The following is a 144179-nucleotide window of genomic DNA, read 5'->3' on the forward strand; positions in this document are numbered from 1 at the left end:
TTTTCCTGGATAAAGTCCGTGCCCCGCTGGCGGGAAATTAGTTCGGAATTTCGTGGCAGGTTAAAGCTGGGTCAACTTTCTCACTGAAATATGTCAAGAAACACATTTACATCTCATGAATGCTCATTAAAGGGCAAACCCATCAGAATTATGTTCTCTCTCCAAATTAAGCGACCCACCAGTGGATAATTAGAATGGTGTGTTTCTCGACTGTATGTAAGTGACAACCTTCACATCATCAACAATTTTGAGGTATGTAGATGCTCCTTTCACCTATCTTTAACACCATCACTGTGAGGTTTCAGATACTTTTTCCCACAAGCTGCTCCAAGACTGGGCACAGCAGACAAGATCAGCGGGGAGGGGAAAAATGGAGGCTGGACTATCAAGGGGGGGGTGGTGGAACATGGAATGGAAGGGGAAAGATGGAATATGGAGGTCGAACTCGGTGTGTTAGGGGTGGGGGTTGTGGGGAGCAAGGAAAGACTGTCTAGGGGAAAGAGTTATAAGACTGCCCAAGATGGAGTCAGAGATTGCCCAGGGGTTGAGGCCACGTAGTTGGGGGCATATTGAACAGACTATCCTTGGGTTGTGCAGGCCATGTTAGCGGGCTGTGTGAGCACACATGTCTTGGTTCTGGTGTTGGGCACAGGGAAGGCCTCTCTGGGCATTGATGGTCATGCACAGAATCGTGTGTGGGCCATGGTCAGTCATCTAAGGTATTTGATTCTGTTCACTTTGGTCTCTCTCATCCTTTTTATATTTTTAAATAAGCTCTTGCTGCCCATGTCGATATGACTTACTAGTTTATCCTCACAGTTTATCTCATCCCTCTTTATTATTTTTTTGGATCATATTTTGTTGTTTTAAAAAACTTTCTTGATCCTTTGGTTTACCACTAATCTTTGCCACATTAAATGTTTTTTCTTTCAGTTTAGTACTTCACTAACTTGGTTAACCATGGTTGATTTACCCCCTTCATAGAATCCTTCTTCCTCACTGTGATATACCTTTGTTGAGAGTCATGAACTATTTTCAGAAACCTCTGCCATTGCTGTTCAACCGCTTTTCCTGCTAAACTCCTTCCCAGTCCATTCCAACCAACTCTGCCCTCATTCCTTGAAATTACCCTTATTTAAATATAGCACAGTTGTTTCTGACCCAAGTTTCTCCCTCTCGAATTGAATGCTAAATTCTACCATGTCATGATCACTTCTTCCTGGGGGATGTTTTATTCTGAGATTGTTTATTAAACCTGCCTCATTACATATTACCAAATTCAAAATAGCCCGATCCCGGGTTGGATCCACAGCATATTGTACTAGGAAACTGTCCCAAATACACTCGATGAATTCTTCCTCGTGGCTACCCCTGCCAATTTGATTTTCCTAATCTACACGAAGATTAAAATCACCCATGATTAAACTACTGCCTTTTTTACATGCCTTTATTATCTCCTTATTTAGTCTCCTTCCTACAGTATAGCTACAGTTAGGGAGCCTATAGACTACTCCCACCATGTCTTCCTCCCGTTGTTATTTCTCACCTCCATCCATATGGATTCTACATCTTCAAATCCACGATCATTTCTTGCAATTGCACTTATTTCATCTCGTATTAACAAAGCCAACCCACCACCCTTTCCTTCCAGCTTGATCTTACGAAAAGTCACATACCACTGAATATTTAGTTCCCAGTTTTGATCTCCTTGTAACAACGTCTCGGTAAAGGCCATAAGATCATATAGATTAACCTCAATTTCTGCCGGTAATTGTGCTGAATACACCGTGCATTTAAGTAAAGAGCCGTTCATGTTGCCTTGTTGCCATTTTTTCCCTTTTTGACCCGAGGTGTTTATGCATGCTGTCGCTTCTTGTTATACTCTGGGTATCATTATCTAGATATCTGCTCTGTAATACTGCCATACCCTTTTGCTTTGTAAGCCTACATATCCATTCTACAGAAACCCCCCTCCCCCCAATTTAGTTTAAAGTCCTCTCTACTTCCCTTCTTATGCAGTTTGCAAGAACACTGGTCCCAGCATAATTCAGATGTAGACTGTCCCAATGGTACAGCCCCCATTGTCCCCAGTACTGATGCCGGTGAATCGAAAACCACTTCTCTCACATCAGCTTTTGAGTCACGTATTCATCTTTCTAATTTGATGTACCCAATGCCAATTTTCACGTGGTTCATGTCATAATCCAGAGATTCTGTTGTTTAATTTAGTACCCAGCTCCTCAAACTTTATGCAGAACCTCTTTCCTTGTCCTACTCATGTCATTGGTACCTACATGGACCATGACAATGGGATCCTCCCCCTCCCACCGCAAGTCCCTCTCCAGCCTTGAGCAGAAGTCCCAAACCCAGGAACCGGGCTGGAAGCCTTTGGGACTCTCGATCCTGGCTACAGAGAACAGAGTCTATTCCCCGAACTATACTATCCCTGACATCGACTACATTTTGTTTCTCTCCCTGCATTTGGCCCACATCAGTCTGCAGCTAAGCTCCTAGCAGACACATGCTTCCCTCGCTCACATCCCTCTGTAGGACATGCCCACACACAAGCCTCTAAGCATGGAGGCGATTGGTGGCACATGGTGAACCTCTCCACTGCACAACCAGTTGCCACCCTGCTGGCAGGATAACACACGACCCACCCAGTGAGGACACCCACAGTAGATCCCACAGGGGAAACAGAAGAGGGGCCGCAGAGCAAGAGCACGGACATGGGGGGGGGCAGCCTACCAGTACCCTTGGTGACAGGGTGGCTCTGGCGGGGATGATGCAGAAGGGCTCCTGGTATAGGGGACTTGGTGGGACAATGGCAGGGTGGCCGAGGTATAGATCTGTGTCCTGATGCGATGCTCCTTCGCACCTCCTCCTCGGCCTGTTGGAAGGCCAGCACTTGAGCCTCGCCACTTTCACAGCTCCCCCTCTCTCCTCTGAGGGTCCTACCAGCATCACCACAGGGTGTTGGCCCTTGGTCGGCAGTATCCGCGGGTCTTGTCCATGGGACGGAGGATGATGATGACTCGCTGTGAGATGAGCCTAGGTGCTCCACATTGTCTGACAAAGTCTGCCTCCTGCCTTTAGGATCACATTCCACTGTCTTCCCAGGTGATCCCTGTGTGCTGTGTCAATCCATCTCATGAGCCCATATGTCCTTTTGCAGGGCGCAGATTGCAGGAGATGGTGACAGGTAAGGGCTAACTCAGTGGGTAAGCTGTCATACAAGATGGGCTCACCCTTCTGACCCTGTGCCCTGCCACCTCTCATTGAGGGTGACACCATGTTGGATGTTCATGTGTCATGGGGCTCTGCCCCACCCATCCTTCAGTGCCTCCCACCCACACCCCCCAGAGGAAATCCTCTACACCCAGGTGGAGCCCACCCTTAAACCCATTAGGCAGAGGACAGAGGCAGATTGGACTGTTGATGCTTAATTGTTAAATGGTGAGTATATACACTGTAATGCCCTTCCCCTGAACTATCACCCATGTGCTACACCAGTGTCAACTCAAGTGTTATCCAACTTTCTTATCTTGCATGGCCCACCGCTCTTTCTAGGTGTGTAACCCGAGACAGCACATCAGAATTGGAGGCGATCTGCTGTTTGACTTGCCTTCTGACCTGCGATGCCCTTGGCGGCTGTCCTCCGAAGGGCAACAGCTAGATTCACTCTAACGTGCAGATTCCTGAGGTACCTGATGCTTTGGGGTTCATACCCTTCGCCTCGGAGACTTTGGGCGAGCGCCGTTGAGCAAATTGGCATTTTCTGCGTGCATGAGATTGGGCTGGGGTGCCCTGTGTGGGTATTGGGTGGGATACAGGGGGGGGGGGGGGGGGGGGGGGGAGGGCCGGGGACCCTACCAGGGTGCTTTTGGCCTGGGGGGCATCGATTCGTGGGCCTCTCACGACATTGGGGAGTTCGGCGAGCAGAGCTCCCCAGTGAACAAAATGGGTCTGGGCCGCACATTTCCCACCGAGGCCCCAGTGTACAAAGTGAGTCACATTGTATAGTCACATGTTTCTCGGTGCTCCGAGCGCTGGGAAACACACGGCTAAACACGCTCATTATGGGATTTTGTTCCCACTTAGTTATTTTTTAAACAAAGGGACAATTCCGCATGGCCAATTCACTTACACTGCACATCTTTGGGTTGTGGGGGTAAGACCCACGCAGACACGGGGAGAATGTGCAAACTCCACACGGACAGTGACCCGAGGCTGGTTTCGGCATCATGAGGCAGCAGCGCGAACGTGCCCCCCTTGTTCCCAATTAGTTGAATAGAGCTCATATATAGTTTCAAGTAACTATTGCTGATACTACTGATGAACAGTTAATGGAGATAATTTCAACTTTCTTCACTGTGTGAAAAATGCATAGATAACAACAAATTAGAGGTCCATTTTACAGCTCACGTGGTTTTGTTTTGCATTGACTTCAGAGTCTGCCAATTTGCTATCACACGTGTTTCACCCAAACGTGTTTCAGCCAAGTTAAAATTACCCACCATGTGTTTGCATAACATTGCTCTATCTGCTATTTTAATGCACCAGTTAACCCATTTATTTTAATAAAACAGTCAGCGAAAGAGTATCATACAAATATGCCGGGCATTCATCTGCTAATATCTAAAAGTGAACATAACAGAGGGAGGTCCTTTGGCTGATTGCTCTGTTATCTCTTCATGCTTTCCACTAAATACTTACCACTTCTTGTTGCTTGTGCCAAGAGTATTGGCACATGTGCAGTTTATCAGCTAATACCATATTTTATGTCTTTCAATTTACTAAACAAAAGTTGGCTGTCCATTGCTCAGCAGCGCTGCAATGTGAAATGGTGAAACTTGTTAAATAATGTTCTTTGACAGCCACCCCCCACCCCATTGGTAGGAGGCGTAATATTTTCTTGCAAATTGGGTAGGAGAGAAAAAGATGAACAATATCTCTGCCTGTGCTAGTCTTGTATACTGAATCTTTGGGAATAGCAGACGATGTGTGAGGATCGGAGAAATTTAAAACGAGGTGGAGGGGGAGATATTAAAACAAAGAAAATTTGTAATATTTAAAAACCCATTAGGCATTCTAGGGATAGTTCATCCGATTGACTCCCAACCACATTGCCACAGACTTGGGACTGCCAATCATCTGAAAACACTGCAAATATATAATTATCTGTGTAGCCACTGGAAAAAGTGGAAATTGACAACCAACTCTTCTGAATTGCAAGTGAGTGGGGTAGGTAGTAGGCAAAGATACCATTTATCTCATTAGTTGTTCCTAGAGTTACATTGCAAACAGTGTTGGTGCTGGTACAATGAATAACTGTAGGACTCCCAAGGCTTTGCGTGACTCAAGTCTGTGTGGGAGTATTGCTGGAGTTTGACTATGCAGCTTTGCAGCGTTAGTTCTCATTGCTTGCCCAGGTAGGATCACCTTACTGCAATATAGGCTTGCAGGGTTACTGAGAACTGAGTTAAAAGGTCCTGGTGTCCAGTGATAGGTCTACTTATCAGGCTCCCTATATAAGCCAGGCTGGCTGGTCAGTTATCAGTAGTATGCACTGCAGGCTGGTTGGGTTCAAGGGCAGTCTATCACACAGAGATGATTGCAATGTGGGTATTATTTTAGATTCTGAATAGGCCTTTCTAAAGTTCTCCCAGACTCCCCTCTCAAACTGAACAATCCCTCAATGGAGGGCATTTATCCATTCAGTCACCAGAACAAATGTAAAAACAAGGTCTTAGGTGTTGCCTTTGGTTCAGGTGTCGTAATATTGCCTGAGGGCCACAAGAGCGTAGTTTTAAACTCCAATCCAGGGACATGAGCACAGGCCCTCGGCCTGCAAAGTCAGAGGTGCTTGCTGGATGCTTCGGCACTGCCATGGTGGGTATCCCCGCAGCGGACATGGCAGGCCATTCAAGTCCCCGTTGACTTCGGTGGGACTGGATAGACCTGACTGTGGGAGGGGTCAGAAAATCCCACCCATCATCTTTTGGATGAGTTATTAGACTGAGGCTCTGCGTGTGTTCTCTCACAAAAGATCCCATGGTACTCTTCAACAAAGAGCCAGGGAGTTCTCCCTGTGACGTGGCCAACATTTATTCCTCAGCCAACATCGGTAAACCAGATTATTCAGAATTTATTTCATTGCTGTGTGTAGAATCTTGCTGCGCACAAATTGGCTGTTGTATTTCCCTACATTACAATAATGACTACGCTTCAAAATCCCTCACTGGCTGTGAAGCACTTTGGGACATTGTGAGGCCCCGAAAGGTGAATTATAAAATAACACATAAAAGTCAAGTTGAAGTTGTGCATTGTTAGAATTTTATATCAACATACAAAATAACACTATTTCTGTGTGGATAAGTCATTAGAATTCCAGTGTCAGGCCTTCACTACACTGCGATCAAACTATACTGTCAGTGCAAAATCTTGTGTTGTTAACAGATACAACACTGCATATATTTCTGTACAAGATTAGAAATTTGGGTGTTGAAAGTAATGGGTGATTTTAAGCAAATGACCATGCAAATGATTTTACTCTGAAGAGTACATTTGCCGCTAGTCCGATCATGTTCTCCCCACTTTGGGACCTTCAGTGCTGCTCACCTCTCATAGCCCCCTAGTCCCTTGCTCTCTTCTCCCTCGGTCTCCAGATTTCCTGCTCATCCATCTCCAGTTTCCCCGATTCTGCTCCTTCTCTGTGAGCTGTAGTGGAACAGTTGCTATGCATTAAATAAAATTCACTTTGCAGAGTGTGGTGAACGAGGGTGCACTTAGGTCATACCTTACAGCATGTGTGCTACTATTAATAGTCTTTTCACTTTTCACAAAAACCTCTATAGTAATGAGGTGCAGAAAGCACAGAAATCTTGTGAACCTGGCAGAAATGCAATTGAATATGTTACAATCATGTAAGTGTTATATATGTTGCTAATAGCACTTTGGTGGTACAAATCTTTAGTATTGCTGAAAAAAGAGACACCGGGCAGGATTCTCTGGCCTCCCTGCCGCATATTTCCCGGTGGTGTGCTGACGCTGGCAGCGGGATTCTCAATTCCCAAAGTTGCCGATGGGAATTCCCATTGAAGTCACCCAATGCTGTCAGGAAACCTGCGGGCGGGATGAGCTGCCGGCAGGATCAGAGAATCCCACGGCCAGCGAACGGCCGGAGAATTCCAGCTTTTTGTCTTGCACTCACCTGGACAGATACAAGAACACCAAATTTGAAATGGACCAATAATCTATACCGCAAAAGAAAAGGGGTGTTGATTGGTTGGCTAGCCAATTGGTGACTCTGACTGGTCATGACCATTGGGGAGTTATTGTTCCGTCTGGTTTTGTTTATTCAAAAAAAGGTGTAATGTCTCGACATATTCCTTTTGCCTGTGGAGGGCCGGTCCTTACATATGAATAGATGTAGCTTCAACAAGTGTGAGTGTATTCCGGACTGATAATCTTAAATTGGTTGTTAGTGTAATTCTTAGTACAGTCAGGGTTGGTCAGCAAGTGTGAGCCAGTCGTGGGATCACATCTAATATTACACTTTATGGGGGTGATTTTGTGCCACCTCTCTCCATCCGTGAGAAAGTCGACATGGGCTCAAAATCTGTAGAGAAGTGAAAAACGTTCTTCACTCTGGCGTGATCTCCACCGCGCCTCACCAGTGGAGCAGTGAGAATCATGCATGCGAGCCTGAGAACCTCATTTTTATACATTAGCGAGCACTCTCTCCAGACGTCCCCCCCCCTCCCCCCTCACGGAATCCTGACCCAGCGTTGGCGTGATGTCTCGCCGGCATCATTTACACCAAGTCTGGCCAGGCATGAGGCAGTCCAGGGGATCCCTCCAGGGGTTTAAAGGTATGTATAGTCCCCGGGAAGGGAGGGGGGGGGGGGGGTTAAAAGGACATTCAACCCGTGCCGGGGCAGTTCCAGGGCAGGAACCTAGTGTGAGCCCCGTGATGGGACGACATGACTGTTTGGGGTGGGGGGGGGAAGGCTCTGGCGGTAATGATTGTTGCCGGGGAGAGAGAGCCCTGAGACCTCCGAGATGTTGCCTGGGTGCCATTCAGCTGCAGAGCTGGTTGGGCCCCTTTAAAGATGGAGCCCTGATCTGTTTGAAGTCGGTTTCCGGCTCTAAGAGTCACCAGAGTGATGGTATTAACTAGGCCCATGCACTTCTTTTTTCTAAGGGGTCCAAGATTCATGGGATTCGCTCAGTGTTTCTCGCCGGGACTGAGACTTTGCCATTTTTGGGGAAGATTCCGTCCTACGTTCTGAGTTTTGCAAGCACAGGTTGGTTGAGTATGGTCAGTACCCCGCCTATTGCAAACAGCCGGAGCGATGTGCTGTTTGGCATTCTTGCGTCTGTCCTCATGAGTGCAAGACAAAAAGCTTTGACAGCATGTCTCTTTTTTTCAACTATCTGTGTTATTGTTAATGCCATCTTGAGGTGCTGTAAATTGAAAAACTACCCTGATTTTTGTAATGTGACATTTGCATGCATAAAGTCTTGGAAGTTACTTTCATGGTCTAACATTCTCTTCCAAGTTATATTCCTAACCTAACATTCACAGTGAAGCCCCTTGATTGCACGTGCGGCAACATACTTCCTTGTCCTTGTTTGAAATTTCTACACAAAGATAGCCTTAAATCAGAAATAAAAGCTACTGAAGTGAATGAGGGAATATCTGGGCTTGAACATTCACCCAAAACCTGTGCACAAATGGATAATTGCAAATGCAGCAACTGAGCTGTACTTGTTCGACTGCCCAAAAGCGAATTTGCTGCACAGTTCCTAAACATAGATGAATGTCACAAAAGAACTGTTGGCCTCAGAAGGCAGAGAAGTGGTGTCATAACGAAGATCTGGAAAATATTCTGCAATGTTTGTGACATTTGGCACTGAGTAGGCTTTTAATTTAGAATCCCCGTTTAACAGAGCCATATTTAAGAATGAAATGTAAAATGAGAATCCAGTGTTATTCTGCAAGGATGGCTTGACAGCTGCCCCACCCGCGCTGAATATTGTTATGTTTTGCAGTGGATAGGCATTCGCCCTAGGATTTGTCACGCAGAGCTTCTTCAGGCCGAAGATGATGAGATACTCTGTGAGTACGGGGTTGCAGCTGCACAAAGAAAGCCTAAGGTTTGGGACCGACGAGTAGTTTAGCAGCAGCCCCACTGTAGCGGTATCTGACACCCACACCACCAATTCATTGCTGAAGGTTGGGTTGGCTTTGTCGATATCTTTGGAAGAGACAGTCTTGCAGTTGCACTCAAGGTTGGCAAGAACAGTACTGCAGTCTGGGATGCTGGAGAAGCAGCTGCAATTACGGAAGTTGCTTTCGTTTTGAAAGATGAGTGTGTGGTTACTGCTCCTTACCACAGCCACACACACACAGCACCAGAGTGCAGCAAAGAGCACCAGCTGGTTTGACACAGAACCCGTCACCTTCATGTTTACAACATAACGTGATACAAACTGACAGAGATTTTCCATTCTTTCACAGCGCCTGAAATAAACAAACAAAAAAATGAAATGGTTGGTAACGACTTCTTCATCATTGTATGGACATTTAAAAATAAAGCAGAAAGAAAATCCCTGTCGTGTGGAGGAAGCCAAACAGTTGCTTATGGGATTTATCTTATCAATCATTCAACTGCTCACTCAACCCCTTCCTCCTCATTAACTCTCCCAAAGCCTGTACACATTCAGACCCCTGCAAGTAACATTCCTTAGGCGACTTCTGCCTGGGAGGAACGAGAGTAACCAATCCCTTAAGTCAAATTCCCTTCCACTGCAAAATATACAAACTGGACAGTATCTTCCCTTTGGCTGATTCAAACCCATGTGGGGAATTTTGGATACAAGATGCGTTACCATCAGTTCATTTCTTAAAAAATATAATTTTTCAACTTCAACCCCGGTTCTGTTTTGAACTAGATGATCTTAGTGGAGGCGATGATGGGGAGACAAGTGACTCCAAAGCCCTAGAGGAAAACTCATGAAGGGCTCCTCCTCCTGATCATGAAGCACTAGTTTATGATAATAAACGGGATTATGTGTGAATGTTTTCTGAGGAATAGGTTCAAGCTTGGCTATTGGTGCTATCGTATTCTACACAGTTGTGTAGCTAATGAGCGCTGTCTGTTGTAAGGTTCACACACTGGATCCCTCATTTTACTTGAAATTTGTGAAGTGACCACTTACAGGTACGTCAGTGTTCCAAATTGTGAATTTGGGATCCTTAATTTCTTCCAAGGTCTTCTTCTTGCTGCTATTCATCTAACACTTGGACTGGTTTGGGATCTTCCACATGTCTCAATGTTTTGGACATAAACGTCCACCTAAAGTATCCCAACGGTTATAATTAAAGCATTGCACAGTGATTGCTGGACACTGCTCATGCCTGTCTTTTGATGTCACAGTGCTGACATGGTCTGCTGTCATCTTGTGTTTTGCTTGGGTATTGCTTTCCTTTCCCTGGGGTCTCCTTGCCCTCACATTGTTTTATGAGCGGGACTGTTGAGGCTGTTGTGTACCACGGTTTAACCTCACCACACAAAATGGATCGGGTTTACTGGTGAACCTCTTATCTGTCGACTTGGATGGATTTTTCCAAAGTCAGATCTTTAGGTTGGAGTATATCCGAAAGAGTATCATTGGTCACTCCCACTACTATTCAGTTTCTTTTGAGCTCTGACTGGGTGGCACGGTGGCACAGTGGTTAGCACTCTGCCTCATAGTGCCAGGGACTGGGGTTCAATTCTGGCCTTGGGTCACTGTCTGTGTGGAGTTTGCACATTCTCCCGGTGTGTGCGTGGGTTTCCTCTGGATGCTCCAGTTTCCTCCCACAGTCCAAAGATGTGTAGGTTAGGTGGATTGGCCATGCTAAATTGCCCGTTAGTGTCGCAAGAAGTGCAGATTAGGTGGGGTTACGGGGATGGGAGGGGAGTGGGCCTAAGTGGGGTGCTCTTTCGGAGGGTCCATGCAGATTTGATGTGTCGAATGGCCTCCATCTGCACTGTAGAGATTCTATGACTGAAGGTCACTGTAGTCACAGCCTTCAGCTAATCTGTATAACTCATTTATGAAAGAGTCTACAGATGCCCCAGACTTTTGGACTCTCTTGGTAAATTTTGCCTGCTCATAAATTCTATTGCTTCTTAGGTTCAAGTAGGTGTCAAAGGATTTCATAGCCTCTTCAAAGTAATCAGAAGATTAGTTTATTCCTTGACTGGCAATTATTTTGTTGGCTATTGGACCGTCTGAATATAACTGCATATTCATTTGTTCAGACTGTTTCCTTATTCATCCCTGATGCTATCATATATTTTTTAATTCCTCTTCTCCATAATGCCCAATTTTGCACCTGGCCTGGTTCTTCCAAATGCCTTAATTGGTCTGTCAGTGTTGATTTACCATCCATGGCTGTTTACATCACAGCGGAGTACACGGTTTTTTCCTCAGATGGCGCCGCGGTAATTATTTTGTTTCTTCCTGCCGTTGTTAGGATTTGGCCGATTCCCATCACAATTACGGAATCATTTTAAACTTCAGTGATTCGGTCGAAAACCTTTTGAACAAATTGTTTTGGCTGGCTAATTGCTTTCCTGAGCTTTTGTATTTCCCTTTGCTCTGACTTCTCGATAAAAAAATGATTTTTCATTCACACGTGGTAGCCATGTGTTATGGCGCAGCCTATGATCCTGGCTGCAGCATTTTTCAAGCCACTCTCATTAAAATAATCAGTTTGTCAGTGCTGCCTGTATATTACACTGATTCTAAAAGCTTACTTCAAACATTTTTGGATTTTGCTCAGTCTTGCGATCTGGTTGGGTCCTTTGACTCTGCTTTTGACCAGATCTTGCAACAAACCTCCATATGCTCTGGTGGAGTGCTTTTACACTGCACAGTGGATCTTTCTTCTGCCCTTCAGTCTCCACATCTGTAATGGAGCTTCTTCGGTGATCTCCAGCTGTGTATTTGAGGTCTTTAAGTTAGGCGCACTTCTCTCAGGTCAGACTCCAGTTCCTTTACTTCTTATTCTTGGAGATTTTGGGATCCTTCTCTTGCTGCCATGTATGGTTAAATGTTTCCTCATGAAGAGATCTAGAAGCTTGTATGGTTGAACAATAATATTTATTAATAACCCATAACTATATACATACCTACAGGAGACGGTCCTGACTCGGTGCTATCTTCATGTTGACTTATACCAGACTCACTACTGAACTCTACTACACCCATGTGACTCTCTCCACCATGATGTGGACTGTATTGTTTCCCCAGTCCCACATTAACCCGAACATCGCACTGCTCAAGCCTATACATAAATAATTAAAGAATGGGTAAATTACTAAACCAACACCACGAAAGGACAGATTTTCTGGTCACTATCATATGGCAGTTTGAAGGTGTTTGCTTCATGCAAATTAGTTTCTACTTTTCCTACATTGCAACAGTGGCTGCACTTCAAAAGTACTTAATTGGCTGTAAATTGCCACCATTCAACAGGATGATCCTGATCTTCTACCTCAACCCCAACTTCCTATCTCTGTGTTCTAGGCCTAACCAACTTCAGCTGTCCCGTCTCCTCAGATATTGAATCTGTCCATCTCCAAATGCAGCAAGACCTGCACAATATCTAGACTTAGGCTGACAGGTGGCAAGTAACATTCATGCCACCCAGGTGTGAAAGAATGACCATCTCCAACAAAAGATAATCAAACCATCGACCCTTGACCTTCAATGGCATTACCTTCACTGAATCCCCACTATCAACATTGTGGTTGACCAGAAACTGGTCATTGACCAGAAACTGAACTGGACTAGCCATATAAATACTATAGCTACAAGAGCAGGTCAGGTGCTAGGAATCCTGCAGCGAGTAACACACCTCTTGACTTTCCAAAGCCTGTCCATCATCTACAAGGCACAAGTCAAAGATGTTATGCAATACTCTCCACTTGCCTGGATAGGTGCAGCTCCAACAACACTCAAGAGCCTTGACACCAACCAGGACAAAGCAGCCCACTTGATTGGCACCCCTTCCACAAACATTCGCTTGTTCCACCACTGACGCACAGTAACAACCGTGTGTACCATCTACAAGGTGTACTGCAGGAACTCACCAAGGCTCCTTATACAGAAGCTTCCAAACACATGACCATTACCAACTAGAATAGGGTTTTCAAACTGCGGGGCGTGACCTGCAAATTGGTCGCGGGCAGGTGTTGGGAGCGATTCTCCATTTTCTAGCTCTGAGCAAGCAAGGCAACAGGACTCTGAATAACTGAAGATGGATCCTTTTAAACTCAGAAAAACTGAAAGATGATTTCTTGAGGTATGGTTTTTCTAATTGTGCCAATGAAAATCATGATGCAAAACCCATGTGTGTTCTATGCAGGGTGGTACTGGCAAATGAGTGTTTAAAATGCCCAAATCTTCAAAGGCATTTGAAGACTAAGCATGGCGAGTTTGAGGACAAACCTCTTGATTTTTTCATAGGGTGCAGCATGAACTTAAATCATCAGCTGAAATCCTTGGCAGGAATGTAATATTGAATGACAAAGCAAGGGAGATTGTGAGCACCAAGCAGGCTCACCCGTCACATTAAAGGTAAGCGAAAATGGTTTTATTGGTGTGGGTCGCAAAGGTCAGCCGACGAGGCTCCTGAAGGTCGGCCAGCAATGATCCTGAAAGTTGGCTGGCTGGTAAAAGTGGGTCCCAGGGAAAAAGGTTTGAAATACACTGATCTAGAAGGACAACAGCAGCAGAGACCTGTAAGTTCCCCTCCAAGCCATTCACCATACTGACTTGGAAATATATCGCCGTCACTGGGTCAAAATCCTGGAACTTTCTCCCTCCCAACATTGTTCATGTACCTGCACCGTGTGGAAGTCAGTGATTCAAGAAGGCAGCTCACCACCACCTTCTCAAGGGCAATTAGGGATGGCCATTAAATGTTGGCCTTGCCAGCGAAGCCCACATCCCATAAATTAATTTAAGAAAAATGTCCCTTGATTCTTTTAGATTCCAGAAATCCACTGATTCCTGTTTTGAATATACTCAAAGACTGATCATCCACAGCCCCCTGGGTAGAGAACTCCAAAGATGCATCACACTTTGGGTGAAGACGTTCCTCAACTTAAATAGATCTAGTCAACTTAATCTCTCCTGATGAGGGAATTCCCTTCCCAGGAATAAGTCTCATGAATCTTCATTGCACTCCCTCTATACTGTGGGTGCTATTCTCCCCCCCCCACGCCGGGGGGGGGAGAATCGCCGGGGCGCCGCACGAATCGTGCCATGCCACCCCGACCCCCGCACGCGATTCCCGCACCGGACCGCTCGGAGAACCGGCAAGCGATGATTCTCCAGCCCGGATGGGCCGAGCGGCCGCTACAACATGACAGGTTCCCGCCGGTGCCGTCCAGCCATGGTCGCTGCTGGCGGGAACTCTGCGGGAATGCTGGTGGGGTGGCCTGTGGGGGATGGAGAGGGGCTCCTTCACCGGGGTGGCCTCCGATGGGGACTGGCCCGTGATAGGGGCCCACCGATCGGCGGGCCGGCCCCTCCCCCCCCCATTCCTACCTCCTTCCGCGCGCGGCCCCAGAACACTGGCCCCATGTTGGTGAGGGGCCGGCGTGTGTAAGACGCTCCCTGCGCATGCGCAGGATGGCGCGGACCAACTGCGCATGCGCAGGATTGGGCTGCCCCAACTGCGCATGCGCGGGTTGGCATGGTGCCCATTTGGTGCCCCTATGGGGGCCAGAATAGGTTGTGCCCGGGCCCTGTTCACGCCGTCGTGAGAAGCGACGGCGTTCACAACGGCGCGAACACCTGGCCTCCATATCGGAGAATCGCCCCCTATATCTTTCCTTCGGTAAGGAAACATACGGCGCGATCTAACCGAATTGTAACAGAGTCTCGTGTCAAGCGCGTTTAGCTGGGTGTTTCCCAGCGCTTGCAGCATCGAGAAAAGACCACACTATCAAACGGGACTCTGTTGCAGTCCGGGACTTCAGTGGGGAATGGCCCCGCCGAGGCTGCACTTATTCCCGTTACCTACACTGAGGAGCTCTGGTCAGTTTGCTCATCCGACCAACAGACTTTCCCTGATCCACACAAGCAGCAGAAACCTTGTACCGGTTGGATAAGGGCAAAAGCCAAAGCTCGATCTGCACTGGGGTTCCCTTACCTGCCTGACTTGGAGTCGCGCAGTCCTACTCCCAGATCACTAACCAGACTGCGCCACTCTCGAACTTAAGGACTGTGATTGCCTCCTGAATCAAAGTGTCCTGGTAACTATCCCTCCTTAATGCATTGCACATCTGCACCTCGAACTCCTTGAAATGTTCCTCGACAAAGACTTATTGTAAAAAGGCTGGGTGGAATCACAATGCCCTCTATAATCCCCCACATGCTGTGGATGCATACCTCCTGCACTGGCATCCCTATCTCACCTTCTTTTATATGCTGATTAATTAAAGTTTATGGGGGTGAAATTGATACAACAGCAATGCCAAACTGCTTGTTGATAATCATCATCACCACTGCTGAAGTTCACAGAACAACAGCTCAAACACTTTTTAGAGACTCATTTCTATGTCTCACTGTCACCTTTAGGTGGTTTGAAATGAATAATCTTGGCAATACCTTCCAAGTAAATGGAAAATAAAAACTGGTGCACTGTATAATCGGCCTGCTGATTTACTACCAGTTTGTTTTGCGGCGCTGGTGTAGACCAATTCCACACCCATTCGGTTTAATCATCTTTGACTCTTAACTAATTATTTAATCCAGTAGGTTAACTCTAATATTTGCCTGGAAAATACCCCGCCACCTTCCCTGAAGCTGGAGCATCACTTTGTGATTTTATTTCTCCCGTGCCACTCACAGACTTACAGCCGCTCAATGCCTTCACTCCCTTTTTAAACTGTTGTTGCTCAGAGTTTCCACTCTTTTAACCACAAAAACAATAATGTGCATTTGCATGGCACCATTAACATCGTAAAATGTCCCACGCCGTAATTTTATCTTTTTAACAGGGCCGTCCCTGAGCCTAAACACTAAAAAAGAGAAAGCCAGGGGCATGAAAATTAAACAGTTACAAAGGGCACAACTCATACTTACAATTTTAAGCACCGAACGTATTAATTGACAAAGCCATTTGTTTAAACTGGGGTGCTTTAATGATCTTATCATTGCAACTGCTTCATCGTAAACCATTGGAAATGAAAGTTGGGAAAGTTGTAAAATGGGTGGCGGATTTACTGTCACCCGCTTGACGCCATCACACAAAGTCAAGTTCCACCCCAGTAAATCTAATCAATTCCATCTTTATGTTACTAGTCCAGATTTCACGCTCAGTGACAAAGTGACAGCACCTGCTGCAGGCCACATAGAGAGTAACCCACAGAGATCGAGAAGTCTCTGTGATTTCCAAGGTTTTGTTTTAAATTTAGAGTACCCAATTATTTTTTTCCAATTAAGGGGCAATTTAGCGTGGCCAATCCACCTAACCTGCACATCTTTTGTGGTTGTGGGGGTGAGACCCGCACAGGCATGGGGAGAATGTGCAAACTCCACATATTCAGTGACCCGGGACCGGGATTGAACCGGGGTCCTCAGCGGTGTAGGTAGCAGTGCTAACCACTGCGCCCCCATGCCACCCTCCCAATTAACAAGTTTTATTTAAGTTCAGACATTTGTTTAAAAATTAAATGGTATCTCCCTTCTTTTTCTCCTGCTTGAAACCGGGACATTGGGAATGTAGCCACTGATTGCAGTCTGATGTTCTCATAGAACGTACAGGGCAGAAGGAGGCCATTTGGCCCATCAGGTCTGCAGCGGCCCTTGGAAAGAGCACCCTACCTAAGCCCATACCTCCACCCTATCCCGTAACCCAGCAACTCCACCTAACCTTTTTTGGACACTAAGGGCAATTTTTAGCATGACGAATCCACCTAACCTGCACATCTTTAGACTGTGGGAGTAAACCAGAGCACCCGGAGGAAACCCATGCAGAATGTGCAGTCTCCGCACAGGCAGTGACCCAAACCCAGATCCCTGGCGCTGTAAAGCAACAGTGCTAACCACTGTGCTACCATGCCGCCTCATGACAATGTGTCACAGCAGCACAGGCTCATATTTATCACCGTGTGATTTGGACCTATTCAGAGAAAAAGCTATTCTCAGTATCAGGGGCAGGCCATTTAAAACCAAGATGAGGAGAGATTTTCTCACTCAGATGGTGGTGAATTTTCTTTTATCCCAGAGAGCAGAAACTTAATCATTGAACATGTTCAAAACGTAAAACGATAGATTTCTGGATATTAATGGACATCAGGGGATATTGTTTACGTGGGGAAAAATGGTGTAGACATAGATAATCAGCCATGATCTGGCTTAACGAGCCGAATGGCCTCCTCCTGTTCCTTTGTTCCTATGCTCCCAGAATGCACTTGTTTCTGGATCAGTAGCTGAAGGTGAGCTATCTTTATTTCAATCCAGATACAACAGAATCCACCCACAACAGTTGCTCTTAATATTTTTGTTTCTAAACGGTGCGCCGTTTCAATACAAATCTGAATGTTGACCTTAGGGGTGACTCTGTCCCATGCCATCTAAAAATTAAACACACTGAGCAAACACATTGTTCACTGTTTCAAAGGTCATCCACCTCGTTACTTCAAACAGAAAATACGGAGGCGTGATTGCAATAGTAGCCAGATTTTATGAGCTGATTTTTCATCTTTCAAGGGCAGTGGAAAGAGCCATTGCAATTGTTCCTGAGGGTAGCCTGGATTGTATCCACAAAATCACCTCAATGCAGTCACTTAGCAACACTTGTTCTTGTACAAAAATGACTGGGTTAATAAATATAAATCTTTTGCAATTTCTGCACTGAAACATTTTGTGAGAAAGAATGATCTTCCTGGTTAAATGTTATATCATAGTGTACATCGAGGAGATACAGCAGTAGGAAAAAAAGTTTCATGTCAATTTTTCATTTTGTTTCTTTAACTATAGTCATTTTTTCAACCTAATTCCAATGAAATGCCATATGCTTCCTTGAAATATTCGAGAAAAGAACTGATCTGCATTAATTAAAGGCCGCAGGATTGATCTTTTACAAATACATTGACAATTCTCTAACATATCCCTGTGATATTTTCATAAGAAGCAATTAGGCTTCACATGATGCTATTGGCAGCTGAACTATCCAGAAGGGGGGTCATCATTTTAGTTTGATCAGTGTCAATGATGAATCTTAATTTGTTCCATTTCCTTCTCTTGCTTTCCTGAAAGCCGAGACTCGTGTTGGGCTGTGGTTTCACAGGCACCAGCTGCCCTGTGGTATTTAAGCCAAGTGGCCACTGTTGATGTGTGAATTATATGAGGTCTCTAACTGAGTCTCGGCAGAGCATTTAGCCACGGTGACATGAAAACAGAGCCCAATCCTGTTCTCACCCAGGATCTGCACGCACAGTCACTCATAGCGATTGTGACCTGGCATCCTGGAAGATCTTGCCCTTAACGAGCCCAAGTTCCAGCTGCTGTCTTGGATGAGGTCAGCCAGTTCAGCACAGGCCATGGATTCAATCTTGGATTTTCCCGATCGTCATGGCTAACTGCCCTACCATGCAAATTATTCACCAACAGAGCCGTCGGTGGGAGATGGAGTGGAGCCTTCACGCAAGTTAGGGATTTTCCCTCAAGCTCTTAATCTTATATAAATCTTTCCGTTGGATCCTTTTCAGAAAAGCAAGCTATTCTGATTAAAGCAGAGCAGCACGTGTAAACAGGCGAAAAGGCGAATAATTGTGAAACATCATTTCGGCAAAAGCGCTAACATTGAGTAAAGTCTGAAACAAGCTGAAACAAGGAGGTGTTACTTCTTAAGCTTGAAGTAGCACACACGCCAGGCAGCAGGATCAACAAGCAGCACATGCACAAAAGAGAAAAAGCATATGACTTACGTTGCGCAGAAAAAACATTGTTAAACTCTGAATCAGCCGTCATCAGCATATTCAAATAATGCAAAAATATAGGTAGAGCAACTTGGTTCAGTCATCAGACGGAAGGATAATTTTCTCCAATTGCATCTGCTTCTTGTTGCATGGTTATTTAATTACTGCTTCATAGCAACCTGCTGGCAGCTGGCTATGTGTCTACTGTGAAATATATAGGGATGGTTCCAATTACACTGTTTTCTGTCTTAATCCAGAAAGCAGACTACTGTACTGAAGCTGCCGTGGCTCATAGCTGTTGCAAATGTGTTTTTTTTAAATGGTATATAGGTGGGAGCCAAAGAAGACTATTTATTTCCTTTTTTTAAAAAACAGTTTCCTGCCAGTAGGTTGCTACAGAGAGAATTTGGCAAATGGGGTAAATTTCTGCAGGATGCTGTTTGTGTACTCCTGCTGCTGATCACCATTCTCTTGTTCCTAGGTTCTTGGCAGTCGCCAGGCTAAGACACAGGGGAAGAGCAGCAGCATGAGCACACAGTCTGGAACAGGTCCACACAGCGAAAATATGAATAACTTCAAAATGGATCAAGTTAGGAAAAACACTCTTCGTTATTTAGGCAGGTTTCCATTGCTCCCACCAGTGTTCCTGAATGGGATAATATTTCAGCTTTAATGTTAAGAGCAATGATACCCTTAGATTGATATACCAAAAGGAGGCCATTTGGCCCATCGTATGTGTACATCATGCCTCTTTGAAAGAGTCTCACTCATTTGCTCTTTCTCCACAAACCTTTTGTTTTACCCTTTTAAGCATGACTAATTATCTAATTTATTTTTGAAAGGTACTTTTGACTCTACTTCACTGCCCTTTTCATGCAGTTCACTACAGCTGATAATAACTTGTTGCAGGAAACAAAATTTCCAGCTGTCCATTCTGGTTCTTCTGCCAATTATCTTAAACTTGTGTCCGCTAGTCATCAACCCCTTCCCCCCCCCCCCCCCCCCCCCCCCCCCCCCCCCCCACTGCTGGTCCCCGGCCACTGGGGAACACTTTATCAGTGCCCAGCAATTTCAAACACCTCCTCTCACCTGCCTCTGCTGAGGGTGATTCATACTGGCGGTGCATAGCAATGCTTCATTTCTATAATGAATTTTGCTGTTGGTCCTCTCCATCTGCTGAACTGTTATCAGGGACGGGATCTACCAGTCACTCCAGCAGCAGGAATCTAGGTGGGCAGGGGAGCTTAATTTACTGGGAGGCTAAAAAAAATCAGTTTCTCGACGGCGGGATGAACTTTAGCAATTGTTTCCTTGGGCGTTTAAAAGCGGGTCGAGCTTCCCGACAAACAATGCCGGAAGCCCTTTTGCATGTATTAGAGTCTCCTGCATGCTCATTAAAAGGCCATCTTGCTAGAACTAAGTTCCCTGCCAACAAGAAATTAAGAACGTTCACAGCTGCACATAAGTGGCATGCGCCTGGAGAGGTAGATTTCTTCCATAGAATTTCTATTGCATCCATACTGTGCAGGTGGAGGCCATTTGGCCCATCGAGTCTGCACTGACCTTCCGAAAGAGCACCCTATCTCAACCCCCCCGCCCCCTGTTATATTGAATTCTCCCTCAGTGTACCCGAACAGGCGCCGGAATGTGGCGACTAGGAGCTGTTCACAGTAACTTCATTGCAGTGTTAATGTAAACCTACTTGTGACAATAATAAAGATTATTATTCTTATTATCCCTGTAACTCCTTACCCTACCTAACCTGCACATCTTTGGACTATGGGAGGCAACCGGAGCACCCAGAGGAAACCCAACGCAGACACAGGGAGAATGTTGAAACTCCACACAGTCACCCAAAGCTGGAATTGACTCCGGGTCCCTGGCGTTGTGAGGCAGCAGAGTTAATCACTGTGTCACCATGATTAACAAATGAGTTGTCCTTTTTAGGTAGCATCTGTAAACACCGGCCTATGCTTGCGACCAAGTGGTGGCAGTGCAAGTTGCATGGTGGGTGACCAAGGAAGGGAAGAAGGGTTAGCATGGCAGGGTGGAGCAATGGCCGGCAAAGGAGAAGTGACAGTGCAGGCTGTCTGTGTCCCCTTCAAATATGGAACCTGGCCCTTCGACCACATGACGTAATGGCAGGCGCAGCAATTTCCTGCTTGCCCCCACCATGAGAATTGAGAAGCTTGTCATGCATGCATGTGTAATGAGCTGGTCAACACAAGATTGTGCATGGTCTGCTGACCTGCACCTCCACACTCAACGCCCCGCCCCCCCCCACCACCACCACACACACACACCCCAACCACCCTGTCAGCCCATAGAAATCATTCACTTCCGTGCTAACCACCAAACGTTGACTCCAGAACAGAAGATTCCAGCCCAAAAGTGGGAACCCTGTGGTTGGTGTTTATTTTGTTCATCTCCTAACTGAGGGACTTAACTTCAAACTATTCTCTGTCAACATTTATTTTATTAATTCCTGTAACCAGTGAATTTAGCTGATCATATTTTGAAACCACAGGTTTTCAGGTTTAGAGGACCAGGTACATACTTGTAGCACATTACATTGTAAGACTCCCACTGATTTTATGATCTACATAGAACAGTAATTAAGACAATGAACAACATTAAATAGTTTACATTTCAGAGTATATACTATTAAAATTAAAAATATGTGAAGGATTGTACAATTTCATTATTTTTGAGAAGCCAATAAGTTGAGAAACAGGAAAAACTATTTAAATGGCATCATCACCACTTTGGAGATGGCTAGGCACCGGGAAAGATTTCAGACTTAGAGATGTGCCCAGAAAGCAGTAGATTAATCACAGGCAAGCGATGGCGACAATACATCTGTGACTTCTTTTCATAACGTGAGTTCTGCCAATGTGTCACAAGGATATTATTGTGTTGAATGTTTGCAAATAACATATGTAACAAGCTGTAGGGGGTGACAACATCCTTTTAAAAGCAAATGATTATGACAGTAAAATGGCTTTGTTCTGATTTTTTGTTCTGAAAACATTGTTTAATATTCAATAACCAAAACAAATTTGCAGTTCTCTGATGTAAGGTATGTGTGGTATTATAGTTATTACGGTACCTAATAGGCTAAAGCACCATTGGTGGAAACTGTATGCTTTCTATTGGTTAGAGTGTATGATAGCTCCGCCCTGATAGGCGGGGTATAAGAGCCTGTGCCGCCCCAGCAGCCCTCATTTTGCCCCAGCAGCCCTCATTTTGTACCTGAGCTGCTGGGGGAAACATCTAGCTTATTAAAGCCTTCAGTTGGACTACAACCTCGCTTTAGTGGTCATTGATCGTGCATCAGTATGTTTTTATAGCAAGTTATGCTATCTTTGCTTGCACATTGGCGCAGGAGAAAAACATTCAACCCTTTGAGCATGTTCCACCATTCAATGAAGCAGTGGCTGATCTGTACCTCAGCTTAATTAAGTTATTTTGTTCTATATCCCTTGATTACAGTAATCGACAATTCAAATTGACTCAGCACCTGCGGCCTTTTTGTTAATTGTATTTCAATTGTGATTAACTATTTAACATTAGTTGGGTTGTTACTTTAGCACATATAAAGAGACACTTACTGATGACAGTTGAAATAGGAGGTATACTGGTATTTAGGAAGCGATTCTCCAATATGGAGCCTAAGTGTTCGCGCCGTCGTGAACACCGTCCCGTTTCTCGACGGTGTGAACCCGGCCCGGGTCCGACCTATTCTGTCCCTCACAGGGGGCCAGCACTGCGCTGGAGCAGTTCACGCCGCTCCAGCTTCCTTTGCCGGCGCCAAATGGGCACCGTGCCAACACTCGCATGCACAGTTGGGCCGCGCTAACCTGCGCATGCGCGGGGGACTTCTTTAGCGTGCCGGCCCCGACTCAACATGGCGTCGGTGCTCAGGAGCCGGCCGCGCAGGGAAGTAGCCCCCGGGGGGGAGGAGGCCGGCCCGCCGATCGGTGGGCCCTGATCGCAGGCCAGACCCCATCGGAGCCCCCCCCCCCGCCCCAGTGAAGGAGCACCCCCCCCACAGGCCGCCCCCCGACCATTTGCGCAGAGTTCCTGCCGGCAGCGACCAGGGGTGAACGGCGCCGACGGGACTCTGTTGTATCTGCGCGGCCGCTCGGCCCATCCGGGTCGGAGAATCGGCGGCCCCCGCTGATTCCAACGGCCCGCGGCTAGTGCCGTGCCAAACGCGCCATTGCAAATGGCGCCGATTCTCCGCACCCCGGAGAATCGCGCGCCGGCGTCGGGGCGTCATGGCGCGGTTGCGCCGATTCTCCGGCCCGGCGCGGGGCTCGGCGAATCGCCCACCTATAAATCTGTGGTATGACATATTTTTCTTTGTAAACACGACTGAGATATGTTTCACATGCAATACTGTCTTCAGCACTAAGACCAATCGTTTCCACTTCTGCAACACTGTCTGTCTGTAACTCTACCTTACCCCATTGCCACTGAAACCTCAATACTTGCTGTTGGTATTTCCATTGGCTGTTCTAGTGCTCACATCCAACTCAACTCCAGCACAATGCCATCAAATAAAATCAGCTATACTGGAATCTTGTGCTCAGACCATTGGGTTCGAGCGTCGTCGTCACCAAAAACGGTTTGATGAAAATTATGACCTACAAGATCAAAAAGTAGCAGCCTTCATTGCCTGGCAGAACAACCCAAGGTTGCAAGTCAAGAAGGCAGCATTGTAACTGGAAAAGGCTGCTGCTCAAAGAAAAATCCGGAAGACATGCAACATGTGGTGGGAAGAGAAAGCCTGAGAGCTCCAATAATGTGCTGACCATCATGACATGTGAAGGTTTTTTGCGAAGCCACCTGGACCATCTAAATAGACCAAGGTCAAATGGACAAAATCCCCTCACTCACAGGATGGTGTTCCTCATCTGCCAGTGCTGGAAAGAAAATATTTTCAACAATTCCTCGACCATGGATCCACAATGGCAGCTGATACTTGTTAGTGCTCTATGGTAGAATCCATGGATGAACCATGATCGACGGGAGAGTTAAAGACAAGTAATCAAACAGATGCAAAACAACAAAGCCTGTGGCTGCGATGTATTCCAGCTGAGGTCTTCAAATCTACTGAGCTTTTGTTAACATCAAGATTCCATGCATCTGCCCTGAGAGGATCGGCTCAAGGGTTCACCAGGCGGTGGCAGCCATTTCTCGACTACCTAGGGGAACGTTAGAGGGAAGACAGATGACCAGCAGCAGCAACCCAGGGGGAGGGGGGGGGGGGAGGGTTTAGTTTAGTTTAGGTCAATAGACAATGGGGTTTTGTTACCTGTGTATTGTTAAAAATTTCTGTTTTGTTATTGTTTCGTTTGCTTTGTAAGAGGGAAAAATTGTTGTTTGGAAAAAACTTTCAATAAAATATATTTTAAAAAAAAGATTCCATGCATTAATTCCATTCACCAACCCCCGTCTCTTCAGGGAGGCGATAATTTCAAAAGGGAGATAAATTATTCTGTGGAAACTAGTGAGGTATTTTCCTCTTGTCTATAGCAGGGAAAATCCTTAAACACATTTTCCTGAATTGCCTACTTCCTGTGGCTGAGGAAATTCTCCCACATTCGCAGTGTGGCTTTACACCTTTCAAATGAACCTTTTTTTCCCAATTCTCAAATGGCCAATGATCCAGGGGAGGACAAAGAAAATACTTCACAGACACCCCAAAGCTCTCCTGAAGCATTGGCATTAATCATTGGGAGGAGCTTGGTTCTAGTTGTCATGCAAGCCTCATTGTGCTTTCAGTCACAAAGTCTTAATGATGAGGCAGAGCAATGGCAGAGGAGAAAAGACAAAGAAGGAAATCCTGCAGTCCCGACCCCACCACCTTGTGGTATATCCTGCCCCATGTGCCTAAAGATCTGTGGGTCGAGAATCAGCCTATTCAGTCACAAGAAGACCTACGATTGAAACCCGCCACCCTGATTGGACATCATTCCCGAATCGAGGAACAGATGATGATGTGGGCTTATCAAACCTCAACTTTCTAGAGACAGGGATCAAAGTGCTTCACTGGATTTTCTACTCAAAAGGCACTTAGCATGCAGGGTGGGAATTTACTGGAGACTGCTGCTCATAGGCCAACATATCGAAAGGTCTCTTTAGCCAAGCTATTCAAGAGTTATTAAATATGCCTGAAAGCAAGTAGGACTAGCAGCCGCCACTGGCATTACATCGAATTAAGTAGAACGTACCTCACAGAAACAGCCCATTCGGTTCAACAGGTCCATGTCATTGTTTATGCTCCACAGGAGTCTCCTCTCACTCATTCTCTTTTAGCCCTATCAGTCTAACTTTCCATTCCTTTCTCCCTCTTGTGTTTATCTAGCTCCTGCTCAAATGCATCGATGCTAATCACCTCAACTACTGCTTGTGATAGTGACATCCATATTCTAACCACTCTCTTTTTAAAGAAGTTATTTCCCTACTGGAATTATTAGTAAGAAATCTTACAACACCGGGTTAAAGCCCAACAGGGTTGTTTGGAATCACTAGCTTTTGGAGTGCAGCACCTTCATCACCTAATGAAGGAGCTATGCTCCTAAAGCTAGTGATTCCAAACAAACCTGTTGGACTTTAACCTGGTGTTGTAAGACTTTTTTCTGTGCCCACCCCAGTCCAACACCGGCATCTCCACACCATGGAATTATTAGTGTCAATCTTGTCTTTATGGTCTCTACTTTTGCTCTCCTCTGTACATCTTCTCTGCCACTACTCTAATTAATCCTTTCGGAATCTAAAGATTTTCTATCAGGTTTTCTCTTCTCAGACATGGCAGTAACATTGTGAAACACTCTCAATACAGAGAGCCAGCGGTCCATCTGAATCCCATGATGTTGAGACCCAGCAGCCAGCCATCTAACTTCCTTCTGTTACTAAAGAGCATCCAAGTAGGAGAATAAGATAAGGGGCGGGATTCTCCGACCCCCCGCCGGGTCGGAGAATCGCTGGGAGGCGGCGTGAATCCCGCCCCCGCCGGCCGGCGAATTCTCCGGCATCGAAAATTCGGCGGGGGCGGGAATTGCGCCACGCTGGTCAGCGGGCCCCTCTCGCCGATTCTCCAGCCCGCGATGGGCCGAAGTCCCGCTGCTGTCATGCCAATCCTGCCGATGTGAATCAAACCACCTACCTTATCGGCGGGACTGGCGGCGCGGGCGGGCTCCGGGGTCCTGGGGGGGGGGCGCGGGGCGATCTGGCCCCGGGGGGTGCCCCCACGGTGGCCTGGCCCGCGATCGGGGCCCACCGATCCGCGGGCGGGCCTGTGCCGTGGGGGCACTCTTTTACTACGCGTCGGCCGTGGAGGTCTCCACAATGGCCGGCGCGTAGGTGACCCCCCTGCGCATGCACGGGGATGACGTCAGCAGCCGCAGACGCTCCCGCGCATGCGCGGACTTCCGCCGACCGGCGAAGTCCTTTCGGCCCGACTGGCGTGGCGCCAAAGGCCTTTCCCACCGACCGGCGGCGCACCAACCACTCCGGCGCGGGGCCTCGCCCCTCAAGGTGAGGGCTTGGCCCCTAAAGGTGCGGAGAAATCTGTACCTTTGGGGCGGCCCGACGCCGGAGTGGTTCCCGCCACTCCATCCCGCCGGGACCCCCCGCCCCGCCGGGTAGGGGAGAATCCCACCCAAGGTTCTGGAGCACACAAATCACATGCAATTGGCAAAGTCAAACATGGAGTTAAAAAAGCAATTACCATCTGTATTTAGCATATAATTTTATTGTATCATACTTTAAGAATATTTAGAAACCTTTCTTAGGGTGGTGTAAAATAAATATTTAGAAGATAGAATGAATGGTAGTTTGAATTAGTCCAGGGGTCAATAAAGACGAAGGTATATTTGACTGGAAAATGTATATAATTCTAGAAATGAGCTGACCGAGGCTATAACATTGAGTGGCTGAATATTGGCAGGGTGGGGCCACTAATTGAATTTGCTGGGGTGTTATTGCTTTAGGTGGATGAGGCAAGGATGTTGTCTATTACAATGTTTAGAAGAAGAACCAAGCACAAATATGGTGAAAAGACAACTGATATGGAGGCATGTCACTCAATCTGATTGCAGTTGACAGAGTGTGCAATATCATTCTATAAGATCATAAGACGTAGGAGCAGAAGTAGGCCATTCGGCCCATCGAATGTGCTTCGCCATTCAGTGAGATCATGGCTGATCTGAAATGACAATCCTCCACTCTACTTTCCTGCCTTATCCCAATAACCCCTGATTCCTTTACTAATTAAAATATATCTCAGCCTTGAATATACTTAATGACTCAGCCTCCACCTACCTCAGCAGTAAAGAGGTCCAAAGATTCCTCTGAGAGAAGAAATTCCTCCCCATCCTGCTTTAAATGGGTGACCCTCACCCTGAGATGACGCCCTCTGGTCCTAGGCTCCCCAGCAAGGGGAAACAAGTATCTCAGCATCCACCCTGTCAAACATTCCTTGGTATAAGAGGTGGATGAAAGAAAGGTTATCCTGATTTGAAAGCAATTCAGTGTATCTTCAATCAATCCAAAGGAAAAATATTAAGGGCTTAGGTGACTGTCACAATTAATAATACTTGACATTGGTTGTAGCAGATGCAAAATCTGCAGCTGGCTCCCCAGTAACCCTCCCCTGATGCTCCGCCCAGCCCTCCTCTGATGCTCCGCCCTTGATGGGCCGAGTTCCCGACGGTGTTGGTCACTCATGCTATTTTCTTTCGTGGACCCCGCGTGGTGGCTGCGGACTGACAGTATGGAGGCAGTTGTCCTCACCCATTTTCAGATGGTCATGTCATGATCTGTAGTAATGGTTTGTGGAGTCATGGTAGGTGCAGCCAAACTTTGCTAACCTTGGTGTCTGCTGATCTCCCTTGTACCTCCTCATTCAACTTGTGTTACTTCAGCAATGACATTGTGTATTTTGACACACATCTGAGCCAAGGCCCATCATCAATTTTTACTTTCACTTGTTGCTGCCATGGGACTCTTCAGCTTGCGACACAGATACGTTATGACTGCAAAAGCATCCGTGGTGCTTCATATTGAAAGATTTTTGTAAGTCATTTAAAAAAATAATTTCCTGTTCAGCTGAAGTTTCATAAATGATTCAATTAAGATCAATTTTCCATTGATTTGGTGGGGCATAAGGGACTTTCTTTGGAGCTATTTAAAAACAAACTTTCCAACCCCGCCCCAGACTGCTGCCACCCATGGTGGTGTCACCCGAACCCAGGCCTTTCTGACCCAGAGCTGCATCCTGAGGGCTTCCTGAAATTCAGCAGCCATCTCCAAACCTCAAAATATTGAATACATGTGTCCTAGTCTTGCACCAAGTCCTTGGGCGGGATTTTCCGGTTGCCAACGCCGTAATTGCATTCGGCGAATGGCCAGAGAATCCCCGTTTGCGGCAAAATCGGGGAGGCTCTGCTTTTGCGATGCTCCACCCCCTCAAAAACGGCGTACTCGGGGAGTATGCCGCATCCCGCATGGACGGTCTCGGGGCGTCACCTGAGGCCCTCCCCTGATGCTCCGCCCTTAATGGGCCGAGTTCCCGACGGAGTTGGTCACTCATGCTATTTTCTTTCGTGGACCCCGCGTGGTGGCTGCGGACTGAGTCCAGTGCCGCCACAGTTGGGGGGGGGCGGAGAGCCATTCCGCGGGTGGCGGGCTTTGGCGGCGGCTTGCGGCACTGGTGGGGGGGCGGTCCGAGGGTGACGAAGGGGGATACTGGGAAATTATGTGGCAGGGCCGGGTCCGCGCGTGGCCAGTGCCGTGCGCATACGTGGCAACAGACCCGGCAATTTTCCGGCCTTATCCGCAGGTAAAGCCGGGGGCTTTACGCTGCGCGGCTGCTAGCCCCCCACCGACGGAGGATCGGTGCAGCTTTTGCACCTATTTTCCTGGCTAAAAACGCCACGGTTCCCAGGCCGGCGTCAACACTTAGTCTGCAGATCGGAGAATCCAGACCCTTATCTATAGTTCCGGTCCTTTGCTATCTTGCTGTGGGTCCCTGTTCTCTAATACCTTCAATTTAAAATAACATATTTAGTCCCTTCATGGCTTTTTTTCCCCCTCCAAATCTCTGTAACTCCCTGAGTCCTTCAACCTCCTTGAATTGCACTGGGTTTAAAAACTCCAGCATCACAGCCACAAGACGACTGTAAATACTCTATTTTTCAAAGCAATCACTTGCAATTTGAAAATTGAATAGAAAGTGGGTCGTTGGTTTCATGATCTGTTCAAACCCCGAACACGCAGTTTTTGTTAGTTCAGCGAATGCCGGACTTTATGGTATGTTTTCTTTCAATTAATGAAACCTTTGGTATGTTGTTTGTGAAATATATTTCATCACCATGGTGATCCTTTGCCACTGGACCTCCTTCGTTTGCTTTCCCGGGTGGAAATCCAATTTTTAACATGATACAATTTAGTTCCCGCACCCAAAAAAATTCTGCACAATATTTGCCGTTTGCTGATGACATCGCCTGTGACTAGTCGGGCAGCTGAAGCATCGCCGTGATGTTTAACATGGTCCCATTTCAAGGCAGGGAGTGAAACCAAGTGGAGGATGGGTGCTGGGGGGGGGGGGGGGGGGGGGGCTGCAGCTAGGGAATCTGAGAGTGGAGCACCATGAGTGCACATACTGATAGTCGAGCCTAGGAAGCAAGGGGCCTGGGGAGTGGAGCACAATGGGACTTAGGGATGGAACAAAGCCAGGAGTGAGAAGTAGAGCACAACAGAAGGGGTAAGGGGGAGAGATTGGAACAAAGAAGGGAAGGGAACCTTGAAAAACGTAGCGGCTCACCTACTCAAGCCAGCACATGGTGTGGCCGTGCATATAACTTAAAAGAATTAAAAAAGATTTACAGCAAGGCTTACCAGTCGTTGAACATGCCGAAGCTTACTATTTAGCCGTGGCCCTTTCAATGGAAAGCTATCAGAACAAAAGCCTTAAGGGAACCACTTTTAGGAATAATTGGATTTTTAGAAATTATATATAAGAGATCAGAACAAGTAAAAGCATGAATTCCAACACTTCGTGAGGTAACACTAAAAGCAAAAATAGTCTAGGAGCTGGTAGCCTGGAACTGCAGCCAACAAGCTCAATATGTGAGCTAACACACACACAGACAGCTGAGGGGAACGCTGACAAAGGCCTGCTTCTCCTGCCACATTCTTACACATATATTCATCACGCTTTTGCCGTGATTAATGAATTTCCTAAAATTATAATTCTCCCTAACTTTTATGGACGGACCCTGTCTCAAACCGAAGCATGCAAAAGAGTACATGACGCAGTTCAAAAGATTGGATATGGAAATCCAGGCAATTTGAAATAACCTGGTAATATTTATGAAGTTGTCAGTGTCGGGCAATTAACTGGCTCAGAACTCAGGTGATTTGCCAATGGGACACTACCTTTGTGTATAACACATTTACAAAGATCCATTTGAAAGAAAGCCTGTGTATCGCAGTGGGTTATTACACCATCTGAGATTGCTTTTGAAACTATTGGGAAGACTTCACCAAGTAGCAGTACACTGAGATTTACTAACTGTGGATATCATAGTGAAAGTTTGGCCCTGATCAATACGGAATGGATAGAGGTGAGAAAACTCACTGATAAAAAGAAAAGAAAATTACAAATAAAATGAAAATGAAACAACCGTGCCTTATTTGAATCAGGCAGCATTTACATTCATAAGGAACTCGGAATTCATCTTTATTCCTTATCGAAAGCAAAAGCAGATAAGCAGTTGGCTCCTCTGATTTTATTAATGATCCATTATAACAGAAATTGTCATGTTTCTGCTCGTGTCCTGAAGTGAATTATCACATTCCGAGTGCATCAGCTGGAAGGGCTCTCAGGAGGTTATTTAGGGCATTATGACTCAGCTGGGAGTTTACTAGGCTTTCCATCCCCACTGATTTTTTTGCAAAGCCATCAGCCGTCTTGACCCTACGTATGAAAATGTGCTCTCTGTAGATTCTTCCACCCAATGAAAACTTGGCACTTTCAAGAGATTCCAAACCCACCCATGCTATGACCCCCACCTTCCCAGTCTTTCTTCAACTGCTGCTCGATATCCAGTTCCACCCATCCCTCATCCCTTATAAAATTCCTTGGGATGTAACACTGTTGTTGTATTTTGGAGTGAGGCCAGCAGAGTAATGGAGGCTGAACTGTCAGAAAGTTGATTGCTAATACATGTTCACTAGCGTGTGCAAGTCTCATTTGTGGCCATGCGGAACCCCAACAGTTTGGGCTAAATTGGATTCCCCCCGAGGCCGGGTGCAGAGATCACGATGCCCGATTACCCCACACATGTTCAAAGTGATGCAGGCAGCACACAAACTTTGTGCAGTCTGCCGATGATAATGATGTGTGGCATGCAGCCCAGCACTGAACACATTACAGAGGCTGAGCATGGGGCCCAGGTTCATGTGAGGCCTAAGCCACTTAAAGCTAGCCTGCGCTACATTAAATCAGACTGCACCCCTTAAAGGAGAGGAGCACTCTGGCTGCAGCAGCAACTGAAATGGCTTGAAGAAGAGTAGAAGACCTGAAGGAAGCAACAGAAATGGCACGACAGGACAGAATGTGCTCCAAGGGTCTTGGAGACTGCACTGCAGAACTTAGGTGGAATCTTCTGCTCTTTCTGGTGGCGAGCTTGAAGGATATTTAATGAGAGAGAATTTTGATGTACCTGAATCCTATCAGTGTTCTGTCTCTGCCAGCATTAGATTATGGATGGGAAGGCCCATGGTCAACGTTCCCCAGCACCAATGAGGCCCTTAGGTTGCCAATTAATTACCACCCAAGGTCCTCATCCCACCTTCCCAATGAAGCTACAGATGGGCCTATCACCATACATGACAAATATAACTGTGCAGCCAGCTTGTCACCTCAGGGGGAGGGGGAAACCTCTCAATGACACATACTCAGTGTGTGATTGAGGGACTGGGCATGGAGAAGTGGGACCTGCTGAAAGCACCCCACTTCCCTTGATACTGATCCCCACACTTCTCTCCCTGCAACCTCCACCCCTGCAAAATCTATCCTTCCCACTCCCCGCATTACTTAGCTGTGACCTGGGTCACCCTGTGATTCTGGGACACCAGTTGGGTGTTTTTTTGGTAGCAGCGGTGACCAGTCCAGTAACGCTGCTGAGCACAAGAGCTGTCGGGCGTGATTTAACGGGGCAAAAACAGAGTCCTGTTTTGGGCATGTTTAGCAGGCTGTTTCTCGGCCCCTGCAGAACCAAGAATGACACCGCTGTTTAATGGGACTTTGCTGTTTCTTTGGCCTCAGCAAGGAACGCCCCGCTGAGGCCGCAATTACCTCATTTCCTGCATTGATTAGCTCAGATCGCCAGTGCAGGAAGAATATTCATGCATCGGGCTGCCATTTTTAAATGTCGCTCTGATCTTTCGACCCCCCCTCAGCCACCCCACTGCTGCCTCCGGCCTTCCCCCCCCCCCCCCCCCCCCCCCCGCCCCACTGCACCCAATGTATCTCTTAGGGGGTCCTTGAGCTCCCGTCACCCCACCTCTTAGGGCAAGGCACCTCCAGGCCTGGCCTCTGGCATGGGCAACTTGGTACCTGGGCACCTTAGCACCCTGGCAGTGTCCTTGCCAGCCCGATAGTGCCACCCAGACACCCTGGCAGCACCAGGGTGGCAATGTCAGGATGCCCCATTGGCACTGCCAAGGTGCCCGGGTGTCAGCAGGAGGGAGGGGGTACCACCCTTCCCAGAGCCCAACTGCCCAGGGGTCACCAATGGCCTGGGAGTTGCATTGTGATAATAAGCAGTGTCAGTTAATTGTGTTTACTCTTCTGCAATGTCCCATTTCTTGGCTTGAGGCGTTATACTCTATTAAAGCAAGCAAATTTGAATGGTTTGAGGAAAAGGAACTTGTTTTTTGTACTTGACGAGTTTATTACTAATCCAACATAGGAACCATTTAATGAGGGCACATTACTCAGTTCAGAAAATTACTTCAGTTCATTACAAAATAAAAATAAATTGTTCTGGCACTAAAAATGGAGATAAAATCTGTTTCAGCGCAAACATTGGTTGAGCTAAAAACTTTACCAGCAGATGTTCTGAGAATGGGAGATGGTCATCTTGAACACCTCAAGCTGCAACTTGAGTTGAAACAGATTGTTTTGGCAGAGAAGGACATTGAGTTGCAGTTTAATAATAAAAGAGCCTTGAGATAGAAAGAAACCCTCTTCGACAGATGGTGTGACTCTCAGGAAATCAATTCAGATTTAAAAAAAACTGAGATGATGCTTGTGGAGGAATCTACCTGATGACTTGGTTACTCACTTAAGTGAACAAAGTTTTTTTGAGGCCACTGAAGCAGTTGTGGTAGTTGATGTGTTGATCCACAAGGGGAATTTCCGAAAGAAACATTCTTCATGGGGTAGTGTGAAGCGTGAGCTAAAAGGCCCATTTAAGAGTTCGGCTAGCCTGGAAAAGGATAGGTCGTCTTCCAATTTTTGTTGGAAAAGGTAAAGTCATGGAAACACTTGCTAGTGGGGTTTGTGAGCTAAACAAAAACTTGTTTCCAAAGGGTTTGCTCTGGTGAAAATGCAGTCACGTGGATTGGACAATTCACTTTGTGGAGAGTTGGAAGCTGGAGTTAAACAGCCAGTTTTTAAGGAGAAAGAGGGTGGAAGGGGTGGTGTCTTTTTCTCATGATGGTGCAAATGTTTCACAAGTCACTACATTGAGGTATACTGGTGCAGCCCAGTCTTTTATACTGGAAGGGATTTTGCCTTTGTCTGAGGAGTCCTCTGCTGGAACTAGTTCAGGAGCTTGAGTTGGGTTTTGTGAATATAGCTCTTTATGTCATTGATTTGAGGTTGGAGTTAGTGTTGGGATGTGTTGTAGCCTGGCCTAAACGTCCTGTTGATGGTGTGGCCTTTATTTTTGGAGATGATTTGGCCGGTGGTAAGGTACCTGTTAATCCAATAATGCTTAAACAGTTCTTACTACCTGAGCATTCAGATGAATTGAGAGAAATACCCTAAAGAGCTTCCTGCTGGTGTTGTAGCATGTGTTGTGTCTAAGGTGATAGACAAAAATACTCTGAGAGAAATGGGGAAATTTGATTTCAGTGACTGTATTAACCTGAGTGGGATGTTCACTGATAATCCTGATTTGCTTTAATGTCTGCTAGTTCTATAAGTGAGGATTTGGTGTTAAACGGCAGGTTGGAGGCTGAAAATGATGAGTCAGGCCAGTACGCCGTGGCAAAGGAGCAGTTGATTGAGCACCAACAGGGAGATTCAGGCTTGCCCATTCTCTATAAAAATGCTTTGACTGAGGAAGAAGCAGCGAAAGTTTCTGTTTGTGTGTTTATCTGAAAGATAATGTTTTGATGAGGAAATGGAGGCCTTTAGAGGTTCCTGTTCATGAGGATTGGGACATGGTTTTTCAGATTGTGGCCCCCCCACCTGCCTCATGTATTGTAAGCAGATTTTGAGTCTCGCTCATGATGGCGGCACACTGGCAGACCATTTGGAAGTGCCAAAAGCTTACGGCTGAACTTTAAAACAGTTCTGTTGGCCAGGATGTGGCAGAGTACTGCAGGTCTTGCCATGTCTGCGAAGTGACTGGCAAACCAAATCAAAAAATTCCAGTCGCCCCATTGCAGCCAATTCCTGCCTTTGATGAACCTGTTAGTAGGGTTATTGTGGATTGTGTGGGTCCTCTACCACGAACTAGGACTGGAAACTAATATCTATTAATAGTCAAGTGTGCATCCACCCGGTTTCCGGAGGCCATTCCTCTGAAGAAAATAATTGTCCAGGTAGTGGTTCTGGAATTAATTATGTTTTTTTTCTGTTCTATGGCCTTCCAAAGTCTACTCAGTCAGGCAAAGGTTCTAATTTTATGTCTGGGATCTTCAGACAGATTATGCAGCAGCTTGGTATCGAACAATACCATTCAAGTGCGTTCAATATCATTCAAGTGCACGGTTGCACAGTGGTTAGCACTGCTGTCTCACAGCTCCAGGGATCTGGCCTTGGGTGACTGTCTGTGTGGAGTTTGTTTTGCGTTCACCTCGTGTCTGTGTGGGTTTCTTCCGGGTGCTCCGGTTTCCTCCCACAGTCCCAAGATGTGCAGGTTAGGTGAATTGGCCATGCTAAATTGCCCCTTAGTGTCTGGATATGCAGGTTAGGTGGGGTTGCGGGGATGGGGTGGGGGAGTAGGCCTAGGTAGGGTGCCCTTTCCGAGAGTTGGTGCAGACCCGATGGGTCGAATGGCCTCCTTCTGCACTGTAGAGATTCTAAGTTCGGTGACTGCTTCCTTGGTAAATGACAACAGCCAAACACTTCTCCTGGCTTAGTGGGCAGGTAGGAGCACTCACTGAAGGCTCGAGGTGACTGAAGCCTCTTGCTGAGAGTCCTCCTCTCTCTTCCCCTCTTTTAAAAAAATAAATTTAGAGTACCCAATTATTTTTTTCTCCAATTATGGGGCAATTTAGCATGGTCAATCCACCTAATCTGCACATCTTTGGGTTGTGGGGGTGAAACCCACGCAGACACGGGGAGAATATGCAAACTCCACACGGACAGTGACCCAGGGCCGGGATTCGAACCAGGGTCCTCAGCGCCGCAGTCCCAGTGCTAACCACTGTGATACATGCCGCCCTTCTCTCTTCCCCTCTGCCCATGGACAGCTTGTCTCCTTTCCTGTCTCTGCTCCATCGTCCTCTGATGCTGCAGCCCAAGCTCCCATGACTGGAAGCAAGAGGTGTGATCAGAGGCCTTGCTCGTACAAGCAACACCTATCCAATATCCAGCAGCACTTTCTGCAGATTTTACCAATGTGTAAGAACTCCTTCGTACATTCAGTACTTCCAGTGAGAGCAAGTAGAAAGTAATAAACAAACAATCTGTAATTTGGATGATCATACCTTTAAAAAAGTGCCCAGGTTTGGATGGGGGGAGAGGGTCACTTATGCTGCTAAACATTTTGTCTTTCCAGCTGTGAGTGTTTGAGAGATTAATGACTGGAGCAGTGAGGTTATCATGACAGGTTGAGCACAAAATCATTGGTAGATGCTGAGTAACATGGCAATCTTTCCACTCTGCATACATTTGGCACATGCACATACTACACTCCTAAGGCCCTTAACAACATGATGTTTGGCGCAGACTCTACTGTAAGTGGGTAGGAGCAGTGCAGATGCCACTTCTCTTCTGTACCAGCAGCGGTAGTGCAGAAACTACCAGTATTGATTGGGAGAGCCATTTTAATTCTCAACAAAAAAGCTTAATAATTGAAATGCTCTCATTAGAGGCCTGCGTTGATGCATCAGGTATTTATTTTTCTATGAAGGTTTCATTGGACAGTTTAAGAAGTTTGAGGGCGTTATATTTGCCTAATTTGCACATCATTGTTAGTATTGCCTCCTTTGAGCTTGTTTGAGAATTTTGAAAGCAAATTCTTCCAATGCCCCTTAGTAAGCAGCCCGTGCCGAATTACATTAAAAGAAAGCCAAAACACAAACATCATTAGGTTCACAGATTTGTTTACAACTTTTTGGGTATTGATGCACGATCAATTGCACAAAGACTAAAGTTGGGTACAACTGTGGCTTTATTGCAGTCAGATGCGTGGCCTCCTGCTGCAGCTGGAGAAATGGCAGGACACTGGAGGTCATGCATATTTATACAGTTCTCCCTGGGCGGAGCCAGCTGGCAGGAGCTACCGGCAAACCTGTAGTGCAGGTCCTACTTTACATCTCCTATTACAGTGGATCACCACATTCACCCCCTGTTAAAAATGAGTCCGGCGGGGGTGACGTGAAACTATATACAATTAGTGCAATTATGTACAGTGGTAGGGAAAGAAAAGTCCATGTTGACGGTCCGGAGTCCGTCAAAGATTCAGCCGGTCCGGTGCTTTGGTGCTTCGTTGGGAGCGGCGTAACGGTGGTGGTGAAGTCGGTTCTGGTGGTGGTGGAGGTGGCAGCGATGGCGGTGCTCATGCTGGCCAGTCATCGGGGAACTCCGGGAATGTGCAGAAGTCCTCTGCGTCCTCTTGTGCGGAAAACGGGAGGGGGGGTGGTCTGGTGGGGTCAATATTGGCGGCGCGGTGGGAGGTGGAGTGGTGTGTTGGGGTGGAACCTGATGGTGCCAGGTCCCTGAGTGAGACAGTATCTTGGCGGCCATCGGGGAACTCAACGTAGGCATATTGAGGGTTGGCGTGGAGCAGGTGAACCCTGTCCACTCAGGGGTCCGCCTTGTGGAGTCGGACGTGCCTACGGAAAAGGACCGGTCCTGGAGCAGCGAGCCAAGTCGGGAGCGACACCCCGGATGTGGACTTCCTGGGGAAGGTAAAAACACATTCATGGGGTGTATTATTAGTGGCAGTGCACAATAGTGACCGGATGGAGTGTAGAGCATCAGGGAGGACGTCCTGCCAGCGAGAGGCTGGGAGATTCCTGGACCGTAGGGCCAGCTGAACAGCCCTCCAAACTGTCCCATTCTTCCGTTTACTTGCCCGTTTCCCCGGGGGCTGTAGCTGGTCGTCCTGCTGGAGGCTATACCCCTGCTGAGCAGGAACTGACGTAGCTCATCGCTCATGAATGAGGATCCCCTGTCACTGTGGATGTAGGCGGGGAAACCAAACAGGGCGAAGATGGTGCTGAGGGCCTTGATGACAATGGCAGAGGTCATGTCGGGGCATGGGATGGCGAAGGAGAATCTGGAGTACTCGTCGACCACACTGAGAATGTACGTATTACGGTCGGTGGAGGGGAGGGGCCCTTTGAAATCCACACTGAGGCGTTCAAAGGGGTGGGAAGCCTTCTCCAGGCGCGCATGGTCCGGCCGGTAGAAGTGCGGCGAGCACTCCGCACAGACCTGGCAGTCCCTGGTGACTGTCCTTACTTCCTCGACGGAGTAGGGCAGATTGCGAGCTTTGACCAGATGGTACAATCGAGTGACCCCTGGTTGACAAAGGCTGTCGTGTAGGGCCCGGAGTTGGTCCACTTGTGCGCTGGCACATGTACCCCGGGAGAGGGCATCTTGAGGCTCATTGAGTTTACCAGGGCGATACAAGATCTCGTAATTATAGGTGGAGAGCTCGATTCTCCACCGCAAGATTTTATCATTTTTGATCTTGCCCCGCTGTGTGTTATTGAACATGAAGGCTACCGACCGTTGGTCCGTAAGGAGAGTGAATCTCTTACCAGCCAGGTAATGCCTCCAATGCCGCACAGCTTCAACGATGACTTGGGCCTCCTTTTCGATGGATGAGTGTCGAATTTCAGAGGCATGAAGGGTGCGGGAAAAGAATGCCACGGGTCTGCCTGCCTGGTTTAGAGTGGCGGCAAAGGCGACGTCTGAAGCATCGCTTTCTACTTGGAAAGGCAGTGACTCGTCCACTGCGCGCATCCCGGCCTTGGCGATGTCTGCTCTGATGTGGGCGAAAGCATGTTGTGCCTCGGCCGTGAGGGGGAATTGGGTGGACTGTCCGCATAGATTGGGACCCACTGAGCGTAGTAGGAAAAGAAGCCCAGGCAGCGTTTGAGGGCCTTGGGGCAGTGGGGGAGGGGAAGTTCCATGAGGGGGCGCATGCGGTCGGGGTCGGGCCCGAGAAGTCCGTTTTGGACTATATAGCCGAGAATGGATAACCGGGTTGTGCTGAACACACACTTCTCTTTGTTGTAGGTCAGGTTCAGAAGAGTGGCAGTGCGGAGGAATTTATCGAGGTTGGCATCGTGGTCCTGCTGGTCATGGCCGCAGATGGTGACATTTTCTAAGTACGGAAAGGTGGCCCGCAAACCGTACTGGTCGACCATTCGGTCCATCTCTCTTTGGAAGACCGAGACCCCATTTGTGACACCGAAAGGGACCCTAAGGAAGTGGTAGAGGCGACCGTCCGCCTCGAAGGCAGTGTATGGCCGGTCCGACTTCTGGATGGGGAGCTGATGGTAGGTGGATTTTAGGTCAATTGTTGAGAAGACCCGGTACTGCGCAATCTGATTGACCATGTCAGATATGCGTGGGAGGGGGTACGTGTCGAGCTGCGTGTACCGATTGATGGTCTGGCTGTAGTCCATGACCATCCTGTGTTTCTCCCCAGTTTTAACCACTACTACTTGGGCTCTCCAGGGGCTGTTGCTGGCCTCGATAATACCCTCCTTAAGCAGCCACTGGACTTCGGGCCTGATGAAGGTCTTGTCCTGGGTGCTGTACCATCTGCTCCTAGTGGCAACGGGCTTGCAATCCGCAGTTAGATTGGCAAAAAGGGAGGGGGAATCGACCTTGAGGATCGCAAGGCCGTAAACGTTAAGGGGGGTAAGGGCCCGTCGAATTTGAGGCTGAGGCTCTGGAGGTTGCACTGGAAGTCCAGGCCCAACAGGAGTGCAGCGCAGAGATCAGGAAGAACATAAAGGCGGAAGTTACTGAATTCTACGCTCTGGACCGTGAGGGTGACTGTACAAAAGCCTCGGATCGGGACGGAGTAGGATCCGGAGGCTAGGGAGATCCTTTGATTGGCAGGGTGGACCGCGAGAGAGCAGCGCCTTACCGTATCTGGGTGAACGAAGCTTTCGGTGCTCCCGGAGTCCAACAGGCACGAGGTTTTGTGGCCGTTGATTTTAACCGTCATCGACGCGGTGGCCAGGTTGTGCGGGCGAGATTGGTTCAGCGTCATCGAAGCGAGCTGCGGGTAGCCATCGGATGCTTTGGGTGGCGAGCGTGTGGGGTTCGGCTGTCGGGATGTCCGGGGACCCTGTGGGGAACAAGATGGCGGCGCCCATGGTGCGCACATTGCGGGGTCGGGGCAAGGTGGCGGCGCCCATGGTGCGCACTGCGGGGTCGGGACAAGATGGCGGCGCCCATGGGGCGCACGTGGCCGAACGGGGACAAGATGGCGGCGCCCATTGGTCGCACATGGACCCGGGAGGAGAAGATGGCGGCTCCCATTGTGCGTCTGGCGTGGGGGAGGGGGCGATAGCGGGCGCGATCGCAGCGACTGCGCGGGCCTGGCACACAGCTGCGAAGTGGCCCTTTTTACTGCAGGCTTTACAAACTGCAGTGCGGGCCGGGCAGTGTTGGCGGGGGTGCTTCTGCTGACTGCAGAAGTAGCAGCGGGGACACCTGGGGTGTGCGGATCGGCGTGCGGCGCAGGCGTATTGCGAAGGCAGGGCCCCTGCTGAGGAGGTCGGCGGCTGGGTCCAGGAGGGGTAGGAAGGGGTAGAAGGGTGGGCAGCGCGGTGGGAGGGGTACGATTGTACTTTACGGGATGCGAATTTCATGGAGAGTGCCAAGGTTTTCGTCTCCGCCAGTTCGAGCGTGGCCCCTTCCAGCAATCATTCTCGGATGCGGTCCGACGCAATCACCGTCACGAAGGCATCGCGCATGAGGGGATTCGTGTGTTCGGCGGCCGTGACGGCCTGACAGTCACAGTCCCGGACGAGTGGAATTAGGGCCTGCCAGAAGTCTTCGATGGACTCACCAGGTAGTTGCGAGCGGGTGGCAAGTACATGCCTGGCGAAGAGCGTGTTTGCCTTCTGCGCATAGTGTTCTTTGAGGAGTTCCATTGCTTTTGTGTAAGTCGTGGCGGCTTGGATCAACGGGAACAAGCTGGAGCTCAGTCTGGAGTACAGGACGTTTATCTTCTGAGCCTCCGTTGGCTCGGGGTCCGCAGCCTTGATGTAGGTCTCAAAACATGCTAGCCAGTGAGTAAAGTCTTTTCTGGCGTTGGGCGAGTGCGGATCCAACTGCAGGCGATCGGGCTTAATTCTGATATCCATTCTGTGGAAAATCTGGCTGTAATAAATTGATGCACGATCAATTGCACAAAGACTAAAGTTGGGTACAACTGTGGCTTTATTACAGTCAGATGCGTGGCCTCCTGCTGCAGCTGGCGAAATGGCAGGGCACTGGAGGTCATGCATATTTATACAGTTCTCCATAGGCGGAGCCAGCCGGCAGGAGCTACTGGCGAACCTGTAGTGCAGGTCCTACCTTACATCTCCTATTACAGTGGATCACCACAGGTATGTCTTCACTATTTAGTATTTTACTGCTGCCTGTTATCCACCACCCTTTGCCTTTCGGTCAGGGTTAGCCTGTTGGTCTGATTGGTAGACTAACTCCCTGGGATGCAATTTGTCCTGCCAAGTTGTCTTTCCCAGTGTGAGGCAGATGACTGGTGTATAGCGTTCTGCATGGCAAACTGGCCAACATGTCATTGACCTGAGGGGCGATGATACTGAACATCATCTGAGGATCTTTTCTTTTTTAATTGGTGACCATCAGTGGTTAGGTGTCCATCACAGCACAACTGCAGCTGAGACAGAGCTGCCTTTGTGCTTCTGGTGTCTTGTGTTTAGCTGTTCTATTAATAACAGTTGCCTCTTTAATTTCCCTCTGTATTTTCCATGTGGTCATTGAGCCAAAACTTTCCTGTGGTTCAACTCTTCACAAAGTCTGGTGTTTGCTCAAACTTGCACAAAACCTTTGGAATGAACAAGCAAATTCGGTAGGATTATTAGTCAGTATAGCTGCATATTGTGAAAAACCGCCAATTATTTTACGGCATTCAAATTTAGAGGAAGATTTTTGGAGACAGTACTATTTGAGCCTTGAGTAGAACAAACTCATATTAGTCATCCAGATACTAATCTATCTGTTTGAATGGGATCTCCTCGGAAATACTGCCTGAAGGGAGACCGGGAAATAGCTTGGAAGCAGGTCACCCGACCGATTGCAGAACTCCCTAACATGAGAATGGAAAAGAAAAGTTTTTTTTAAAAAAGCGAAATGCCGAACATCCAACTCTTAAAAACAGCTGTTCATGAGAGTTCATTTTTTAAACCAAGTTTGTCCTAAAGCGAATGATTTTTTTCATTACTGATTTTAGAATATATTTCCCGTCGTATGCATAAGAAAAATCCAGAAATGCTGGGGCTGAAAATCTGCTCTTTTGTGCAGGGCACGAAGGTCAGGAGGAAACTCACGAGGACCTTGCAATGCAGGGGTGACGTGGACCTGCAGCATGGGGCATCTTCACGGGCGGCGTAGTGGGAATAGAGGACATTCTTATGATTTGACCTTATTATAGGGTCAAAATAGAAGTGAATGGCTACTATTCCTTTTGGCTTTAAACAGCATCATGTGCCTGCACACTTTTTATTCAAAGCACACGCAACTCAGCAACAGTGCAGAGGCAGCAGAAAACACTTCCTGTTATTCTTAAAGCTGTCTGTTTAGTGATTTGGTAGGTGTTTCTCTTGGCTTATTCCATTTCATTTGTTTCATTATTTTCCAACTGCACGCGTTTATTGAATTGTTTTAATTTGGACTTTCTCTCTTACCATCCTCAGTACAAGGGAAGGCTTTTGGTGACATATCCCATTCTCCACTGGTGTGATGCACACTCTTTTCAAAAAGATCTCTTTCGCACAAGGGACTACAAAAAAAAAGTGAGGTCTTCGTTTACGTGACCGTGGTTTGTCCAAAATGGAGTTCTTTGAATATTCTACAATGAGCTGAGGATGCCTTTCCATTGGTTGGGATATTGCTTTCAAGGTGGCATCTGTCATACCAGCAGAAAAGGTTTAACGTTGAAGCTGCAATTATATTCTCAAGGGCAATTAAGGATGGGCAGCAAATGCTGGCCTAGCTAACTATGCCCACAACCCACAAAAGAGTAATTTAAAAAGTGATGGATACACAAATTTTACGGCAAACCAGACTGTATTAAATGATTATTGCCTCTGTCATTATGCCAGGAAACTGGCATAATTTGGCTGGTAGGGTTGGTAAATATGGTAGGAACCCATTACACCCTGATCCATGCCATTTTTTGCAACTATCAGAAATGACATGGGAACTTTTTTTAATTAATTCAACAGATATGGGTGTTTCTGCTTAGGAGAGCATTTACTGTCCAATCATAATTGCCCTTGAAGAGGTGGTGATGAGCTGCCTCCTTGAACCGCTGCAATCCATGTGGCCTAGGTACACCCAGAGTGCTGTTAGGGAGGTAGTTCCAGGATTTTGATCCAGCGACAGTGAAGGAACAGTGATTATGGGTGCAAATTAATTTTTTTAAAACAGAGTCCGTTCTGGGCGGGATTAGCGTGCAGTGCCGAGAACGACCCTGCTATTGAACGACACTCTGATTTGATCCCAGGCCCTGGCAGGGAATGCCCCCCGAACCACACTTTAGCATAATTTCCTGCACTGAGGATTGGCGCCCCAAACCCCCTCCCCGAAGTGACCCCTGGACCTCCCCCCAATGCCCCAACTCACCTTTTGGGGGGTCCTCGATCCTCCCCTGCACCCCACTGCATACCGGCTGGGCACCTTGCAGCCTGGCAGTGCCTCCTGTCTACCCTTGGCACTGCCAGGGTGCCTAGGTGGCACTGCCAGAGTACCAGGATGGCAGTGCTAAGGTGCACAGGTAGCACCAGCAGTGCCAGGGTGCCAGCCTATCCAGATGCCAATCACCCAAAGGTCTCCAATCATCTGGGCCCCCCCCTCCCCCTCCCCCCACCCTAAGTGCCGTTTCACGTGGTCCCCATTTGTGAAGACAAGAACTAATCGGCACCCTGCTGGGGTCTCCTTGGCAATGCCAATCGATGCCGGGTGCCAGTTAGACCTAGCGGCAGTATAGCTAAGTGAGCTTTTAAGCTCTTTTAACTATGCAAGTGTGGGACCCGCCCATTGAGTGATCCAATTTCTTGTCTACTTATAACTACTACCCTGGTAAATTCAACCAGGTCAATGAAGCAAGATCCTCCTTTCCAGAAGCCATTACTATTAATCCATTCGCCATCACTACATAATGTATTTATCAAGACGGCTTCAAAATAGAAATCTAGTGGGCTTGTAATTCCCCATTTCTGAATTATTCATCTTCTTAAATGGAGACTCCTTTGGGAATTTTCTAGCTGTTGGGATTCTCTGTTCCCATCGGCAGGGCACCCCCGCCAGTGGGTTTCTCGGAGGTGTGGGGTGGCTTCAAGGGGAAATCCTATTGACAGTACTGAATCCCGCTGCCAGCAATGGCTTGCCGCCAAGGAACACGCGGCTGGGGGACCGGAGAATCCTGCCTCAGATCCCATCTAATTGTCAAATAAATCAGCAAGTGGCTGTTCATAGACTCATAGAATCATAGAAATTACAGTGCAGAAGGAGACCATTCGGCCCATCGAGTCTGCACCGGCTTTTGAAAAAAGCACCCTACCCAAGTCCACACCTCCACCCTATCCCCCGTAACCCATTGGGCAGCACAAGTGGATAGCACTGTGGCTTCACAGCGCCAGGGTCCCAAGTTCGATTCCCCGCTGAGTCACTGTCTGCGCGGAGTCTGCACGTTCTCCCCGTGTCTGCGTGGGTTTCTTACAGGTGCTCCGACTTCCTCCCACAGCCCAAGGACGTGCAGGTTAGGTGGATTGGCCATGATAAATTGCCTTTAGTGACCAAAAAAGGTTAGGAGGGATTATTGGGTTACAGGAATAGGGTGGAAGTGAGGGCTTAAGTGGGTCAGTGCGGACTCGATGGGCCGAATAGCCTCTTTCTGCACTGTATGTTCTATGTTCTAACCCAGCAACCCTACGCAACACTAAGGGCAATTCTGGACGCTAAGGGAAATTTAGCATAGCCAATCCACCTAACCTGCACATCTTTGGACTATGGGAGGAAACCGGAGCACCCGGAGGAAACCCACGCAGACACGGGGAGAACGTGCAAACTCCGCACAGACAGTGACCCACGCCAGGAATTGAACCTGGGACCCTGAAGCTATGAAGCAATTGTGCTAACCACTATGCTACTGTGCTGCCAGAGTAAGGTTCCCACTCCCTTCAGCAATCGAGTGCCATTGAAGTCAGCAGCCAATCTGTTATCAGATCCCTTTTCCGAGCCAGGGCTTTATCTGCACAATTGGACCCTTAGTTTGGCAGTTGGGAAGGACGACATCATGAGTATGCGGTGCCTTTGTGGGAATACACCTTTAGTGTATACTGTTGGCTGTTATTGTGTTGTTAAATTCCTTTTTGTGTATGCCATCTTCTTCTTTATCTGTTCCTTGGTCCTGCAGGTTGTGTGCAAGTGCTGAGCTTGTGTATCACATGCTGCCAGGATTTGTGCAGTCTTTAATGGGAAGGTACCCTGTATCATTCAGCAAAAATCATACTGGGTGCTGTTCTATGTTTTGTGCCATGTCCCAGGATTCCATTCACTTCTTTACTGCCTGCTATTTCTTCCCCTGCTAGTCTAATATTGGCTTGGAAGGTGAAATTAATATTTGTTTTCATATGCAATCACTTTACCTGTATGTGCACAAATTCCCATAAATTGAACCTCTGGGCCAGAGTTTTCACTTGTTACCCATTGGATTTACTCCTTGCACAAGGTCAAAGTTGCATTTTCAGCTATGCATGGTCATGGAAATAGGTTTAAAAAGTAATTTTGGGACAATCGGTTCATTGCTTCATTGATTTACACCCAGAGCCAATTTTCAGGTTCACTGTGCTCAGTACTGATCACGACACAACATAAATAGACATATTTTCAGCCATATATTTATGGTAAAGAACACCGCTGATTTATTTATTGATTAGAATAAAAATACCTGAATATCTATGTCATTTAATGAAGTGTGTCATGAATCTGCCTGGAGACAGCAGTGGACAGTATTCAAAGGGCCTCAATTGGTGTGCATCTCTCCCAGTAAAGAGTTTAGAACAGCAGTTTAGATAATGATCAAATTTGAATAACTTATGGAGGAGAAATCAATTATAGACAATTGGGAAGGTCCATGAGATATACATATGTTGATGTATAGTCAAGGAAATTGAGATGGTCAGACCATCAAATACACAGAAGGCATAATCAAAGAACAACAAAGGTATAATTGCCCAGACCCTGAGAAGCCAAGAGATGTAGTTACCATCTAGCAGTCTCAGAAAGCGGAGAGACCAGTTTCCAGCCACCAAGCCTGAAGGCCAAGTTTACAAAAAAAAAAACAAGCTTCTAAGTCTTCGAACCAAGGCCATGCAGAAAACCTTCATAACAGCACTTTCAAAATATCTTCGTTGGACCAGGAAAAAGCAGTCCCAGATTTGAATATCATTCCTGTATTGTGTGGTAACTATAGCTGGTTATTCAATTTGGATGTTGTTTGGGGAACAGGGGAAGTTCAGGTGGCATGGACATATTTTGTAACAAGGAGTATATTCTATTGTGTTTAGTAATTCGTACGTCTTAATTGCATGAGAGTAGAGTAGTCCTGTTTGTGTGTATTTGTCTTTTCTTTACTTTAATAAATAGTCTTCAATAATTGTTACTTGACGACTGGACGATTTATTTTCACTGGGGTTTCATTTGTCTCCTCACACCAAACCAAAACTATGCACCACTCGGACTGATGCACGGAGGGGTCTTGGCAAAATTTCCAGAAGTGTTCCAGTAGGGCCTGGGCACCATCAGAGGGGCAGCGGCCAGGATTAGTGTCGACGTGTCGGCGCAACCACGCTATTTTCGTGGTCGACCAGTCCCATATGCTTTACGATCAAAAGTAGACGCAGAACTGGACAGATTAGAGCACTTGGGCATAATCCGCCCCGTGCAGTTCACCAATTGAGCAACCCCGGTCGTGCCCGTGATGAAGCCTGGCGGCTCCGTTCGCCTTTGTGGAGACTATAAAGTGACAGCGAATCAATCTCGATTGATTCATTATCCTGTCCCATGCATAGAGGACCTATACACGAATCTCAACGGGGGCCTGACATTTACAAAATTGGACATGGGCCAGGCATACATCCAGCTGGCTTTGGACCAGGGGTCCCGGAAATTTATTACAATAAAAACCCACCAGGAACTGTACAAACACATCCGTTTGCCTTTCAGGTTCTCCTCAGCTTGTGCACTTTTTCAGTGGGTAATGGAGGATAGCCTACGTGGGTTGCCATGTTAGCGGTCTATCTGGACGGTGATAATTATGGGGACCTCTGACCAGGAACGTTTGCAGAACCGGGCCGAGGTTCTCCAACGTTTCAAGGCAGCCGGAGTTCGCCTGTGCAGGGGCAAATGTGTGTTTCACACTGTGGAGGTAACATATTTAGGATACTGTGTGGACTGCCACGTCCTGCACCCCTTCGCGAACAAGGTATGGGCTATTCGCCAGGCCCCTGTCCCAGAAGTGCCGCCGGAGCTTCGTTCGTTCCTGGGGCTCATTTACTACGAGGGGAAATTCATTCCCAACTTGGCTATCCTGCTGCCTTCTCCCCTCCATTGGTTATTAAAAAAGGGCCAGCCATTGGAATCGGGCCAGCCACAGCGTGTGGCTTTCTCCGAAGTCAAAAAGCAGCTATCATCATCACAGTTATTCACCTATTCCGGCCCTGCCGAGCGCTCTTGCTGATGTGTGACGCCTTGCCTTGGCGGATTGGGGCCTCATGGATGACGGATCAGAACATCCCACAGCATTTGCTTCCGGGACACTCACCCGGCGCAAATCGCAGTGTTTGGGTGGAATCAATTTCACCAGTACGTTTATGCATTCATGGTGCTCATGCACCACAAGCCTTTGCTGGGACTGTTTAAGGAGGACAGGGTGATTCCCCCTATTGCTTCCGCTTGGACCCAACGCTGGGCTCTACTGCTGACTACCTACGAAACGGTATTGGGGCACCGTTCCGGGGCGAAGACTCCCCACGCGGATGCGTTTGGCCGACTCCCCTTTCCAACTAGGCCGCTGATGCCGGCTTTGGCCGACTGGGTCACGGCCGCCTTACATTTCATAGACTCTCTACCCATCACAGCATCTCGCATTCGGGCTTGGACCCAGATGGACCCAAATTTGTCCCGCCTCAAGCACATTATATTGTACGGGGCTCAACACCGCACCTTGCCGGATGACCTGAGGGCTTTAACATCCAAAATCACTAAGCAGGGTGTAAGGACGGCATTATCCTTTGAGGAATGTGAGTTGTTGTTCCAGAAAGAGGGCGTGGCTCACTTCTGCAGGACCTCCACAACAAGCACCCCAGGAGTTTCCAAAATGAAGATGTTGGCCCGCAGTTACGTCTGGTGGCCCGGGATAGATGCTGACATTGCGAAGTTGGCCTAGCATTGGGTGCAATGTCAGGAACACCAGAAGTTGCCACCAGCAGCACCACTCCACCCATGGGAATGGCCGAATTGACTCTGGTCCCTCCTCCACGTTGACTTTGTGGGATCGTTCCAAGGCTCCATGCTCCTCATCATAGTTGACACCCACTCCAAATGGATGAAGTGCACGGGATGCAGGCGACAACCACAAAGGACACGGGGGAGTGACTGTGCTAGTCATTCGGCACACACGGCGTCACCAAACTGCCAATTTCAGATAATGGCATGGCCTTTACTCGTGCAGAGTTCCGCTCATTCATGCGCTGGAGTAGAATTCGCCATGTGTGCACGGCTCTGTGCAACCTGCCCTCGAACAGATTGTCCAGGTAAACGGTCCAAACTTTCAAACAAGGGATGAAGAAGCAGACCTTGGGATCCCTAGAGGCGCGTTTAGCCAGGTTCCATTTTTGCTATCGGATCACACCACATGCCACGACAGTTGTTACATCATCCCAGCTGCTCACGGGATGCTGCCTCCACATTCTGTTGCGTCTGGTGATCCCGGACGTCTGCGGGAAGGTTTGTTGCGGCCAGGACAAGTCGGAGGCAGATACAGCCAAGCGTTCGACCCTATGCAACCTTTCGCTAGGCGACATGGGGCACATCCGGAACTTTGGCGACGGGGCCACACGGATCTGGAGCCTGGTACTGTCCTAAAACGGGCCGGGATCGTATAAGGTGCGAGCGCAAGGCCGAGAGTCGAACCGGCACGTGGACCACCTCCGCAGTCGTGCCCCTGATCTGCCAGACCTGCACCCGGATGCCCCGGCCCCCCTTGTCCTGCCTCCTCCGCTGCCACCACTGCCCCCAGCCCCATTGCCCATGAATCCCAGAGCATCGAGATGGTGGATACGGACCTTTCGGACTCCGACTCAGAGGTGGAGTCTCAGTCACCAGCGGAGATCGACAATCCGGTGCTCGACATTGAGCCGGCCGTGCTGACTCGACTCTGGTGCTCTGCACGGAAATATTGATCCTCTGTCTGGTCTCTGCCACCGGACACTGCACAAACAACACCCAATCGCCAACCCCAGCAGAGGAGGACAAAGGGGCCCTCACGCCAGTTCGCCGATGTGGCTACCACTCAGGATTTGGTGGGGGGGGGGAGGAATGTTACATCGTCCACAGAGGTCACAGGGTGTGGACCATCCAGGTCCCTGTGACCCCTACCGAGTACCTGGTAACGGGATGGGGCTTTGCCTTCAATGAGGAGAGCCTCTGCTGTATAAAAACCCTGACCTGGATGAAGATTGGGGTAGGAGAACCTTTCAGGGAGTGGAGTAGTTTAATGTACCTGTCAATAAACCTATATTTTTGCAACCCGCCCATCGTTGCTTGTGGTCACTCTGTGCGGATTCTACATCTGCCCTTTCACCTATTAAGGCCTGTAAGTGGCCATTTGGACCCCTTCCCACCCAGCCTCAATTGTAGGGTGTTGTGTGCAGGTAGGGTGAGAAACAGAGGAAAAACTTTTCTCCTTCTTGGGCAGGAAGGGTAGGGCGTGTAGCCACTTAAAATGGCCAACTCCCGATTCAAAATGGCGAACGGCAAAGGCTGATGGGAAAGTCAGTCAACAAGACAAAAACCAGCAGCTGCAGGTTGGCTGTGTATTTACCTCTGGAAAGGCCAGACAATATCGATACCAGCAAACATCAGCATAACAAAACACCAGCCACCTGCATACTAATGAGCAATCCCCGGGAACAATAAGCAACATTTAGACACACAAAGCAAAACCAGACTCTTTGGCGCCAGCAGGAGCCTACACAAAAGGAGGTGAACGAGCACCTCAAGACCGCCATTCGATCAGGGAACCGCTCCAGCATTGGAGAAAATCGAACCAACCGATTGGGACAAAGTCCAATCACTGGGGACCAGGTACAGGGTCCGCCCCAAAAGGCGGGAAGCCCCTGGGGACTATAAGAATTGAGCCCCAAGTTCAAATCGCTCTCTTCTTCTGCACCTCTTCGCTCTCTCCACTCTTCAGCAGCTCCTCTTCAGCTCTTCTTCCTGCCCGGGTCACCCAACAACAACGAACTAACATTGACCGTGACAGTGAAGATCAAAATCGTAAGTCTTAATTCAACGCTCGCTACGAGATAGGCGCTCCTAGCTACCAACTTCGAATCCCGCAGGCTCAGAACCAGAACAAAAGACCATTTGTTTCCCTGACCTGGTGGGCCAGTCCAAAGTTAAGTATAGGCCTGTTAGTTGTGGAAGTAGCTTAGATGTAGAATGTATGCATGAGTAGCGATTACTGTGTATAATAAATGTGCTTTGATTTAAACCTTACTAATCGGTGTATTGGATTATTGATCATTACTCGGACTTGAACCACGTGGCGGTATCATAAAGATACCATTAATCAGCCATGATTGAATGGTGGAGTGGACTCGATGGGCCGAATGGCCTTACTTCCACTCCTATGTCTTATGCTCTTATACCTGGCAACTTGAGAGCAAAGGTAATAAAACAGAGCAATTGAACCAAGGAGAAAATCAGCAACAGGCGCCTCAATCAGAAGACGTCTTCAGAGTTCGGCACCCTCGCCCCATGATGTTAGAATTTGGGCCTGCTCCCCCCTGGCCAACCGCCGACGCTGTGATTGTCTCCTCCCTACGCCCCTGCCCCGGGACTTACCTTTACAGTGCTCCTGGGACTTAGTTCCAGGCAGAGTGCTGCAGTACTGCTTCTGGCCACTGCAGCGCTGTGCCTGGCCAGGATGGAGAGCTGTTGACCAATCAGATTGGCAGACAGCTGTCATGGCGGAGAGAAGTCCTGCCCACTGCCAATCAACGTCCAAGTGAGCATTAAATGACAGTGGGCTTCTGAGGGTTGGCAGCGCTTTATGCGCCGACTCTCAGGATGGCGAGCGCCGACCTCCATTCCTTTTGAGTCCAGTTCCTCCGGACAGACTGAAAGTTAAAATGTTGACGTGATTGAGATGCAAAATGAATAGAAGTAAATCATCAATAGCTTCCAACCACTCTCCCATTGCATTATCAAAGTCTTTAAATTGTTTTACATTTTACATGCGAAATATCAAACCTCTTTCAGCCTTAACACTAAACTTCTCAAACAGATGGCAGTGATCTGAGAAGACACCTTGTCTTGTTTATATACAGAAAGGTTACAGCTTTGACCACGTCCAGTGCTAAAAAGGTATTATTTTTACCTTTGTTTTCTATAACAAACAACATCGAAAAGGTGCCATGGACATGGAATGTCAGTGTTGCCATAGTGATGACAAATGCAGAACATGCTCTTCCAAGACATTACGCTGCCGAAAAACTCCCCGGCATTGCATAAGTGACGAAAGGAGTTTCTGTAGCGACTCAGACTGATGATGATTTAGTTATAAAGAACAAAGAAAAAAGAAAAGTACAGCACAGGAACTGGCCCTTCGGCCCTCCAAGCCCGTGCCGACTAAACTACAATCTTCCACATTTCCTGGGTCCGTATCCCTCTATTCCCATCCTATTCATGCATTTGTCAAGATGCCCCTTAAATGTCACTTTATCACGATTTATCACTAAATCGTCCCTGCTTCCACCACCTCCTCCGGCAGCGAGTTCCAGGCACCCACTACCCTCTGTGTAAAATACTTGCCTCGTACATCTACTCTAAACCTTGCCCCTCTCACCTTAAACCTATGCCCCCTAGTAATTGACCCCTCTACCCTGGGGTAGAATAGCCTCTGACTATCCACTCTGTCTATGCCCCTCATAATTTTGTAGACCTCTATCAGGTCGCCCCTCAACCTCCGTCGTTCCAGTGAGAACAAACCGAGTTTATTCAACCGCTCCTCATAGCTAATGCCCTCCATACCAGCCAACATCCTGGTAAATCTCTTCTGCACCCTCTCTAAAGCCTCCACATCCTTCTGGTAGTGTGGCGACCAGAATTGAACACTATACTCCAAGTGTGGCTTAACTAAGGTTCTACACAGCTGCAACATGACTTGCCAATTCTTATACTCAATGCCCCGGCCAATGAAGGCAAGCATGCCTTATGCCTTCTTGACTACCTTCTCCACCTGTGTTGCCCCTTTCAGTGACCTGTGGACCTGTACACCTAGATCTCTCTGACTTTCAATAATCTTGAGAGTTCTACCATTCGCTGTATATTCCCTATCTGCATTAAACCTTCCAAAATGCATTACCTCACATTTGTCCGGATTAAACTCCATCTGCCATCTCTCCGCCCAAGTCTCCAAACAATCTAAATCCTGCTGTATCCTCTGACAGTCCTCATCGCTATCCGCAATTCCACTAACCTTTGTGTCGTCTGCAAACTTACTAATCAGACCAGTTACATTTTCCTCCAAATCATTTATATATACTACAAACAGCAAAGGTCCCAGCACTGATCCCTGCGGAACACCACTGGTCACAGCCCTCCAATTAGAAAAGCATCCTTCCATTGCTACTCTCTGCCTTCTATGACCTAGCCAGTTCTGTATCCATCTTGCCAGCTCACCCCTGATCCCGTGTGACTTCACCTTTTGTACTCGTCTACCATGAGGGACCTTGTCAAAGGCCTTACTTAAGTCCATATAGACAACATCCACTACCTGCATCAATCATCTTTGTGACCTCCTCGAAAAGCTCTATCAAGTTAGTGAGACACGACCTCCCCTTCACAAAACAATGCTGCCTCTCACTAATACGTCCATTTGCTTCCAAATGGGAATAGGTCCTGTCTCAAAGAATTCTCTCCAGTAATTTCCCTACCACTGAAGGCTCACTGACCTGTAGTTCCCTGGATTATCCTTGCTACCCTTCTTAAACAGAGGAACAACATTGGCTATTCTCCAGTCCTCCAGGACATCACCTGACGACAGTGAAGATCCAAAAATTTCTGTCAAGGCCTCAGCAATTTCCTCTCCAGCCTCGTTCAGTATTCTGGGGTAGATCCCATCAGGCCCTGGGGACTTATCTACCTCAATATTTTTTAAGACGCCCAACACGTCGTCTTTTTGGATTTCAATGTGACCCAGGCTATCTACACACCCTTCTCCAGACTCAGCATCCACCAAATCCTTCTCTTTGGTGAATACTGATGCAAAGTATTAATTTAGTACCTCACCCATTTCCTCTGGCTCCACACATAGATTCCCTTGCCTATCCTTCAGTGGGCCAACCCTTTCCCTGGCTACCCTCTTGCTTTTTATGTACGTGTAAAAAGCCTTGGGATTTTCCTTAACCCTATTTACCAATTACTTTTCGTGACCCATTCTAGCCCTCCTGACTCCTTGCTTACGTTCCTTCCTACTTTCCTTATATTCCACACAGGCTTCGTCTGTTCCCAGCCTTTTAGCCCTGACAAATGCCTCCTTTTTCTTTTTGACGAGGCCTACTAAAAATGACAAACAGCAGTGGCCCCAAAATAGATCCTTGTGGTACATCACGAGTAACTGGACTCCAGTCTGAACATTTCCCATCAACCACCACCCTTTGTCTTCTTCCAGCTCGCCAATTTCTGATCCAAACTGCTAAATCACCCTGAATCCCATGCCTCCGTATTTTCTGCAGTAGCCTACTGTGGGGAACCTTATCAAACGCTTTACTGAAATCCATAAACACCACATCAACTGCTTTACCCTCATCCACCTGTTTGGTCACCTTCTCAAAGAACTCAATAAGGTTTGTGAGGACGACCTACCCTTCACAAAACCGTGTTGACTATCTCTAATCAAATTATTCCTTTCCAGATGATTATACATCCTATCTCTTATAAACCTTTCCAAGATTTTACCCACAACAGAAGTAAGGCTCACTGGTCTATAGTTACCGGGGTTGTCTCTACTTCCCTTCTTGAACAAGGGGACAACATTTGCTATCCTCCAGTCTTCTGGCACTATTCCTGTAGACAAAGATGACTTAAAGATCAAAGCCAAAGGCTCAGCAATCTCCTCCCTAGCTTCCCAGAGAATCCTTGGATAAATCCCATCCGGCCCAGGGGACGTATCTATTTTCACACTTTCCAGTATTGCTAACACCTCCTCCTTATGAACCTCAAGCCCTTCTAGTCTACTAGCCTGAATCTCAGTATTCTCCTCGACAACACTATCTTTTTCCTGTGTGAATACTGACAAAAAATATTCATTTAGCATCTTTCCTATCTCCTCGGACTCCACGCACAACTTCCCGCTACTGCCCTTGACTGGCCCTACTCTTACCCTAGTCATTCTTTAATTCCTGACATATCTATAGAAAGCTTTAGGGTTATCCTTGATCCTACCTGCCAAAGACTTCTCATGTCCCCACCTGGCTCTTCTTAGCTCTCTCTTTGGGTCCTTCATGGCTAACTTGTAACTCTCGAGCGCCCTAACTGAACCTTCATGTCTCATCTTTACATAAGTCTCCTTCTTCCTCTTGACAAGTGTTTTGACTGCTTTAGTAAACCACGGTTCCCTCACTCGACCACTTCCTCCCTGCCTGACAGGTACATACTTATCAAGGACATGCAGTAGCTGTTCCTTGAACAAGCTCCATATTTCCATTGTGCCCATCCCCTGCAGGTTTCTTTTCCATCCGATGCATCCGAAGTCTTGCCTCATCGCATCATAATTGCCTTTCCCCCAGATATAACTCTTGCCCTGCGGTATATACCTATCCCTTTCCATACTAAAGTAAATGTAATCGAATTGTGGTCACTATCACCAAAGTGCGCACCTACCTCCAAAGCTAACACCTGTCCTGGTTCATTACCCAGTCCCAAATCCAAAATGGCCTCGCCTCTTGTTGGCCTATCTACATACTGTGTCAGGAAACCCTCCTGCACATATTGGACAAAAACGGACCCATCTAAAGTACTTGAACAATAGCGTTTCCAGTCAATATTTGGAAAGTTAAAGTCCCCCATAACAACTACCCTGTTGCTTTCGCTCCTATCCAGAAGCATCTTTGCAATCCTTTCCTCTACACCTCTGAAACTTTTCGGAGGCCTATAGAAAACCCCTAACAGGGTGTCCTCTCCTTTCCTGTTTCTAACCTCAGCCCATACTACCTCAGTAGACGAGCCCTCATCAAACATCCTTTCTGCCACCGTAATACTGTCCTTGACTAACAATGCCACCCCTCCCCCTCTTTTACCACCTTCCTTGGGCTTACTGAAATATCTAAACCCCGGCACCTGCAACAACCATTCCTGTCCCTGGTCTATCCAGGTCTCCGAAATGGCCACAACATCGAAGTCCCATGTACCAACCCATGCCGCAAGTTCACCCACCTTAGTCCAGGTGCTCCTGGCATTGAAGAAGACACACTTTAAACCACCTTCCTGCAACTTTGAAACCTTACTCATGACCTCACTACTCTCAACCTCCTGTATACTGGAGCTACAATTCAGGTTCCCAAGCCCCTGCTGAACTAGTTGAAACCCTCCCGAAGAGCATTAGCAAATTTCCCCTCCAGGATATTGGTACCCCTCTGGTCCAGGTGTCGACCATCCCGTTTGTAGAGGTCCCACCGACCCCAGAAAGAGCCCCAATTATCCAGAAATCTGAAACCCTCCCTCCTGCACCATATAGCCTCACTGCCCTATGAGGGGTCCTCCCGTAGTACAGCTTTGATATTCTTCCTAACCAGTAGCGCAACTCCGCCACCCCTTTTACATCCCCCTCTATCCCGCCTGAAACATCTAAATCCTGGAACGTTTAGCTGCCAATCCTGTCCTTCCCTCAACCAGGTCTCTGTAATGGCAACAACACCATAGTTCCAAGTACTAATCCAAGCTCTTAAGTTCATCTGCCTTACCCGTAATACTTCTTGCATTAAAACATGTGCACTTCAGGCCACCAGACCCGCTGTGTTCAGCAACTTCTCCCTGTCTGCTCTCCTCAGAGCCATAGTGGCCCTATTCCCTAGTTCTCCCTCAATGCTTTCACCTTCTGACCTACTGCTCGGTGCCCACCCCCCTGCCATACTAGTTTAAACCCTCCGTGTGACACGAGCAAACCTCGCGGCCAGGATATTTATGCCTCTCTAGTTTAGATGCAATCCGTCCTTCTTATACAGGTCACACCTGCCCCGGAAGAGCTCCCAGTGGTCCAGATAATGGAAACCCTCCCTCCTACACCTGTTTAGCCACGTGTTTAACTGCTCTATCTTCCTATTTCTAGCCTCACTGGCACGTGGCACAGGGGTTTAATCCCGAGATTACAACCCTCGAGGTCCTGTCTTTTAACTTTCTGCCTAGCTCCCTGAACTCCTGCTGCAGAACCTCATGCCCCTTCCTGCCTATGTCGTTAGTACCAATATGTACAACAACCTCTGCCTGTTTGCCCTCCCCCTTCAGGATGCCCACTACCCGTTCGGAGACATCCTGGACCCTGGCACCAGGGAGGCAACATACCATCCTGGAGTCTCTTTCACGTCCACAGAAGTGCCTATCTGTGCCCCTGACTATTGAGTCCCCTATGACTATTGCTCTTCTGCGCTTTAACCCTCCCTTCTGAACATCAGAGCCAGCCGTGGTGCCACTGCTCTGGCTGCTGTTGTTTTCCCCTGATAGGCTATCCCCCCCGACAGTATCCAAAGGGGTATACCTGTTCGAGAGGGGGACAACCACAGGGGATTCCTGCACTGACTGCCTGCCCTCTCTGGTGGTCACCCATTTCTCTGCCTGAACTTGGGTGTGACCACATTTATATAACTGCTATCTATGACGCTTTCCGCCACCTGCATGCCCCTAAGTGTATCCAAATGCTGCTCCAACCAAACCATGCGGTCTGTGAGGAGCTCCAGTTGGGTGCACTTTCTGCAGATGAAGCCATCCGGGATGCTGGAAGCCTCCCGGGCCTACCACATCTCACAGTCAGAACACTGCACCCCTCTAATTGACATTGTGTCAATTAATTAGTAAATTAAATTTAAAAGTTAAAAAAAAAGTTACTGTTTCCGAGCACTAGATTTCTACTATAAATGTGAAAGCCAAATACAGTACTCTCCGATCTCTGGCTTAGCTACCCCTCTAAATTATAATTAAGTAATAAGTAATTATGTTTAATTAGTTTAACAATGCTTAATTTTTAAAAATTTAGTGTAGATTTCCAACCAGCCAACCAGGTCACAGCTTTTCTGTGATGTCACTTCATTCCCCCCCCCCACATAATTGGAAAAGGTAATAAAAGTAAAAATGAATAAAAATCACTTACTTACCTTCCGAGGGTCTCAGATGCTCTCTGGTTCTCTCCCTGCAGATTACAAGTTACAGGCCAGAAGAAAGAGAGAGAACAAAACAGTAGGGAAAAAGCACCTTCTCCCACTCTGCACCGAATTACCTAATACCAAATTCCCACTCTGGATATGTCTCACTCAGCTAACCAGGGTGACTCACACTACTTAAGCTTCAAAGAGAAGAATACAATGTGCACCTTTGTGCCCCTAAACAGTTCCAAATTCCCACTCTAGATATGTCTCACTCCGGCTGTGTCTCCTTGACTTGCGCAAAGCTTCTCTCCTTGATTTGCGCAAAGCTTGTATGAACAAACATTTTGTTTAGATACCATAAAGAAATGCGAGTATGATTCAAAGCTATAAAAACAGTAGGTGGTATCTGATCTTTCCAGAAGGCAAATATATGTTATTCAACTTTTAAATTTCATAATAATCTGGTGTTCATTCGAACCAGTTTGTCATGCATTCCCTTCAGATCAACTGGAGTGACGATTGCAAATATAAGGGTTGACTTAAGGCAAGCAACTGCACCCTAGTGTGGATATTACGGGCGTAATGCACCCTCTAGTTTGAGCTGATGATCTTAATCTTTATTTAAGCATGCAGTGGATGCTAGCTCCTAGCTCCATTCCTAGAGGTAAACTGTTTTGCTCCTCCTGCCATCTAATTTGTGAATTGTTGACCGTAATGTTGCCATGCTAGCATGGAAACGGTGCAAAGCCTTTGCTTTAATGAGCCAGTCCATCAGTTTCACCAGACAAAATATTCCCTCATCTGTTTGCGCATTCAAAGATTGATGGTTTGCTTCAGAGTCTGAAGGTTGGTGGCGAAGGAACTCATTGGCAGTCTGTGCAAAGAGGAAAACAGATCATTTACATTTCTTCTCCTCTGTGGAGCCATGGTAACTGATGGTCATGGTAACCATGAAATGATGGGTCTGACTTAAGATCATAGGAAATAAGAGTAGGCTAGATGGCTCCTGAAGCCTGCTTCACCGTTCAACCTGATCAAAATGAAAACTTTGCATTTATCTAGCACTTTTCATGACCAGCTGACATCTCAAAGTGTTTGATAGCTAATTGAATGCTTTTGAAGTGTCGTCACTATTTAGTGTGGGAAATGTGGCAGTCAATTTGTGCTGAGCCGGCAGATGATCGATTCATCTATTTTAGCGATGTTGATTAAGGGAGGGATACGTATTGACCAGGAGTCCAGGGATAACTCCTCTGCACTTCTTTGAAACAGCGCCATGGGACCTTTTATGTCCAACTGAGAGGGCAGATGAAACCTCCATTTTACATCTCATCCAAAAGACAGCACCTCTGACTGTGCAGTATTCCGTTAGCACTGCACTGAAGATGATGGATGAACTTTTACATCAACTTCATGTTCCTGCCTGGAGTAGCTAGTCCCTTTAAGGGAGTGGTCATTGGAAGGGTCATGTGACCCAATCGTCCAATGGGGAACGAGTGCGGGGATCTCGGTGTAGAGCACGGGCCTTTGCAGCCAGTTTTGTGATCTTAGTGCTGAGAATTAAGATGTCGATTATAGTGCCCTGTATATAGTTTGTTTTGATAACAAACCCGTCATTAGTAAGCCAGCTGGTGGTTATTGCATTTACTACATTAGCAACGAGGAAAACAACAGTGACTCAGATTGCAATGAAGAAAGAATTTTGAAGGAAAGTTCGGTTGCAAAATTTGCATTGTAAAACAAGTCCAGTTGAGTCCAGCCTGAAAAAGAGCAAAATGTAGGCGTGCCATTCTTTGGAAAATTAGAAGCTTTTGATGCTGTGACAGAAGACTGCTACAGTATGTGGAGCATTTGCAATATTTTTTCTGTGATAATTAAATAGTGGGGGAGGATAAGAAGCTAAGTTGTATTGCTGATTACATGTGGAATCCAGATTTATAACTTGATCTGACATTTAACGGCCCCAGATACTCCTGACACCAAGACATTTGCAGAACTCATTGAGCTCCACAGGGGCGTTACTATCCTGAGCCCTGAGTAATATCACAAAGGTACAAATTTAACTCAATGGGGAGCCCCAGGGGAGACCACTGTGGTCTTGATTGCAAGGCTAGGACAAATAACGGAGCATTGTAATTTTGGATCAGCATTGAATGACATGTTAAGGGGTCGATTGGTATTTGGTGTAAACAATGCAGCTATACAGAAGAAATTGTCAGCTGAATCAGAGTTAGCTTTTAAAAAGATGCTGGAAAAGGCATCAGCGAAACAGAGCACCGAGAAGGGAATCCAGGAGCTGTAAAGTGCACAGAGCGACAAAGTCCACCAGCTAGGACAGAAAGCTGTGAGCAGCAGTAGCAGCAGGATTGAAGGCACTGGTTTAAGTAGGGTGAATAACCCAGAAGCCAGAAGAGCCACGAAGTATAGAAGATTTAAACAACAGTCTGGGAATAATGAGTGATAATGGTGCGGGGGTGAGTCACTCCCCAGACACATGTAGATTTAGAAACGCAGAGTGTTTCACGTGTGAGGGAAAGAAAGGATATTTGAGGCACAATTGTAAATACAAGCAGGGCGTCCCAGTGCCACTAGCATAAATAATCCATTCCCGTGCATTGTATGGAGGATTGCCCCGCGGGAGAATGGAACATTTTGTCGCTGAGTCATCTGAAAATGGGCAATGTAACCCCCACCACAGTGGTGTTGTTAGTGAACAACCAGCCACTGAAGATGGAAGTAGACATGGGGGAGTCAGTTATGGTCGTGAGCGAACAGACCAACTGGTATCTCCAGGAAGGAGTTCAACCCCTGAGGTGGAAAGTACTGCAGCTAGACTGGCTACACATACGGAGAGGCCATAAAAATAGTAGGGGTGACATGACTCCAGTGAGTTATAGACAGCAGTCTGCACAGCTACTGTTGATAGATTTTTCAGGCCAAGGACCGAGTGTAATGGAGCATGACTGGCTCCAAGAGGTCAAGGTAAACTGGATGGGTATTTTTAAATTGGAAGAGAGTCGCCTGCATGAAATCATAAAATAAAAACCAATATATTTCTAGGGAAAATTGGAAAAGATCAAAGGCTTGCGAACAAAAATTCATGTGGACCCAGAGGCCATCCCGAGTTTTTTAGAGAAAGAACCATGCCCTATGCATTGGTAGAGAAGGGAGAGACACAACTACAACTACTGGAAGATTTGGGTATCATTAGGCCTGTACAATTTTCAAAATGGGCAGCACCCATTGTTCCAGTAGTCAACCCAGACAAGACCATCTGTATCTGTGGGGATTACAAGCTGACGATAAATCAGGCCATGAAACAAGATAGGTACCCCATCCCCAAAATAGAGAATCTATATGCCCAGTTGGCTGGGGGTTTGACATATACCAAGTTGGTTATGAGCCACGTTTACCAATAACCCCATCTAACCTTTTTGGACACTAAGGCTAATTTATCATGGCCAATCCACCTAACCTGCACATCTTTGGACTGTGGGAGGAAACCGGAGCACTCGGAGGAAACCCACGCACACACGGGGAGAATGTGCAAACTCCACACAGACAGTGACCCAAGGCCAGAATTGAACCCCAGTCCCTGGCACTATGAGGCAGAGTGCTAACCACTGTGCCACCGTGCCACCCAGTCAGAGCTCAAAAGAAACTGAATAGTAGTGGGAGTGACCAATGATACTCTTTCGGGGAGAACGTGCAGATTCCGCACAGACAGTGACCCAGCGGGCAATCAAACCTGGGACCCTGGCGCTGTGAAGCCACAGTGCTATCAACTTGTGCTACCATGCTGCCCAATGGAGCTCCTTGAGAGAGCTATCTCCCCAATTAACCGATATTACACTGCCCGTGTAATGGCGACTCGGACAGGCAGCCAATCCACGTTTGCAGTTTTCTCACCCAAATGCAGATAAAAGGAGGCTGGAGCAAAGGCAATTAGGAGTTTTTCGGAGTGTGGTAAGGGTTTTGCTGTGAGCATTTTCAGCATTACCACTGCATTCTGTAGGGGGTTCAATGTAGCCTGGAACTTTCTGTAAGAAGTTTTACAACATCAGGTTAAAGTGGAACAGGTTTGATTCGAATCATTAGCTTTCGGAGCACTGCTCCTTCCTCAGGTGAATGAAGAGGTGGGTTCCACATACATATATAGACAAAGTCAAAGATGCAATACGATACTTTGAATGAGAGTCTTTGCAGGTAATGAAGTCTACAGGTCCAGACGCTGTGACAACGGGTGAACGGACATCGCGCGACAATCGCCAGGCAGGAATGTTCCCTTCCAGTCGGTGAACACTTCAGCAGTCAAGGGCATTCAGCCTCAAGATTACTTGGGGAAAGACGACGGCTCCAGACGGAGTTTGACCTGTTGACCACAGGGAAGGCGGAGGCACAGTGGAGGAAAGCGCAGGGGACGACCTACGAGTATGGGGAAAAGACTAGTCGGATGCTGGCACACCAGCTCCGTAAGAGGATGGCAGCGAGGGAAATAGGGGGAGTCAAAGATGGAAGGGGAGCCACAGTTCAGAGTGCGACGAAAATAAACGAGGTATTCAAGGCCTTCTATGAAGAGCTGTACAGATCCCAGCCCCCAGCGGGGGAAGAGGGGATGAGACGATTTCTAGATCAGCTGAGATTCCCGAGGGTGGAGGAGCAAAAGGTGGCTGGTTTGGGGGCACTAATTGGGTTGGAGGAGCTGAGCAAGGGTTTGGGGAGCATGCAGGCGGGGAAGGCCCCGGGACCGGACGGATTCCCGGTGGAGTTCTACAGGAAATACGCAGACCTGTTGGCCCCGCTACTGGTGAGGACCTTTAATGAGGCAAGAGAGGAGGGGACCCTGCCCCTGACAATGTCGGAAGCGACAATTTCTTTGATCCTAAAGCAGGACAAGGACCCACTGCAATGTGAATCGTACAGGCCGATCTCGCTCCTCAATGTGGATGCAAAGTTGCTGGCAAAAGTGCTGGCCACAAGGATCGATGACTGTGTCCCAGGGGTAATCCACGAGGACCAGGCGGGATTTGTAAAGGGCAGGCAACTAAACACCAATGTGCAGCGGCTCTTAAACATGATAATGATGCCATCGGAGGAGGGAGAGTCGGAGATAGTGGCAGCTATGGACGCGGAGAAGGCCTTTGACTGAGTAGAGTGGGAGTACCTCTGGGAGGTGCTGCGCAGGTTTGGGTTCGGGGGGAGGGTTTATTAGTTGGGTTAAGCTCCTTTACAGAGCCCCGGTGGCGAGTGTAGTGACGAACCGGCTGAGGTCGGAGTACTTTCGACTGTACCGAGGGACGAGGCAGGGGTGCCCCCTGTCCCCCCTGTTGTTCGCATTGGCGATCGAACCATTGGCCATGTCATTGAAGGAGTCTAATAAATGGAAGGGGGTGGTCCGAGGGGGAGAAGAGCATCGGGTGTCGCTATATGCGGATGACCTGTTGCTGTACGTGGCGGATCCAATGGAGGGGATGGTGGAGGTCATGCAGACTCGAAGGGAGTTTGGGGAGTTTTCGGGCTATAAGCTCAATGTAGGGAAGAGTGAGCTCTTTGTATGACAGGCGGGGGACCAAGAAAGAGGGATAGGGAACCTCCCGCTGAGGAGGGCGGAAGGGGAGTTTTCGGTATCTGGGGATCCAGATAGCCAGGAGTTGGGGGACCCTACATAAACTGAATCTGACAAGGTTGGTGGAGCAAATGGAGGAGGATTTCAAAAGATGGGACATGTTACCGCTCTCGCTGGCGGGTAGAGCGCAGTCGGTCAAAATGGTGGTCCTTCCGAGGTTTCTGTTTGTGTTTCAGTGCCTTCCCATCGTGATCACTAAGGCCTTTTTTAAGAGAGTAGGCAGGAGTATTATGGGGTTTGTGTGGGCGAATAAGACCCCGAGAGTAAGGAGAGGGTTTCGGGAACGCAGTAGGGACCGAGGAGGGTTGGCGCTGCCAAACCTGGGGAGCTACTACTGGGCAGCAAATGTGGCGATGATTCGCAAGTGGGTTGTGGAGGGAGAGGGGGCGGCATGGAAGAGGATGGAGATGGCATCCTGTAAAGGAACGAGCCTGGGGGCGTTGGTGACGGCACCGCTGCCGCTCTCGCCGACAAAGTATACCACGAGCCCGGTGGTGGTGGCAACGCTAAGGATCTGGGGCCAGTGGAGACGGCACCGGGGTGCAATGGGAGCATCAGTGTGGTCCCCGATCAGGGGTAACCACCGGTTTGTCCTGGGGAAGATGGACAGGGGGTTCCAGAGCTGGCATCGGGCGGGGATTGGAAGAATGGGGGACCTGTTCATCGACGGGACGTTTGCGAGCCTAGGGGCACTGGAGGAGAGGTTCGTGTTACCCCCGGGAAATGCCTTTAGATATATGCAGGTAAGGGCTTTTGTAAGGCGACAGGTGAGGGAATTCCCGTTGCTCCCGGCACAAGAAGTTCAAGATAGGGTGATCTCGGGTGTATGGGTCGGGGAGGGCAAGGTGTCGGAAATACACCAGGAGTTGAAAGAAGAGGGGGAAGCGCTGGTAGAAGAGTTGAAGGGTAAATGGGAGGAGGAGATGGGGGAGGAGATCGAGGAAGGTCTGTGGGCTGATGCCCTAGGTAGGGTTAATTCCTCCTCCTCATGTGCCAGGCTCAGCCTGATACAATTTAAGGTGGTTCACAGAGCGCACTTGACGGGGGCGAGGTTGAGTAGGTTCTTTGGGGTAGAGGACAGATGTGGAAGGTGCTCAGGGAGCCCGGCGAACTATGTCCATATGTTTTGGTAATGCCCGGCACTGGAGGGGTTCTGGAGAGGAGTGGCGGGAGCAATATCTCAGGTGGTGTAAGTCCGGGTCAAGCCAAGCTGGGGGCTAGCAATATTTGGAGTAGTGGACGAACCGGGAGTGCAGGAGGTGAAAGAGGCCGGCATTCTGGCCTTTGCGTCCCTAGTAGCCCGGCGAAGGATCTTGCTAATGTGGAAGGAGGCGAAGCCCCCCAGCCTGGAGGCCTGGATAAATGATATGGCTGGGTTCATAAAGTTGGAGAGGACTAAGTTCGCCTTGAGAGGGTCTGCGCAGGGGTTTTACAGGTGGTGGCAACCGTTCCTAGACTATCTCGCGGAGCGTTAGAGGAAGGTGGGGGGGGGGGGGGGGGGGGAAGAGGGGGGACTGCCTGGGAGGGTGGATGAGCAAGAGATAACATGAAGGGTTGGGGAAACTAGCACGTACGGGTGAGGGCCAGTGTACAAAGCTGTGTAAATATATCATTTTGCCATGTATATATCTTGCTCTGCGCGATTTCTCTTTTTTTTTGTTACGGGGTTATTGTTTGTAAGGGAGAAAAATTGTGTTAAAAAACTTTAATAAATATATATTTTTTAAAAAGGGCATTCAGCCTCTGATCTCCGGGTAAGCGTTCTCCAAGGCGGCCTTCAGCACGCGCGACAACGCAAAATCGCCGAGCAGAAACTTGTAGCCAAGTTCCGCACACATGAGTACGGCCTCAACCGGGGTCTTGTATTCATGTCTCATTACATACACCCCCCACCATCTGGCCTGGGTTTGTGAAATCCTACCAACTGTCCTGGCTTGAGACAATTCACACCTCTTTAACCTGGGGTTACCCCTCTCTCCAGTTGCTCCGTCTGGACATTCAAAGTATCGTATTGTATCTTTGACTTTGACTATATAAATGTTTCTGGAACCTGCCTCTTCATTCACCTGAGGAAGGAGCAGCGCTCCGAAAGCTAGTGATTCGAAACAAACCTGTTGGACTTTAACCTGGTGTTGTAAGACTTCTTACTGTGCTCACCCCAGTCCAACGCTGGATCTCCACATCATGGAACTTTCTGGGCATTGCTGCCCTCTGACATCAGAGATTTGGGTCTCTCTGTTACCTTCTGTGCATGGGTCAATCCCATTTGCATCTCTGCATCAATTTAGAGCAGAGGCCCAAGCGCAGGCCCAGGGTACTCCGGGCCAGCAGGGAGGACATCCTCACAGAAGATGCCACTACCCAGCAGCCAGGGCATCCAGACAGCAAACCAACTACCTGGCACGGTAGCATTGTGGATAGCACAATTGCTTCACAGCTCCAGGGTCCCAGGTTCGATACCAGCTTGGGTCACTGTCTGTGTGGAGTCTGCACATCCTCCCCGTGTGTGCGTGGGTTTCCTCTGGGTGCTCCAGTTTCCTCCCACAGTCCAAAGATGTGCAGCTTAGGTGGATTGGCCATGATAAATTGCCCTTAGAGTCCAAAATTGCCCTTAGTGCTGGGTGGGGTTAGTGGGTTATGGGGATAGGGTGGAGGTGTTGACCTTGGGTAGGGTGCTCTTTCCAAGAGCCGGTGCAGACTCGATGGGCCGAATGGCCTCCTTCTGCACTGTAAATTCTATGATAATCTATGACATGACTGAGATCCAGTGCAGCAGGAGGCCATAGGAAAGGAAAACTGTCATGACCAGATGATTGGGCTGGAGGTAGCATCCGATTGTGCGGGTGAACACCCAATGTCAGTGGCTCTGAAGGTCACTGTGGTACGAAATGTTCATGCCTCTAGATTCTTCTAGGGCTCTGTGGGTGATCTTTGTGGAAGCGTGCAGTCAGCTGCAAATGGGTGACTGACCCTACCTTCAGGCAGATCAGAAAGTTAATTGGTTTCAGGACTTACCATCTCAGCAAAACTGAGCGGGCCAGAGGCTGCACTGCAGATCCAAGGTGCCATTGCACCCATGTGGCCATCAAGGTGCCAGTCGGCCAGCCAGGCACCTTTGTCAACAGGAATGGGTTACACTCAATGAACATTCAGAAAGTTTGTGACCACAAGACCAGATTCTATAGGTCTGTACAAGATACCTTGGCTGCTCCCACAATGCCTACATTCTATGTCATTCACAAGCGCCAAGGCTGTTCATGGCTCGATGATTGGTGACAAGGTTATCCTTTGAAGACATGGCTTATGACACCTCCCAAACATCGGAGGACAGAGGTAAAGGAGAGTTACAATCGCTGCCATGTATCCACAAGGGTGGTGGTTGAGAGGACCATAGTCCTGCTGAAGATAAGTCCGATGCCTGGACCAGCCGCCGGGGCCCTGTAGTATCCGCTTGAGTGAGTGTCACTCCTTGTCATTGTTTGCTGAGCTCTGCACTATTTTGCCCTCTCAATGGGAGGAACCACTGGGCCAGGAAGACACTCATGCTGTTGCCTCTGCCTCAGCTGAGGACACCGGCATCGACTCGGATGCAGAGCCCAAGCAGCCAGAAGGGGAGGACAAATATGCTGAAATTCAGGGAGGCAGTGAGGCCCTGATTCAGCATTCTTTCGGCTAAGCTGGCATACGCTGCCCTCCCACCGAGTCCATAGGCACCTCACACTTAACCATCTGAAGAGACCACTGCGACATCACTGCCTTAGTAATAAAGTTTGATAATCCAGACTTCTCTCACCAGGCATTGACCAGGCTGACAGCAATCGAACACACAGGACATTCATGGCTTGTGAACAAGTAGAGATTAACGGTGATAAAATTAACGTCAAACAAAGCAGGCATCCAACTAGAACATGAATAAACTCAGGTGATATGAAAAGAAAACATAAGTGCAAACACGTGGCTGTGTTCACTGTGTCTTAAGCTTAAGTTTGCAGGTGCTACATCTAGGTGCCCTCCCCCTTGCTGCGGCATTAGAGGCGGGTTGCTGACTGTGATGTCCTGCCGGCGCAGATGATCTTGGTAGTCATCCCTTTACTAGCGCCTGGGAGAGTGCGCTCAGCTACATGGCCTGGCACTCCTCAGTCACCATGGACTTGGAGGATGACGCAGTGAGGCTGAGCAACTGCTCCCCTCGTCTGGGGCACCGTGAGAGGAGGCCCCAGACACAACAGCCAGCTTGTCTGTCATTGTGAGGTTTGCCCTCACCGCCCTGCTCACCAATGAAGGATGGGCACCCATTGGAGAGACTGGGTGCCCCATCCTTCTTCCGCGCTGGCAGTGATGTCCTGGGTCAGTGCTGATGTGAGGGCCTGCAGGTCCGTATACAACCCCATGAACCCCTCATTGGGTTCCTGGAGCTGCCTCTCCATGTCGGTCACACCTCTCTCAATGGATGAGGCTGTGTACTCTGAGCTCAGGGTCACCGCAGTGCTCATGCTCCACTGGGACTCCTCCATGACAGGGACCATGGCACACAGACCCACAGGGATCTCCTCCGGATCTCCCCACACATCCCGCTGGCATCCAACATTTGCCACCTGATTGACGGCAGCAGAGGCTCATCATCTGCCTTGGGCTCAGCATGGTCCTTGTACCCAGCAGGCCTCCAACTGGTGGCACCATGGGCACTCCCTGCCTCCACCATTTTCCACCCCCCCCGGCTCCTGACTGGTGAGGAGCGCCAGGTTAGGCAGCCCACCACAGTGGCGAATCTATCCTTCTTGTTTTGTCTCTGTTTCTCCTGCAGGTAAGTGCAGAGCTCCATTGAGTACTCAACCCTCCACCTTCAGCGACATTCCATACAGCAAGGGGTCAGATCCACAACTCAGATCACCACCTATAAGCTTGAGTACGTTCCCACCCCTTTGGACACCTTGCCCTTTGATGGACCCAGTGGTTTGCACCGTCTCTCCAGCCTTGAGACGCATGGGCAGGTGTGTGTCTGAGATTTTCTGAAATTCAGACACTTCATTGTAATAATGGATGGGCAGCCTTCCTCAGGCCCCACTCTTGACAATGCCCACTCAGAATCCAACCTTTCTGAGCGCAGAAGGTCATTGAACCTTTTCCGACACTGGATCTAGGTGTGCCGAACCAGGTCCTTCTGCTGGCCTCAGCTGCCATCTCTGCCCAGACTTTTTTGGTTGGTTGGGGTAGCCTCCTCTTTCCATCCCTGGACATTTGCATGTCCCTCTTAGCTAGGGCTTGCAGACTGTTGTGAGAGAAATGGGGTCTTGCTGTCTGCCCGAGCTTCCCTCATGCCTGATGTGTCTTCTTGCTGCCATTAGCTCCCTCTGGCTCCTCCGTTGTCTTCAGTGGCCTCTGGGTGCCACCTTTGAACTTCACGATGGGCCGCCACTAGACACACTGCCCACCATGCTTCTGTCATAGAATCCCTACAGTGCAGAAGGAGGCCATTCAGCCCATTGAGTCAGCACTGACCTTCTGAAGGAGCACGCCACATAGGCCCACGCCCTCAACCTATCCCCGTAACCCCACCTAATCTTTAGGACACTAAGGGGCAAGTTAGCAAAGCCAATCAACCTAACCTGCACATCTTTGGATTGTGGGAGGAAACCGGAGCAACCGGAGGAAACACACACAGACACGGAGAGAAAGTGCAAACTCCACACAGACAGTCATCCAAGGTCGGAACCCGTGTCCCTGGCGCTGTGAGGCAGCTGTGCTAATCACTGTGCTACCGTGCTGCCGACCCCGTCAACCCAATGTGGACTTGAATCACACTGGCTGTCATTTAAGTGGACAGTCAGCATAATATCGCAATTTATAATTGATCTCCGGCGGGACCAGGGAACGTATTTGCTTCCCGCCGTGCACACACTTCGCACACTAAGTTCTGCCCCATGCATCTGTCTTTGCTCCACATCCTTTAATAACTTTGGATAACAAAGATCTACACATATCAGATTTCAAATTCACAATTGAGCTAGCGTTAATTGGTGTTTCTGGAAAAAAGTTCCAGACTTCTCCCCACCTTTGCATTATCCAATTTCACTTCTGAAATGCCTTGCTATAATTTTTATGGATTGCCCTCTGGTACTAGATTCCCCAACCAGGGCAAAATAGTTTTTCTTTAACTACCCTACCTGTTCCTCTTAATATTTTGTGAACTTATCTTTTATCCCAACCTCCTTCCCACTTTGCCTATCTTTTCTAAAGGTAAAGATGGACATGGACTCGATGGGCCAAATGGCCTGCTGCTCTGTCTTAAATGACTCTCAAGTGGTCATTAATTGGGCCTCAACTGGGGCAAGGGTGAATGAAGCTGGGCCTTCCCACCGTGAAAAGGTCAAGGCAGGCAGGAGCCCAGTGAAAGACCATCTGAGGAATTTTACAGACCGCCCAACCTAAAAATGACCTTACTATTTGTTTTGTTTGTTAATCCTGCTATAGCTACTCAGACTGACGAACCAGTCTGCTACAATCCATGTGGTGGGTGTGATGTTCAATCAACCCTGTGTCTGTACTCACTGAGTGTCTCCACTGGAAAGAGACTGAGCATGTGTGATGTGTCCTTTTATATGGGTTGGTGTAATGCCCTCCTGTGGTAGTGTCACCTCTATGTCTATCGTGAATGCCCATTGGTCATGTCCTATCTTACTGACCTCTTGGTTGACTGTCTGTGTGTCATGTCTCTGGTGCTCCCTCTAGTGTCTAGCTAGGTGTAGTGTATGTACATTTGTGTACTTACAGTGATGTATATCACCACACTAGTGTGACTTACAAAAAACAATTCAAGTTTGCCATCTTTAATGCCTCAAGTTTCATGAATTTGGTAGCAAACGTGAGATCCCCTGTTAAAGTTTCAATAAACTGAGGTGTTGCTCTTAGGGAGAAAATGTTGACAAATGGCAAGAACTACATTTGTCCGTGAACCTCACTCAGTCCTGCTCTCTTGCACTTTCACCATAAATTGCACTCGTTGCTGCAGAAAGTGTTTGTTTATTGAACATGTCCCATGCATTCTTGGGAACGGAGTCAGTTTGAGGCTGGTGTGAATTTGTTGTTGTAGTCTGCCAAACCCATCCATAGTCAACAGTTAATCACAACAGGACACAAAGAGTATTGGAAATTAACAGATAAGATTGTGTATTGATGGCAATTGAAAAACAATACCATACTCGCCACTTGTTGGCCGACCAAATGGTTAAATTTTAAAATGGACACAAATATGGAAACTGAGGATAACACATTGCATCTCCACAATGAGCCAAACCATCTGGACTACACAATGTGTTCAAACAACTACAGTGAGTGAAAATGTTCCCAAAATCTGGAACACAATTGAGCCAAGAAGGAACCTGCTTGCCCTTACTTTACACTCATTTTATTGTCCCAAAGGAATTTCCCTCTTAGAATCAGTGATGATAGAAACACATTTAGCATTTTGTTATGTAACATAAAACACATAAATAACTCCCGTATTGTTTTAATAAGCAATTTATCCATTCGATACAATGAAATCCATTTAAATACTGTCACCTTCACCAAAAACCCTTTTCCAATATTTAACTCTGAAATGTTGGTTATGAATGAAAAGTAACAGTGCTAAATACAAAAGATCCAATAAAAGCACGAACACCTAACATTTGGGGTAGTAAATTCAGACAAAAAGATACTTCACCTACCTTTTGCTACATTTAGTTTGCTCTAGGCAGCCTAAATCAGTTTTGTGAACTGTATCTTATCCCACGCCTCACACCAACTATCCCTTTTGACAAGACTTGTAAATCTAGTAGCGAAGGAATGCGCTCTCTGATCTTGGACTTGCTTCTTTCAATGCTCACTGGAGGCCATAACCCCCAGCTGTTGCCACAGCAACAGTTTGAAGACGAAGGGCAGCCCAAGGCTCACAATTTAATTATTAACACAGCAGGGAAACAAGTATCCTTCATTTACTGTAACTGCTTCTAACTTCCTAATTTACATTACCTCAGACTATTAAAATTGTGAAGTTCATTCCGAGTTTATAGTACACAACAATTTTGCTGACTGAACTCGGTCAAAAAAGAGAGGGCTGGATTCTCCAGGCTAGATCCAGAGGATCCATGGCGTTTTATGTCAAAAATATCGGCGCCGCCCCAGGACCGATCCTCCGCCTGGTGAGGGGCTAGCAGCTGCGCCACGTAAAACGCCCGGCTACCATGACAAAAACGGCTGGAGAATTACCAGGTCCGTGGCCGCGCATGCACACGTTGGCAACCTGCAGCAGTCGCGCCGTGCAACAAACGCCGGCCGTGCGCGGGCCCCCCTGGGCACCCCCTCACCACCCCTTGGCCACCCATCACCAGTCCCTTCCAGCCCTTGCTGAAGCCCGCCCGGTCAGCAGCACAGCTCCCGCCAACTGTGGCGGCGCTGGACACAGTCAGCAGCCGCCACGCCGCGTTCCCGACTGCTGAGACCATACGTCAACTGCGCGGTCGGGAACCCAGCCCTTTGGGTGCGGAGCACTGGGGGAGGGCCTTCAGGTGACATCCTGAGGCCGTCCCAACGGCGTGCGGCATGCTCCTCGATGATGCCATTCATAGTAATAATCGCTTATTACCACAAGTAGGCTTCAATGAAGTTACTGTGAAAAGCCCCTAGTCGCCACATTCCGCCACCTGTTCGGGGAGGCCGGTACGGGAATTGAACCGGAATGCTGGCCTTGTTCTGCATTACAAGTCAGCTGTTTAGCCCCCTGTGCTCAACCAGCCCCTGGGCGGAGGATGCGAAAACAGGCACTGTCCCCGATTCCATTGTAGAAAGGGATTCTCCGCCCGATCGTCGATTACGAAATCGACGTCGGGGAATGGAGAATCCCGCCCATATAGTCACAAAGATAAAGAGAACAGTAGCAATGAATTATATGAGCATGACTGAAATTAATTAACATTATCGAGGGGGGGGGGGGCTGTTAGGTACAAGGTTAGGCTGGAAAAGCTGGTGGGGTTGTTCACCTTGGAGCAAAGGATGTTGAGGGAGATTTGATAGAGGTGTACAAGATTAAGACAGGCTTAGGTAAGGTAGACAAGGATAAACTGTTCATGGCTGATGGTACAAGGATGAGGGGCCACAGATTTATGATGTTGTGGAAGCGAAGCAGGGGGAATATGAAGAATAATTCTTTAAGCAGTAAATGGTGTTAAGATTCTGGACCAGACCCCCACATTTGTTAGGCTGCCAGACAAGAACCCCAAACATTTATTTTTAATTTGTAAAACTGAGGTGAGAATACTTCACGCAGGAGTGATGAATCTGACCAATAGGTATCTTTTATGTTAAAACAAACTTTAATTTAAACACAGAATTAACCACATTAACTTCAAAGAAAACAGCTTTACAATGATCAGTTAAACAGTTCTTAAACACAAGGGAAAACTTACTTACTATCTACATGCCACTAACTCCAATTAAGCACCGCAGTACAGTTCAAATGGCACTTATAAATAAAGTTAACAAAATAGGTTTACTTGAATATTTGTGAAGACTTTTGGAGAGACTTTCAGGGACAACCTGACAGCATTTGGCAAGAATGCTGTTCAACTTAAAAACTTCTGGCAGACTGCAAAAATAAAAACACACCTGGCTCCTCCCATTAATTACATCATCTGTATTCCAATATGATGTTCCATCGCCTGTTTAGCTAGGGCTACATACAATCCCTCATAAATTATCTCCTCTGCAGGGAATCTCCAGCAATCATAACAATGTTCCATTTGGCATCTCTCTGTGAACAAGTAAATGGTTAAAATTAAAAATTACCTCACCTTTTATGACCTCTAAGTTGCAGCTTTAGCAGACACACAGTCTGGATACCTTAACCTGGGTTTTTTAATAAAATTGCTGCAACTAATATATACCTTATCTCATGCTTTAAAAAAATCTTATTGCAATAGACATAAAATACAATATATATACCAATTTCTTACATTCATCACATTTGAAGTGATCTGGAACTCTTTGACCATGAAGGTGGTGATAGCAAAAATAATGTCTTCAAGAAGAAATTGGATGGGCACTTGAAGGAAATAAACTGGCAGGGCTTTGAGGATGGAGATGCATAGTGGGATTGACTGAATTGCTCCGCACAAAGCCGACATGGAATCAACGGCCAAATGGCCTCTAAAGAAAAGTTTGAGTTTGGTCATTATTTACAATTAGTTTGTAGTTTAGTTTTGTGTACTGATCAAATAATAAGTACATTAACCCAATATGATATCATGCTAAATTGTGGGGCACTGGCACATCACATGACTTGGTCTTTGTTGGCATCACCCTCACACTTGACAAGGGAGACAACCGTATGGCCAAAGCCAGTGATGCAAGTCATCAAGTTTGAACAGCTCTGGCCTGGGACCATCGCCCTCCCCAGCCACTTAAACTTATCGGCTTTATTCCCCTAAGGTTCAAGCACCTATTGTGCAAAGAAAAACAGGTGTTAAACATTCAACCTTGAGCATTAAATGAATGCATTTTAATTTGTAATGTTTAAAAGAGGAAGCAGTCACTTTCCTTCAGCTCTGACTTATAAGTTTATAATTAAGCTGTGGAATTAGCTACATAATTCTTTTGACTTGTATTACTTAGGGATATGTATTAGTTGGATACATTATATTTTAAAGTGTATCTTGCTGCCTTAACTTCATCACACCAATTACTTTTAAGCACAGGTTTTTAATTGATTTTTGTAATTTCTGTAACTTTGTAATTTTTGACTTATACCAAGAACTTGCAGGTACAACAAAAACATACAATGGCAAAAACAGTTCTGTCAACTAAAACACACTGATAAGTACTTGTTTAAATTAAGTTCTACTGATATCTATTGTTCAATTAGACAACTGGGACAAGCAATCCAATGTTACTAGTCATCATATGCTCCCTATCTCAAATATGCAGACATCAAAAGCATCCCAACATTATCTTAGAAGAAAATGGTAACACTGAATGAAATTACGGAAATGTTATAATGAGAGGGTTGGTCCCACAAGCCATTGACGCCTTAAGGCCAGTCAGGAGACAACAGGTAATTAATTACCTGAATAGATGACCATCCCACTGGAGGAATCAATCAGAAACTGATCATGCACGACCTAAACCAATCAGGGCCTGATCATGCACCACATGTGCACCTGAACCATCTAAACCAATCAGGGCCTGATCGCATACCACATGAGCCAATTAGGAATCAGTAACTTCACTGATCATGCACATGTGTTTAGAAAGAGTTAAAAAGCACCAACTTCGAGTTACCAAGCATACTAAATTTTAAACTGAAGCCGGCTTTTCAGTGCCACTCTGGCACTGCCATGGTGCCCATGCTCCAGGAGGAGGGCCAGGGGGCCTTTGACCATTGCACCCTGTACCTGACCATCCAGGGGCCTCTGCTGACCTAGGAGACCACCGGGTGGCCTTCTGCCTGTGGACCAGTACTGAATGGCGCCAGCTAGGGCCTCCTGGAATGTGTGGCTTGGTCATGGCCATTGCGGACAGGACCTCATGAGTTCTGGCTGCCGGGAAGCCCGCGGGAGGCTTCACCGACATCTACCAGCCAAGCCGTGCTCCTGTTCAAGTGCGACACGCAGCTGGTAGATTGCACCCATAGTATTCTGGGATTTATTAATAGGGATATAGAGTACAGGAGCAAGGAGGTTATGCTGAACTTATACAAGACACTAGTTAGACTTCAGCTGGAATATTGTGCACAGATTTGGGTACCATACTATAGGAAGGTTGTGAAAGCATTGGAGAGAGTGCAGAAGAGGTTTACAAGAACAGTTCCAGGAATGAGAAACTTTCAGTTATGAGGATAGATTGGAGGGGTTGGGACTGTTTTCCTTGGAGAAGAGAAGGCTAAGAGGAGATTTGATAGAAATTATCAAAATCATGAGTGGGCTGGACAGAGTAGATAGGGAGAAACTGTACCTGCTTGTAAAAGGAGTGAGAGTGAGCGATCACAGATTTAAAGTGATTTGCAAAGGAAGCAAATGTGATGTGAGAAAACCCTTTTTTCACGCAATGAGTGGTTCGGGGCAGGAATGCTTTGCCTGGATGTGAGGCAGATTCAATCAGGGCATTAAAGAGGGCAGTAGATGATTACTTCAATAGAAACAATGTTCAGGGTTACGGGGAAAAGGCACCAAGTCATAATGCTCCTTTGGAGAGTAGGTGCAGACACGATGGGCCAAATGTCTCTTTCAGTGCCATAACGATTCGATGAGATCTTTTTAAGTATAACCTCAGTTGCTGAATGAATGTTCCCTGATGTAGTATCTTGAAAGACTGACGACCACCAAGTGGATTAATGAATAAATGGTTTATTACGGCACATAACTATTTACAAAGAGTGACTCCAGTGAACTTTGTGGAAGAGCAGTGGAAGAGAGCACATCCTGAGTGAGGCACAGTCAGTGCCAGTGTGGGTATCAGGGATTTGGAGCAGAGTGGGAGTGGAACTGTCAAGTATTTCTCTTTAATTTTTGTAAGTTCAGTAGTCTAGATAAAAAGTTGATAAAGTAGCTGACTCAGCTTACTGAGTGGTAGTTAACTGTCAATCACCTGAAGCCTGATTAGCGCAAATCAAATTAGTCACAATACCGTAGAGGAGGAATTCCTGGAATGTGTACAGGATGGTTTCTGGACCAATATGTTGAGTAACCAACTGAAGAACAGTGCATCCTAGAGTGGGTATTGTGTAATGAGAAAGGAATAATTGACAATCTAGTTGTGTGAGACCACTTGGGGACGAACGACTATAATATGATAGAATTTTTCATCAAGAAAGTTACATAGTTGATTCTGAGACTAAGGTCCTGAATCTTAATAAAGGAATCTCCGATGGTATGAGGCACAAGTTGCTGATGATGGATTGGAAAATGTTACTTAAAGAGATGACAGTGGCAAGGCAATGACAAACACAAAGAGTGCATGGGTGAACTGCAACAATTGTTCATTCCTGTCTGACACAAAAATAAAATGGGAAAGGTGGCCAAACCATGGTTTTACAAGGGAAATTAGAGATAGTATTAGATCCAAGGAGGACCAAGGGATTGATTAAGAAATGGAAAATAGAGTACGAGGGTAAGTTTGCGAGGAACATAAAAACTGACTGTAAAGTTTCTATAGTTATGTGAAGAGAAAAAGATTGGTGAGGTGAAATGTTGGTCCCTTACAGTCAGAAATAGGGGAATGTATAACGGGGAACAAAGAAATGGCTGACCAACTAAATACATACTTTGGTTCTGTCTTCACAAAGGAGGACACAGATAACATACCAGAAATGTTGGGGAATACAGGGCTTTGTGAGAGGGAGGAGCTGAAGGAAATCAGTATTAGTAAAGAAATTATGTTGGGTGAATTCATGGGATTGAAGGCCGATAAATCTCCAGGGCCTGATAATCTACATCCCAGAGTATTGAAGGAAGTGCCTAGAAAGAGTGGATGCATTGGTGACCATCTTCCAAGATTCTATAGACTCAGGAAGAATTCCTACAGATTGGGGAGCTAATATAACCCCATTATTTAAAAAGGGAGGTAGAGGAAAACAGGGAATTATAGATTAGTCAGCCTGACGTTGGTAGTGGGGAAAATTTTAGAGTCCATTATTAAAGATTTTTTGGCAGTGCACTTGGAAAATAGAGGTAGAATCGGGCAGAGTCAGTATGGATTTATGAAAGGGAAGTCATGCTTGACGAATCTATTGGTATTAGTCAAGGATGTAACTAGTAGAATTGATGAAGGGAGCCAGTGGAAGTGGTTTATTTGGACTTTCAGAAGGTTTTCTACAAGATCCCACATAAGAGATCAGCATGTAAAATTAAAGCTCATGGGATTGGGGATAGTGTATTGAGATGGATAGAAAACTGGTCTTTTTCAGATTTGCAGGCAGTGACTCGTGGGGTACCATAGGGATCCATGCTAGGACTACAGCTATTCACAATATATATTAATGATTTAGATGAGGGAACTAAATGTAATATCTCCAAATTTGCAGATGACATAATGCTGATTGGGAGGGTGAGCTGTGAGGAGGATGCAGAGATGCTTGAGTGTGATTTGGAGAAGCTGAGTGAGCTGGCAAATGTATGGCAGATGCAATATAATGTGGATAAATGTGAGGTTATCCATTTTGGTAGCGAAAAGAGGAAGGCAAATTATTATTTGAATGGCTATAAATTAAGAGAGGGGAATGTGTAATGAGCCCTGGGTGACCTCATACACCAGTTGCTGAAGGTAAGCATGCAGGTACAGCAGGCGGTAAAGGAGGCAAATGGTCTGTTTACCTTCATAGCGAGAGGATTCGAGTGCAGGAGCTGGGATGTCTTGCTGCAATTATACAGGGCCTTGGTGAGGCCACACCTGGAATATTGTGTGCAGTTCTGATCTCCTTATCTGAGGAAGGATGTTCTTGCTGCAGAGAATGTAGAGCATGTTTACCAGGCTGATTCCTAGGATGACAGGACGGGTGTATGAGGAGAGATTGATTCTGTTAGGATTATATTCACTGGGATTTAGAAGAATGCGGGGGATCTCATAGAAACCTATAGAATTCTAGCAGGGCTAGACAGGGTAGATGCAGGAAGGATGTTCCAGATGGTGGTGATTCTCTATGTCGGTATCCACCCCAGGCCACCGCACATAACTGCGTGTGAACATTTACATCTTTGTCATCCCAGGATGTAGCTCCTGCAATAATAACTGTCTAGCAGGAGTGGGAATGACCACCCTAACTCCCCACAATAACACGCCGTCTTCACAACTTAACTCGCCTTTTCTTATCTGAAAGGGTCATCACTGCTCAGACCTGTTATCATGATGCCAGCCATGGAGAACAATGTATTTGAATTGAGATAATATGGGGTCTTTTTGGGACCAAATCCTGTGGTACTGGCGGAGGTGGTATATTTTTGGGTAGGAGAAGGAGGCTTAAAGCGTCTGCATTTGGAATGTGAGTGCCCGGCCTATGTTGAACTATATACTCGTAGGCTGCCAACAATAGAGCCCAGTGTTGGACCCTAGCTGAAGCTATGGGGGAGGGGGGAGGGGGGGGGTGAAGGAGTGACTTTATCCTCCCTAAATAACCCCAACAGGGGTTTGTGGTTGATAACTACTATGAATGTCACCCATAGACGTATTAATGGAACTTTTCTCTCCAAAGATTACAGCTAGTTCCTCTTTTTCAATTTGCGAATAAATTTGCTCAGCATCAGTCAGAATCCGCAAGGCTTGGCGATGGGCCTTTCTGCACCATCTTCACTAATAAACATTTCTCATTACTAAACACAACTAATACAATAAGATACATATCATATTACATTTAAACATGCAAACTTCAACATGCTGTAAGGATCGTCCTGTTTAAATCCTGTTTGTTCCCTGTTTTCTTCTTTCTTTTATTTTATTTCGCAATTAACAATTTACATTTTGGTCCATGGAGGATTAGTGGAACTGTGCCTTTAATTCGAGCAGAAGCCTGGGCTGGTTTAAACTGAAGATTGACATGTGACCTTAAGATAGCAGTCTGCATGAAGCAGTCTTTAATTCAAAAAAGCAGAGGGCTGCTTTTAAATCAAACATGCAAATTGCAAAATTATTTGACTGACATCAGTGATGACTCAGATGGCGGCATGGTAGCTCAGTGGTTAGCACAGTTGCTTCACAGCTCCAGGGTCCCAGGTTCGATTCCTGGCTTGGGTCACTGTCTGTGCGGAGTCTGCACGTTCTCCCCGTGTCTGCGTGGGTTTTCTCCCACAGTCCAAAGATGTGCAGGTTAGGTGGATTGGTCATGCTAAATTGTCCTTAGATTAGGTGGGGTTACTGGGCTACGGGGATGTGTGGGCTTAAGTGGGGTGCTCTTTCCAAGAGCCGGTGCAGACTCGATGGGCCGAATGGCCTCCTTCTGTGCTGTAAATTCTATGATTATATGACTGGCGGCCAGTGAACTGACTCAAAATGGCGGGCTTTGGCCGATAGCCTGTAGTGATTGGTTCTGATTCCTCTGGAATATCTCTCTCCTCAGTAAGGCTCGGTGGTAATTTTGCTGTGAGTTCAGAAGCTGGAAGAAGCTTGTCTGATTTTCGTTCTCTGATATAATGAAATCACTCTAAAAAATACAATGGAGATCTCTTTTCTTTCCCCAGTAAGGCTGGAGGTCATTTTAGTGAAACCGCAAAGGATTGAGACTACAAACCCGGGGTGGGAGCTGGGTCTGATGTGGGACCAAGAGTCTAATGAGAGAAGAAGACTTGAAGGTGAACCTTTGAGTGGAAGGCCCAGTTTAATAAAGGCTAATGGGTTTCTCCAGTTGCTATCCTACTGCCTGTAAGTACTGAGTGAATGTTTCTGCTAGAAAACGATAACCAAATGTACATAAGTGACTTAGATCACTCAGAATACTTGGAGGACAGCCCACTGCAAAGAGTTCAACATTGAAAGCAAGGACTTTTATCTTTTTATCTTAATCCTTATTATTTTCACCCCTTTCCACCCCTCTGTGTTTGTTTGTCTTGCATCTGTGGTTGCGGGCACTACTGTAAAAGGGGGGTAGTAGGTTAGCTTGTCGTTATTTCGGTTATGAATAAGCAGCAATTTTGTTCCACTTACAAACCTGGTGACTGTAAATGATTCATCAGCCAAGGACCAAAGATTTTGGGAATTTTATACAGGTTATTTGTCCCCGTCGGGGGGCTCAGAGGAGTACAGTTTGAAGTAGAAGGCCTCAAATGCTTGGTTGACCTTTTTCGGGCCGGCTACCCATCCGCCTCTGCTACCCTTTACCTTGGCTATTTCTTTTTTTTAAATTTAGAGTACCCAATTCATTTTTTCCAATTTAGGGGCAATTTAGCGTGGCCAATCCACCTACACTGCACTTCTTTAGGTTGTGGGGGCGAAACCCACGCAAACACGGGGAGAATGTGCAAACTCCACACGGACAGTGATCCGGAGCCTGGATCGAACCTGTGCCCTCGGCGCCGTGAGGCAAAGTGCTAACTACTGCGCTACCGTGCTGCCAACCTTGGCTATTTCTGCCTCTCCGCTTTCTCAGCTGGTGAGCCAACATGCGACTAGCCTTCTCTCCGTGTTCATAAAAGGTCCCCTGTGTCTGGCGGAGTGGGTGCACTGCCTTCCTGGAGATAGCAGGTTAAAGTCCATTTGTAGTTTTTTCCTCTCTGCCAGAAGCTCTTTAGTTGGGGCCTCGGAGTATCCTGTCGACCCTCCCCCCCCATGAACAGTCGGTGTGTGTCGATGTCGGGGATTTCCGCCACGGTCTTCTTTATAAAATCCTTGTTGCTCAGTTGGGAGCGAATATGTTTACCAGGACTACCAGTGCCCCGTCCAGGACGCCGCTGACCATGATGTACCGTCCCCCTGGGTCCGTAACCGTCCTTGTCAGTGTAAACAGTGTCCTCTTACTAATCATTATGGCTACTCCCCTAGCCCTTGACCACTAACATGAATGATATGTCCATTCCCTTCCCTAGCCCTTCCTTACCCGCAGTCGGTCCTTCTGCCTCAGGTGCGTCACTTGGAGGAAGACTATGTCATTTTTCAAACTTCTCAAATGGGTGAAGACTCTGGGTCTTTTCACCGGGCTGTTAAGACCACTTACGTTCTTGGTAACAATCATGGTGGGGGGTTTCTGACTCCCCCGGTCCTGCGGGATCAACCATACTTACCTGGTGGACGCTCCCCTACACTCGAGGTTTCCTTTTGTTTAGGGACCCTCCAAAGTAGCTGCTTGTGGCGCCATCTTAATCCTTCAACCTGCACTTTACCTGCTGAAGCCTATCTGAGACCCTGCTCTTTCTTTACCTTGTATTCCCCTTGTGTTCCCTCTTGCCCTCCTTTGTTCCCCCCTGCTACCCCCTCATCACCCCTCATGTTGCACCCTCCCCATCTCCCCCCTTACATTCCCCATCCCTGCCCCCGTGATTCCCTCCCACACCAGATGCTCCCTCCCTGCAGGGAGGTGCGTTGCAGCCCCCGGCGGCCCCCCTCGCTTCCATACTTCCTGCACCAGCTTTCCCCAGTGGTATGGTGGCCCCCACCTGGGGCTGGTCTTACCCCTTTCCCATGCCCGGTAAATATCTGTTCCCTCTATCTCTGCCTCACCCTCTCCTGCGTCCTGCTGCCTCGCCCTTCCCTGTGGTCTGATCTTTCTCACCAAAGCAAGGCAGTGCAGTTCCAAACAAACATAGTGTATGTCCATCACAGTTCTTTTTTCTCTCCCCTCTTTCCTCCTCTGCTTCACCCTCAGCATTGCCTTGCGTGCCCCTTGTCCAGGCTGTTCTTCCGAACAAACTTGTCTGCCTCTGCCGAGGTGTTGAAATAATGTTCCTTATTTTGGAACGTGATCCAGAGCCTGGCTGGGAACAGCATTCTAAATCTCACTCCATTCCTGTACAGGGCCGATTTTGCCTGGTTGAACTCGGTCTGCCCCAATGTCCTGGTAGACCCCGATTCTATGTCCTTCCCAGCTGCTTGCCTTCATCTGCCTTTCCCACCGCAGGTTCCTCTCCCGATCCTGGTAACGATGCAGTTTCACAATTACCGCCATTGGTTGTTCCCCCACTTTGGGTTTTGGTCGGAGCGATCTGCGCGTCCTGTCGATCTCCGTCGGATTGGGGAAACTATCCCTCCCGAATAGGTTGCCCAGTATTTGGGCCACGTAGCCCATCGGGTCCCTGCCCTTGATCCCTTCTGGCAGGCCCACGATCTGGATATTCTGGTGTCGAAACCTATTCGACTTTCTCCTTCAAGCTACTCTGGGTTGCCATCAACCTTTTGGTCTCTGCCTCCAGAGTGACAATCCTGTTGCTCAGGTCCATCAACGTATTTTCCAGCTCAAGGATTGTCTTCCCCTGCGCCTACACCAATCGCCAGTCCATTGGTGGCCAATGCCTCCGTCACTGCCACTTTGACCACCACCTGGATTTGCACTTTTATTGCCTCCCTCATCGCCGTCAGTTCCTTCATCAGGAACGACTGCTATCCATCTCCAGGTGGAGGGGCGGGGTGGAGGGGGCGGTGTGGGGGGAAAGACCGTTGTTCGGGTTGTCTGTTTGCCTCTCTCCGGGGTGACCGGGGACTCCTCGTCTCGTGGATCCGCCGGCTTGTCCACCCGCTGCTCGTGGCCTTTCCGTCCGCTTCCGCTGTCTCTGTGACCTCTCAAACGCTCGGTTGCTGGCATGATGATTCTGTCCTGTCCCTTTAATTGTGGGTCAGATATGACCAAGCGTTCGGGCTCATTTTGACTAAAAGTGTCTATTTGGCTATGTTCTGGAGGAGAACCACCTGATGTGTGTCTGCTCAGCACATCACCATCACTGGAAGTCCTACAATGAATTATATTTTAAGATCCTGGTAAAGAGACCCCCAATTTTATTACGAACCCAGACCAGACCTCAACAGTGGCAAGGATACTGGATAGAAACCCCAATATTTTATTTTAATTCTTTAAGACTGAGGAATGGATACCTTGCTCCTGGAGTGATTTGACACAAACTAGGGGTATGGTGTATAAATACAAACTTTATTACTAACAGAGTATTAAAATATCTTTAACATTGCACAAGAAAATATCTTACACCCCTTAACCATTACTAATCAATACAGTGACACAATAATCCTTAACTGCTATCTTTATTCCCACTCAAACAACAACAAAAAACTTCAGCTCTCAATCCACATTCAAACACAATTAGCACTCAGGAATACTTGCTTTACAGGAAGTTCTTTGAGACTGTTTGAAAGAAAAGACCTGAATTTTGTCAGAACCATGCAGAAACTCTGGCTGTATTGCTTCAGAAGCTGCTTCTCAGCTTGTTTCAGCTCACAATCTAATCACACAATTCTTAACAGCTTGGAACTACTAGTCTGTCTCCTGACATATCTTTAACTGAACTGCAGTGAAGGCAGATGCTTGACTTCTTCTCTCATCTCAATTTAAAACTCAATTAAATTGCTTTCCTGCAAAATCTCCCAGACCTTAGCTCCTCCTATTAATTACAACATCTTACCAAGCTGAAATCTAATTAACTCCACAGGGTACCCCATGAATCCAAACAAAATTCAATTCGCACAAGCTTTTTAGGATGTCTTAATCACACCTCTGGCCCCCAAAAACATTTTAAACCAGGATTCTTTTAAGTTATATACACACTAACCCAGGTTTTAGACCCTTACTGCACCAAATACCTACATGACAAAACATTTTTGAAATTCCTATATTCATCCTAGCTCCTGTCTTTAAAAGGTGAACCAGAAATATAAAAATATAAAAAAAAATAAAAAATATAAAAAAGGATGGCCTCATTTTCTCAAAGCCTTTTAACTCTAAAGATTTCTCATTACTAAACACAACTATAAGATACATATCATATTACATTTAAACATGCAAGCTTAAAAATGATCCTTGTGTTTAAACTCTGTTTTTTCCTTGCTTTCTCCTTTCTTTATTTTATTTTGCTATTAACATTTTACATTTTTTTATGATGCCTTAATTGCACCTCTGGCTCCTAAAACCTTTAATGTCAGGATTCTTTAAAAAACACTACTGCAGCAGTCATACACACACAAATCCAGGATTTCATCCCTTACTGCACTAAGTATCTATAATATAATATATCTGAAATTCCTTCATTCATCACACTTCTAAGCCCACCAATCTTCAACTGCATCATCAATGGTTTTCCTTCCATAATGACATCAGAAGCGGGACTATTGCTGGTGATTCCACAGTGGTCATCTCTGCTTGCAATTTCTCAGAAAATATAGCAATCCATGCCCACATGCAACTAATCCTAGTCTAGATAAGTGCCAAGTAACATTCATATCACACAAGTGCCAGGCATTGACACAAGAGAGAGCCTAACCATATTGCCTTGCCAATCAATAGCATTGCAGTCACCACATGTTCCACCATCAACATCCTAGGGGCCACCATTAACCAGAAATACAACTGGAACCAATCACGTAAATGCCATGGACACCAGATGCTGGTGAGTGCCATGTTCTGTGGTGAGTAACTCACCCCTGACTGCCTCAAGCCTCTTCATTACATAATAATAATAATAATAATAATAATCTTTATTGTCACAAGTAGGCTTACATTAACATTGCAATGAAGTTACTGTGAAAAGCCCCTAGTCGCCAAACTCTGGCACCTGTTCGGGTACACTGAGGGAGAATTCAGAATGTCCAATTCACCTAACAGCACGTCTTTCGGGCGTTGTGGGAGAAAATTGGAGCATCTGGAGGAAACCCACGTAGACCCGAGGAGAATGTGCAGACTCCGCACAGACAGTGACCCAAGCCGGGAATCGAACCCGGGCCCCTGGCGCTAACCGCTGTGCTACCGTAAATGTACACGGCACAAGTATGATGGAATGCTATCTACTTGTCTGGATGTCTGCAAAGGAGAAAACACTGATGAATATCACCATCATGCTGGACAAAGCAGCATGTTTGATCCATCCATCCACCAGCTTTAACATCACTTAAAAGATTGAGGATCAGGATCAGAGAGATTGGATGGTCAGGATAGAAGTTAAGATGGTCTATTGTAAGGGCAGCATGGTGGCATAGTGGTTAGTACTGCTGCCTCACAGCGTTGAGGACCTGGGTTCGATACCGGCCCCGGGACTGTCCGTGTGGAGTTTTCTCCATGGGTCTCAGCTCCCACAACCCCAAGGTGTGCAGGGTCGTTGGATTGGCCATGCTAAATTGCCCCTTAATTGAAAAGAAAAGAATCGGGTACTCTAAATTAATTTTTTTTTAAGTTGGTCTATTGTGGGGGTTGCAATTGGTGGCAGGTTAGGGGAGCAGTGGTGATCAGTTGACTTAATATGGATTAGCAATCCTGTTCCTTCTGACCACACATTCACCTCAGTTACTTATGTTTCTTGTTGGAATCGGCAGCTGACCCCCCAGCTTTGGTATCCCTGAGGCAGCTAAAACTCATACCTGTGCATTTTTGTCTTCAGTTTTGTCATTATGGTTCATGGCACACTCTTAACTGGCAACATGTATACACTTTCTGCCCAAAATAGGGCCTTTAGATATCGAATGGCATTCAAACATTCGGCCAATTTTGAGGATCACATTTTTGGGTAATACCTTCTTGATTACATTGCAAATAATGACTAACTGCAAGAGAATTCCGTGACCATTATTCTATTATTACACATGTATTTTTAGGTAGAATAAATGGTTACGTTTGTATACAATATGTTAGTGAGGAGTCTAGGACTAATCAGGTACTAGATGTTTTTAGTGTATAGCAAATTGGCAAGTCTCCTTCATCAGAACAAGTATTACACTAATAACCAATTTAAGAATATCAGTCATAAGTGCCTAATTGGCTGCAAAGTACTTTGGGATGTCCTGACGTCATGTAATGTGATATATAATGCAGGACTTTCTCTCTTTATAGCATCAGATGCCCATGTAGGAGAAACATATGGACAATAGTGACAACAATATTATAATCAACATGATTATCCAAATCAAATTGATGAAAATGCAATGCTTGTCGCTAATCCCATATTTCAAAAGAACATGAGTTATGAAGATACCAATTACTGCCATCAATGTTTTTTACAGCTATCTCAGTAGCCAAGGAACCTTAGGTATTCCTCCAGACAGGATCATCTGGTCCCATGATATGGCAGAGTTTGTAGACAGTTACTTGCATCAATCTACAGCTGTCAATGTTGAATTACTGATATATGATAGGATTGATGCTGAAATTGATATTGTCAAAATAACTCATAAGGGGTCTTACATCAATTAGGGAGCTAACTTTAATGTAATTCACCCAGCAATACTCAAAGAATTGAGAGGCAATCGGGCTTCAACATAGCAGGGATGAGTTGAAGTTGAGAAAACTTTACAGTTCAAAGTACTCAAAAGCATGAAGGAAAATGACTGTCAGATCCATGTCCTGCTGAGCTTTACTACAACTTTGTAAGTAGCTCTGGAAATGCATGGCTGTCTCCCAGTTGCACTGCTCATAATTGGTGAAGGGTTGAGGAAATAATGACGACATTGGTGATTGACATGAAAATCATGTTGGAGTCTATTCTGTGTTATTTGGTTCATCTTTCCACATATTCATTAGGCCTCTGCTTAATTCCTGGTGAGAATGCTGACCACTAAATCAAAGTCACCTGAAAATGCTAAGAGAGAGACATCTAATGGTGAATTGGTGTGGTTTTGTTTTGCAATTTTTGTTACATCCAACTAAAGACCAGACTTGAATGGTTCACAGGCTCGAAAACAAATACTTTACTAATTTTAAATTATTGGTCAAATTTCATAGGGAGCAATATTTTATATTGCAGGAGAAAAGGGTTTGGTTGGCAAGTCAATTCTGATTGGGCAAGGTGTTCCCATGGAGAATGCACCAGGGAGCGACTGACCCCACACTTTTGTTTAATTTTTAAAAAATGCCGCAATGCCAGGACATGTTCCTTTTGCCTGCAGAGGACAGGTCCTTGCATGTGAACACATGTAGCTTCTCAGAGGCATAAGTGAGCCCAATTGTGAACCTGACTGATATCCTCAAATTGGTTGTTACTCTAATACTTGGCATACAGGATTATTCAGCAATTGCTGTCCAATCTAATATTAATAAAGCAAGGGAGGAATGGTGAATTTACCATTGAAAATGAGCAGTCAAACGATTTCCCCTTCCTTGACATGCTGGCTGAGAAACCTGCTAATGGGCTCTCTGCTACTGTCTACTGCAAGCTTATTTTCCCTGGTCAATATGCATGCTGGAATTTCTACAGCTCCCTGGTATACCCACCATACTTGACTTACCAACTAATCAGCAATATAACTTTGTGCAATATAAATTGTTGCTTCCTTTGAAATTTGGCATTCTTGTGTCTGTCCTGATTAGTGCAAGCATGATCAGAATTTTACAGCCCCCTCCCCCTGCCCCCAGCGGTTTCTCAGGTTGGGGGGAAGGGGGGATGGTTGGAGCATGAAATTGAATGGATGGGATTCCCTCCGGGTCCCTGCTCTCGTTGACTTGGTAGCGATTTTACGCTGAGGCGTAAATAAAGATATTTGGAACTTGGGTGGAAATGGGGGGGGGCCTTTATCAGAAACCCCCTTCTGACCCTTCCCCTAAGGCCTGGTCAACTCTGGACCACCCTTGCCCCGGCCTATCCCCTAAGACCCTAATTGACCCCCGCCCCCACGTTACTCTTCCCTGACATTCCCTACCCTCCATGACACTTACCTTATCCTCCAATTCCCAGGACCTAGAGTCAGCCTACAGCCTCCAGTGCAGTAGCTGGAGGGAATGGAGAGTTGCTGGCTAACCAATAGTTTTGGGGAGTCGGTGGGGATGTGTTCTCCACTCACCCTTTGGATGGAGAGGGCTGGGCTCCGGCCATACTGAAAATTCAGTCCCATGTCTCTTTTTCTCTGCAATGCTCAAGTTTGGCGATTATTTGTAAATCATTCCATACTCACATTTGAATTTGACCCTGCTCTAGAACTATCATTGGGAAATGAAAACGCATTGGGGAAATGTTTGCTGGAGTGTGAAGTTAGCTGTGCAGTCGGTTGCAACAATGATGTGTGTTGCCTCTTTAATGCCACAGTTTTTTTATCTCCCCGTAAATCAGTTTAACACCAATTCCCATAAATGAGATAAAAAGTTTCCAGTGTTTAAAAATAACTCTGCTTTTGTAATAATCGTTTGAACTGTAATATCAAAACCAATGCAATAATGACAGTCCTACTTCCTTAATTTCAAATTAAACTTGTGAACAAATCTACGTTTTCAACAAAGTCAAACCACTTTTGTCAGTAAATGCAGGAAACAATGCTATGGCCATACAATTACTGTTGTGGTAATTTAATTGGTTCAATAATATGTTTGACAAAAATCTGTTAATTTAATACCTTAACCAGAAAAGATCTTTTATTAATGCATGTAGTTAAATTTCAACTAAAAAAAGCAGAGTCGATAATCAGGCAGAACATAAAAAGTGTTCAGATAGCCACAGGCCTTTTCTGCGACACTCCATGGTCAATTCCTAAATACCTCCAGTCTTTCTTTAAACCTCAGACCTCTGACAGTAGGGAATCACCCCTCTTCTTTGCACTTCCCTCAATTGTGGCTTGTCTCCTTTGTGCCTCAATAACCAGAATTAGGCCACTTGAAGGTTTCATTTTTATTCATATTTTCTTTCTCTTTCCATCACCTTCTCCTCTCTGTGATGTTTGTCTGTGTGTATAGAGAGTGGGCGAGTAGGGAGGGGGGGGGAGGGGGGGGTGGTTGTTGGGAAAGGGGTATTAGATAGTCAGTTACGTATTCTGTCCATTTAATTATAATCCTGTACATAATTAAAGGTTACATGTGTTTTAAAGTTATAAACCTGGTGACTAAAGTTTCTTGGGCTCAGCCAAGGGTCTTGGGTAATTTAAATAAAGCCAATTTTACCGTGTTGTGACTCTGGATCAAGTGGGGCTGGAATTGACCACGTACGAGCCTAGGGCATCGTGACAAGAGCCCTGTGATGTCAAATGTATAGAATTCCAAAAGGCATTTATTGAAGTTCTGCACAAAAAGGATTTTCATAGAATCCCTACAGTGCAGAAGTAGGCCATTCGGCCCATTGAGTCAGCACTCACCCTCCTAAAGAGCACTCCACCTTGGCCCACTCCCCCACCCTATCCCTGTAACCCCCGCGTATTGACCGTGGTCAATCCACCTAACCTGCATATATTTGGACACTAAGGGGCAACTTAGCATGGCCAATCCACCCAACCTGCACATCTTTGAACACTGGACGACGCTGCCCTGTACACTCACCCCCGGCCACAGCAGGGGCCCCTGGGTACCGAGCCCTGGACTCCAGACCCCCACCAGGAATGGAACTGGGACCATGCCCGGGTGCCTCCCCCCACCCCCCAACTGATACACACACACCCTCTGGCTGTGAAGGTGTCCCCAGTGCTGCGGCCCAGCTTGAGGGTGTATGGTTATTGGCTGCTGCCCCTGCGATTGTACAGCCTCCAGTGTTCAGGCAATGTGTTTGGACTGCAACGTCTGATTGGGATGCCAGGCAGTAACACCCTCCTGCGACGTGGCACATCTACCCATGGGTATCCACTTGGAAGTGGTGGCACAGTGGTTAGCACTGCTGCCTCAGAGCATCAGGGACCCAGGTTGAATTCCGGCCTTGGGTGACTGTCTGTGTGGAATTTGCACGTTCTCCCCGTGTGTGCGTGGGTTTCTTCCGGGTGCTCCGGTTTCCTCCCACAGTCCAAAGATATGCAAGTTAGGTGGATTGGCCATGATAAATTGCCCCTTAGTGTCCAGGGATGTGCAGGTCAGTTTACGGGGATACGGCGGAGTGGACATAGGTAGGGTGCTTTTTCGGAGAGTTGGTGCTGAATCGATAGGCTGACTGGCCTATTTCTGCAGTGTAGGGATTCTATGAATTGCCAATTCCCCATTAATGATAGCCTTCAGCTGTGCGGCATCAGGCACCATATTACCACGGATGGGGCTCTGTCCTGGGGGTATTTGGTGGGATGGACAGGCAGCAGCTGAAGTTGTCCCTAATATGCATATACACGACTTGGGGGGTGGCATTTCAGACCCGTGACCGTTGAGCCCCCCATCCTCCCGCCCAGTGCTCTCAGCCCAGGGCTGACCCCACACCGGTGGTGACTGACACCCCCGGTCTGGCCCGCCCTGCCCCACCCACCCCCCGGGGTTTCCCACACTTCCCCCGAGCACTGGGATCGCAGCCCCAGCGCCCCCGTGCTGACTGCCCATTTACCAAGATGGCTGCTCACCTCCTCCAATCCCCACAGCAGATTTCACTAGCTTCACATTTTAAAGAAGTGTGCTAAAGGGACCGCTCGATGGGAAGCCGGTTACATCACGGGTCCTTCCTGTTAATGGGGTGGAGATTGGCCTTAATTGGTGATTATTGGTTTCTCGCCACTTCATGGAGGGATCCGGATCTCACCAACAGGAGCGGAGCAGTTAGATCGGAAACCAATTGCGACCTGGCTCGCTTCCCGATTTCGGACTCTCCCGCGATCTAACCGGTCTGCTTGGATTCTTGCCCGCGCAGCCGTTAGATTGTGCCCCTGATATCAACAAATCTGAAATGAGATAAGTTTACACAGACCATACGAACATAGTAGCAGAATTAGGCCATTCGGCCCATTGAGTCTACTCTGACATTTGATCATGGCTGATACGTTTCTCATCCCCATTCTCCTGCCTTCTCCCCATAACCCCTGATCCCCTCACTAATATAGGTTCTGAAAAAGGTTTGTAGGATCCCAACTGGTTTCCTGGGATGAATATTGGTTATGGCCCATTTTCTGGGACCTAGCAGACAGTGCAAAAGGTGTGCACGCCCCACCTGGGAGGCCCGAAATCACTCTGAACTGGACCTTCAGCCTCATTTCAATTATTTGGGCAGGCTGCATGCCTGCAGAGGCAACTGGCCCATTGACAATGGTCCAATTCCAGACTGCCTGCCTCTCGAGTAGAAGCTGTCAGAGAAGGACTGACAGTGTCCCCCAAAAGGTGCAGAGCAGCCTGGAGGCATCAGATGTTTTCTTTTAGAAGCGTCCTTGATGGTGGTAGCTGCGTCGACTGCAGTCATTGCTGAATAATAACAGGTATAGCAGATTCGAGCAGGCCTGGAGCCTGATGCTCTAACCGTTGTTCATCAATTTAGTACATGGGCCCTGAAACAGGAGTTAAATCCCTCATTTATATGTTCCAAACATCTGCTTCCACTGGGTACCACAAGGTTGCACCTGTGCATCAGCCTAAGTCAATATAGTGGCGCCTGTATCCCAACACTCTGTAGCGGGATATTTCTCCTTAGGTCTGGTCCGTGTTTTGCACATTTTCAGCACATAAAATTATTTCAGTTAGGTCCAATTTCTACTTTGTGGTTTCCTCTCATGTCTGCGATTTGACAATTTCAGTTCTGCCAACAATGGGTGGGGTTATAAGGAGAAATCATGTACTTTCCCCATAGAGAGGGCCTGAGGTAAAATTACATCTCTGGAAGAACATTGATAGAAGCCTGGGAACACTTTGCTTGCTTGGTCTCTGATCTGTCAGTGTGTGTAGCAAAAGAGTGAGAAAGGTACTGATGAATTAACATAAAATCCATCCTACTTCAATCCAGTAACCTTATACGCAAAATAATTAGACAAACGATAGCCAGATATAAGAAGCAATCTTGATGCAGAATTCAGATGATGGCATGAATTGATACCATGAAACTTAAGGAGGGCGAAATTCAGATCCAAGTGCTGTTTGAGAACAACACCATGGAAGCAAGAGGCTCCTGATTGAGGTACACTGTGCTGCCAACCATGTCCAACACCCCTATTCACGGTGCCATCCATGCACCATGGGAAAGGCACTAGCACACACCCTTCTTGCACCATAAGCCTCATAATTGGTGCTGTCATTGCACCAAACAGCCCTACTGGTTAATTTGACCCCTCTGTTCATGACCTGGACCATGCAGGACCATTCAGCATATTCACTTGTCACTCACCAAGCAGTGTATGTTCACTTGTGAGATGTACCCAGCACTAGTAATACTTAAAGCACTAGACGCCCATTTCACAGGTAAGGTCATTTAGAATAACTTCTGCCACTGCAATTTATCTGGAATTATTGCAGTGTGTTTAACGGTCTGTGGGGTGTCTGCCCAGATTTGACAGGGACTGTTACTGAATCTTCAGAGAATGGCAGAACTACAGAGCAGCAGTAGGTAAACTGCCCAAACAAGGGCTATAACTAGTATGGACACAGCGGTGGCACTGCCTCTGATTCTGCAGCATGGCAGACAAATGGAGCAGAGGCTGTGGAGAGGGCAAGCTCTGCATGATGCCATCTGCCAATCAGAACGGAACTTTGGTGGAGCTTGGTCGAGCGGTGGATAGGGGCTGTCCTTTGAAGATGCATTCACTGACCTTGACAGCCCATGTGAGGCCATGGTGGTGAGAGCAGTTAATAAAGTAGATAATATTCTGGACTTTATTAATAGGGGCAGAGAGTACAAGAGCAAGGACTAATGCTGAACTTATACATGACACTAGCTACACCTCAGCTGGAGGAAGCAAATGTGAAATATCTTTTTTACACAGCGAGTGGTTTTGATATGGAATGCACTCCTGGAAGTGCAGTGGAGGGCATTAGATGATTATTTGAATAGAAACAATGTGCAGGGGTATGGGGAAAAGGCAGGGGTATGGCGCTAAGTCATGAAGCCCGTTTGGAGAGCTGGTGCGGACATGATGGGCCGAATGGTCTCATTCTGCCCCGTAACAATTCTGTCATTCTGTGACTGATATGAGGAAAAATCTCTTTGCTTAAAGGGTTGTGACTTTTTGGAATTCACTACCTCAGGAGATTGTGGATGCTCCATCAGTGAATACATTAAAAGCTGAGACAGACCGATTTCAGAGGAAATCAAGGATATGAGGGGAGCAGGTGGAATAATGGAGTTGAAGATCAGCTGTGATCATATTGAATGGAGGAGCAGGCTCAATGAGCCGTATGATTGAGTCTTGGCTCTTATTTCTTACGCTCTGATGTTAACAAATTTGAAGTGTGATGCCTTAAAAGGTTAATAATGTTCAAATAGAAAACTTGGCTCAATGATTTCTTGTTTCTTATAAAGCTGCAGGGAAACTCCCTAGTCCAGATGATTGCACTAATGAGAGAACATGGCAAGAAAACACTTCTGTCAACCACGCAGCTGTAACAGCTGAGAAAAATATCAATTCCACAATTTGAAGAAACGGGATCTTTCAAAATGATAAAGTTCTAAATTCAGCACATCTAATAATTGCTTATTGAAAGAAATGGTTGAATCGTCCTTTAACTATCACCCCACAGGCTGCTTCACCTTTTTGGTGGCTGATGATTCTACTCATCCAGCTCTTGTTTTTTTAAATTCTTTCGCAGGATATGGACATTGCTGACTCGGCCAGAATATGTGTCCTTCAGAAGGTGAGCCACTTTCTTGAACTGCCACTAACTGCATCTACGCTGTCTAGACCTGTTAGAATTTTTAATTTTTTTGATAAATTTAGAGTACCCAATTGATTTTTCCCAATTAAGGGGCAATTTAGCGTGGCCAATCCATCAACCCTGCACACCTTTGGGTTGGGTGGGTGAAACCCACGCAAACATGGGGAGAATGTGCAAACATCTCAGCTCCTGTACTCGGATCCTCTCGCATTGAAGGCCAACATACCATTTGCCTTCTTTACCGCCTGCTGTACCTGCATGCTTACCTTCAGCAACTGGTATGCGAGGACACCCAAGTCTTCTTGCACATTCCCCTCTCCTAATTTATGGCCATTCAGATAATAGTCCGCCTTTTTGATTTTGCGACCAAAGTTGATAACCTTGCATTTCTCCAAATTATACTGCATCTCCCATTCATTTGCCCACTCACCCAACTTGTCCAAATCACACTGAAGGATCTTTGCATCCTCCTCACAGCTTACCCTCCCACACAACTTGGTCTCGTCTGCAATTCTGGAGATATTACATTTTGTTCCCTCACCTAAATCATCCATACATAATGTGAATAGCTGGGGTCCTAGCATTGATCTCTATGGTACCCCACTAGTCACTGCCTGCCAATTTGAATAAGACCCATTAATTTCTACTCTTTGTTTCCTGTATGCCAAACAGTTTTCTATCTATTTCAATAGGCTATCCCTAATACCATGCACTAACTTGACACGCTAATCTCTTATGTGGGAGTTTGTCAAAAACTTTCTGAAAGTCCAAATATATCATATCCACTGGCTCCCCTCGTCAACTCTACTAGTTAAAGCCTCAAAAAATTCCAGTAGATTTGTCAAGCATGCTATCCCCTTCATAAATCCATGGTGATTCTGTCCGACCCTGTAACTGTTTTCTAAGGGCTCTGCTATAAAATCTTTGACAATGGATTCTAGAATTTTCTCCACTACTGATGTCAGGCTTACTGGTCTATAATTCCCATTTTTCTCTCTCCCCCCCTTTTTAAATAGTGGAGTTACATTAGCTACTCTCCAATCTCCAGGAACTGTACCAGAGTCTATAGAATCCTGGAAGATGACCACCAATGCATCTACTATTTATAATGTGGAGATGCTGGCGTTGGACTGGGGTGAGCACAGTAAGAAGTCTTACAACACCAGGTTAAAGTCCAACAGGTTTGTTTCGATATCACTTGCTTTCGGAGCGCTGCTCCTTCCTCAGGTGAATGAAGAGGTTTGTTCCAGAAACATATATATAGACAAATTCAAAGATGCCAGACAATGCTTGGAATGTGAGCATTAGCAGATGATTAAATCTTTACAGATCCAGAGATGGGGTAACCCCAGGTTAAAGAGATGTGAATTGTCTAAAGCCAGGACAGTTGGTAGGATTACGCAGGCCAGATGGTGGGGGATGAATGTAATGCGACATGAATCCCAGGTCCCGGTTGAGGCAGCACTCATGTGTGCGGAACTTGGCTATAAGTTTCTGCTCGGCGATTCTGCGTTGTCGCGCGTCCTGAAGGCAGCCTTGGAGAACGCTTACCCGGAGATCAGAGGCTGAATGCCCTTGACTGCTGAAGTGTTCCCCGACTGGAAGGGAACATTCCTGTCTGGTGATTGTCGCGCGATGTCCGTTCATTCGTTGGCCCAGCGTCTGCATGGTCTCGCCAATGTACCACGCTTCGGGACATCCTTTCCTGCAGTGTATGAGGTAGACAACGTTGGCCAAGTCGCACGAGTGTGTACCGCGTACCTGGTGGGTGGTGTTCTTACGTGTAATGCTGGTATCCATGTCGATGATCTGGCACGTCTTGCCGAGATTGCCATGGCAGGGTTGTGTGGTGTCGTGGTCACTGTTCTGAAGGCTGGGTAGTTTGCTGCAAACAATGGTTTGTTTGAGGTTGCGCGGTTGTTTGAAGCGCGGTTGTTTGAAGGCAAGTAGTGGGGGTGTGGGGATGACTTTGGCAAGACGTTCACCTTCATCGATGACGTGTTGAAGGCTGTGAAGAAGATGTCGTAGTTTCTCCGCTCCAGGAAAGTACTGGACGACGAAGGGTATTCTGTCGGTTGTGTCCCATGTTTTTCTTCTGAGGAGGTCGGTGCATTTTTTTGCTGTGGCAACGACTACATGATGACATCAATAAGTTCCATCCAACCATCAGACTCACCATGGACTACTCTCCAAAATCAGTTATCAGTTGCATTGTTGGACACACCCGTCTCCATCAAGGACGGTCACCTCAACACTTCGCTTTACCGCAAGCCCACGGATATCCTTACAATGCTCCACTTCTCCAGCTTCCACCCTAAACACATTAAAGAAGCCATCCCCTATGGACAAGCTCTCCGTATACACAGGATCTGCTCAGACGAGGAGGAGCGTAACAGAGATCTACAGACGTTGAAAGATGCCCTCGTGCGAATGGGATATGACGCACGACTCATCGATCGACATTTCCAACGCGCCACAGCAAAAAACCGCACCGACCTCCTCAGAAGAAAAAATGGGACACAACCGACAGAATACCCTTCGTCGTCCAGTACTTTCCCGGAGCGGAGAAAGTACGACATCTTCTTCACAGCCTTCAACACGTCATCGATGAAGATGAACATCTTGCCAAGGTCATCCCTACACCCCCACTACTTGCCTTCAAACAACCGCGCAACCTCAAACAAACCATTGTTTGCAGCAAACTACACAGCATTCAAAACAGTGACCATGACACCACACAACCCTGCCATGGCAATCTCTGCAAGACGTGCCAGATCATCGACATGGATACCAGCATTACACATGAGAACACTACCCACCAGGTACGCGGTACATACTCGAGCGACTCGGCCAACGTTGCCTATCTCATACGCTGCAGGAAAGGATATCCTGAAGCGTGGTACATTGGCGAGACCATGCAGATGCTGGGACAACGAATGAACGGACATCACGCGACAATCACCAGACAGGAATGTTCCCTTCCAGTCGGGGAACACTTCAGCAGTCAAGGGCATTCAGCCTCTGATCTCCGGGTAAGTGTTCTCCAAAGCGGCCTTCAGGACGCGCGACAACGCAGAATCGCCGAGCAGAAACTTATAGCCAAGTTCCGCACACATGAGTGCTGCCTCAACCGGGACCTGGGATTCATGTCGCATTACATTCATCCCCCACCATCTGGCCTGCGTAATCCTACCAACTGTCCTGGCTTGAGACAATTCACACCTCTTTAACCTGGGGTTACCCCATCTCTGGATCTGTAAAGATTTAATCATCTGCTAATGCTCGCATTCCAAGCATTGTCTGGCATCTTTGAATTTGTCTATATATATGTTTCTGGAACAAACCTCTTCATTCACCTGAGGAAGGAGCAGCGCTCCAAAAGCTAGTGATATCGAAACAAACCTGTTGGACTTTAACCTGGTGTTGTAAGACGTCTTACTCTACTATTTATAGAGACACTTCATTAAGTACTGTGGGGTGTAGCTTATCAGGCCCTGGGGATTTATCAGCGTTCAATCCCATCAATTTCCCCAACACATGTTCTCTACTAATATTGATCTTCAGTTCCTCACTCTCACTGAACCCTGCATTCTCCAACATTTCTGGTATCTGATTGTCCAGAAGATGGCGCTGGAGCGAGGTGACTCTCTGCGAACTCTCCCGAACAGATCGACTTTTTATTTAACTTATACTCGTTCTAATCTTTTACAATTTAATTCTAAAACTAACATTATTACTAATCTCTCTCTTTTATCTTTTCTTGCAGGCTTGAACATCCTCCGACGCCCGTGGAGACCTTTTAACCCGGCCTGACTTGACCTCCGCGACCTGGAAGTTAATTGGGCCCAAACCTGAAGTGAAGCCCTGACCTTGATTTGGAGCTGACCCGATCCTTGGAGCTCCTAATCTGGCCTAACAACCGACGCCAGCCCCCGGATCGCCCGGCCCGGTCCCCGGAGCTCCCGACCCAACCCCCGACGACGAGACCCGGCCCAAATCAACCCCTAGAGACCCGCCCAGTGACCCGACCCTGCGAGGCCTGCCCAGAAAACTGACCTACCTGGAGATGGAAGAAAGAAAAATCCATGTGGAGGCCCGACCGGACCTACTTCAAGACCCGATCCCAGGAGCGCCCAGGGAGGGAACAGACCAAAGGACTCAGCCCAACATGCCTCAGGAAGCTCCTGCCCACAACCAGGACCCCCAAAATGGCAGAGACCCCGCGTGAGGACACGAACGCGCTGCAAGGTATTCACGTGCCCGCAGAACACCGGGACCCATCCGGATCGCAAACATGCCCCCCTAGCAACCCCTCTTCCTCAACCAGCACCCAGGACCCTGCCAGACGTGACCCCGGAAACATAACCAGTGCCCTGGTCTCCACCAGCACCCTGGACCCTGCCAGACGCAACAACCTACCTTCCACAAGGTCAGACTTCTCCCATCAGATCCCAGGATCATCCAGCCGCAGCCGCCGACCGAGGAAGCGAGGGAAACGCAGTGGTCTGCAGGTTAGACTGAAGCAACGTGATTTCAAGACCCCTCTCCCCAGCATACTCCTGGTAAATGTCCAAGCAATCGAAAACAAGCTTGATGAACTTAACACCAGACTTACCTCTCAGAGGGAAGTAAGAGACTGCTGTGTGCTCTGTTTCACAGAGACATGGCTCACCCCCGCCTCACCGGACTGTGCCATACAACCTGAAGGCTTCTCAATTCACCGGGCGGACCGCACCATGTCATCAGCAAAGTGAAGGATGGAGGGGTATGCCTCCTCATCAACTCCTCCTGGTGCTTGGATGTGGCGACCCTGGCGACCTACTGCTGCCCGGACCTGGAATACCTGACCGTGAAGTGCCGCCCATACTATCTTCCACATGAGTTCACTTCAGCCATTATCACAGTGGTCTACATCCCACCCCAGGCAGAAGTCAGGAAGGCCCTGGACGAACTGTACACAGTTATAAACAACTACGAAACAGAACATCCGGAGGCCTTGTTCATTGTGGCCAGGGACTTCAACAAGGCCAACCTCAAGAGTGTACTGCCAAAATTCCACCAGCACATCTCCTGTCCCACCAGGGCAACAACACTCTTCACCACTGCTACTCAAAAATCAAGGGCGTCTACCGTTCCATCCCCCGACCGCACTTTGGGAAATCAGACCATAAGATGATGCTCCTTCTCCCGGCATACAAGCAGAAACTCAAGCGGGAGAATCCAGCTAAGAAGGTTGTGCAGTGCTGGTCCGAGAAAACAGAAGAGCTCTTATGTGACTGCTTAGAGACAGTGGACTGGTCCATATTTAAGAACTCAGCGACCAACTTCAATGAGTATGCCACCACCGTCACAGACTTCATCAGCAAATGTGTGGACGACTGCGTGCCAAAGAAAGCAGTACGTACGTTCCCCAACCGGAAACCATGGCTCAATCACGAGATTGACTCCCTACTGAAGGATAGATCTGAGGCGTTCAAGTCAGATGACCCTGACCTATACAAGAAATCCAGGTACGACCTCCGCAAAGCCATCCGAGATGTCAAGAGAGAATATCAAACCAAGCTAGAGTCACAGACAGACTCTTGGCGATTGTGGCAAGGACTAAACAACATAACGGGCTACAAAGCGAAGCCGAGCAGCATCTCCGGCAGCAGCGCACCCCTCCCGATGAACTCAATGCATTCTATGATCGGTTCGAGCAGGTAACCAACAATCCGCTGTCGAGTGCCCCAGCAGTCCAGCACTCAGCCATGCCCACCATCACAGCGTCCGAAGTCAGATCGGCCTTCCTGAAAGTGAACCCTCGGAAGGCGATGGGAAGTGAACCCTCAGACGTTCTCAATACCGGGGCCCCGCAAGGCTGCATACTTAGCCCCCTACTCTACTCCCTGTACACACACGACTGCGTGGCAAAATTTGGTTCCAACTCCATCTACAAGTTTGCTGACGATACAACCATAGTGGGCCGGATCTCGAACAACGACGAGTCAGAATACAGGAGGGAGATAGAGAACATAGTGGAGTGGTGCAGCGACAACAATCTCTCCCTCAATGCTGGTCATTGACTTCAGGAAGCAAAGTACTGTACACACCCCTGTCAGCATCAACGTGGTCGAGGTGGAGATGGTTAGCAGTTTCAAATTCCTTGGGGTGCACATCGCCAAAAATCTGTCCTGGTCCACCCACATCGACGCTACCACAAAGAAAGCACAACAGCGCCTATACTTCCTCAGGAAACTAAGGAAATTCGGCATGTCCACATTAACCCTTACCAACTTTTACAGATGCACCATAGAAAGCATCCTACCTGGCTGTATCACAGCCTGGTATGGCAACTGCTCGGACCAGGACCGCAAGAAACTTCAGAGAATCGTGAACACCCCCAGTCCATCACACAAACCTGCCTCCCATCCATTGACTCCATCTACACCTCCCGTTGCCTGGGGAAATCGGGCAGCATAATCAAAGATCCCTCCCACCCGGCTTACTCACTCTTCCAACTTCTCCCATCGGGCAGGAGATACAGAAGTCTGAGAACACGCACGAACAGACTCAAAAACAGCTTCTTCCCCGCTGTTACCAGACTCCTAAATGACCCTCTTATGGACTAACCTCATTAACACTACACCCTGTATGCTTCATCCGATGCCGGTGCTTATGTAGTTACATTGTGTACCTTGTGTTGCCCTATTATGTATTTTCTTTTATTCCCTTTTCTTCCCATGTACTTAATGATCTGTTGAGCTGCTCGCAGAAAAATACTTTTCACTGTACCTTGGTACACGTGACAATAAACAAATCCAATCCAATCCAATTTGTGTCCTCATTTGTGAAGACGGGACCAAAGTATGTGTTTACTTGCTCAGTCATTTCTTTGTCTCTTATTATACATTCCACTGTTTCTGACAGTAGGGAACCTACATTTTTCATGGTAACTTCATCGCAGTGTTAATGTAAACCTACTTGTGACAATAAAGATTATTATTATTGTCTCTTTCTCTTCACGAATCTGTAGAAACTTTCACAGCTATTTTTTTATTTTCCCCGCAAGCTTACTCTCATACTCTATTTTCCCCTTCTTAATCAATTCTTTGTTCCTTCTTTGCTGAGTTCTACACTGCGTCTAATCCTCAGATCTCTTGTATTTCTTTGCCAATCTGAATGCTTCTTCTTTGGGTCAAATACTATCTCTAATTTCCTTGTCAGCCACGGATTGGCCACCTTTCTCATTTTACTTCTGTGCCAGACAGGAATAAACAATTGTTCCAGTTCGCCCATGCGCCTCTTGCATCTTTGCCATTGCCTATCCACTGTCATCCCTTTAAGTAACATCTCCCAAACCATCATCGCAAACTTGCGCCTCATACCATTGTAGTTTCCTTTGTTAAGATTCAGGACCTTAGTCTCAGAATCAGGTACGACACTCTCCATCTTGATGAAAGATTCTCTCATATTATGATGTAACATCCCATCCAAAGGACAGCATCTCCCACAGTACAGCACTTCCTCAGTACTGCACTGGAGTTTTGGCTGAGATTATGTGCTGAAGTCTGTGGAGTGCGATGCAAACTAACAAACCTCCGAATCAGAGGCAAGAGTTGTACTTGCAGGTTGATAATCACAGTAATGAATCAGTATTATTTCCGTGTTGTTGAAGGCAGATTTAGAAAGAAGGTTTTAGACAAAGGTACCCTGGCTTAGATGCCTGTATAAGCCAATTTGTAGGAATAGATAATGTATAAATTATGTGTATGAATTTTATAACCTAAGAATTACTAATATCAGAAAGGACAGACATACAGTTAAAAGAAATGACACAAAACGGCTGTTAGCTGAACTAGCCGCATTCCTGAACAACAATTAGCTGGGTAAGTTGCAAACTGGTATAAACAACATTAATAATTACAGACAGCAGAAATGGTCAGGTAGATAATGATGAATGATATTAATGTCACGAATGGTAAACAGACAAATAGGATTAAGGGAGGAAATCACAAACAAGTGATAGCAGGGTCCACAGAACAAGGAGCATTGTAGATCCTTGCAGGCTCAAGGTCACCAGATAGAGACAGAAAAGAGAATTCTAACAGTTAGCATGAGGTCAGGGGCTGATCCTGTACCAACCCATTTTACGTAATGTCAAATTTCATTAGATATATAACTAATGCATGTAATCTATAATCGGTATTATTGGACAAGGTCCAATCAAAATGGTAGCTGTTTTGAAAAATGTTTAAGAATGGATGTTTTAGGGCAGCACGGTGGCGCAGTGGGTTAGCCTTGCTGCCTCACGGCGCCGAGGTCCCAGGTTCCTTCCAGGCTCTGGGTCACTGTCTGTGTGGAGTTTGCACATCTCCCTGTGTTTGCGTGGGTTTCGCCCCCACAATCCAAAAATGTGCAGGTTAGGTAGATTGGCCACACTAAATTGCCCCTTAATTGGAAAAAATGAATTGGGTACTCTAAATTTTATTTTAAAAAAAAGAATGGATGTTTTTCTTTTGTTCAGTGGAGAGACGGTCTGGGTCTTTAACAGACGCTATCTCCCCTCCGGTGTCAATAAACCATTTGATGCGACGGCCAGCCCTGAGCGTTGAGTGATTTCTTCGAGATTCTCTCCCGTTAACCCGTGCCATTGAATATTTATGCCAGGGGAGTAGATTCTAATCTTCGGTGGCCAACTGGCAGAGTGGATTGGTCACAAAACGGTGCCAACATCAAAAAGGCCCAAGTCATTTTGATGTCAGGGAGACTCATCGGAATTGAACTGGCAAGCATAGGATCACTCTTACCATTTGGGGAGGATGTGCACTGTTTACACTCTGACCAGATTTCCTGAATTTTAACTCAAGTTATTTATACCTGGGTGGCCTGAATGATATTAGTGAAGCAGTTTGGCTGTTACAACAATGCAGAAGCTTTCCTAGGTTTCTGAGCTGCTAGGCCAGTACCAGAACTACAAGGCTACCATACCCAATTAAAGTGGCTTTGAGAAGCAACAGATATTGACGGGGATTATCCTAGCAGGATTGTATGGGTGCTCTTCATGTACAAACACTCAGTATACAGGTCTTTCCCCAATTTTCTATATTTGACTGACCATTTATAAATAAGTTGCACTGAATAGAGCTACGGTGCAAGATATTAGCTACTCTTTTGGTTACACAGATGAACTTGGGTACTGTGGTTTGGCTCAGGTGCCAGGTGAATTATTTATTGTACATTAAAAAATTAGCAAGTTGGAACTGAGTCTGAGAGTGTGGTTAAGAAAGAATAAAGGTTAACTGGCATTCAGGACGGCATGGTAGCACAGTGGTTAGCATTGTTGCTTCACAGCTCCAGGGTCGTAGGTTCGATTCCCTGCTTGGGCCACTGTCTGTGTCGAGTCTGCACTTTCTCCCCATGTCTGCATGGGTTTCTTCCGGGTGCTCACACAGTCCAAAAGATATGCAGGTTAGGTGGATTGGCCTTGCTAAATTGCCCTTAGGTTCCCAAAAGGTTAGGTGGGGTTACTGGGTTACGGGGATAGGGTGGCGGTGTGGGTTTAAGTATGGTGCTCTTGCCAAGGGCCGCTGCAGACTCGATGGGCCGAATGGCCTCCTTCTGTACTGTAAATTCTATGATTCATAGGGCATCTCACTGTGTTTCAAGACATTTAATTATTTTGGAAATGTTGCCACCCTCAGTCTGTGGCTAACAAGTCAGCAAAGTCTTGCAAATGAGATAAATGCTGAGTAGATATACCACAAATATAAAATTCAATGTGGACTTTAGAGCAAGGGTCCAAATTGGCTGTGGAGTGAAGCGAAACGCGACTCCGTGGATGGGGGTAGGGCACACAACTTAACTTGGAATGTAAATCTTGTGCTGCTTCCAAACCAAGCAGGTTATAAACTCACCTAACCTCAGTGAGGATCCTCCCTATTCCACTTCCCAAACATTTCCATCTTTTACTGGTGGCAGCGTGCTCTGCCCTCGCCACCCGTGCTGTATCAATGGCCGCACACAGCTGTCTCCCGGGTTGGAATGTTCCAGTTCAAAGCAGGCAATGTAAACACAGTTCTGACTGATTGGAGCCCAGATTGTAGACACAAGGTTCAGACTTGGTAGCTTCTGTGAAGATGCACGTCAAGACTGCTGGTCAGTTAATTGGCCTCTCATGATTTCACTTAATTTTAACTACTTCTTGTCAATCTGCTGTCAGCCAGGAATTAATCATCTGACTGCTGTTAAAGTGAGCATTTCTTGGTGCTGCTTTGGTTTAATTTTCTCCTGTCAATGGAAGAAGGCGGAAAAAAGTTTGTAAACAGGAAGTTTTGTCATGCTGAAACATATATTCCACTCGTAGACTGGGTGCGAGGCTGACAGATGTAGGCGAAATGCTAGCCGGGGTGTTCTATTACACAGGATGTTCTTGGCACATCCATTAAGCGTGGTGGAGCAACATTAGATTAAACATCTCAACATGAAAATTTCAGATTTCTTTGACTGCAAACCATATTTGAACCAACTTTACCTGGTGTGGTCCCTTGAGCGGGCCTGGTGTTTTTAATTTATGAGATGAACAATGACAAAGACTGACACTGCAGTGCAAGCTTTAGGAACAAAGACGTCATTTTGAAATGGTTTAATTCTGTTTGGTTTTGCTTCGTGCAACAATGCTAGCTAACCGATCAAATGACTTCCCTCTTAGCAGATGCTTCAGGTGTTGTGTCTCTTCTTTATGGGCATCAAATTTGGCTTGTAAAAGAGGTGTACGGGGAACAATTTTAGTCGTTGCAAATACGTTTTTCTACAATCTTCATAAAGATTGTAAGAATATGAGTATGAAATGAGAGAGGTCGTTTGTTCTGTCTGTCATGATATCCAGACACACACATAATGATATACAGGCAGACGCAGACAAGCAGCTAATGGGCACAGAGAACAGGACATGACCAATAAGCAGGCAGGACACTCAGGGTGGGATCTGACTATAAAAGACACGAGGCACTCACACTCCGTCTCTTTCCATGATGAACATCTGGAGAGTCAGTCAAGGGTGTTGTTACAATCTCACACCCCCACCACGTGGCTAAGAGCTAGTCTGGTTCAGTCAGACAGAGTAACCACACTTAAGTTAGCAGAGAGTCGAACTCACAGAGAACTGTGATAACTGTGCTATTAGTTCAATAAACCTGATTGAACTAACTTCAAGGTCTGGAGTATCTTTTTGATCTGAGCTGCATCCAGTTGCAGCCAGTACTTAACACGACATGATACCAGGAGACTACTAATTTAAGGTGGCTTACCCCAGCCCGTTTTGTGACGACCAGCAAATGTATCCCGGCACTATGGAGAAGATTCAGGTTCCTCAGCAGCTCAGGAACTCCGGCAATCTCAGTGCCAACTGGCGGACATTCAAGCAAAAGTTTCTGCTGTACATCGCAGCCTCAGACCTCGAGGGTGCGTTTAATGCAAGAAAGATTGCGCTTCTCCTCTCAACAGTGGATGATCAAGCCATCGAACTCTTCAACTCGTTTAACTTCACCGAAGGCCAGGACAAGACAAAGTCTCAGACCATCCTGGACAAGTTCGATAGTCACTGTGAAGTGGGCGCCAAAGAAATCTTCGAGCGCTACATATTCAAACAACGTCTTCAAGGTAAAGAGGAATCTTTCAATGTCTTCTTAACTAACCTCCGCCTGCTAGCGCTGTCCTGCAACTTTGGTGATATTGCTGATTCAATGATCAGAGACCAAGTCGTGTTTGGAGTTCACTCTGATCCTCAGAGAGAGCAGCTCTTAAAAATCAAGCATATGCGTGCTCGAACTGCGGCAATCCCCACTTAAAGGGACACTGCCCTGCAAGAGGCAGGCGATGTTTAAACTGCGGGAAGCCTGGACACTATGCAGCCTTGTGCAGGTCTGCACCACCAGTCAGGGGCCAACGCTCCCAATTCTATTCTTTTCACAGTTTATGCACAATCAACTTTGTAATTCATAACAAGCAACTATGGTTCTTTTACCGAGGTTAATGGTGCTGATACGAATGTAAGTTATTGGATGTTAAAGCATCTATATAATCTACACAGGGGAATCTCTATAAAATCTCTGGTTTCCAAAAGGCAACCCCTCAGACATCCAGGATATATATCTACTCTCAAATCTCCATCAATCAGAAACATTGGGCCCAAGTTAACGGAAGCATTTCTACGTGCGAATTTGGGCGCGATTGGTGGGGTGTTTCTCGACTGCCGCGTTGGCGAGATCGCGTCACGTATTTAATGACACTGAGTGCCGAAAATAAGTCCCCACGGGTTTCTCGCCATTTCTGGCTGTCTTGTTGTCTGATTCGCCGGACGTGTGCCTCAGCGTCTCGCCGCTAACAAGGGCGAGCTGCTTTTAAACGCTCCCTCTCCACTCACTCACAGCCAACACACAAGCATGGCAGTGCGCAGACCTGCTCCTCGCTTTGGTGATGCCATCCTGGCCAGGCTTCTGGAAACTGTGGAGCGACATGGGACATCCTGTTTCCCCAGAGAGGGTCAGAGGCCCAGCAACAGGGCCACCAATACCGCCTGCAAGGCAGTGGCAGAGGCTGTCAGTTTGGGCAGCATGACCAGGAAGACCGCTATAAAATGAAGGAAGAAGACCAACAATTTCTTCCTAGCTGCACATCTGATCTTCGTGCTTGTTCCTCAGCTGGCACCCACCAGCATAACCCCTTCATGTCGAGTTGTGGTACCCACACATGCCACTTGTCATAGACCCCCCCCCCACCCCCGATCCATCAAGTGTGCGGCTCACAATGTCCTCTCTTTGTCCCCGCAGGAGAAGATAGTCTACAAAAGGTGGGAAAGGGCCAAGATGGGTGGCAGAGAACCAGAGATCTGAGTCCTCATCTCCAATGAAGAACGGGCCCTGGAGGTCACGGGGTTGTCCGAGGAGAGAGGAGTCACCGACGGCGAGGTTGGCCTGTACTGCAGAGGTAAGGATCTACTGCCCCTTCACCCAGATGACCTGTCTCCAGTGAGTTATTAATATCAGACAAAATGATCCTTCCCTCTCACTGACCACATGTCCGTTCCCTCGCAGGATCTCCATCTGATGGGGCCGGGTCATCTGGAGTTGTCACCCCCCCCGCATCACTCAAGAGACCACCTCGAAGAACTCTGAGGGGGCCACCATTGAGGCGTCACAGTTGTCATCCCCATCTTCCACCAGCACACCGCGGTGGGCGACATTAGTGGACAGGCTTCTGGGACACAATCTGGTGAGCACCACACAGTTGCTGATGCACACCAGGTGGAGGCAGGAACATCCGAGGCAGTCAGCAGTCGGAGGATTGCTGGATCCAAGGACTCAGCTGAGTCCCAGTCGGATGCCGAGCCCCTGGACAAGGTTATCGCAGAGTTGTTGCAGATGCAGGGACACGGCCGTGTGATTCAGGAGGGAGTCAGCGACACTGTGGCAAGTGCATAGCCGATTGGAGTAGTCTCAATGGCACAGGAGATGGAGCCAAAAACGGGTAGCACCGAGGCCGGCACTGCTAGGGTGGTAACCACAATAGAAAGCCTGGAGCAGGATGTCAGCATCTTGAGTGGCGGTGTCCACGGCATGGCTCAGTCTCTGATGACCATGGCTGAGGGCATCAACATCATGGCCCAGTCAATGAGGGAAATGCCCCAAACGCAGATGGACTTTGCTGAGGACTAGAATGGAGGAAACAGGGGAATGGCGGGAATGGTGGAGAAGGAGGGGAATGGTAGCGAAGGAGGGGAATGTGGGGGGAGAGGGTAAACTGATGGCCAAAGCTTCATCGAATGAGAAGTGGGTGATGATGAGGCCTCCATGGTCCTCAGGGTATGTCGGACCCTTGCCGCCTGTCCTCCATCCTCCAGCTCCTCCTGCATCTCATCCCAGATTCATCAACCATTCCCTCCTGGTCCGCCTCCTCCTCCTCAGACAAGGCTGCATGTCCCTCCTCCTGCTCCCCCAGCATGTTGCGCCGCTGCTGTTGCAGGTTGTGGAGGGCACAGCAGACCACCACAAAGCGGGAGACCCTCTGGGAGTGTACTGCAGTGCACCACCAAAGCAGTCCAGGCATTGGAACTGCATTTTTAGCAGTCTAGTGCGCCGCTCAATTACAGAATGGGTGGCAACGTGGGTCTGGCTATACCAGGTCGCCACCTCGGTCTCTGGCCTCCGTACTGGTGTCGTCAGCCAGAACCTCAGTGGATACTCCTTATCCCCAGAGTGTCAACCTTTCATCCTGGGGTGGTCCTCAAAGATGCTGGGGCTACCCGACTGTCCCAGGATGCGGGATGTAGCTGTCATGCATGCTTTCTGGAAAGCGTACACACACGTGCATGGTGTGGTTGCACGTGAGTTGATCATTCAGGGAGTGGAATCCTTTCCTGTTAATGAAGGGCACTCCCTGATGCCCCAGTGCGTGCAAGGTGACATGCGTGCCATCAATTACCTCCTTGACCTGGGGCATCCCAGCGATGGCGGAGAATCCTGCAGCCCGGGCATCTTGGGGGACTTGATCCAGCTCAAAGTTGCTAAAGCTGCCCGGGCATACAAGGCATCCGTGACCTCATGGATGCACTTGTGAGCTGTAGCTTGGGAAATTGCCACACAAGTCCCCACTCAAACCCTGGAATGATCCAGTTGCATAAAGATTCAGGGCTGCGATGACGTTCATGGCCTCGGGGAGTGGGTGTCCTCCTTCTCCACGGGGTGCAAAGTCCGTGAGGACGTGGCACAGGTGCCGCACTGTCTCTTTGTTGAGATGGAGTCTCCTGCGGCACATGATGTCCTTCATAGCCTCGATAGACCAACAATGCCTGTACACCTTGGTATATTGCTGGCATCCCCCTCTGGGTTCCTCCGTGGCCTGATGTACACGGTGGTCCCCTGCACATTGGGTGCCTCCTCTAGTCTGAGTGGACGCTGCTGCCACCTTCTCTGGCCTCTGGTCGCCTGGGCTGCCACAAGCACCGCAAAGGCATCCTCTGCTGCATCGAGACCACCACCCATTGTGGTATCTATCAGGAATTGGAGAAGGAGAGAGGCTGACACCCATTTAGGTCTTCCACCCCGAGACCCTCAAATCCCCCAAGTCTCCCCCACACTTATGTGTCCCGCATTCTCTCAGACTGCCATCCAGCGAGCCAGTTGTGCTGGAAAACCTCGCTCTGCACACTCACTCCCAGCCACAGCAGGAACCCCTCGACCCCAGAACCCTGCTGGGAACATTCGAGAGACCGCACTCAGTGCCGTCCCCTGATCTATACATTTACCCAATGGTCACAAGGATATCCCCAGTGCTGAAGCCCAGCTCCTGAGTGTTTGATTGTTGGCTGCTGCCTTTGTGGTGCCAACACTTCTAAAGTTCAGGCAAACTGTTCAGGCTTCAAAGTTTTATTGAAATGCAATGCAATAATCATCGGCAGAGACAGGGCACATGTACCCATGAGAATGCACTTGAGAGCTGTGATGTGCTCTCACCACTGACAAGGCAATTTCCTCATTAGCAATAGCCTTCAACTATGAAGCCAGAGGCTGCTCACAGTCAAATGGAGTTAAAGCAACCGACAACATATAACTAAGAACAGGGCTCTGTCCTGGAAGTGTTTGGTAGGACAGACAGTCGGCAGCTGTAGTTGCCCCTGTTATGGGTATCCATAATATTTAAAGATGGCTTGAAGGTTTGACAGACGAAAAGTCCCTCAACACTACACCCCCCCCCCCCCCCCCCCCCCCCCCCATCAGCAGCCATTGCACCAGCTTTACGTTTTTAGAAAGGAGTACTAAACGATGTCTGCGTGACCTCTCGCTGGGGAGCCAGTTAATTGCCGGGGAGAGGGGGGTTGGGGGCACTGCATTTGAATTCAATCTCGCTAATGATATTCAAATTGATGCAAATTGGGGTCAATGATATGCTCGCCATATTTGGGCACGATTCGGGACTCGCCATCGGGAGTGGGTTGGTTCGAGAACAAACTGATTTGCACCTGGTGTAAATCTCGATTTTCGCATTTCCCGCTATTTAACCGGGACGCCCAGATCCGCACCGGGTGCAAGGCGGTGGTTAAATCGCACCCGCTGACTTCCACAGAAATCTACTTGACCTTCGTAGAACAAGTAATGTTGTGTCCTGTGTAATAATTGATCCTTTCACTCAATACTTTTATCATTTTAATCTCTCACCATATCTATTTCTCTGCTTCCTATCCTATCCCAACTGATTTAGATTTTAGGATGCAGATTGCCATTTTAGTGTGCTCATGTATAATCCGACCATCTCCGGTGATGATAGAGCTGAAGAGGTCCAGCTCACGGAAGTTTGGGTTAATATTTCTGGGGCCCAGAGGAGGAGCAATTTTCCTTTCTGCCTCTTTTTTGCCTTGTTCTTAATCCAATCATTCTTTCCCTCGTTTCATTTCTTTTTCTGCACCTGATTGACATTGAACTCACCCACTCTCATTTACTCTTATTTCTCAGTCTTACTTCTGTTAATGACGCAACCTTTCAACCCTGTTTGGCCAGGGAGGCACACAGTTACATATCTTGTTCACTCAAGTCCCAGATGTTCTCTTTCCCTCGCTAATATGAGCCTTCAGCAGCTTGCTGGCTGGCAACCTAAGTATACAGGAGCAATTTTAGGGTGGCACGGTGACGCAGTGGTTAGCACTGCTGCCTCACGGCACCGAGGGACCGTGTTCGATCCCGGCCCCGAGTCACTGTCCGTGTGGAGTTTGCACATTCTCCACGTGTCTGCGTGGGTCTCACCCCCACAACCCAAATATGTGCAGGGTAGGTGGATTGGCCATGCTAAATTACCCCTTAATTGGAAAAATAAAGAACTGGGTACTTTAAATTGATAAAAAAAAGTGGACAGGAGCAATTTCAACTGACAGCAGGCACTGTTAGATTCCCTAACACAGCAACATTTGGCAATTGTGTCTTCGGGCGATGTTGCTGAGGGGCATCTTGTAGGAGGCGGCCATGGAGAGATCTTTGGGGGGATTCCAAAGTCATGGTCTCCGAACAGGAAGCAAAGCCATTTTGGGATATTTTCTGGCTGGAGAAAGAGGAACAGAACCAGGCGAGGACACTTCCACCCAGCTGAACAACAGAGGAGAGGCATTCTACCAATACCGAAGCTTGAAACAAACATAAAACCTGAAAACATTTTTTTCCTGATAGTACTGTGTCATTTTGCAGCACAAGGACTCTTTACCGTTTTCTTGGAAGAAGTGAAGTAACAAAGTGGAGAAGTGCGATTATTCAGGAGTAATCTTTATCGTCAGGTTGTGGTTGCTAACATTTGTCTCCCTCTAGTGTATACAGAAGAGAAAAGGCTGATTTTGAGCCGATTTTGAGATCCTTGGCCATTGGTATTTGTGCTGCTGCAGTGCTGAAGGTGGGCCCAGATTGAAGAGATTCTGCTGTGAATGTAGAGGCACAGTAAGAAAATACAAGAAATTCAAACATGCCAGACAAAATAATGTGGATGCTGGAAATGGGAAATAAAACCAGATAACGCTGGAGACACTTGGGTTCGTATTTCAGGGTGGCAAAATCGGAAGAGTTCGCTATTTTTGAAAACCTCATTAACAAGCATTTAGGCTTGCTTGAAAGGCAATTGTTTGAAATAAAACATTACTCACATCTTAATGGGTGGGTGCATGGCCAACATGGTCAGTGGGAGTCATGTATTTTTCAGGCTTTGTAGCAACAGTTGCCAGAAGGCTTATGCCTGACTTCACTTTAGGAATCTGCTGCTAGTTTTGCAAATGTTGGTTTTCATAACAGTTAGAGTGCACTCGAGCAGTGGGAGAGGACACAGCCTGAGTGAGATACAGCCAGAGTGAGTGTGGGTATCGGGAATTTGGAGCTTTTCCTGTTTTGTAAATTCAGTAATCTAGTTAAAAGGTTAATAGGGGGCTGACTCAGCTAACTGAGTGGCAGTTAACTGTCAATCACCTGAAACCTGATTAGGACCTCAATAGGTGTGATTACTTTTGAAGTTTAATTGGTGTGTGAGTTATCCCAGCTCACGTCAGCTCTATTTAAGAAAGGGGCTTGGAACTGCACTCACAGTGCACATGAGCAGTGGGAGTGAGACACAGCCAGAATTAGTACAGGTATCAGGGTGGAATTCTCTCATACTGGGGCTATGTCCCCACGTGAAAACAGGCGTGAATCACTCTGGACTTTCCTGGAGAAAGTCCAGAGTGATTCTCCATTTTGAAGGGGGCCAGCAGGGCCCCGCAGTGCTCCATGCAGTTCCGGCTGCTGATACGGGGCCCTGCACTTCCGGCCGCGGGTCTGCTCATGCGCGCGCCTGCAGCGGCGGATCTGCGCAACATAGAACATAGAACATAGAAAATACAGCACATAACAGGCCCTTCAGCCCACGATGTTGTGCCGAACCTTTGTCCTAGATTAATCATAGATTATCATTGAATTTACAGTGCAGAAGGAGGCCATTCGGCCCTTTGAGTCTGCACCAGCTCTTGGAAAGAGCACCCTACCCAAACTCAACACCTCCACCCAACACCAAGGGCAATTTGGACATTAATGGCAATTTATCATTGGCCAATTCACCTAACCCGCACATCTTTGGACTGTGGGAGGAAACCGGAGCACCCGGAGGAAACCCACGCAGACACGGGGAGGACGTGCAGACTCCGCACAGACAATGACCCAAGCTGGAATCGAACCTGGGACCATGGATCTGTGAAGCAATTGTGCTATCCACAATGCTACCGTGCTGCCCTTAAGAACAAATAAATCTACACTATATCATTTTCCCGTAATCCATGTACCTATCCAACAGCTGCTTGAAGGTCCCTAATGTTTCCGACTCAACTACTTCCACAGGCAGTGAATTCCATGCCCCCACTACTCTCTGGGTAAAGAACCTACCTCTGATATCCCTCCTATATCTTCCACCTGTCACCTTAAATTTATGTCCCCTTGTAATGGTGTGTTCCACCTGGGGAAAAAGTCTCTGACTGTCTACTCTATCTATTCCCCTGATCATCTTATAAACCTCTATCAAGTCGCCCCTCATCCTTCTCCGCTCTAATGAGAAAAGGCCTAGCACCCTCAACCTTTCCTCGTAAGATCTACTCTCCATTCCAGGCAACATCCTGGTAAATCTTCTTTGCACCTTTTCCAGAGCTTCCACATCCTTCCTAAAATGAGGCGACCAGAACTGTACACAGTACTCCAAATGTGGCCTTACCAAAGTTTTGTACAGCTGCATCATTACCTCATGGCTCTTAAATTCAATCCCTCTGTTAATGAACGCGAGCACACCATAGGCCTTCTTCACAGCTCTATCCACTTGAGTGGCAACTTTCAAAGATGTATGAACATAGACCCCAAGGTCTCTCTGCTCCTCCACAATGCCAAGAACTCTACCGTTAACCCTGTATTCCGCATTCATATTTGTCCTTCCAAAATGGACAACCTCACACTTTTCAGGGTTAAACTCCATCTGCCACTTCTCAGCCCAGCTCTGCATCCTATCTATGTCTCTTTGCAGCCGACAACAGCCCTCCTTACTATCCACAACTCCACCAATCTTCGTATCGTCTGCAAATTTACTGACCCACCCTTCAACTCCCTCATCCAAGTCATTAATGAAAATCACAAACAGCAGAGGACCCAGAACTGATCCCTGCGGTACACCACTGGTAACTGGGATCCAGGCTGAATATTTGCCATCCACCACCACTCTCTGACTTCTATCGGTTAGCCAGTTTGTTATCCAACTGGCCAAATTTCCCACTATCCCATGCCTCCTTACTTTGTGCAGAAGCCTACCATGGGGAACTTTATCAAATGCCTTACTAAAATCCATGTACACTACATCCACTGCTTTACCTTCATCCACATGCTTGGTCACCTCCTCAAAGAATTCAATAAGATTTGTAAGGCAAGACCTACCCCTCACAAATCCGTGCTGACTATCCCTAATCAAGCAGTGTCTTTCCAGATGCTCAGAAATCCTATCCTTCAGTACCCTTTCCATTACTTTGCCTACCACCGAAGTAAGACTAACTGGCCTGTAATTCCCAGGGTTATCCCTAGTTCCTTTTTTGAACAGGGGCACGACATTCGCCACTCTCCAATCCCCTGATACCACCCCTGTTGATAGTGAGGACGAAAAGATAATTGCCAACGGCTCTGCAATTTCATCTCTTGCTTCCCATAGAATCCTTGGATATATCCCGTCAGGCCCGGGGGACTTGTCTATCCTCAAGTTTTTCAAAATGCCCAACACATCTTCCTTCCTAACAAGTATTTCCTCGAGCTTACCAATCTGTTTCACACTGTCCTCTCCAACAATATCGCCCCTCTCATTTGTAAATACAGAAGAAAAGTACTCATTCAAGACCTCTCCTATCTCTTCAGACTCAATACACAATCTCCCGCTACTGTCCTTGATCGGACCTACCCTCGCTCTAGTCATTCTCATATTTCTCACATATGTGTAAAAGGCCTTGGGGTTTTCCTTGATCCTACCCGCCAAAGATTGTTCATGCCCTCTCTTAGCTCTCCTAATCCCTTTCTTCAGTTCCCTCCTGGCTATCTTGTATCCCTCCAATGCCCTGTCTGAACCTTGTTTCCTCTGCCTTACATAAGTCACCTTTTTCCTCTTAACAAGACATTCAACCTCTCTTGTCAACCATGGTTCCCTCACTCGACCATCTCTTCCCTGCCTGACAGGGACATACATATCAAGGACACGTAGCACCTGTTCCTTGAACAAGTTCCACATTTCACTTGTGTCCTTCCCTGCCAGCCTATGTTCCCAACTTATGCACTTCAATTCTTGTCTGACAACATCGTATTTACCCTTCCCCCAATTGTAAACCTTGCCCTGTTGCACGTACCTATCCCTCTCCATTACTAAAGTGAAAGTCACAGAATTGTGGTCACTATCTCCAAAATGCTCCCCCACTAACAAATCTATCACTTGCCCTGGTTCATTACCCAGTACTAAATCCAATATTGCCCCTCCTCTGGTTGGACAATCTACATACTGTGTTAGAAAAGCTTCCTGGACACACTGCACAAACACCACCCCATCCAAACTATTTGATCTAAAGAGTTTCCACTCAATATTTGGGAAGTTAAAGTCGCCCATGACTACTACCCTATGACTTCTGCACCTTTCCAAAATCTGTTTCCCAATCTGTTCCTCCACATCTCTGCTACTATTGGGGGGCCTATAGAAAACTCCTAACAAGGTGACTGCTCCTTTCCTATTTCTGACTTCAACCCATACTACCTCAATAGGGTGATACTCCTCAAACTGCCTTTCTGCAGCTGTTATACTATCTCTAATTAATAATGCCACCCCCCCCCCCCCCACCTCTTTTACCACCCTCCCTAATCTTATTGAAACATCTATAACCAGGGACCTCCAACAACCATTTCTGCCCCTCTTCTATCCAAGTTTCCGTGATGGCCACCACATCGTAGTCCCAAGTACCGATCCATGCCTTAAGTTCACCCACCTTATTCCTGATGCTTCTTGCGTTGAAGTATACACACTTCAACCCATCTCCGTGCCTGCAAATACTCTCCTTTGTCAGTGTTCCCTTCCCCACTGCCTCATTACAAGCTTTGGCGTCCTGAATATCGGCTACCTTAGTTGCTGGACTACAAATCCGGTTCCCATTCCCCTGCCAAATTAGTTTAAACCCTCCCGAAGAGTACTAGCAAACCTCCCTCCCAGGATATTGGTGCCCCTCTGGTTCAGATGCAACCCGTCCTGCTTGTACAGGTCCCACCTTCCCCAGAATGCGCTCCAATTATCCAAATACCTGAAGCCCTCCCTCCTACACCATTCCTGCAGCCACGTGTTCAACTGCACTCTCTCCCTATTCCTAGCCTCGCTATCACGTGGCACCGGCAACAAACCAGAGATGACAACTCTGTCTGTCCTGGCTTTCAACTTCCAGCCTAACTCCCTAAACTTGTTTATTACCTCCACACCCCTTTTCCTACCTATGTCGTTGGTACCAATGTGCACCACGACTTCTGGCTGCTCCCCCTCCCCCTTAAGGATCCTGAAGACACGATCCGAGACATCCCTGGCCCTGGCACCCGGGAGGCAACATACCTTCCGGGAGTCTCGCTCGCGACCACAGAATCTCCTATCTATTCCCCTAACCATTGAATCTCCTACAACTATTGCTTTTCTATTCTCCCCCCTTCCCTTCTGAGCCCCAGAGCCAGACTCAGTGCCAGAGACCTGGCCGCTAGGGCCTTCCCCCGGTAGGTCATCCCCCCCAACAGCATCCAAAACGGTATACTTGTTTTGAAGGGGAACGGCCACGAGGGATCCCTGCACTGTCTGCCTGTTTGTTTTTTTCCCCCTGACTGTAACCCAGCTATTCTTGTCCTGTACCTTGGGTGTGGTTACCTCCCTGTAACTCTTCTCAATCACCCCCTCTGCCTCCCGGATGATCCGAAGTTCATCCAGCTTCAGCTCCAGTTCCCTAACACAGTCTTTGAGGAGCTGAAGTTGGGTGCACTTCCCGCAGGTATAGTCAGTGGGGACACCGGTGGTATCCCTCACCACCCACATCCTACAGGAGGAGCATGTAACTGGCCTAGCCTCCATCCCCTCTTACATTACAGAATATAGCTGCTGTGTGGACTAACTAGATCTCCACCCTCCGACTCTGCTCCCAGTCAGCTACACTTCCTGTAAACTCCTGGCTCTCTTCGCACTCTTTGCGGAAATGTCGGAAACAAAATGAAAGGAGCACCTTACTCCCTCCTCACCTAACTCCCTCGGTCACCAAACTCTCACTATCGCACTCAAAAAGCACCAAATTCAGCACTCCCTCGGTCACCAAACTCTCACTATCGCACTCAAAAAGCACCAAATTCAGCACTCAGTGGCGGACATGGTGGACCTACGCAGCAGGCTGGCCCCGACAATATATGCCCCCCAGATCACCCCCGCCCGCTGATTGGTGGCCCCCGATCGGAACCCTGGCCGTCCTGGAGGCCCCCACCCCCACCCCCAGTGATGGAACACGCTGCCGGAGGAGATGGTGGAAGCAGGTATGATAGTGACGTTTAAGGGCAGCTTGACAAATACATGAATATGATGGGAATGGAGTGATAAGGCCCCCGGAAGTGTACAAGGTTTCAGATTAGACGGGCAGCATGCTCAGCGGAGGCTTGTCGGGCCATAGGGCCTGTTCCTGTGTTGTTCTTTATTCTTTTTGCTTTTTCCCCTTGCATTCTAACTTTTAAATATTCAGAGCATGGCCTTGCCCTGCTGCAGTACCAGAGGACATAAGGGAGGGAGCTGATTGGTAAGCAATGCGGAAGGTCAAGTAAGTATTTACTACATATATCACTTGTAGTTTGAGAGATCTTTTTGTAAGGGCTATATTCAGTAGTGACTTGGCGAGAAGGGCCTAGTGAATTGGCTATAATCTAATATCATGCATCTGCCAAAGGTTTAATTTTAAGGGGTAAATCATGGCAGGAGAGCTTAAAGGTATGGTTTGCTCCTCGTGCGCTATGTGGTAAGTCGGGCATATTTCCAGGGCCAGCAAATGTGCAGGAAATGTCTCCACCTACAGCTCCTGGAAGCCAGGGTTTTGGAGCTGGAGTGATGGACTGGGGACACTGTAGAGCCTCTGCGAGATGGAGAGTATAGTGGATACCATGCATAGAGAAGTGGTCAGACCGCAGGCATAACCTGTATTTTTTTTCAAATAAATTTAGAATACCCAATTCTTTTTTTCCAATTAAGAGGCAATTTAACGTGGCCAATTAACCTACCCTGCACATCTTTGGGTTGTGGGGGTGGAACCCCACGCAAACACGGGGAGAATGTGCAAACTCCACACGGACAGTGACCCAGAGCCGGGATCGAACCTGGGACCTCGGCGCCGTGAGGCAGCAATGCTAACCACTGGGCCACCGTGCTGCCCAGCATGACCTGTATGACTTCCTACAGTTAGAGAAGATAAAGTATGAGTTAAGGGGCTCTGCACGGGGGTTTGAAATGAAATTGAAATAAAAATCGCTTATTGTCACAAGTAGGCTTCAAATGAAGTTACTGTGAAAAGCCCCTAGTCGCCACATTCCGGTGCCTGTTCAGGGAGGCTGGTACGGGAAAAGGTGGGGGATGTTTGTGACCATGTTTGAGGATCTGTTCGTCGCGGGGGGGGACCAAGGACAAAAACAAAAGACAGAGAGGAATATGAAAATTGATAGGCAGAGAAACCAAGAGCCATATTCAAACAGGGCCACAGTGAATAATAGTGGGAACGAGACAAGTAATGTAAAAATCACAAGGATGGGAATGGAGGGATGCGGACCCAGGAAGTGTAGAAGATTGTAGTTTAGTCGGGCAGCATGGTCGGCACGGGCTGGAGGGCCGAAGGGCCTGTTCCTGTGCTGTACTTTTCTTTGTTCTTTGTTCTATTAAGACTTTGTGCCTTAACGCAGAGAGCATTTGCTATAAAGTGAATGAATTAATTGCGCAAATAGATGTAGTTGGGTATGATATAGTCGGGTTTACAGAGTCATGGCTGCAGGGTGACCAGGGATGGGAACTGAACATCCAGGGATATTTAGTATTTAGGAAGGATAGGCAAATAGGAAACGGTGGTGGAATGGCAATGCTTGTAAAGAGGAAATTAACTCAGTAGTGAGGAAGGATATTAGTTCTGACAATGTGGAATCTGAATGGTTAGAGCTGAGCAACATCAAGGGACACAAACCATTAGTAGAGGTTGTAAATAGACCCCAAACTGCAGGTGCGATGTTGGGAATGGCATTAAAGCGAAAATTAGTGACTCATCCAATAAAGGATTATCTATAATTATGGGTGATTTTAATCTGCATATAGATACTGTAGAAGAGAAATTCCTGAAGTATATATTGGATTGGATTTATTTATTGTCACGTGTACCGAGGTACAGTGAAAAGTATTTTTCTGCGAGCCGCTCAAACAGATCATTAAGTACATGAAAAGAAAAGAAAATACATAATAGGGCAACACAAGGTACACAATGCAAATATATAGACACCGGCATCGAGTGAAGCACACAGGGGTGTAGTATTAATCGGGTCAGCCAATAAGAGGGTTGTTTAGAAGTCTGGTAACAGTGGGGAAGAAACTCTTTTTGAGTCTGTTCATGCGTGTTCTCAGACTTTTGCATCTCCTGCCCGATGGAAGAAATTGGAAGAGTGAGTAAGCTGGGTGGGAGGGGTCTTTGATTATGCTGCCCGCTTTCCCCAGGCAGCAGGAGGTGTAGATAGAGTCAATGGATGGGAGGCAGGGAATCGTGTGATGGACTGTGTTGTGTTCACAACTCTCTGAAGTTTCTTGTGGTCTTGGGCCGAGCAGTTGCCATATCAGGCTGTGATGTAGCTAGATAGGATGCTTTCTATGGTGCACCTGTAAAAGTTGGTAAGAGTTAATGTGAACATGCCAAATTTCCTTAGTTTCCTGAGGAAGTATAGGCGCTGTTGTGGTTTCTTGGTGGTAGCATTGACATGGGTGGACCAGGACTGATTTTCTGGTGATGTGCACCCCTAGGAATTTGAAGCTGTAAACCATCTCCACCTCGACCCCATTGATTCTGACAGTGTGTACAGTACTTTCCTTCCTGAAGTCAATGACCAGCTCTTTAGTTTTGCTGGCATTGAGGGATAGATTGTTGTCGCTGCACCACTCCACTAGGTTCTCTATCACCCTCCTGTATTCTGACTTGTCGTTATTCGCGATCCGGCCCACTATGGTAGTGTTGTCAGCAAACTTGTAGATGGAGTTGGAACCAAATTTTGCCACGCAGTCGTGTGTGTACAGGGAGTACAGTACGGGGCTAAGCACGCAGCCTTGCGGGGCCCCAGTATTGAGGACTATTGTGGAGGAGGTGTTATTGTTTATTATTACTGATTGTGGTCTGTGGGTCAGAGTCGAGGATCCAGTTGCAGAGTGAGGAGCCAAGTCCTAGGTGTTGGAGCTTTGACATGAGTTTGGCTGGGATTATGGTGTTCAAGGCGAAGCTGTAGTCAATAAATATGAGTTTGATGTAGGAGTCCTTGTTGTTGAGATGCTTTAGGGATGAGCGTAGGGCCAGGAAAATGGCATCTGCTGTGGATAGTTTTGGATCAATATGTTGAGGAACCAACTAGAGAACAGGCCATCCAGGACTGGGAATTGTGCAATGAGAAAGGAATCATTGGCAATCTAGTTGTGTGAGACCCCTTGGAGATGAGCAACCCTAACATGATAGAAATTTTCATCAAGATGGAGAGTGACGTCGTTGATTCTGAGACTGGGGTCCTGAATCTTAATAAAGGAAACTTTGATGATATGAGGTGTGAGTTGGCTACGATAGTTTGGGAAACATTACTGAAAGGGATGACAGTGGATACACAATGGCAAACATTCAAGGAGCGCATGGGTGAATTGCAACAACTGTTTATTCCTGTCTGGCGCAAAAGTAAAATGGGAAAGTTAGCCAAATCATGGCTTCCAAGGGAAATTAGAGATAGTACTAGATCCAAGGAAGAAGTATGCAACTTGGTCAAGAAAAACAACAGGTCTGAGGATTGGAAGCAGTTTGGAATTCAGTAAAGGAGGACAAAGGGATTGATTAAGAAGGGGAAAATAGAGTATGAGTAAGCTTTCGGGGAATATAAAAACTGACTGTAAAAGTTTTCTATTGGTATGTGAAGAGAAAAATATTGGTGAAGACAAATGCAGGTCCTTTACAGTCAGAAGCAGGAGAATGTATGATAGGGGATAAAGAAATGGATTACCAACTCTATCATATTGTGGTCACTGCCCCTTAGGGTTCCTTCACCCTAAGTTCCTAATCAAATCTGCATTATTACACATCACCAAATCCAGAATTGTCTGTTCCCTAGTGGGCTCTGTAACCAGCTGCTCCAAAAAAACCATCAGTGGGATTCTCCGTCGGTGGGAACCACTGCGTCACACAATTCCTTTACCCCATCTACACCCTTACAGATACATACAAAGTCCGAACAATAACACCACTTACAAAAAACATCTTATTCTCTACTAATCATGGTAAGAATGCACATGGGAATCAATAGGTATACTGTTCTCAGACACACCTTCAGACATTTGGCCATGCCAAGCAGAACATCATTGCTCTAAAAGAGTACCTTTCCCATTATCGGCCTGCAACACGGAGTCACGAACCTTCGGCTGCCTCGTCAAAACTTCAGGCTTCATTGAAACCCACTTTTCTCCAAGCCTGCCCTTCACAGCTCTGCCTCTTTAATTTTGAGTGAATTGCTCTGCTTCTTACTTTTAATTTTACTTTACGGGACATGTTTCAGATTCTTTTTTAAAAAAACTCAGAGTACCCAATTCATTTTTTCCAATTAAGGGGCAATTTAGCGTGGCCAATCCACCTACCCTGCACATCTTTGGGTTGTGAGGGCGAAACCCACGCAAACACGGGGAGAATGTGCAAACCCCACACGGACAGTGACCCAGAGCCGGGATCGAAGCTGGGACCTCGGCGCCGTGAGGCATCAGGGCTAATCCACTGTGCCACCATGCTGCCCACTGTTTCAGATTCTTATCCACTGTCCTTCACTTGGACTATGTTGTGGGACCTGTTTCTGTACCACTCCCTTTTTTGGGGATCTTTTTGTTTGTTTTGGACCTTTTCCCTATTTCTCTCCTGGATGTCCTGCTCCTTGGGACACCTTCTTTGGAATGGTGCTCCTCTTCCCGGTCCCCTGACCTCCTTTTCACACTGTCACTTTTGGGCTTTTTTTTCTTCTGCCTGGGGCTGGCTTCGTGGCTGAAGAAATAAAAAATCCAACTGCGTATGTGCGCAGGGCGGCCCCTGGCCTGAAGACGTGAAAATCAACCAACTGCTCTTGTGCAGCCCTTCTTTGACTAGCTCACATGCAGATACCTCGGGGAAAAAAAACAACGAAATCGCAAGGCCTGCCAGGAACTGTAGTCCCCCAACTCCAACTATAAGGTGAGCTTTTTTCTCCCTTTTTTATTTCTTGGCTTCATCACACAACACAATCCAGCTGAAAGATCCATGGCTTGATTCCCAGAGAGAGGAGGGGTCATTGATTGCACCCATGTAGCCATACAAGCACCAGCTGGACAGTCAGGGGCATTCATAAACAGAAAAAGATGCCACTCCATGTTCAGATTGTGTGCATAGAATTATAGAATTTACAGTGCAGAAGGAGGTCATTCAGCCCATCAAGTCTGCATCAGCCCTTGGAAAGAGCACCCTATCCAAGCCAAAGCTTTCACCCTATCCCTGTAACCCAGTAACCCGACCAAACATTTTTAGACACTAAGGGGCAATTTAGCATCGGCAATCCACCTAACCTGCACATCTTTGGACTGTGGGAGGAAACCGGAGCACCCGGAGGAAACCCACGTAGACACTGGGAGAAAGTGCAAACTCCACAGACAGTCACCCGAGGCCAGAATTAAACCTGGGACCCTGGATCTGTGAGGCAGCAGTGCTAACCGCTGTGCCACCGTGCCACCCAGAAAGAATAATGCAGGTGTGTGTACGTTATCTGGGTAGCAGCCATGATGTATACATCCTCCGACACTCCCAGGTATCAGGGATGTTTATTGGCCTGGAATCTTCGGATGATTGACTGCTTGCAATAAAGGATGCCCATTAAAAAGTTAACCAATGACGAGTAAGGATTTGGATTTGGATTTGTTTATTGTCACGTGTACCAAGGTACAGTGAAAAGTATTTTTCTGTGAGCAGCTCAACAGATCATTAAGTACATGGGAAGAAAAGGGAATAAAATAAAATACATAATCGGGCAACACAAGGTGTACAATGTAACTACATAAGCACCGGCATCGGATGAAGCATACAGGGTGTAGTGTAAATGAGGTCAGTCCATAAGAGGGTCATTTAGGAGTCTGGTGACAGTGGGGAAGAAGCTGTTTTTGAGTCTGTTTGTGCGTGTTCTCAGACTTCTGTATCTCCTGCCCGATGGAAGAAGTTGGAAGAGTGAGTAAGCCGGGTGGGAGGGATCTTTGATTATAGTGCCCGCTTTCCCCAGGCAGCGGGAGGTGTAGATGGAGTCAATGGATGGGAGGCAGGTTCGTGTGATGGACTGGGCTGTGTTCACGACTCTCTGAAGTTTCTTGCGGTCCTGGGCCGAGCAGTTGCCGTACCAGGCTGTGATGCAACCTGATAGGATGCTTTCGATGGTGCATCTGTAAAAGTTGGTAAGAGTCAATGTGGACATGCCGAATTTCCTTAGTTTCCTGAGGAAGTATAGGCGCTGTTGTGCTTTCTTGGTGGTAGCGTCGATGTGGGTGGACCAGGACAGATTTTTGGAGATGTGCACCCCTAGGAATTTGAAACTGCTAACCATCTCCTCCTCGGCCCCGTTGATGCTGACAGGCGTGTGTACAGTACTTTCCTTCCTGAAGTCAAATACCAGCTCTTTAGTTTTGCTGGCATTGAGGGAGAGATTGTTGTCGCTGCACCACTCCACTAGGTTCTCTATCTCCCTCCTGTATTCTGACTCGTCGTTGTTCGAGATCCGGCCCACTATGGTCGTATCGTCAGCAAACTTGTAGATGGAGTTGGAACCAAGTTTTGCCACGCAGTCGTGTGTGTACAGGGAGTAGAGTAGTGGGCTAAGTACGCAGCCTTGGGGGCGCCGGTGTTGAGGACTATTGTGGAAGACGTGTTGTTGTTCATTCTTACTGATTGTGGTCTGTTGGTCAGAAAACCGAGGATCCAGTTGCAGAGTGGGGAGCCAAGTCCTAGGTTTTGGAGCTTTGATATGAGCTTGGCTGGGATTATGGTGTTGAAGGCGGAGCTGTAGTCAATAAATAGGAATCTGTGGATGGAACCTGAGCATGGGCGGCACAGTGGTTAGCACTGCTGCATCACAGCACCAGGGACCTGGGTTTGATTCCGACCTTGGGCGGTGTTTGCGCATTCTTCCCATCTCTGCGTGGGTTTCGTCCGGTGCTCCGGTTTCCTCCCACATTCCAAAGATGTGCAGGTTCGGTGGATTGGCCATGATAAATTGCCCTTAGTGTACAAAGATGTTAGGTTAGGTTACAGGGGTTGCGGGGAGAGGTAACTGGGTGCTTCTTTTGGAGGATTGGTGCAGACTTGAAGGGCTGAATCGTCTCCCTCTGCATTGCAGTGATTCTAAGCTTCGGTACAATGATAGTCACGCATCAACCAGAGTCATGTTGAGCAGAAGATATGATTCAAACGTCTGGACATATCAGGTGTCGCTCCGCTACATGCCCCTGTGTGAGTGTCACTTCTGGTCATCATTCACTTTGTGTTGCACAACCTGGCCCAACAGAAGGGGAGCCCTGTTGGAGGAGAAATTAATGGAGACTCTGATAATGGGTCTGGTGAAGAGGTGGATTAGCCACCCTGGGAAGCTGTGTAAGTCACTCTGCAGGAACGTCGGGATGCCCGTGAGACAAGAGATGCTGATACTTCAAAGATTCCAATAACAAAGTGTCTCCAGTTCAATAGCATCTTGGCATCTTCTCCTGTCAGCAGCCTATCACCAACACCAGATCATGTAAGGAAAATGTGAGTCACCTAATAATATCGAGCAGAAGGACGGATCCACAAGACCATAAACTAACAGAACAGCAGCTTAGAATTTCAATTCAAATCCACCAGATCACTCAGAGATAATGAAACAAATGCAGCTTGAGAATCATGTAGAAAGTAATATCATTTATGTTCACAATAAATTTAAATGATATTCAAATTTCACAAATAAGAACGGCACACACCTGCACCCATGTCTGACTAAAGTGGAGCTTTCCTAATTCTATTCCAGATGCTGTGGTGTGGCTTGCTGAGTTGAGTTCTCCATGACCGTTGGCAGTCTGTCATTGGAGGAGGCCGCTCAATCTGTTCAACACTTAATTGTAATGTTAATCGCAATGTTCAATGCCTGGATGAAGTCCTCCATTGCCCCTGCCAGAACACGCAACCATGGTGTCTCTGCTACATCCCCATAAGTCTCATTCTGGACACCAAGCATCTGCCATCTGATAGACAATTCCAGAAGCTAAACATCAGCCTTAGGCTCAGCATCTAGGTCACCTCTAACACTTCTGCCAGAGACCTTCTCTTTCTCAATCTCCCATGACTGTGAGGTGCTCTCACTGATGTGTCCATCCAAGCCGGGTATCGAACCTGGGACACTAGTGCTGTGAAGCCACAGTGCTAACCACTGTGCTCCGGTTTTCTCCCACAATGTCCCGAAAGACGTGCTTGTTAGGTGAATTGGACATTCTGAATTCTCCCTCCGTGTACCCGAACAGGCGCCGGAATGTGCCGACTAGAGGCTTTCCACAGTAACTTCATTGCAGTGTTAATGTAAGCCTACTTGTGACTGATTTTTAAAAAACTGTTAAGATTCTTTTTTTTAAAACTACAGCAATCGGATGCAGGAGGGAGACAGTCTCAAATCAAGGGGATGCATCATACAAATCTCTAAAGATTCCAGGAGATCCATCCTGGCAGAGCCAGGGAGAAGGAGAACCTTCGGAATGGCTTTACCGCTGGTGGGAGATTTAATAATCTCTCTGAAAACAGGGGCAAGTACATGGAGACGGTCACTCAAAGTTACTACTCGGCAAAAGAGTGATACGGGAACCAATTAGAAGCTGGGAACAACAGTGGCCTGTTTGCTAAAAGGACTGTAATTCTATGGAGAGTACACTTGATAATAAGTATGAAAGGTGAGTGTTCCCTTCAATCATACTCGTTAACAAGTGATCGCCGAGGAAGAGGAAGTTGCCTGCAAAACAGGAAATAGCAGTCATTGGTGCTTTTAGTTATTTTTTACTGTAAAGGTCTTTGAACATGAAATCTTGACACTTCATTCTTCCAGCTTCTCTTTAGAATAGTGTTATGAGATCTTTTACATCAGGTTTGTCCAACAGTTCCTTATTTCAATATTTTTCATGCTGAAGGTACCAATGACCAAATTTTGGAAAGATAAGGGGTGAAATTTTCTCATTTTTAGGCAGATTGGAGTAGAAGGAGGGACAAATGGCATGGAAGCCATCAGCCACCAGGGCGGTTGTGGTGATGTGCATCAATGTAAATGCCTGTAGGCTTGCTAGACACTAGAGGGAGCACCAAAGACATCACACACACACACTCAACCAATAGATCAGTTAGATAGGACAGGACCAATGGACACACATGATACACACGGAGGTGACGCGACCACAGGGGGGCATTACACCAACCCATATATAAAGGACACCACACACATGATCTGCCTCTTTCCAGTGGAGACGGTCAGTGAGTAGAGACACAGGGTTGATTCAATATTACACCCACCACGTGGATTGCAGCAACTGGTTAGTCAGTCTGGGTAGCTATAGTAGGATTAGCAGTAGTGTCGAACCCGAGTAATAGAAGTGTAAATACTTTAATAAACGTGTTGAAGTTATCTCCACGTCTGAACCTTCCTTTGTCAAGTGCACCACAAGGAAGCCGCTTATGTTACACCTACAACATAACAAATCAGCGGTATCGTCCGCTCTATTTTTAGGAACTTCTAAGGGGGGTGCCAGAACCCGCCCCATCCGCAATGTAATTTGAGGGCAAATGAGGACACGCCGATGTGGATGGAAAATTTAGGTGGGGGTCAGGGTGGGGGGGGTCGGGTCTCCGGGCCCTCTGTGCCCCCTACCCAAGTCTCACTCTGGCTCCCTCAGAGCCCACCCTCACTGAAGCTTCCCATGACCCTGCTCTCCCTCCAGCTTCCCCCTGCCCAGAAGGCAAAAACAGTAAGGCGGGGGAAATAGGAATTCTTGTCTGAACTGTCCTTTCCTTCTTGCTGGTCCCAGTCCCAGTCTTACTCCAAGCCCTGGAATTTGCCTTGGAAACGTACCTGTTTGATAAAGCAGAAAATGAAGGGAGATACCAGCCTGTGATTGGATAGGTAGCTTTACATTATTTTTAAAGCGTTAGTCAGTTCTATTTCCAACCAGTTTGACCGGCCGGATCCAGAAGGCTCGGGGGCCGGAATCTGGCCTGTGGGCCAACAGTTGACCTGTTTTACATCTACCTGAGAGGATAGATCGGAACTAGGTTTAACGCCACATCTGAAAGACAGTGCCTCCGACTGTGCGGCACTCCCTCAGTGCTGGCTGCACTGGAAGATGGACCTTGATTTTTGTACTCAAGTCCTGGAGTGAGACTTGAATCCAGAGGTGCGGGAGTTACCAGCTGAGCCACAGCAGACAGACAACTGTGATTATATAAAGGAAGTGTCATCTATTGTGTGGACATTGTGCACACAATGACAGCAGAAATCAGTTATACCATCTTTTGCTGGTTATTGGGGGGAGAAATATTGGGGTGCTATTTAACAGCCACGTTGTGCTCGGCGCAGATCCAGGCGCGCGGTTAAATAGCGGGAGAGGCCAACACCACGTGCAAATTGGTTTGTGATCTAACCAGCCTGCTCCTGATGGTGAGTTTCAAGATCCCGCCCAAATGCGGCGAGGTGCCAATAATGGCCTCCCGGAACCTCACCAGCACTCTCCCTCGCGAGAGATCACACTGGCATCATTCAGCACTCCTTTTTAAAAATGGGAATCTGGTGCAATGGCTGCTGAGGAGAGCTGAGGAGGTGAGTCACCATTTTCAATCCCTGGCATGCAAACCCAGGGGCACTGGAGCTGTTGCCCCAGTGCTCAGGGGGTGGCAGAGCAGTGTTGCACGCCTCGAGGAAATTGGGCCTGGTTGGGGGCTGGGCGCATAGGTCGGGATTGCCCGTGGGCTTGGGGGGGGGGGGGGGGGGGGGAGGGGCATAACATCTGCGGGGCCTACAAGCCATCCTCCAATGTTGTGTATACCCATAACAGGTGCAACTACAGCCTGTCTGTCCTACCACTCACTTCCAGAACAGGGCCCTGTTCTTATGTAAAACTCCCTTTTACTGAGAGCAGCCTCTAGCTGCACATACCTAATAAGGAATTGACATTGTTAGTGATGTGAGCAGTTCACAGCTTCCAAGAGCATTCTCGTGGGTACATGTGCCATGCTTCAGATGATGATTATTGCCCAACATTACAATTAAACTGCGGAGCCTGGACACTGGAGGCGTCAGCACCTCAGAGGCAACAGCCAACAATCATACACTCTAGAGCTGGATGTCAGCACTGGGGATGCCCCTGCGACCAGAGGGTGAGATTGTGAATCTGGGGAGGGCACCTGAGCACGGACTTCCTAATATTCCCAGTAGGGGTCTGGGTCCTAGGGTTCCCTGACATTGCTGCAGGGATTCAGAACTGGCTAGGTCATAGAAGGCAGAGAGTAGCAATGGAAGGGTGCTTTTCTGATTGGAGGGCTGTGACTAGTGGTGTTCCTCAGGGATAAGTGCTGGGACCTTTGCTGTTCGTAATATATATAAATGATTTGCAGGAAAATGTAACTCGTCTGATTAGTAAGTTTGCAGACGCCACAAAGGTTGGTGGAATTGCAGATCGTAATGAGGACTGTCAGAGGATACAGCAGGATTTAGATCATTTGGAGACTTGGGCGGAGAGATGGCAGATGGAGTTTAATCCGGACAAATGTGAAGTAATGCATTTTGGAAGGTCTAATACACGTAGGGAATATACAGTGAATGATAGAACCCTCAAGATTATTGAAAGTCAGAGAGATCTAGGTGTACAGGTCCACAGGTCACTGAAAGGGGCAACACAGGTGGAGAAGGTAGTCAAGAAGGCATACGGTATGCTTGCCTTCATTGGCCGGGGCATTGAGTATAAAAATTGGCAAGTCATGTTGCAGCTGTATAGAATCTTAGTTAGGCCACACTTGGAGTATAGTGTTTAATTCTGGTCGCCACACTACCAGAAGGATGTGGAGGCTTTAGAGAGGGTGCAGAAGAGATTTACCAGGATGTTGCCTGGTATGGAGGGCATTAGCTATGAGGAGAGGTTGAATAAACTCTGTTTGTTCTCACTGGAACAAAGGAGGCTGAGGGGTGACCTGAAAGAGGTCTACAAAATTATGAGGGGTATAGACAGTGGATAGTCAGAGACTTTTCCCCAGGGTAGAGGGGTCAATTACTAGGGGGCATAGGTTTAAGGTGCGAGAGGCAAGGTTTAGAGTAGATGTACGAGGAAAGTTTTTTACACAGAGGGTAGTGGGTGCCTGGAACTCGCTACCGGAGGAGGTGGTGGAAGCAGGGCCGATAGTGACATTTAAGGGGCATCTTGACAAATACATGAATAGGATGGGAATAGAGGGATACGGACCCAGGACGTGTAGAAGATTTTAGTTTAGATAGACAGCATGGCCAGCGCAGGCTTGGGGGGCCGAAGGACCTGTTCCTGTGCTCTACATTTCTTTGTTCTTTGAGTGTGCAGAACGGGTATCTCCAGCACAACTGGTTCGATGGATGGCGTTCTGAGAGAAGGAGGGACACGCAAGGTTGGGAGATGCTTGGGGGATCTAGGAGTCCCGGGCTGGAAGCCGTAACTGATTAGTGGTTTCTCTCCTGCTCCAATTCCTTACAAATAACAATGGATGGTGTTTTTGACCCCACAGGGGCAGCCCTCTCCGGGCTAGTTGCAGGCCAGCTGGCCAGACATCAGAGAAGGCGACAGCAGCGTCAATGCAGACACCCCATGTGCAGGGGGCCGCTGCACCCTACAGATCGAGGAGGGACCCAGAGGGTGATGCCGGCAGTGGCTTAAGGTGTACAGGCGTTATTGGTCATATGAGGAGATGACGGACATCTGGAACTCCGCCAAACCCTTTCGCGCCTATTATGGGCTAACTTCTCTTGTGGGGACAGACAGGGGGCATTGGGAGCCATGTGCTTAGTGAATTGGGAGGGGTCTTTGGCAGGTGGTATGCATGGGCATCATACCTGGACATGGTGGGCTTGTGCTAGTGGGTGCCAGGGTGTGCTGGTGCACAAACATGGTGATTGGATGTGGGGAGAGTGCAAGGTGCCAGCTGCTGACCTGTTGGTGGGGGTGGCAGGTGGAACTGATGCCATGAGGCCAGTGTTAACTTACCCTTGTGGTACAGCAGACTCCCTGGTCACCCTGCCCAAACTGACGGCCGCTGCCATCACCTCCCAGGCAGCATTGGCGGCCCTGCAGCTGGTCCACCGACCCCCTCAGGGGAATAGGGTGTCCCGTCTCATCTCCACAGCGTCCAGAAGCCTGGCCAGGTCGGCATCCCCGAAGCGTGAAGCAGGTCTGCGTGTTGTCATGGCCATGTGCTGACTAGGAGTGAGTTCGGAGGTAGCGTTTATAAGCAACTCCTCCTTGTTAGCAGGGAGCTGCCAAGTGAATGAGTTGGAGGGACAGCCTCCAACGTGAAGCTAAGTGGGGGATCATTTTTGGCACAAAGATCCATGAAATACGGGCCGTGGTCCCGCCGGCTCAGTTCTCGGGAACCACTCAGGAGCACAGTGGTTAGCATTGCTGCCTCACAGCGCCTGGTTCGATTCCGACCTCGAGCGACTGTCTGTGTGGAGTTTTCACATTTTTCCCGTATCTGCGTGGGTTTCCTCCGGGTGCTCCGGTTCCCTCGCACAGTCCAAAGATGTGCAGGCTAGGTGGATTGGATATGCTAAATTGTCCCTCGGTGGGGTTACAAGGATAGGGTGAGGAATTGGGCCTAGGTTAGGATGCCCTTTCAGAGGGTGGGTGCAGACTCGATGCTCCGAATGGCCTACTCCTGCACTATAGGGATGCTATGATTCTTTGAAGTTGTGCCAATATGACACTTAGAACCGTTTTGTTAAATTGTACCCATATTGTGGAACAGAGCTGGGACATTTTTATTCTTCAGAGAGTTTGGAGGGATCTAACTCATGAGAGCCTTGATTTAATATCTCATCTGAGCTATTAACCTAGACAATGGGATTCTAGACAACGCATTCGCCTGGCGACCGGCGAAACCCGCCCGAAGTCAATGGGCTTCTTCATTGTCCGCAGTTCGCCCGTGGCGTTCTAGCGGCGGGCGGGGCAGAAGAATCTCGCCCCATAAGGTTGAGTTCTGAATTGGATTCTTGAGCCTAAGGCCTTTGGATTTTATGACCCTGACACTGAGTCATCCCTACTCCCCCGGCAGATGTGGCGAGCCTTTTAAATTGTTATTCAGCGGGCTATCAAGCTATTCAACTCCAGTGACACAAACCATGGCCCAATAGTAATAACCCGCTGGGTGGGAGGGATCATAAAATCCTGGCCTAAGAATGCAAATACTATTAACTGAGCCAGCTAAACACATACATAAGTGAAACTGAGATCATACTATGTGGTATTAGTAAGACACATATGCTTGCGAAATTCCTTTGTCTGTTTTTTAACAACAGCACTAGCGTGTGGATTAACATAGCACACAGAGAAATTTAATCTAAACACAGTTGTTGCGAATAGGGCATTGTTTGATTTCAATCCCAAAGTGTCAAGGTGATTCCTTCCCCAGAAATGTGCAGGTAAGTTCCATTATAGGCCAGTTGCAGTTTCAGGGCTCAAATTGCTACTTTAGATGAAGATTTACTCGGTGTGCCATGCGTAATGAAATCTGAAAAACTGTTCTTTGTACATGGATTTCTGACTTAATACGCAAGAGAAATTCATCCTCCCCAGTACTGCTTGCTAATCCTAGGCAATATCACACAACAGTCACCTGTGGTGCACCTAACTACTTTTACAATGCCCAACTCGGAGATTTGGCCCCAGGCTCATTATATGGAAGATTCAGTTTTACTTGGATGGTATCCATATTAAAACAATCAACTGAAGTGATTTAAACTGAGTTGTTTAAAATAAAACCATTTAATTAAGTCGACAATGACATTAAACTGGGAGTGAAAGCAACAAAATAGCAATGAATGCAATAAGATATTTGTCTCTGTGCATTATCACCAGTTGTTTATTATTTACTGCAGTGACTAAGCTGGACTCAGAATTAGCTGAATTTGCAGATTAATTCAAATAAACTTATAATGGAGCTTTAATGTTGAGTAAGTGCCTAGCCCGAGGGTAGAACTGTACAATGTAGACCGCCAAGTTTCCAGGTTCAATTCCGAGATTCTGTTCCTCTGGATGATATCTGCCATGTTGAGCAGTGCGGGAATTACAACCCGGCACTGAAAATGTTGGGCACACAAAGGATTGGGCCATGTTTTGATGCCTCTGTAGCTGAATAGCTTGATAACCCTCCCGATTGCAGGCGCCCACATGGATGATAGACAGTTCGAGATGTGCCAATGGCATTGGAACTGAACAATGGCATCCATCAGTACTTTCAATAGAAAAACAGGGATAAAAATAATCCCAAAATAGTTGCGTACCACAGATTATAAATTAGTTTTAGGTTTGCACCTCAAAGAAACTAGGAGTATTTTGCTGTGTAAAAATGTTTTTTTTGGTTGCATAGTAATATATATATATAAAATAAAATGTTTTATGGCAATAATGTCCACTATTTAAAATTAGACAATTTCATCATGACACATGAACAATATTTGCAAACTGTAAATGTGGTTTAAATTCATTGAATTGCCTCCATGCATTCGATCACTATCTTTTACAATGAATATTCATCAGACAACATTATCGCTGAGACACAATAGCCTGCAGAGGGCACTGTGCACCTGGGGAGCATACAGTTCTTTACAGTTCAGATTCCCAAAATGAAAGATGCCACAATGAGGCCATTTTTGTTGTACTTCCAGGCATTTTACTTTTGCCTGCATTGTGCAACCAGGAACCATTTATTTTTGTTTCCTGCACTGATGGGAAAAAAGAAGAGCCAGTGGGATAATGGAGAATACTGTAGAACTTTACAGATCTGCTGGTGATATTAAGTTTTCTAACAGTCCCCAGCTGTCCTCTTTGTATGAGGTCTGTAACTGATTCTCCGATGAACGAGGGCTTAATCTATTTCTTTAAGTGCATTTAGGGATTTGCAAGGTTCCTGCAGGGATCACTTACTTCATTCTGCAGCTGGTCTGACGTCATTGCCATGGCAGCCTTGGCTCAGACCGCCATCTTGACAAAACGGTAACACTTCTGCACTATGTTTTTTGAACATAGCAAAATAAGTTATTTTGACTAAATTGGTCACAAAGGAATTGAATTCAGGTTGACAGCTGGACTTGTATAAACGCTGTCAAAGATCATTGTCGTCCCCGCCCAAAATATCCCAGACTTATAAACTAAAACTTGAATTGCACTTTTAACGATGCGGATAGTAAACCTTGGAGCCGCTGGGAGGGGCTGTTCTGCACAATCAAAAACCGCTGAAGCAACAGCTCTCAAACTAAATGAACAGGTAGAAAAAGAACGAGTGCAGTAATTAGTTAATAATAAATCCTATTTCCTTGCCAGCTTTGTGCATATTTCACAATTGCATGGTATCCCTTTACTTCACATTAAATGCACAAGCAAATCTGTAATGACTCTGCCAAGGCAAGACTTCGTACAAAACTCTTGTTTATTCGAACAATGAAATATTTTTTCATTGCTGCGGGTTTTAAATTCCTGCCAAATGGTTCTTATTGGGTGAGCCTCTGCCCGCTCAATAGGAGAAGTCATATTCCGGGAAGATCAATGGACGATTCCCCCCTGTCCTTCATGGTCGTCATAACATCTCTCCCCCCCCCCCCCTCCATGACGAGGAGGCCTCTTCCACCTCTTTGTACTCAGCCATGAGTCCACAGAAGGTGGAGCCGGTGGAGCTCCACAGGAAGCGCTTATGGGTCACTGACATAAGACAGAGGAGCAGAATGAGGCCACTCGGCCCAGCGAGTCTGCTCTGCCATTCAATCATGGCTGATATTTTTCTCATTCCTATTCTCCTGCCTTCTCCCCATAACCCCTGATCCCTTTAATAATCAAGAACCTACCTATCTCTTTCTTAAAGACACTCAGTGATTTTCCATCCACAGCCTTCTGTGGCAATGAGTTCCAGATTCACCATCCTCTTGTTGAAGAAATTCCTCCTCCTCTCTGTTTTAAATGATCCCTTCAGCCTGCGGTTGTGCCCTCGTTTTCTAGTCTCTCCTACCAGTGGAAACATCCTCTCCACGTCCACTCTATCCAGGCCTTGCAGTATCCTGTATGTTTCAATAAGATTCCCCATATTGTTCGAAACTCGAATGCGTACAGACCCAGAGTCCTCAACCTCTCCTCATGTGACAAACTCTTCATTCCAGTGGTCATTCTTGTGAACCACCTCTGGACCCTTTCCAAGGCCAGCACATCCTTCCTTAGATACGGGGCCCAAAACTGATCACAATACTCCAAATGGGGTCTGACCAGCGCCTTATACAGCCTCAGAAGTACATCCCTGGTCTTGTATTCTAGCCCTCTTGACATGAATGTTAACATTGCATTTGCCTTCCTAACTGCCGACTGAACCTGCACGTTAACCTTAAGAGGATCTTGAACAAGGACTCCTAAGTCCTTTTGTGCTTCTGATTTCCTTAGCATTTCCCCATTAGAAAATAGTCTATGCCCCCATTCCTCCTTCTTTGCCCACTCTCCTAGCCTGTCCAAGTCCTTCTGCAACCTCCTACTTCCTCAATACTACCTGTCCCTCTGCATATCTTTGTATCATCTGCAAACTTAGCAACAGTGTCCTGAGTTCCTTCTTCCAGATTGTTAATGTATATTGTGACTAGTTGTGGTCCCAGCACAGATCCCTGAGGCACACCCCTAGACACCGGCTGCCAGCCTGAAAAAGACCCATTTATCCCCACTCTCTGCCGTCTGTCAGTCAGCCAATTCTCTACCCATGCCAGTATCTTACCCTTAACACCATGTGCTCGTACGTTATTTAACAGCCTCCTATACGGCACCTTGTCAAAGGCCTTCTGGACATGGATTATTCTTCGGCATTGGCTATCGGGTGAATACCCAATTCCCCTGTCTCCGTGTCAGAACCCGAGTCCTCACAATCAGGGGAGATGGGCATAGAGTCCTCTACGGGTGGTATCCCTGCACCAGCAAAGGCCACCACTGGAGTAGGAGACAAGGCTTCAACAGGGCAGGCTCCCTACTCCTGAGGTAGTCCAGGTGCTTTCTCAGAACCTTGTCTTGAACCTTGACCTTATAGGATACAGGCCTCTTTTTGTTTTCTAATATGACTCCAGGTATGCAACTGAAGCCATCTCCGAAATTCCGTATGCAGACTGGGTCACTGGCCTTGAACACTCTCAGATATTATGGCACCATGATTTCTTTTTTGATTTTCCTGTTTGGACTCCACCCTCCCTGCCAAGTCTGGAAATAAGAAGCTTAACCTGATGCGATGCCGTCATCCCATCAATATTTCTGCTGAAGCAACTCCTGTCATGGTATGGGGAGTGGTCCTGTAATCAAACAAGAATCATGCCAACTTAGTCTCTATATATGCAGCTGGCAGCTTCTCTATGCCATTCTTGAAGGTCTGCACTGCTCTGCCAGTCCATTGGTGATATCACCTTAATGTGCTTCATGTCATTTGACTTCATGAAGGACTGGAACTCCCCACTAGTGAAGGCCGTGCCATTGTCAGATACTACGACCTTCAGTAGGCCTAATGTGCTACAACTTTGTCGAAGTTTCTCAATGGTGGGGTATGAGATCATAGAGGCCATGCGATGTACCTTCATCCATTTGGAATTCGCATCCACCAAGATCAGGAACATAGACCCCAAGAAAGACCCGGCAAAGTCGACATGCACCTGCATACATGGCCTGCCTGGCCAATCCTTTGGGTGTAGGGAGGCCAAGGGGGGGAGTTTCTGGCTATCCAGAAATAACGTACATTCGTCAACCAGGTCCGTGATGTCCGTGTTGAGCCAGGGCCGCCAAATGTAGCTCCCGGTGAACATCTTCATTTTGGAAACCTTAGGGTGGCTGTTATGTAATTTCATCAGGATTGGCACTGCCCTGGGCCGGGAACAACTACCCGGGATCCCCACAAGTTATACCGTCTGAAACACTGAGTTTGCCTCTCTTAGTTAGACATGATTTCATGTCATCAGAGGGTTGTCCTCGGACCCCGCCGTTCAAGATCATGTGTTTTAACTTTGATAATGTTGGGTCTTTCTGTGTACAAGCCTTGATTTGCTTTGCTGATACTGGGAGGGTTTCTAAAAAATACAAGGCCACTGTGACCTCTTCTAATGCAGACAAGGGAGCCAAGCTTATGGGTAGTGGGAGACGACTCAAAGCACAGCATTGGCTATTCACCTTCTTGGGCAATGCTCCAAGGAATATTCGTAGGCTGCGAGTAACAAGGCCAACGCTGTATCCGGGCTAGGCGATAGGAGGGATTCCTCTATCTTCTATTAAAAGGCCCAATAAAGACTGTGGTCTGGCCACTATCACAAGCACATACCATAGATGGACTGGTAACATGTTTTACACCTAACGTAAATGCCAGGCCTTCCTTCTCGATTTGCGAGTAGCGCTGCTCTGCATCCGAAAGAGTCCTAGACGCATTGGCAATGGGTCGTTCTGTGCTGTCTTCCCAACGATGGGAGAGTACCACTCCAACTCCATAAGGAGAGACATCACATGATATTATGAGCTCCTGCTTGGGATCGTAATTGGCCAATAAATTAGATGATAATAGCTGCCATTTGACTCTTTCAAAGGCCTCTTCCTGTGGCGCCTTGCAGGACCATTTCTGGTATTTCCTCAATAGTCGATGTAATGGCGACGACAAAGAGGCCACGTTCAGGAGGAATTTCCCAATACAATTGTCTAGTCACAGGAAGGATTTCAATTCTGTGATATTTTGTTTGATAAGAGCTTCCTTAATGGCTTTGACCTTGCCCTCCAGGCTTTTTTTGTCCATTCTGTCGATAGGTTACTTTACTCATTTGGAAATCGCGCTATTCTCTTTTAAGATGTACCCCTGCTTTTGAAAAGGGCCTCGTCTAGGTTTGCTTGGTGCTCCTGCTCTGTAGTCCCTGTAATCAGAACATCATCCAGGTAGTCAACCACCTTGGGTAACCCTTGGAGTATATTCTCCATAACCCTCTGAAATATGGCACACACCACGAGACCCCAAATGGCAGGTAGGTATATTTGTGCAGGCCCTTATGTGTGTTAATTGTGATGTATTTATGGGAGGGTTTGCCTAGTTGGAGTTGGAGGTTGGTGTGGATCATGTGCAGTTTGTGAAAAACTGACCAGCTACCTGTTTGGCGTATAAGTCCTCTGTTCGTGGCATGGGAACCTGTCCAATTTTGAGACCCAATTAACTGAGTTTACAATCCCTGCCAAGGTGGATTGATTTGTCGGGTTTCAGGACGGGTACGATGGGTGCAAACCATTCTGTGAATTGCACGGATCTTATTATCCACAGGCTTTCCAGGCACCCAAGCTCCGTTTCTACTTTCTCTAGCAATGAGTATGGAACTGGTCAGGCATTGAAGTATTTTGGCATGGTGTCGGTGTCAACATAGGTTCTGGCACTGGCACCTTTTATTTTTCCAACGCCCTCTTCAGGGTATTCACTGGTAATTTCACATCGTCCTCTAATGCCCAATCTGAGAATTTCCAGTCTGATCCATTGGAGCCAATCTCTGCCCATATGACTTGGTCCTTGTCCTCGCATGACAATGAGTGGAAGTTGGGCTGTCTGTTGTCTGTAGATCATTGCCATCATTGTGGATCCATGATCCATAAAGCTTCCCCCCGTATATGTGGTTAATTTAGCTCTGGTGTCCTCTAGACTCAGAGGTAGGATGTCAGTCTGGAGGTGATTAATTATCTGTTCTCCAATGTTTGAGACAGCAGCCCTCATATCCATCACCTCTAATTGGTTATGATTCATGAGTAGCCTTAACATCTTGGGGCAACGTTAGTCGTGATGATACAGTTCAATTACATTGTCTCTTTATCTGGAATTTGGTATACCCGCATGGTATAAACACATGCTGGCCTTGTCTTCTTGCCTGGGTAATATGCATATTGCCGATTCCGGCAGCCTTGCCTTGGTTGTGCTGTTCTGCAATGCTTGCAGTCGTCTCTGAGCTGGCACTTGCATTCCTCTGGACTGGGTTCCCTGGTACACCTTGGTTTGCCATGAGGTTTCCTTGGCTGCCGGGGAGCCGCTGCAAAGTTCCGGTCAGGCCATGGGCAACTCGCCTTCATCTAAGGTACGGAGCTTTCCTGTATGGGGCCCCTCCACCAACTGGAGGACACTTCTGTCCGGTGCCCCAGGTAGTTCCTCAGCCCTTTTCGATACACTCTCCAAGGATAGGGCTATCTTAATGACCTTTTTCTGGTCTACAGTAGGCTTCACCAGTAAATTCCGTTGAGTAGTGACGTTGTTTATTCCGCACACCGATCTATTGCATAGCATTTCAGTCAGGGATGGGCCAAATTTACAATATTCTGTCAGTTTCCATAGCCTACTGAGGAACTCAGTGAGGGGTTACCCCAGGATCCTCCCTGTCATATTGAAACGGTACCTCTGGAGGATGATTGAGGGCTTTGGGTCATAGTGGTTTTGACAGTGGTTTTGCACTGGGTCTGTGAGCTCATCAAAAGTTTTTGAGTCAGGGGCATCTGGGAAAGTCAGGCTTTTTGTTACGTTGAATGTTGGAGCCCCGCATGCTATCAGCAGGATTACCTTCTGGCTCTCGTTCCCCACAATGTGGTTAGCCCGTTGAAATAGCGCATGCGCTCTGCATATTGGGCCCAGTCTTCTCCGTTAATGTTGTCAGGCTCGAGTTTACTGAAAAGAGGTATTTATTTGTTCCTCACCAGAGGCCTGTTTGCTTTATTCTGAAGGCTGCTCGAGAATCTTGTTTTTACGCCTTGTCACCAAATGTATTAACTCCACCATGGCCAGGCGTCATCCAAAATATTTGTTTATTTGAACAACGAAAAGAACCAGTGCCGTGGTGTACAGTGCTGGCGTCCCAGCCCAGGCAACATCTAACAAAAATAAATCCAAATCAATACGCTTCAAAGGACCAATTAACATGAATACAACAAATTTGAAAAGTGTAGAGTGTGGGGAATATCAGAGAGGCATTTTTAAAAAGAGTTCTTTTAATAATTGGAATAATAATCTTTATTAGTGTCAAAACTAGGGTTACATTAACACTGCAATGAAGTTACTGTGAAAATCCCCTAGTCACCACATTACGGCACCTGTTCAGGTACACAGAGGGAGAATTCAGAATGTCCAAATCACCTAACAGCACGTCTTTGGGGACTTGTGGGATGAAACCGGAGCACCCGGAGGAAATCCACACAGACAAGGCACAGACAATGACCCAAGCCGGCAATCGAACCTGGGACCCTGGAGCTGTGGCACCAATTGCCTTTTCATTATTGTTTTCTTGCTAAAATCTAAAACAGGCTTGAAGGTGCCTTTTGGTGAAGAACACTGCTGTTTCTGGAGGAAGAACCGAAACGGAAACATTATAACAGGTTAGGAAGTTGGTGTGAATTCAAGTTATTCCAGCAGTGTAGCCAGAGCCGCAGTCACTAATGAGCATAGGCAGAGGAAGAAAGAAAGACCCACATCCATAAAGCACATTTCAGGTCCTTGGAATGTCCCACAGAATTTCATGGCCAATAGTCTGGAGTTTGCCGTTGTTGTAAAGCAGGAAGTGCTGCAAGTTGTGCTCAACAAGCTCTCCCAAACAGCAATGTGACAATGATCAGGGAAACTATTCTGGAAATAGTGAGGAACAAAGAACCAAGAACCAAGAACAAAGAAAAGTACAGCACAGGAACAGGCCCTTCGGCCCTCTAAGCCTGTGCCGACTGGCAGCATGGCCCGTCCAAACTAAAATCTTCTGCACTTCCGGGGTACATATCCCCCTTTTCCCATCGTATTCATGTATTTGTCAAGATGCCCCTTAAACGTCACTATCGGCCCTGCTTCCACCACCTCATCTGGCAGCGAGTTCCAGGCACCCAGTACCCTCTGTGTAAAAAACTTGCCTCATACATCTCCTCTAAACCTTGCCCCTCGCCCCTTAAACCTACGCCCCCTAATAATTGACCCCTCTACCCTGGGAAAAAGTCTCTGACTATCCACTCTGTCTATGCCCCTCATACTTTTGTAGACCTCTATCAGATCGCCCCTCAACCTCCGTCGTTCCAATGAGAACAATCCGAGTTTATTCAACCTCTCCTCATAGGTAATGCCCTCCATACCAGGCAACATCCTGGTAAATCTCTTCTGCACCCTCTCTAAAGCCTCCACATCCTTCTGATAGTGTGGCGACCAGAATTGAACACTATACTCCAAGTGTGGCTTAACTAAGGTTCTATACAGCTGCAACATGACTTGGCAATTTTTATACTCAGTGCCCCGGCCAATGAAGGCAAGCATGCCGTATGCCTTCTTGACTACCTTCTCCATCTGTGATGCCCCTTTCAGTGACCTGTGGACCTGTACACCTAGATCTCTCTGACTGTCAATACTCTTAAGGGTTCTACCATTCACTTTATATTCCCTACCTGCATTAGACCTTCCAAAATGCATTACCTCACATTTGTCCAGATTAAACTCCATCTGCCATCTCTTCAGTAATTTCCCGACCACTGATGTAAGGCTCACCGTCCTGTAGTTACCTGGATTATCCTTGCTACCCTTCTTAAACAAAGGAACAACATTGGCTATTCTCCAGTCCTCCGGGACATCATCTGAAGACAGTGAGGATGCAAAGATTTCTGTCAAGGCCTCAGCAATTTCCTTTCTAGCCTCCTTCAGTATTCTGGGGTAAAACCCATCAGGCCCTGGGGATTTATCTAGCTTAATATTTTTCAAGAAGCCCAACACCTCGTCTTTTTGATCTCAATGTGACCCAGGCTATCTATGCACCTTTCTCCAGACTCAACATCAACCAATTCCTTCTCTTTGGTGCATACTGATGCAAAGTATTCATTTAGTACCTCGCCCATTTCCTCTGGCTCCACACATAGGTTCCCTCGCCTGTCCTTCAGTGGGCCAACCCTTTCCCTGGCTACCCTCTTGCTTTTTATGTACGTGTGAAAAGCCTTGGATTTTCCTTAACCTTAAGGAAACAAAGTTTTGTAGGAAATGAACAGCTGAGAAATATTATTGTCAGCAATAAATTGTACTGGGAATTTAATGGAACTTAATGTTCCCACATTCACTGGACCTTATTGCCTGCATCCATGTGTTTTAAAATAGATAGCTACAGAGATGATGGGCGGAGGTTTATGGCCCTGTCATGGGTGGGGGTGGGGCCAGAAAATGTGGCGAACCATTCAGAAGTCCATTGACTCTGGCGGGAATGGAAATTCCTGCTGGTGGGAAAGGCCATAAAATCCACCCAGCGAATGTATTGGTTTTAATCTTCCAGAATTCCTTAGATTATACAACAGCCCTATGGATTGAAAGAAAGCTAATGTAACACCATTATTCAAGAAAGGAGGGAATGAGAAAACCGGGAAATATAGACCATTTAAACTGACATCAGTAGTAGATTAATAGGGAAATGGTACAGGGCACTTAGAGAATTGTGGTATGGTTAGGCAGAGTCAACATGGCATAAAGTGTCACAAGTAGGTGTTCGATAAAGTTAAGAGATTTTTCAGGTTGTAACTAGCAGGGTAGATAAAGGAGAAATAGGTGAATATAGTGTATTTAAAGACTTAACAGTCTTTCAATGAGATGTCACACAAGATGTACTTACACAAAAATAGGGCTTGAGGGTAATATATTAGCATTGACTGAGCATTGGTTAATGGTCTGTAATAAATGGATGATAGAGGTGACAGCACAGAAAGAGGCCCTTCGGCCCATCATGTTCGGGTCGGCAGGCTGTAAATGGTAGGGTACTGTGGGGATCAATGCTTAGGCCTCAGCTATCTAGAACCTACTGGTAAAGTAAGCGGTGAGGAGGATGCAAAGCAGCTGCAAGGGGATACAGGCCTGTTAAGTGAATGGGAAAGAACATGGTAAATTAAATGTAGGCCAGGATTCTCTGGCCCTGCCACTGACAGGCGTTGTTCTGGCAGGACAAGAAAACTTAGAAAGCTCTTAGCTGTTAACGAATCTCCAAAATTTCCTGTCCCACCCGCGATGATGTAGCTGGTGTTGGGGGGTGGCGGGGGGGGGGGACCCCACACAAAATATGGGAAGGTGAAATTGTTCACTCTAGGAGGAAGAATAGTAAAGCAGGCTATTTAAATACACAAAGAGTGCGACAACTTGTATTTTGGAGCATCATTAATGCAATAAAACATCCCAAGGTGCTTCACAGGAGTGCTGTAAATCAAAATTAGATGGAAAAAGCAACATTATTGCAGATCGGCAAAAGCTTGGCCAAAAGATGTAGCTTTTAAGGAGCATCTTAAAGGAGAAAAGAAACAGAGCAAGGTGGAGAGACAGGAAGGCTATCCTGAGCTAAGGGGCTGGGCAGCTAGAGACAAAGTCACGAATGGTGAGTGCTCAAGAGACAAGATTTAGCTGGGTGCAGATGTCTGATGATTGATTGAAGGGCTGAAGGAGGTTATAGAGATGGAGGGTAGGGTATTGTGGGAGTCAAGACCATGGAGCGATTTGAAATCGAGGATGATAATTTTGAAATTGAGATGTTGCTTGACTGGGAGCCAATGCAGGTTAGGGGGCAGAGGGGCAGATGGGTGAATGTGACTTGGTGTGAATTAGGGAATAGGCAGCAGAGTTATGAGTGACCTCAAGTTTACAGAGGACAAGAGGTGTGAGAGACCAACCAGAAGTCCATTGAAGTAGTCAGGTCTAGAGGTAACAAAATTGTAAATGAGGGGTTGGGCAGCAAATGACGCAAGGGCAGAATCTGTGATATTACAGAGGTTAAAAATAGGTGGTCTAAGTGATGGTACGAATATATGGTTGGATCAAATATGACACTAAGGTTGCAAACTGTCAGATTCAGCGTCCGACAGTTGTCAGGGAGTGAGATAAATTTGATAGCTAGAGAACGGGGAACTAAGAAATATTAGCATACAGAAAGGCGCAATTAACAACACTACTTCAAACTCAACTGTGACAATTGAGTAGTGCCAAGACAGGCGCACATGACTTTGAAGTGACCTGAGGACAATTTTATGACTCAAGTTATTTGTACATGAGTCACAGAAAGTTAACATGGAGATATAAGAAATAATTAGGGAGCAAATAATATGGTATCCTTTATAACAAAGGGATTGGAATAAAAGAGTGAAGAAGTCTTACTGAAATTGTATAGAGGACCTTGGTGAGACCACACCTGGAGTATTGTGTATGGTTTTGGTCCAGTTATCGAAGGAAGGATATACTAGCCTTGGAGGGTGTGGAATGAAGGTTCACCAGACTGATTCTGTAGTTGTGGAGATTGTCCCTTGAGAATGAATTGAGTAGATTGGGACTATATTCCCTTCATACATATTTATATTCACTGAATTTTGAATTAATTTTAAGGGGCAGCACAGGCGTATGGGAAAGCTTTCTATCTGGCTCTTTCTCAGGACACCCAGTGATGACTTGGTTTAATAATGTTGCACTGTGCCAGAGAGAAATAACACTGCAATGTACATTTGTATTTTTTAATGACGGTTTTTTAACTTTGACTCTTTTTGGTAAATCATTTATCAAGCAGTTAAATGAAAGACTTGCATTTGTGTAATGCGACCACCGGACAGCTCAAAGTGCTATTAAACGTGAAGTGAGTAACCATTGTAATGTTTTACAGAAATACACAGGAAAGACACATGTAATTAGACCAAAATACATCTCTACACTGGCGTAATCCCACAGCGTGATTGGGGCAGATCATCATAGAATTTACAGTGCAGAAGGAGGCCATACGGCCCATCGAGTCTGCACCGGCTCTTGGAAAGAGCACCCTACCCCCATAACCCAGTAACCCCACCCAACACTAAGGGCAATTTTGGACTCTAAGGGCAATTTATCATGGCCAATCCACCTAACCTGCACATCTTTGGACTGTGGGAGGAAACCAGAGCACCCGGAGGAAACCCACGATCACACTGGGAGGATGTACAGACTCCGCACAGACAGTGACCCAAGCCGGAATCGAACCTGGGACCCTGGAGCTGTGAAGCAATTGTGCTATCCACAATGCTACCGTGCTGCCCATGAATAAAAAATATCTGTATTCCTGAGTTTTTAATTACAGAGCCTTTTTTCTAATATCTCTAACGTCCCAGTGTATTGTGATATCGTCACTGGGAGTCAAAATGGCTGCTCTCAGTTCTAGCGAAATATCCTTTTTATAACCTTTCTTGCTGTAGTGAGGAGATAAATGTCCTGATGTCAGGGGTACTATTTGGAGACAAATTATGTGGATTAAACGCAAGCTTTTATGAAGATTGGGATTCCCTTTAAAGGAGAAAACAACTTAAAGCAAAATAAAGTACCTGCAAACTCCCTTTCAGGTTGATTGGATGAAAGTTTATTTTGTTTCCTGAAGATTATAAAGGTTCTGTGTGAAATGGATCATGGTAGTTTCAGCAAATTGTATTGTGGGAATGAACAGCACCACAGAAACCTGCCCAACAAAAGTGACAACGTGTTGGCAATCTCACATAAATGGATGGTGCGGAAAACAGAAAAGAATCTCCATGATCGAGGCTGTGACCATTGGGAGGGCAGAATAGAAATGGTTTTACTCTGCTTATGACTATGCTCCACCTAATCTGGGAGCCTCTGATGTTGCAATTAGGTGTCAAGAATTCTGCTGCACTAACAACAATTCCGACAACATCTGTTCTGAAGAAGGGTCACATTGGACTCAAAATGGTAACTCTATTTCCTTGTCCAACAGATGCTGCCAGACCTGCTGAGTTTTTCCAGCACTTGGTTTTTAATACATTTATATAGTGTCTGTAACATTGTGAGAAAGGTTCCAAGGCACTTCTTAGGGGCATTATCAGACGAGGTTTGACACCAGGGGCGAAATTCGCTGGAAACGGCGCAATGTCCGCCGACTGGCGCCCAAAACGGCGCAAATCAGACGGGCATCGCGCCGCCCCAAAGGTGCGGAATTCTCCGCATCTTTGGGGGCCGAGCCCCAACCTCAAGGGGCTAGGTCGGCGC

General features: G+C 47.1%; 1 protein-coding gene across 3 annotated transcripts; it reads right to left on the reverse strand.

Moving 5' to 3' along the window:
• Positions 1-6313: 6313 nt before the first annotated feature.
• LOC140427772 (exosomal polycystin-1-interacting protein-like) lies at positions 6314-103301 on the reverse strand. 3 transcript variants are annotated; one of them, XM_072513410.1, is made up of 3 exons: positions 102973-103301; positions 72607-72751; positions 6314-9529 (listed from the first exon to the last, which is right to left on the reverse strand). In XM_072513410.1, the coding sequence occupies exons 2-3, from the start codon at positions 72618-72620 to the stop codon at positions 8812-8814; spliced, it is 732 nt and encodes a 243-aa protein (XP_072369511.1). In that variant the 5' UTR covers positions 72621-72751; positions 102973-103301; the 3' UTR covers positions 6314-8811. The 3 variants fall into 3 exon arrangements, with proteins under 3 accessions (XP_072369511.1, XP_072369512.1, XP_072369513.1); XM_072513411.1 differs by lacking the exons at positions 72607-72751; positions 102973-103301 and adding an exon at positions 70671-70845; XM_072513412.1 differs by lacking the exons at positions 72607-72751; positions 102973-103301 and adding an exon at positions 19005-19262.
• Between the last annotated feature and the right edge of the window lie 40878 nt (positions 103302-144179).

Source organism: Scyliorhinus torazame, chromosome 8, assembly GCF_047496885.1.
Source record: "Scyliorhinus torazame isolate Kashiwa2021f chromosome 8, sScyTor2.1, whole genome shotgun sequence".
Classification (NCBI taxonomy): Eukaryota; Metazoa; Chordata; class Chondrichthyes; order Carcharhiniformes; family Scyliorhinidae; genus Scyliorhinus; species Scyliorhinus torazame.